General features: G+C 29.9%; 13 protein-coding genes across 33 annotated transcripts; 7 read left to right on the top strand and 6 right to left on the bottom strand.

Annotated features, from left to right (window-relative positions):
* Nucleotides 1-16,267: 16,267 nt before the first annotated feature.
* Nucleotides 16,268-19,169, bottom strand: LOC109790922 (GDP-L-galactose phosphorylase 1). Of its 2 annotated transcripts, XM_020350170.3 has the most exons (7): nt 18,482-19,163; nt 18,140-18,249; nt 17,986-18,045; nt 17,621-17,863; nt 17,337-17,522; nt 16,985-17,233; nt 16,268-16,898 (listed from the first exon to the last, which is right to left on the bottom strand). In XM_020350170.3, exons 1-7 carry the CDS (start codon nt 18,603-18,605, stop codon nt 16,560-16,562), a joined length of 1,311 nt encoding a protein of 436 aa, XP_020205759.2. In that variant the 5' UTR covers nt 18,606-19,163; the 3' UTR covers nt 16,268-16,559. The 2 variants fall into 2 exon arrangements, with proteins under 2 accessions (XP_020205759.2, XP_020205766.2); XM_020350177.3 differs by lacking the exon at nt 17,986-18,045 and having other exon boundaries at nt 18,482-19,169.
* A 16,645-nt stretch (nt 19,170-35,814) lies between these two features.
* On the top strand, nt 35,815-37,102 carry LOC109795174 (uncharacterized). Of its 2 annotated transcripts, none has more exons than XM_020354603.3 (2): nt 35,815-35,851; nt 35,966-37,102. In XM_020354603.3, the coding sequence occupies exon 2, from the start codon at nt 36,235-36,237 to the stop codon at nt 36,922-36,924; it is 690 nt and encodes a 229-aa protein (XP_020210192.2). In that variant the 5' UTR covers nt 35,815-35,851; nt 35,966-36,234; the 3' UTR covers nt 36,925-37,102. The 2 variants fall into 2 exon arrangements, with proteins under 2 accessions (XP_020210192.2, XP_020210193.1); XM_020354604.3 differs by lacking the exon at nt 35,815-35,851 and having other exon boundaries at nt 35,934-36,042; nt 36,173-37,102.
* Nucleotides 37,103-39,482: 2,380 nt separating this feature from the next.
* RTL2 (RNAse THREE-like protein 2) lies at nt 39,483-41,098 on the bottom strand. The gene is made up of 3 exons (XM_020350788.3): nt 40,399-41,098; nt 39,852-40,228; nt 39,483-39,760 (listed from the first exon to the last, which is right to left on the bottom strand). The coding sequence occupies exons 1-3, from the start codon at nt 40,891-40,893 to the stop codon at nt 39,586-39,588; spliced, it is 1,047 nt and encodes a 348-aa protein (XP_020206377.1). The 5' UTR covers nt 40,894-41,098; the 3' UTR covers nt 39,483-39,585.
* A 4,989-nt stretch (nt 41,099-46,087) lies between these two features.
* On the bottom strand, nt 46,088-50,409 carry LOC109806755 (uncharacterized). Of its 2 annotated transcripts, none has more exons than XM_020369277.3 (9): nt 50,062-50,409; nt 49,790-49,858; nt 49,452-49,541; nt 49,185-49,227; nt 47,954-48,060; nt 47,639-47,734; nt 46,827-47,017; nt 46,655-46,724; nt 46,088-46,436 (listed from the first exon to the last, which is right to left on the bottom strand). In XM_020369277.3, exons 1-9 carry the CDS (start codon nt 50,218-50,220, stop codon nt 46,332-46,334), a joined length of 930 nt encoding a protein of 309 aa, XP_020224866.1. In that variant the 5' UTR covers nt 50,221-50,409; the 3' UTR covers nt 46,088-46,331. The 2 variants fall into 2 exon arrangements, with proteins under 2 accessions (XP_020224866.1, XP_020224857.1); XM_020369268.3 differs by having other exon boundaries at nt 49,790-49,861; nt 50,062-50,407.
* A 3,986-nt stretch (nt 50,410-54,395) lies between these two features.
* On the bottom strand, nt 54,396-56,997 carry LOC109795405 (cytochrome b561 and DOMON domain-containing protein At5g47530). Its single transcript, XM_020354899.3, has 3 exons — nt 56,188-56,997; nt 55,009-55,266; nt 54,396-54,909 (listed from the first exon to the last, which is right to left on the bottom strand). The coding sequence occupies exons 1-3, from the start codon at nt 56,851-56,853 to the stop codon at nt 54,574-54,576; spliced, it is 1,260 nt and encodes a 419-aa protein (XP_020210488.1). The 5' UTR covers nt 56,854-56,997; the 3' UTR covers nt 54,396-54,573.
* Nucleotides 56,998-61,934: 4,937 nt separating this feature from the next.
* Nucleotides 61,935-79,866, top strand: LOC109819116 (uncharacterized). Of its 7 annotated transcripts, none has more exons than XM_020384721.3 (23): nt 61,935-62,159; nt 62,787-62,981; nt 63,202-63,232; nt 63,322-63,506; nt 64,029-64,188; nt 66,768-66,864; nt 67,833-68,002; nt 68,595-68,761; nt 69,196-69,381; nt 69,526-69,615; nt 72,037-72,117; nt 73,681-73,824; nt 73,943-74,025; nt 74,741-74,882; nt 74,993-75,076; nt 75,157-75,315; nt 75,412-75,499; nt 76,100-76,180; nt 76,349-76,415; nt 76,551-76,647; nt 77,394-77,510; nt 77,593-77,649; nt 79,517-79,866. In XM_020384721.3, exons 1-23 carry the CDS (start codon nt 62,052-62,054, stop codon nt 79,670-79,672), a joined length of 2,745 nt encoding a protein of 914 aa, XP_020240310.1. In that variant the 5' UTR covers nt 61,935-62,051; the 3' UTR covers nt 79,673-79,866. The 7 variants fall into 7 exon arrangements, with proteins under 7 accessions (XP_020240310.1, XP_029124669.1, XP_020240335.1 ...); XM_020384746.3 differs by having other exon boundaries at nt 61,936-62,159; nt 74,744-74,882; XM_020384737.3 differs by having other exon boundaries at nt 61,936-62,159; nt 76,100-76,177.
* A 2,264-nt stretch (nt 79,867-82,130) lies between these two features.
* On the top strand, nt 82,131-86,916 carry LOC109807781 (SWAP (Suppressor-of-White-APricot)/surp domain-containing protein). Of its 5 annotated transcripts, XM_020370417.3 has the most exons (5): nt 82,180-82,493; nt 83,030-83,070; nt 83,198-83,349; nt 83,848-84,657; nt 85,214-86,916. In XM_020370417.3, the coding sequence occupies exons 1-5, from the start codon at nt 82,336-82,338 to the stop codon at nt 86,666-86,668; spliced, it is 2,616 nt and encodes an 871-aa protein (XP_020226006.1). In that variant the 5' UTR covers nt 82,180-82,335; the 3' UTR covers nt 86,669-86,916. The 5 variants fall into 5 exon arrangements, with proteins under 5 accessions (XP_020225998.1, XP_020226006.1, XP_029124677.1 ...); XM_020370409.3 differs by lacking the exon at nt 83,030-83,070 and having other exon boundaries at nt 82,131-82,493; XM_029268844.2 differs by lacking the exons at nt 82,180-82,493; nt 83,030-83,070 and adding an exon at nt 83,500-83,591 and having other exon boundaries at nt 83,300-83,349.
* Nucleotides 86,917-88,447: 1,531 nt separating this feature from the next.
* Nucleotides 88,448-90,778, top strand: TFIIIA (transcription factor IIIA). 3 transcript variants are annotated; one of them, XM_020383619.3, is made up of 6 exons: nt 88,448-88,678; nt 88,774-88,908; nt 89,393-89,681; nt 89,810-90,045; nt 90,149-90,292; nt 90,400-90,778. In XM_020383619.3, the coding sequence occupies exons 1-6, from the start codon at nt 88,550-88,552 to the stop codon at nt 90,547-90,549; spliced, it is 1,083 nt and encodes a 360-aa protein (XP_020239208.2). In that variant the 5' UTR covers nt 88,448-88,549; the 3' UTR covers nt 90,550-90,778. The 3 variants fall into 3 exon arrangements, with proteins under 3 accessions (XP_020239208.2, XP_020239225.2, XP_082919853.1); XM_020383636.3 differs by lacking the exon at nt 88,448-88,678 and adding an exon at nt 89,151-89,290; XM_083063727.1 differs by lacking the exon at nt 88,448-88,678 and adding an exon at nt 89,100-89,290.
* A 2,883-nt stretch (nt 90,779-93,661) lies between these two features.
* Nucleotides 93,662-97,139, top strand: LOC109810668 (WRKY transcription factor 6). 6 transcript variants are annotated; one of them, XM_083063725.1, is made up of 6 exons: nt 93,663-94,010; nt 94,127-94,222; nt 94,425-94,493; nt 94,688-94,999; nt 95,225-95,338; nt 96,325-97,139. In XM_083063725.1, exons 1-6 carry the CDS (start codon nt 93,837-93,839, stop codon nt 96,919-96,921), a joined length of 1,362 nt encoding a protein of 453 aa, XP_082919851.1. In that variant the 5' UTR covers nt 93,663-93,836; the 3' UTR covers nt 96,922-97,139. The 6 variants fall into 6 exon arrangements, with proteins under 6 accessions (XP_082919852.1, XP_082919851.1, XP_082919850.1 ...); XM_083063724.1 differs by having other exon boundaries at nt 93,667-94,010; nt 94,353-94,493; XM_029272776.2 differs by having other exon boundaries at nt 93,668-94,004.
* Nucleotides 97,140-98,487: 1,348 nt separating this feature from the next.
* On the top strand, nt 98,488-102,009 carry PYRB (PYRIMIDINE B). Its single transcript, XM_020382208.3, has 6 exons — nt 98,488-98,644; nt 99,019-99,556; nt 99,640-99,779; nt 101,058-101,231; nt 101,333-101,569; nt 101,645-102,009. The coding sequence occupies exons 2-6, from the start codon at nt 99,037-99,039 to the stop codon at nt 101,750-101,752; spliced, it is 1,179 nt and encodes a 392-aa protein (XP_020237797.1). The 5' UTR covers nt 98,488-98,644; nt 99,019-99,036; the 3' UTR covers nt 101,753-102,009.
* Nucleotides 102,010-105,018: 3,009 nt separating this feature from the next.
* Nucleotides 105,019-109,694, bottom strand: CNX5 (co-factor for nitrate, reductase and xanthine dehydrogenase 5). Its single transcript, XM_020353587.3, has 11 exons — nt 109,297-109,694; nt 108,553-108,645; nt 108,413-108,468; nt 108,117-108,181; nt 107,897-107,971; nt 107,729-107,807; nt 107,212-107,250; nt 106,971-107,079; nt 106,153-106,271; nt 105,736-105,852; nt 105,019-105,533 (listed from the first exon to the last, which is right to left on the bottom strand). Exons 1-11 carry the CDS (start codon nt 109,538-109,540, stop codon nt 105,141-105,143), a joined length of 1,389 nt encoding a protein of 462 aa, XP_020209176.1. The 5' UTR covers nt 109,541-109,694; the 3' UTR covers nt 105,019-105,140.
* Nucleotides 109,695-115,195: 5,501 nt separating this feature from the next.
* Nucleotides 115,196-116,411, top strand: LOC109793063 (uncharacterized). Its single transcript, XM_020352536.3, has 2 exons — nt 115,196-115,380; nt 116,042-116,411. The coding sequence occupies exons 1-2, from the start codon at nt 115,282-115,284 to the stop codon at nt 116,237-116,239; spliced, it is 297 nt and encodes a 98-aa protein (XP_020208125.1). The 5' UTR covers nt 115,196-115,281; the 3' UTR covers nt 116,240-116,411.
* A 6,372-nt stretch (nt 116,412-122,783) lies between these two features.
* Nucleotides 122,784-125,342, bottom strand: LOC109805803 (endoglucanase 11). The gene is made up of 5 exons (XM_020368012.3): nt 125,100-125,342; nt 124,777-124,989; nt 124,240-124,440; nt 123,898-124,152; nt 122,784-123,723 (listed from the first exon to the last, which is right to left on the bottom strand). Exons 1-5 carry the CDS (start codon nt 125,328-125,330, stop codon nt 123,067-123,069), a joined length of 1,557 nt encoding a protein of 518 aa, XP_020223601.3. The 5' UTR covers nt 125,331-125,342; the 3' UTR covers nt 122,784-123,066.
* Between the last annotated feature and the right edge of the window lie 2,922 nt (nt 125,343-128,264).

Below are 128,264 nucleotides of genomic sequence, written 5' to 3'. Positions count from 1 at the left end.
ATTCATTTTGATGGTGAAATTTGTAATTGATCTTGTGTCAAGTATGTTAGAATCAACATGTCGAATAAAAAGGAATAAGATTTGTTTTTGGGTAGACTTGGATAATGGAATGATTGATTTTTAGTTAATTTAGAGAAACGAGTAATATTATATATATATATATATATATATATATATATATATATATAATATTCATAATTGTTTATTGTTTAGTGCATTGTACTAGGAGATCAAATTCATAAAATTCCTTATTTGTAATAAACATGCAAATAAGTGTCTACCAGAAATTCATATATGAAATGTTTGGAATTGAATATTATACTCTTTAATAACCTTTAAATCTTACATACATTAATCACTCGTTTACTTTCTTATTTAGGATTTATTCCCTCAATATCTATTTCTTAATAAAGAAATTTAAGATTTCTTCAAAATCTAATTCTTTCTATATTCAAAAAAAAGAAACTTGCATTAACAAAAAAAATTTATATTGATGATATTTAAGATCTATTTTTAACAATTTGCATCATTAGGTGATTCATTTCAAATATTAATTTATATAACGTTTTTCGATCTAATTCTAAATCTAAATTTATATTACGAGCTTTCAATACATAAAAGCATTAAAACATACATAAATTAATAAGATGCAAAAGTGATCATCATATATATATATATAGAAGAGGGTTATAATAACACCGGTGTAATTTTTACTAAGTATTACACCCCTTAATAATTCTATATTAAATGTAAATTTTAAAAATTCAATTGTTAGATTGAAAGTTCTTTACTTTTAAATTATTTATACAAAATTTTATATTAATCCAAGAGATTTGATACTTCATTCTTATAAAATAAAATTATCGTAATATATTCATTTCAAAATATACTAAAATATGAACATTTTAATTACCTTCAAGTTATTGTTTAATTTTAACAAAATTTAATATACACATATAAAGTTATATGAACTTTCAATCCAACAGTTAAATTTACAAAATTCACATTTAATATAAAGTTATTAAGTAGTGTAATACTTGATAAAAATTACACCGGTGTAATTATAATCCCCTCATGTATATATATATATATGATAAGAGCCATATGATGTAACATAAGCTACATCCGATCAAAAAAAAAAAAAAAGGTCAACCACTTTTTTTCCTGAAACCCAACTCACAAAATGAAGAAGTAGAAGAAGAGTTTAGTAGAAATTTCGTTACTTCATTCCCTAATTGTCAGAATCGCCTTTAAAGCCTTCAAATTGGATGATCTTCATTTGGTGGAGTGAGAAAATGTGTTCAAATTGATCAAAGGGTCTAGAGAGAGAGTGGATTTTCTCTCTTTAACCTTTTACATGATCTGACTTTCAAAACAAGACAACCAAGCTGCCACATATTCGCCTTAGCTCCAATGAATTCGCTTAAGCGAATTTGGTCCAGAGAGACTCCTTTGTGCCCACCAATAAAATATTAATTGTTTGAAGAGGCTATATTTATGATTTTGAAGACGTGATAAACTTGGTGTATCTTTAGCTTAGACAATTCATGGGCACCGATTAAATTCTAGCAAGTATCGATGAATATAGATTTCTCTTTAGCACTTCTTATGATATATTATATGAAGATCACATGAATTTATATCCTACAAAATGGTAATTATTGGCAGGATTCTCTCTATTCCTAGGATTCATTATCGACAGACAACGTTATTATATTAGAGATATTAATTTACTGAGGAAGAGCTTGGAAACAGCGAAGAAAAGAAGTCACAAACTCACAGTAATGAATCCTCAAGGAGAAACGTGGCTGCAGAAACTGAGAAGCCAAAGGTCAAGTGAATGAAATCTGAGACAGAGTTTGCACATAACAAATGTCCTAAAAGGAGGTCATGAACTTTCTTAAAGCTTGAAGATGATGCATGCCCTTGTATGAATGTGCAATGCTCATAATTGAATTCAGCTGAATATACGTATATAATTGTTCTAATTGTGTCTGTTGTTCATATAAGTTATTTATTTTACTTTTATGTAAAAAATACTGATTGTAAAGAGATTTTCAAATTTGAAGATGTGCACAGCATCATGATTCATGAATTAGGAAAGCATAAGAAATTGGAATGTGAATATTTTCTTTCAGCATAATGTTGTCTTTTATGTTTAATCTTCCTTTTAAAATTGAGAAAACTCATACTGGTCTAACAAATTCAGAAACATCCACCACAACCAGATGTAAAATCAGCAGTGCTTCTATTTTACATTGAGATTGTAAGCTTGGACCTTTTCTTGCTCCATGCTCGTGCAAGCCAAACTCTGTTATTTCTTTATGGCGGCCCAATGACTGATTAACAATAGCGTGTCTTCTAGTTCTAGCCATTTCACTTCTTTATGACTCCGTAGAGGATATCATATGTAAGAATTTGTAAATTTATATAAGAAATATAAGTGATCGATTAAAGTACTTTAAAACGTCTTAAGCTAATAATACTACTAATTCAACCATTATCTGCCAACAATAACCAGGATGTTACTGGGTAATGTGCTTTCTCACATTTACTAAATGTAACATTGACATGATTTTCTACTAACATAAAAAGCATCAAACCCAACACAACATCATATAATTCATACCGACATCTTGAAACAGAAACAAACAGGTGCACAAAAAACATCAATACTTATAACAAAGACACAAACTTCAAACCCGGGATAGGTAATCATGAGACCCCTCATCCATCCACAAACTATTATTTCTTAATCCATTGCAGGTGGCAGTCAGGGATAGTGAGGTTTATTGTCGAGAGGCTGTGGTCACTTTTTCTCTTGAGGGATGGGAGGGTACCATGCTGACGGTGACAGCGGTCCATGTTGTGATGAATTTTTCTCTTGAAGCACGGGAGGATATCCTGGTGATACTGACAATGTTCTAGATTGAAATGACTTTTTTTCTTGAAGCACGGGAGGATATCCTGGTGATGCTGATAACGTCCTAGATTGCAGTGACTTTTTATCTTGAAGCACGGGAGGATATCCTGGTGATGCTGACAATGTCCTAGATGCTGACAATGTTCTAGATTGAAGTGACTTTTTCTCTTGAAGCACGGGAGGATATCCTGGTGATACTGACAATGTTCTAGATTGAAATGACTTTTTCTCTTGAAGCACGGGAGGATATCCTGGTGATGCTGATAACGTCCTAGATTGCAGTGACTTTTTCTCTTGAAGCACGGGAGGATATCCTGGTGATGCTGATAACGTCCTAGATTGCAGTGACTTTTTATCTTGAAGCACGGGAGGATATCCTGGTGATGCTGACAAAGTCCTAGATGCTGACAATGTTCTAGATTGAAGTGACTTTTTCTCTTGAAGCACGGGAGGATATCCTGGTGATGCTGACAATATCCTAGATTGAAGTGACTTTTTTTCTTGAAGTCTAGGAGGATATCCTGGTGATAATGACAATGGTCCAGATTGCAGTGACTTTTTCTCCTTAAGCATGGAAAGATAGCCTTGTGATAGTGACCCTGGCTCATGTTGTGACTCTCCTCCGTTACATATCCATGGTCTGCCCGCACATCGAAGGATTCGGTTCTCGTCTTTTTTCATCAACGATGGTGAGGCACTAAGGCCATTTTCGTGCACTTCTTGTGGGGTTGAATTTCCCTCTATTTTGATCAGTAACAGCACCAACAACATGACAAGAGCTAAAGATTTTGCTGGTAGACCCATGTTGAGGAAGTGATGTGAAGAGTAGGATTTTGATACCTATATATAGATAGGTTTATGTGAAGGTAACTTAGAAAAGCAAGCCACAACGGGCATTTTTCTTGCGTGGTCTAGGGCGGTGGACGTTGACTTTTTGGATATTTCAGTTACACAGACCACATGTTTTTTTATTATGGGCAATTACCATTTTTGCATTCAAATATTAATTTAATTTTATGTATTTAATATTTTCTTAAAATTAAATTTGATCTTTTGGTATCATGTATCTCTTTAGACCATTACTTTATATTTATTATTAAAATATCTTTTTTATTCTTACAAAATTAAATATTTTTATCATATTAATACAAAAGAATAATATTACAAGATAAATTTAAAGATAGGGATTAAAAAATTAAAAAAAAATATATGTATGAAAATTTTAAAATATATATATATATATATATATATATATATTAAACTATGAGAATTAAAATATAAATATGTGAAACTATATAACTAAAATAGTATTTTAATAAAAAAATCATTATTTAAGTTTCTAGATCTATTGCACCAAATACAACGGTGTCACAGTTAGGGGTGGGTATATGGACTTGAGTCCGCGGACCGGTCCGTAAGTCCGCGGACTTCACGGATAACGGACCCATTTTTTTTAATCCGTATAATCATACGGACTTTCTAGGCCCGACCCGTTTAGTCCGCGGATTTTGCGGTTTAATCCGCGAGCCCGCGGATTACCCGTTTAAATGTGGACTCAAATTTTATTATTGGAGATGGTTGATTATATTTGATAGATGTAATTGGACTTACAAATATTTTATGTTTGTTTTTAAGATATTAATTAAGACTTTATGTTTTAAGGTATTTAGACTTTGATGTACTGGCTTTAATATTTGGTTAATAGTTGGTATGCTTGGACTTTAAATTTTAAAGGCATTGAGACTTAAATATTTCTATTAGAAATTTAGAATGTGTAAACTTTGTTATTTAAGACTTTGATTTATTATTTACAATGTTTGATGTTATTATTAGAAGTATATTTATATGATTTTATATTTTTTTTTTCTCATGTTTTCATAGGTTAAATAAAGGAAAAGAAATTAAAAATCTGAGTCAATATTCATTTAAACAATTTAGATTTAATTGGCCCGCGGACTTATCCGTTTATCCGCGGGCTTCACGGGCCGGATACGGACTTGAAGATTTAAGTCCATTTATTTCACGGACCGGATTTATCCGGCCCGTTAAAAATGCGGACTTCGCGGACCGGGCCTTAAACGGGCCGGACCGGTCCGCATACCCACCCCTAGTCACAGTGAAGAAATTATTATTTCAGGTAAAGGTGATAAAAATATTAATTCAACTTTATATATTTAATGTTAAATTTATTTTATTAAAATTATTATTATTGAAATATCATTTTTTACTCTTATAAAATTAAAAATATTTATTGTGTCAATAAAAAAAATAATATTACAAAAGAAATTAATGATAGAGATTAAAAATTAAAGAATTACAAATATATTAACTAAAAATGATCTATATTAAATTACAAGAAATAAAAAAGATTGAAAAAGATAAATATATGAATTAAAAAATCAATTTTAAATTATAAAAAGCTAAATTATAAGACATAAAAAAATATTTTAACTTTTTTTTTTCTTTTTTAATGTTCCGCTCCCTAATGCGAGTATGATCGAGTACTATCGGTTATGCTATTTTTTCAGTTTATTTTATTTTATTTTACTCACTGTTTCAGATTTACATTTTTTAATTAATTTTTTTTATTTTTATTTTTATTTATTTATTTTAGTTGTATATTAAACTATTTTATAAATTTTTAGAAAACTATTATAAATGATAAAGGTAAAATAGAATATGTTCTCCTCGATCTAAACATAATCAATTATGTACTTGAGCATAATTGTTTATGTTTCGTCCAAAGAGAACATAATATTTAATGTGTAGATAACATTATTGTATTATACAAAATTATATATTATTTATGTAATAACTTTGTAATACACATGTTAAATATTATTATATATAATTAAAATTTATAATAAATTATATTTAAATATTATATTTAAATATATAAATTATATTTTAAATTTGTATAAAATAAATATATTTAAATATATACATTATGTTTTATATTTATAATAAAAAATTATATTGTAGTACAAAATTATTTTTATTTATTAATAATTTATTACAAAATAATAAAATTAAAATTATCAATAACTATGATAAATAAAAATTAAATTAGATAAGAGATTAAAGAGTCTCTAAAAATCGTTTTGTTTAAAAAAAAAATTTAATATTGTTCTCGCACTAAAAAAAATATTTGCATTTAATACATAAGAGTTGATTTTATTTTTACCTCTATCTTTATTCTAAATACCATTTTAGGTATAATAATCTGCTAAAAAAAATTTCTACTCAAAATTATATAGTCCAAGTCCACTTTTTTCCTAAAATTTTTTAGCCTTTTCAAATTTATTAATTATAAAAATAAATGTATTATTATTTAATAAATTTAATGAGGTCAATGCCAATTAAAGGCACCAATAATCTTGTACATCAAAAAAGGATATAAATTCCCTTTTGACTCTTGAATTGTGCATTCTTATTTTAGTCCTTTATTGTTCAATTTTCATCCTACATTGTGTTTATTATCAAGATATATATATATATATATATATATATATATATATATATATATATATATATATATATATATATATTAATTACCATTTTTCTCATTATTTTCTCACACTCTAAATTTAAGAAATTTGAACTAATATTGACAAATAAACAGTGAAAAGTTGATAGAAATTTATGCAAAAACATACAAATGTAATTTTATTTATTTATTATGATTATTATTATTATTTATTTATTTATTATTAGTAGTAGTATTAATTTGCAGGGAAAAGGATAGAAACTGAATTTATTAATATTTTTATTGGACGTGTTATATATTTCATTAATGAAATTGGACCTTCTATAAAAAGTACTAGAGATACTATATATCATTGATACTTTGATGTTTTATTTGTTTATAAAAGAATTGTACATGTTTAAAATTAAAAAGCTTGAGATATTTTTAATTACCCTAATTCTTTTTTACCTTAATTTTTTCTTTTATTTTCTACCTTTTTTTCTAACATAAATAACAAAAAGATTGAATTTATTAATAACTTAAATTCAATCATTTTTTATGAAATTATAATTACCATAAATTGTGTTTAGTACAATTATTTTTAAGTATTAATAATTATGATAATATATATAATATTGTTACAATTAGTATTAGTAATCATTAATAATTTATATTAATTAAAATTAATTAGTACCTATATATATTAGTCATTATATTAATAAAAAATCAAAAGATTAAATTTGATTAAAAAACCATTTATAAAAATAAGGCTAAAAACCTATTTTGGTCCCTTATAATCTTTTTTTGTTTCAATTTAGTCCCTCATTAATTTTTTGTCTCAATTTGGTCTCAAACTAATTAATTGGTTTCAATTTAGTCCCAAATTAATTAATTGGTTTCAATGTGGGACTTTCCGTCCAAATTAATAAAATATTAATAATTTTATAAAATATATATTATTAATTATATTTTAATTATGTTATTATATCTAATAAAATAAATATATTAATATTTTTTTATATTTTATTTTAATATATTTATCTTATTAATTTTTATCATTTTATTCTTTTAATCTTAAATAAGTTGCAAGAAATTATAAAGTGATATTTAAATATTTCTTCAAACAAAAAGAGAAAAAGAAAAAATTATTACTTTATTTATAAGACAATTATATTTTATAAAAATAAGTAATTTTAAAATTTTTACCATAAAAAAATATTTTTCAAAATTATTATATTTTTTAATAAAATTAATCAAGAATATTTGTTTAATTGCATTTTTTATCTCTCAAGTATTACAATTGTGCAGTTTTGTGATCTCCAAGATTTTAATTGCATAATTTTAGTCCTTAAAGAATTATAATTGCGCGATTTTGGTCGTTCAATTTTTATATTTATATTTTTGTAAAAGTATATTAATATATATTAAGTTATATTTATCAAATTATTAGTTTTTATAAATATAGTAAAAATATTATTGATATTAATTTATCAGTAATATTAAAATACTAATAATATATAAATTTTATTTATTTAGTAATAATAAATATATATCATTTGATACATTAAAAAAAAAATAATATACGTTAATTTAAATATCTACGTGGCATCCATGTGGCCAAAAGTTAACTCCGTTTAAATAATTTGGACGGAAGTCCCACATTGAAACTAATTAATTAATTTGGGACTAAATTGAAACCAATTAATTAGTTTGGGACCAAATTGAGACTAAAAATTAATGAGGGACTAAATTGAAACAAAAAAAGATTATAAGAGACTAAAATAGGTTTTTAGCCTAAAAATAATAAATGTATAATTATTACTAATTATAAGAAGAAAAAAACATCTTTAGACCACAACTATAATGTTGCTAAAATTATTACAAAATACATTATGATAAATATTATATACAGTGACATATAAAAAATATTATTATAGATATAAATCTATTTAATATATAGTTAAATACAATTTTAGTATTAATTTTGAATAACATTTAACAACATATATTATATGTCACTGTTATTTATATTTATATTTATTTTAACAATATATCAACATATATTATGTCTATAGTATAGGTAAAAGTAATTTTTAGTAGGGGTGTTCGCGACTCATTTCGATTCAATTTTTAACTAAAAAGTCACCCGAACCAAATAACAAAAATATGGGAAATTTAATTCGGTTCGATTTTTGTTTTTTATAATATCCAAACCTAACGGAACCAATAGTTTACAGTTCAATTTGATTCGGTTTGACAATTTTTTCACATTTCTTTTTTGTATACAATCATAATTACATAACACTACACAAGGTCACAAATCATCAAATAATACTACATTGTATCAAATGTCATAATTATGTCTTAATCATTATAATATTATACATTATAAATAATATTATTCATGTAGATAACTCTGTACCTCTAGTGCATTTCTTAATATATATTGTCGTCTTTTGTTGGTTGATAAAAAAAATTATACATTCTAAATAAAATAAAACTATCTTTCAAATAATAACAAATTAATGTTCTACATAGAAAATTAAAATGAAAATAACATCAAATAATACTACATTGTATCAAATGTCATAATTGTGTCTCAACCATTACAATATTATATGTTCTAAATCAAATAAAACTATCTTTCAAATAACAACAAATTAATGTTTTACATCTAAAATTAAAATGATATTAATAAAAATAACATATTTCAATAAATCATTTAGGAGCTTCTATTAATTCATGATAAATCTTGCAAAATTAAAAAAATATATTTAATTTATAGTTTAAATATAAATTTCAAACATATAAAAATAAAATAGTTAATTAAGTGATGAATCATACCATAAATCAAAGTTTTCAACTCCAAGTGTAAAATCTAATCAAATTCAATATCATAATTCTCTTCATCAAATGAGAGTGAAAGACCTAAAATTTAACCTACATTCACGCACGCGTAGACCTAGTCATGGGAAGCACTACGATTCGATCATTTTCAATTTGATTTCTGCTAACTAAACCAAAAATCGAATCGAATTGGCCAATTCTCTAAAAAACACATCTAAAAAATTTAAACTTTATCGATTTTTTCGATTTTCAATATTTTTGGATCGGTTCTCAATTTTCTTCTTAATTAGTTTGGTTCGATTTTGAACATTCCTAAATTTTAATAACAAATAGTTTGTCAATATTGTGTATATCACTACTTAACAATTTTTTAATAATTGATATTTGATGATTCAAAATTATGTTTCTTTATTATGTATATGTATATTAGTGATTTTGTTATGGGATTAAAATTGATTAGATCCCAGTTAAAAAATAATAATAAACAGTATAATAATAATGTAGTACTATTATTGCAAAATAAATATTATAATAATAATTATTCATTATAAAAAACAAATTAATATCAATATTAACTGTAAGATAAAATAACTAATCATTTGAAATTATATTTAATGAATATTTATATAATTAATTATTAAATTAATTAAGAGATTGAATTTGATTATTAACGATTACATTAATTATTTAATTAATATTTATACATATGATAGTAAATAATATTAATTATAAATAAAAAAATACTAATATTTTTTTTTGTAAAAACCTAATAATAAATATAAGTAATCATTATTATTATAGAAAGAAAAAAACATCGTTACAATTATCATAGAGTAGTTGATAATTTGATATTGTATTTAATTATTATGTATCTTTGTATATATATTAATAAGAATATAATAATATAATATTTTAATGAAATAATATACTTTTAAAAAAATTAATAGAATTGCATTTAATTTATTTGAATTTGTTGTTCTTAAAAGAAAATAGTATACAATATATCTCTAAATTAATTTGCAACATGATGATAAAAAATAATATATAATAATTTAAGCAATTCAATCCTTAAGAAACATGTAAAATGACGAAGAAAAATTTTTGCTTTAAATTAATTCATTTATTCAAATAATGATGTATTTATTTTTAAATGAATTATTGAGTTAAAATTTTTCTCTAACCAATAAAATTAAAAATTAATGAAAATATTATTGTTAAAATTGTTGATTTGTCCTTAGAGCTTAAAAAAAAAAAAATTAAACCAATATTTTGTTAATTTCTAAATATTTTATATTTTATTTTATGTCTAATAAATATTTAATTAATAATTTAATAAATATAATTTATATTTAAAAATATAAAATTTTTAACCTTCTTATGTTTTTAGATGTTATTAATAACTTTCATATTTTATTAAAAATATTTTATCTTATTTTATCTGTACTTATGTATAAAAGTGTTTCCTTATATATTTTTGTATATACAATTTTTGGATTATTTTATCTTTAATTAACAAAAAAAATAATATTAAAAATTAATTATTTTTATAAATCTAAGACTCAAATTCAAAATCTTGAGATTTGAAAACCAGGTATAATACTAATCAATTCAATAAACATTGACAATTTTAAATATTTTTAAAACAAATATAAAGTTATTAAGTATTTTGACTCAACTGGTTTATAATAAAGCAAATAATTTTTCTATAAGTTTTCCATTAAATATATAATTTTCCTTTTAAATAATGACTATTAAATGTATGATATTCTCATAAGTTCTTCATACAATAATTTCTCCTTAAAATATTATTAAAGTGCATGTTTGTAATTAAAATAATGTTACTTTAAAACTTATTTATTTATATTTCATATAATAATTAATTTATATTGTAATGACCAGACTTGGTTCCTATACTATACGACACAATTACTAATAGTAAAATACATATAATTTAAGACTATAAATATACAAATACCAGAACCTATATTATACTGCAAGTATATAAGAAATCAACTAATTATTTAGGTGTAATATAAATACAATGATCGAGTAATCTAACCTATACATCCTAAGTTGTCAGTCAAACAACTATTGTTTCTACATAAAACTATCGCCACATGGTAGTTAACAAAATGTCCTTCAGCTCTTATGCCACTAGGTGGCCTCCACAACAATTCTCCAACCCTATCCTTACCCTACTCTCATACCATGTATGATCATCATAGTCCACACTACATGAAAACACGTAAGGGTAAGTTAAAGTAAAAAAGAAATAACTTATATTCACACACACACACACATATATGTGTGTGTGTGTGTGTGTATGTATGTATGTATGTATGTATACAACACAAAAACATCACATCAACTCATCTTCAACAACACAACAACAAGGCATCACATTATACAACGCATATCCACCCTACACCTTTACTTCAACACAATAACTAGAGTTGTCAAAGTGGGCTCAACCCGGTGAGCCAACCCGGCCCACCACGGGTTCGAGCCAGGTTAAGCAAAAAAAAAATGAAATTTTCAGTACAAGCCAATTTTGAACCCGGCTCACCCAGGTTGAACCCATGGTGAGTCGGGCTGACCCACCAACCCGTATTAAATAAAAAAAATGAATAGTTATTGGGCCAATGCAGCCCATTAGGGTTTCATTTAAACTTTAGAAATCACTTCAGAGTTCAGACCCTCTCACTCTCACACCGCACCGCACCAGCCACCATAGCTGCTACCACACCCCACCACATAGTTGCCATCGCACTGCACCGCACCGCAAGCTGCGGCACGCACCACACGCACCGCGAGCAACCACGCGCATCATGAGCCACCGCGAGCCACCGTGCGCAAATCATACAATTTGGTTTGTTTTTAGTCGGTTTGTTTTTTAGATATATTGGGATGGGATGTGTTTTGGCATTCCATAGGGTAACCTGAGTATGATTTTTAATTGAATTTCTTTCTATTGATGTAAATAAAAAAAATTACATTTTTTTTAAATTAGGTGAGTCAACCCGTTTAACCCACCAACCCGTGGTGGGCCGGGTCGGGTTTAATTTTTTTGAGCTCACCAATAAATGAGTTGGGTTGGGTTGGCCTACCAAATGATCAACCCGTGGTGGGCTAGGCTAGGTTGGGTTACCCGTTTTGTCAGCATTAACAATAACCACATTTCATCATAGATCAACACAACATATGGACAACGCAAACAACTTAATACAACATATGGACAACGCAAACAACTTAATACAACATATATTCAACACAACAACTAATGCATCATCACACAGTTCAATTAGGAGATCTTATATAAAACAGGATGAGCAGTTTAAGTGGGTTGATCCTATCGAACTGACAACACAAGATGATTTTTTTGAGCTTGCTAGATCAACAACAAGTTGGATATAAATCTACAACACAACAACTCAATTTCTTGGATGTTGTCACTTAAACAAGGAAATATAGTACTAATGTCATGATAGAAGTAGAATAGTTGGGTACGGGCCTACCACGACGTTAGCTAGCTTAACCAAGTCTCTTATGGGATTAGCCCACTGACTACCCTCCAAATACTACAACCTTTCGATATTCGATTAGGAACTAAGTTTTCAACTTCATACTTTATTCAGTTGGTTACTTGTAATCAGTATAGCTCAACCTGACCCTTATAGTGTGTTTACTTCATGCACGTGTGTCTCAACCTTGCCCACACACACTACCAACAAAGTCCTAGAGGAGGAATGACACACTATTCACTTCAAGGGTCAACTTCCCAAGAATGGTTTTTCAATAAATTGGGCTCTCAGAGCACCATAACACACTATCCACACAATGGGATAAGCGACTTTTAAAAACATGTCATCTAATTCTAAGTGGTCAACACAGTTCAACAACACAATAACTCATTATATTTTCAAAACAACAACATAATCAACACACAACTTTTCAACTCATATCTTCATCACAACTTATTTACAACACTATAATCAATATGCATCTCAACAATGCATCATATTTTCAACATAACCACACAATCAACACATAACTTAGTCAACACACAACACGATCAACACACAACACAATCTACACATAACGTACAACTCACAACTAACTCATAATATTACAACTCAAACCATCACAAAAATCAACACTTTATCAATCAAAATAATCATGTTTTAATTCAACAAATATGCTTGGCGTTGCTCACTTGATGCCCGACGTCATCCAAGTAAGGAGTACTCTACCTCACCCACGCCCAATGCTACACATCCTGCGCCTAGCGTGGCTAAGGTAGAGGCCTCTAGGACCTCATGTTTAGGCCCATCTCAAGTAGAGGGTCTCTGCTTGAGTCTCACTTGGTGTCATCACCACGACACCTAGTGAAATCCAGACAGAGAGTTTTGGCTTGGCCATGATTGGCGCCAAACAACATTGGGTCTGACGTCACCAAGTCAAAGAGCTCTCAAGGTATCAACGCTTGGCACCATTCAACTATGTCCGATGTCGTTCCAACCTAAGACAAGTCTCTCTCCTCACGCCAACACCATTAATCTTGCGTCTGGTGTGATCGAAACAAAGAGCATCAAGTTAGAACAACGCCTAACGTAACACAAAAATTCTACATATCTAGACCTTGATTTTAAGCCATAACATGAAATCCAACAAAAATCCAATGCATGCAACACAAAACAACAATTACATACATCACAATACATCCATAAAGGCACTTAATATCAACATGCAACCAAAAATTAATTCAAATCGTCACATTCTTCTCAAACCCCTAAAACCTCATCTCTCAACCCCCAACACTCTAATTTTGTTACATATTTAGCCTTGAATTTGAGATGAATTCATGGAAGTTACAACCAACACCACCTTCAAAAGCTCAATAACTCCATAAATACAAGAATCTAGCTTCCCTTACCTCGGGTGGCACAAATTCGAGGAAGAAGAAAGGAGAGTCAAAACTCCACACGGAATCAACTATTTGATTTGAGGTTCCCACCACCTGAATCACAGTAATACCACTTAGAAGAGAATCGGAAAGAAAAAGAAGAGAAAAAAAATTGTGAGAAAAATAGCTCACGGACTAGAAACCTTTTATATAGAATCCTCTCTCTAGAAAGCTGAGGGAAAGAGTTTATAAGGCTTTACTCAAAATAGAAACCTTATATACTCTCTCCTTTAGGGTCAAACTGGGTGTATGCCTAGAGGACCCCCTCTCAACACTACTAAAACTTTAGAGGGATCCTCAGACTCACAAGTCTCTTAACATAAACATCTCAACTTAATAACATATACAACTAGGAATAATATGACACTATCACAAACAAACTATTAGATTATTTCATATCTTTAACAAATAAAAATGTTAAATAATTTTTTTTCATTTTGTTTGTTGGTTTTAAACTATTAAATATAAAAAAAAAAATCCACATCTTGGTAATTATATGTTGATTATCTTTTTTGTTTTTAAGATCGCTTGAATAAAAAAAATTATAATAACAAGTTTTTTTTTTTAAAATATTAGGTACAAACACAACATTCACGTTTATATTCATAATATATAAAGCATGATATACCATCTAAATCTTAGGCCAATAAAGACCTTACTTTAGATTTTCTTAAAAAAATATCTTTTATTAATATTTATATAATTTTTTTCCAAAGTTACATAATTTATAAGTTATTTTTTTTGTTCTAAAAAATTCTTTATAAAAAAATAAAAATATAATTATTTTTTAAAGATCATCTTTAAAATATGTTATTTTTATTAAAAATATTATTGTTAATTTTTTTTTTTGAAAATCACTTTAAAATTTACTTTATGTCTAATAATACAATGATGTATCAACCATGAGGAACAGATAAAAATAAAATTATCAGAATAGATCATCTTAATCAACAGACCAAAGTGTGAAAAACAAATTATGTTAAGTTGAGCCAAATTTACTTTAATCTGATCTGAATCGTTATTTTACTAAGTCAGATTAAATTGGTCCATTTGTTTATAAACTTTAAACGGGAAAACCAAAACACTAAATCAAATTGACGTATTCATTTTGGACATCTAATTTGAAAGCTAAACTCATCATGGTGGCCCAATTTTAACCCCTCTAGCTACAAACCAATAAGCTTCTATGTCAACACCATCTTTCTCATCACATGAAACACTTGGCTTAATTGTCTTGGATTCACATTTCATTTCCTCTACAGTCATGTCCAGTGTAAAATACAAATCTCTCCCTTCCATTTTATGCAAAACGACCTCCTATCATTGCCCATACTGACAACAAACGTGTCATGCCCTACATCAATGTTTGCTGTACGTTTTTTCATCATTGTCCTTGTTGACAGTAATGTTTCATTTGTGAAATATTTTTATGAATTTTGTTCTTAATGTACAGGGACTGAAATGAAGCCTTCTCTGAAATGCTTACAGAGAAGGTAGCTTTGGAATTGGGATTCTACAAGTGCTTATTTTCTTTCTCTACTTTCCTTCCAGCTCAAGTGCCTTCTCTTTTTCTATATCACAAAGCAATTCAACACAGAATGCAATGATTGATTTCATAAAATTATTATAATGAGTTTTAAAACGACTGACCTTTATCCTATTTAATATTTTACAATTAATGAATATAATAATTCAATTTAATATCTATTCTTTTATAAAATTCCAACCACTTCAAAATATAGGGTATATATAAGCCCCACATCCAGCGCGGTTCAATATCTAGTTCTAATATAATTTTTGTAGCTGAGATCGATTGAAAAAACATATGCCTAACAAGTCAAAATCAATTGGACCAAAATCTGAAACGAACCATCTCTTATACCACCAAACATAAATACTGCACAGCCAAGAGGCATTGAAAGAACATATATAATAAAATAAAGAATATTCGCATGAAATTTTTTGACACACGAAATTGAGTCATTTATGATATAAACACATCATATATTACAAAATAAAACCAGAAACACAGCTAGTAAAAACTGCATCCTTAAGAAACATGTAGCAATTTGATTTAGCCAACAAGAACAAACGGATAACTGAATTTATTATTTCTCGCAGCTTAAAAAGCAACGACAGAGTCAAGTTAAGCACACTATCATACATACATTCATACCCCAAATCACTAAACACTGCTCAGGTGAGAGCAGTTATTACATCGTACTTTCACATGAACGCGTCATAAAGCCAGATAAAAGTAAAAAATACATGATACAATCAAGGCTCCAACACAACACTAAAACAGTGACAGAATTCAGCAATTGTTCTTAATATATCAGATTCATTGGATTTGAGCCTTGTTACTGTAGAACAACACATTCTTGTGAACCAGCCACCACCACAGTACTAGGTTGTGCGCTTGAGTTGACTTCGTCAACTTCCTTGACACGTTCAACATTGACATCGTCCAATTCAGCACAGCCAATGGCTTCAAAAACAAGTTCATTGACTTCTTGAAACCTCTCTTCAGAGAGGGAAACCTCTGCAAGAAGCCTCCAAGCATTGCCTTCAGATGCCTCATCATAATCCTTCTTCCTCTTTAAGACCATGTGTCCACTAATTTCCCACACGGCAGGATTCACTTGGGTGTCAAGAAGCTCAGGATCCACTTCTCCAAGGGCTTGTTTCTCTGCATAACACTGTTCATCTATTCGGTAAATACCCACACAAGTAACTAATGAAAGTGTGTATTAGAACAATTCAGTTCGTTTCAGAATTACTTTACCTGTGGTAACAGAAAGACTTGCTTTCCACAGTCAGAAATAAGTACATTGAAAGGTATGTTGTTGTTTTGAAGACATATGCAAGCATCTGAAACGACATTTGATAAATCTTCAAGTGTATCACCGCCCTCAAAGACAAGACCTCTAACTGGATACTTCAACAGTTCAGATATCTTCACCCCACCATTTAAGTTTGCAATTTTCTTCGTGGGAGCCTTCTCAATGGGGAAGGGCAGAGCCAAATAATAAGCCTGCATATATTCATGTCAAAATCACCAAATTGCAATCAAATTTGTAGAATTAAACAAAGAAATCATTAACATGACCTATAAGGGGCAAGTCAGTATCCAGTACCTGGAAGTGAAGGTGGTTAATAGTTGCAAAAGCACCCAAGCTGTTGTAACCCAATCGGAAATATGGGTTATTGGCTTCTACTGCCATATGAAGTGCAAGCAGGAAGCTCTCACGGTCAATCCTTTGGGGCAAACGCTCGAATATGTGTGGAATCAGTAAAACATGCCCATACTCAATAGGACTGACCTGTTGAGAAAGTAAAAAATACAAACATCATCACATAAAACGCCTAAAAAAGAAGCCACAAGAACAAAACCTGAACAAAAGCTAGCGAGTAACCATACATTGATGGCAACAAAACTGGGAGAATTGTCGACATCAACGGGAGCATTTGGAAAGAACTGGACTTGTCCGTCATCGCTAGCTTCAAATTGAAAGATGACCTCTTCTTGGCCAACTTTGGTAAAGTTGAACTTGTTTTCATCAAAGGGTTGAAGGACCTTGTCCACTCGGAACTCGGTTGGTCTCTTCTTGAGGTGACGACCCTCATTCAGCTGGGCAACGAAACCATATTCACCAGGAATCACCTGCACACAAGTTATCACAAAAAACACATCAGACTAAGCAATCATAACATCCATATCTAAGCAATATGCATAGAGAAAAAAAAAAAAAAAAAAAAAAAAAGGGGAAAAGAAACCAAATAGACCTTGGTTTCACAGGCAGTGACATCATAGCGAAAAAGTCCTCTCTGCATGCGATCTTCCCACTGCCATGAAACCGTAAAGAACGAACCTTTAACACAAAAGTTAACCAGAAAAGATGGTGTTAACCGTTTTCCATCACCAAAATTCCTTAGTTACCTCTCCAAGAATGAGCGAGTCCAGAAAGGCCAGGGGTGGCTCCCCGCATTCATTCACAGCCAAATCCTTTCCATTAACCTTCTTAAAGGCATACAAAGGCAGCTTTGCATCTGTTAAAAAAACAAAAACACAAATCACAAAAAAAGAAAGGAAAAAAAAAACAACTTTAAGGGTAAAGTTTGTTATAAAAATAAAAACCCCAACTTTGAATATTACATGCACGCATAACAAATTGTATGGGTGTTGAAACTTGAAATATCATCAATAACTGAGATGAAGAGCAAAATCCATGATATAAAACCAAAGTGATAGAATATTAAGGAAAGTGAGTTGGAAAAATACCTGGAATGCAACAAGCTTTGAGACACTTCCGACCACAACCTCCGACGGGAGGAGCTGGCTCTGCAGCCTCGTCCTTTTGGTAGTTGGAAACGACAGTGGGAACCCTTTTGATTTTGAGCATCATTTTGTGAACTACAGTATCAGGAAGAGAAAGAAGAAGAAGTAGAAGAAGGAGTAGGAGGAGGAGGAGGAAGAGAAAGGGTGCTTTTTTTTTGGAAGTTAAGTAAAAAAGTGATTTTTAAGTAAGAGAAAGGCGAGGGAACTAGGAGGAGAAGGAGGCACCGCCGCCGGCGAGGAAGAGGAGGTCGGAGGGGCTACCACCTTCGGAAGGCAAAGCACCACGCCCACCGTGCGGCGAAGGGTTGGTCTCCGTTACGCAACCCGTCCGTCGTACAGTTCGGACATGAATGAGAGAGCGATACACTCTGAGAAAAGCCGTGATGTCTGCAACGCCTCAACCCTGGGAATCAACCCACACTTTCTTTCCTTTGGTTTGGCTTACTAAGTAATGCTCATCACCCAGCAACATGCAAAGGCCACACTGTATGTGATGTGAGGAGAAGAGAAGAGGCCTTTGTTTTAGTTTTATAGATAAGAGATGAAGGAAGAGATGTGGCTGTGAATACTGAATGATATGAAAGATAGAGAGAAAGGACAATTATTGAAAGAGAGAGGCCTTTGTTTGGACCACTGCGTGCGTTAGGTTAAGGCCGCTCCTTCCCAACCCACGTACCACTGTACCAGTACCATCATCTGCTTCTTCCTCTTACCTCTTTCCATCTTCCATCTAACCAATTTTTCTATCTTATTAAGGAATCAAATTTCTCATTTTTCACCCATTACTTCTTCAATTTTATTTTTATGTATTTACTTATAACTAACTATATATGTTATTTAATTATTAAATAATATATGAAATGTCAAATATATTAACCACATGGAAAAAATTACTTTTATAAATATTTTGAGTTTAAATTATATAAATATTTTAATTATATAAAATAAATTATTTTATTTTATTTTATTTTTAGTGTAATAAACATTTCAAAATTATGATAATTAATCTCTACATATTAATAACAAACAATTATCTTTGGATGTACTTTTAGAAATTATTCAACTAAAACACTTTTAAAAAAATTTTTTTTTATAAAGATAGGAAAGATTACAAAGATGATCGCGATGAAGATTGAACCTAAATTCTCACGTAATGAGAATTTAATTTTTTATCTAAATTTATTTTTTATTATATTTATTTATAAATTAAATTTTAATATTTTTAAAAATTGATCAATAAAAAATATTATATTATAATATAAATTATTTATTTAAATTTAAAATATAATTTATATATTTAATATATATTTATATAAATTCTAAATATAATTTATATATTCAAATAAAATATTTATTTATATATAATTTATTATAAATTTTAATTGTATATAATAAAGTTTTAGTCTATAAAATACACATACTAAAATATTAGTATATATATTTTAAAATTATTTATTATTATTATAAATATATGTTTCAATATGATTTATTTTTTATTTCTGATTTTGAATTTTATATGTTTTACAAATATTATAGACATGTATGATATTTATAAAATTCATAAACATATGCTCGTACGGATATCTAGAACACGTACAACACAGATTTTTATCCTACAAAACATGTGATGAGAAATTATAGCTGCACCCCTTATCAGTTATCACCCACCTGTTTGTTCAGTGAATCTTAAAGCAGACTATAGAATCTTATCTTATTATATTCAGTTATTAACAGTTTTTTATTATTAACTTATATTTATTTTAGTGATAAAAAATACTTTCTCTAATATTTAATTACTAATATTTTTTTATTATTAATTAAACTTATTAAAATTATAAATTTAATGATTTTTATATCTTATTTAAAGAATTTGTATCATAATTTAGTTATAAAATTTATGAATTTAAAATATAGTAAAAAAAATATTAGAAAGATAGTATTAAATTGAGTGTGGCTAAAATTTATTTGAAATCTTTTCTCCACCGATACCCTTTTAAATCGTACCCCATGATTAGGTGTTTCTACTAATAAACGGTTCTCATTGCGTAAATTGTCACACTTCATAAAATTGAGTGGTGAACATGTGTCAAGTTTACCGATAATAAATAATAAATTATTAAAAAAATTATTTAAAATATGTTTTAATCTCATTTTATTTGATATTTAAAATTTTATTATTAGAACTAAGAGATAAATTATTATTTTTATTTTATAATAATATTTTTTCCTTAATATTAATTTTATTTATCTTATTTATAATTATTTTAATTTAAAAATAATAATAAAGGATATAAATTAATATTTTATTAATATTATAAAATCACAATCAAAGTGAAAAAAAGATTGTAACTAAAGGAGTATAAATGTGTGTCTTGTCAAACAGTCATATTTTCTTAGCACCGAAGTAATATTTCGGAATTCTTGTAAACATATGTTTGGTTTCCCGTATAAATACGTGTGGCGTTGAATTTAAGTTGAAAAAGTTAAGTTTAGTTAAAGTTAATTTTATAAATTTAAGTTTAGTTAAAAGTAAGTTTAATATAATTTGATTTATATTTAGATATTTTTATTTTAAAAGTATTTTATTGAAATGAAAGTTGTTTAAATAATATTAATGAAAAGTATTTATATATATATAATTACTAAAATAAGTATATATTTTATAATAATAATAATATTGTTTATTTTATTATTTTTAGTATATTTGAATTGATGAAAAAACTTTATTGTTATTATTTTATATTTTGATATTAATATTATTAGTTAAACTTATTTTAATAATTTTTTATTAAAAAATCAAATAAAAATGAATACAAGACTAAATTAATAACGATAAAAAAAATATATAAAAAAAATTGAGAAACAAATATGATATTTTTAATAATACAAATATGATAATAGACTTGAGACTCTTTGTGAATGAGGTGATAGTATAACACATTTTCAACTTTTGAGACTATATGTCCAAAAACATAATAATATCGAATTCAATATCGAAAAAACATAAAAGATGGAGCGTAATTTATTACTCTGCATTATTTGATCTCAGAATTTTCTTTTGATTTTTAATTAAGTTTTTAAGTTAAAAAATTATAATAAAAATTTATTCACATTTTTTTTAATATTTACATATATGAATAGTTATAATATATTATTATTTTGTGTCTATATTAAAAAAATTATAAAATTTTATAGATCGTAAATAAAATTATAATTCTAGAGATTTAATTATAAGTGTATATATATATATATATAATAAAAATAAATAAAATAATAATAAAATAAAATAAAAAATATGAAGGAGCACTTGATTATACTTTTTTTTAGTTTAGGAATTTAATTGAAAATCTTGAAAATTAATGATTAAATGATGTATTAAATTATTTTAATATAATTTTTAATAATAAAAAATAACATTTTGATATTTTAACCACTGCCTTAACAAAACTTCAAAAGTAAAAGATTATTCCAAGCAAAGTAATTGCAGCTTCCCAAAGTAATATATCCCAATCGTAGTTACTAGTTACTACAACCCTCCTCCTTTGACTAGCAATAGCATGTTATTGGTACCAACCACACCATAATTCTCTTCTTTAGGTAATGAAATTCGATTAGTGCCTTATAATTAATGTTTTATTTTTTTTTTAAATATTGTCGCAACTAATACCACCACGATATTTGAACTTTCGCAACAAGTAACTATTTATCTCCATTACCAAACAAATGGTGTGAGTCTGCCAATTGGGCCACGACTTCGTGCTGCTCATCTTTCTTGCATATTTAATAAATTATCCTAAAAACGTGGAAATTGCGCTTTATTCTGGATTTTGTTAATAGTATTCTAAGTACATTGATTAAGAAATATAAAAAACATTATTAAATATTGCAATAAAGTCATATTGGATAAAATTTTGATACACATGTTTTTTTTTATATTAATAAATATTTTAACAAAATTGATGATAAAATTTTGAAATATGAATGAATCGTCTTGAAATAGGTATAGAAAAAAAAAATCTAAACCTGTTAATAGAATTAACATTATAAAGTTCTAATCTAATAACAAAATAAAAACTTTCACAAAGAATATTGATTTCATGCTTACAAAAGGGTTCTATTTATAGAATAAAATAAGAAGCTTCACTTAATTGAATTAAATTTTCACTAACTCCTATTAAGTTTCTACTAGATATTTAAGTCCTACTATCATTTATTTTTCACTAAGCAGCCTAAGAGAGATAGAAAACCATCTAATCTATGTAATAAAAAAAAATGTTTAAATAATTTTTAAGCCCAAAAATTAAATAAATAATCTAAATAAAATCTAATCCATTATAATATATTTAGTAATTGATATTGGTCTGATTGGACTTTTTAATTTATTATTTTTAACTTATTTTGATCTTCTTCTTTTCATTGAATCTTTCATCAATTAAAAATCATATTTTAAAATATTGAACGAGGTTCCAATCATTTGATTAATATTTTTCTGAATTTTTTAAAACTTTTTAGGAGTTTAACTTTATTTCATATAAAGAGTACACTTTTATTTTGTCCTTGTATTCACACTTAATAAAGATTAAGAAAATAAAATTTTATTTTGTCCTTTAGTCGGGGTTGTAAGGTTGGGATAATTCTATCTTTGAGGGATAGAGATAGAATACTACATTAGCATAACTCAAAACCTTTTTTTTTTCTTAACATTATTAATTTTGATATATGAAAAAAAATTAAATATGATTAAGTTTGATGTTTATTTTATTTTTGAAGAGGATATATAACTAAAGAAAAAGTAACGTAACTTAGGGCACGGGGTGGGGCAAACCACAATGACTTTTTGGGAAAGAGACGTGAAGTTGCGTCAAGCTCGATAATTTGGTTAAGTTTGTTTTCTTCTTTTTTTTTTGTTTGGTTCGTCCCTGGAGTATCCACTCGATAGGGTGACTAATCTCCTCATTGGAGGCACTTCAAAGAGTAAGATAGCTGGTCCCAAGATTTAACGCGGCTGCATACACAAGGTAGGAGTCGAGGCACTTCAAAGAGTAAGATAGCTGGTCCCAAGATTTAACGCGGCTGCATACACAAGGCAGGATTCGAACCCCTGACTTTGCTTAAGCGTGGATCAACCCCTACCGTTGAACCACACGCTTGGGGTTAGTTTATTTTCTTCTACATTTATTTTTTAAATTATCTTCAATAAATTTTTATAGTTATTTTTAGTTTTTACTGTCTTTTCAAAATGCAAAGAAAAAAAAAAGATTTAAAGATACAATCTCAAAATCATTGGAAGAAAACTAACAAATAGAAGGACGAATATATTAAGGAAACCTAAATTTCATGCTTTTCGTAAATAAATATTTCAAGCATTGATGTTATCCCCAAGTATTTTACAAAGTTTAGCTATGTCCATTTTGTTTCTTGACCTTTATTCATTTACGCAGCCATATATCTATTTAAATACGATAATTATTAGCATATATTTTCAAGCACAAAGTAATTTCATGATTAAGAAGTTAAACTTGTAATTGCACATACTCACCTTTTTCTACCATTACTATGATCTCTTTAATTATTTCACAACCGTCTTTTAAGGGAGATTAGTAAATAGAAAAACACTGTTGATGATAATTTCTACAAAGTTCTTTACTAGTGTACTAGAGTCTCCATCAAAACCTTTTTCCCACCAATCGGGAAATCCCAAAGCACACGTAAAAACTTGAGGAAGAAGTAAAAAATGATGCGTTTGAATAAATACACGTAAATGGTCTCTGACGCACTAGCATAATTAGTTTTTATATGTGAAAAATAATATTTGTGTGGACTTGAAGAAGCCTTGTGTTTAAATACTTAAAAATCACATGGAAACTTCTCTATCTCTAACAGCAAACAGAAAACTCCAGTCCATGAAACTTCGAGGTGGCTAGAAAATATATCTTTTGAGGTGGCCCTCCCACGTGATGTGTGCACTCGTAAAAAGCACAAAGTTACATCCTCACATGAGAACGTGTGGATTAGACTTAATTATCCTTTTATGAATTTAAAACAAATACAATATAAAAATAAAAATAAAGACTAATACCAATAAAATATTGGCCCATCTCTATTTATTTATATAAATGTTATGCAATGGGAATTACCACACATATACACATGTTTCAATATTGGTGAGATATTATTCCCTTTAAAACTCAAACCCTCACGATTTTATTTTTGGACATCACCCAAAAGACCTTTCAATCAATAGAGATAAATGTGTGTATATAAACTCATGTCCATCTTCTTGTTTGAACGACGTGAGACTTTGCTTGCATCCCAATAATAAAGAGTAAAAAAGGGAGAGAGTAGAGAGTTTAAGTTTCTTACCAAAATAAGTGGATGACAATTAATGATAAACCTATAACTCATTATAATGTCTCACATCCGTATATCTATCATACATTAATATAATTACATGAATATGGTTTTCCAACAATATGTAACAAGTGTTAATTAGTAAATGTGATGGCTAAGCAAGCTAATTAGTCAATTTACTTGGTCCATTTATATGTGGGAGGGCTGAGTCGCAATGTTAAATTTGTTAATCCTTTTAACTTTTCTTATCTAACCCACTTAGAATGAAATTTTACTTCATGTTTTAGAAAAATGATTTTTTATTAAAGTGTTTTTTCTCTTCGAAATATAACTCATAAATTTACATAATTTTCACCATATGGATTAAACGTGACTATACAAATTTATTCTGATAAATCATATCACAACTTATGAATTTATTGATATTAAAATTTTAGAATGTTTATTTAACGGATTAAAAGTTCGTTATAGGATTGTAAACATAATTTTTTTTATGTTTGTTATAAGTTTTGAAAAATTATTTTTGAGTATCGATCATTTGGAAAAAAATTATTCCATAATAATGTTTTTACATTTTTATACTCATGTTGAAGGAGTGAGAAAATGGTATTTTCATGGAAATATGAAAAGTGTTTTAACACACTTACAATTGTCCTTTTCAATTATTTTTATTAAAAATATTATGCAAATTTTTTTAAAAATATTCCAATATTATAATGTAACCAAGCACATTCTCTACATAATTGGGAATAATATTTCAGTTAAAATATTTCAAGAAATTGATTTTTGAGAATGTAATATGATACTTTGAAACAAATGTCCACTTAAATGACAAATCAAATTAAACCTCTTAGGTGTGAGTCATTCATGTAAAAGATATTTAGTATTGTGTGAATCTCCACAACTTGAATCTTATGATAACAAATACATTGCTGACGCCTATAAGCCATTTAATACCTTTCAAAATCTTACACTTACCATTATGCATCTTCTTTTTAAGTTTAAATATGTTGAAATCATTAGAGTTTAACTAGTAGTGAAAGATTTAAGTAATATGTAAAAGAGTTTATTAGTCATTTGTTAGTGTAAAAAAAATTTCAATATCAATTGATAACAAAACATCATTTGTATGTTCTTATCAAACTCAATAAACTCATCATACAAAATATACATAATTGAAAAATGATCGTGCAAAATTAATTGTATAAATTTTTTTCTTTATGCAGGTAGTTTAATGATCATACACTGTCAATATAAAAACTTATACTATCAATCAATAAAAATATATAATTTATATAATTTTTAAGATAATTATTATAAAAATCAATAACTATTTATACAAAATAATGTGATTAAATGATCGTGTAAAATTATTTTTTTAATCAAATATTATTGTAAAAGTCTTATATTATTTTTTTTCATCATTTTAATCTTTCCAACCTATAAAATAATTGCTCTTTCCATACTATTTAGCCATTATTTTGCTGCTGCCTCACTCGTACATCAGTCTTTTTAAGTAACCAACAACTAACAGGCATGCACTAAAGCGGAATACAGCAAAACAAATACATTGCTATATACTAGATTAAAAATAGCAAGTGTTTGCGAAAAGAAAATCTATATAAATATTGTTGTTGATTATATTAAAGCTAAAACTAGAATATGATGGGTTAATGGCCTACAATTGATGCAAGTGAAAATTGTGTCATGTTATTTTCCGAGTAAAATTGGTTAACATGATGTGGGGGGGACCAAGGAGGCAAAGAAAAGAAAAAACATGCAATTAAGATTCCGCATCTAGGAAGGGATCATTCTTAAGACTAAGAAACACTCACTTTTGTCTGCTCCCAGAATGGGAGGGACGCAGACAAAGACAGCCACTTCCCTGTTTGGGTCCCCAATCCCCAATCCCCAATTCCACTCCACTTATCATAACTACCCAATACCCATATAAAAACATCACTTAACCATACAATTAGTTCATTATTACAATTTATTATCTATAATTCATAATATTATTAATAAAAAAAATATTTTGATTTAGTGCTCACTTTTTTATTTTTATTTTTTTTAATTAATTTGCTTAATTAACTCACTTTTTAAAAGTATTTAAATGTTAATTTTATTAAGAGTTATGAAGTTAACATTTTAATATATATATTTATTTGAAAATGTTATGACACTTTTAAATAACCGTTGTTATGAATATGAACCACATGCTTTTCTGCGTTGTCGACGTTTTTGTTGATCATTGTTAGCGTCATTTTATCACTATCGGCATCCACAATTTGACGTTGACCCCGCTGTCTGAAATTCTAGAAAAAGAATTTATTTATTTTTCTTTTTAACCAAAAAGTAACAAATCTTTTTTCTATAAAAAAGAGCCAAACAATCAAGGGATTTTATTTCATCGTTAAGTTTCTACGGTTCAGCTGAACCGAAAATAAAATAAAAATTTATGGAGGCCACAGAATTTTATATAAACATTTGAAATTGAATGGTTAGGTAGATGTTAATCTCGTGGGTACGACTTATTGCACAGGAATATTCTTTCAAAGAAAAAATGTCATGTTGATTCGAATCCTATTTTACATTGATTCTACTAAAAAAAAGTAAAAAAGGCATGTACGTATAATATTATAAAGTTTTAACATATAGTTACTTATCCACTACATCATATCGAATGAATTTATTGTTTTTTTTATTATAAAATTACATTACACTCAAACTAATTTTAATTAATTAAATATGTAAAAAATTGTATGCATATTCATTAAACTTAAAATAAATTTATTTGGATGTTTATCTTTTTAATATTTGCGAACTACTAATTAGAAAGCAATAATATATAAAGGATAATAGTCACATGAAACATTATAATTTTAATGTTAGAAGAAAACAATTTTTTTTTGCCACGGACTGTACAGAATAAAAATGATTATGTATCTTAGATTTAATATTTGATTCACTGGTGTAAAAAAATAAATAATTCATAAATAAATTATTAAAAAAAGTGAAGGGCTATAAATCATTTTTATTTAATGTTTTTTATATCAAAATCAAATTTAGTATATATTGACGATAACTAACACATTTTATTTATTTAATTAATTCAGCTATATAAATCATTCTTGTTCAATAGTTTATTACATAAAGTTGTTTTCTCGAGATATATCATGCTTTTGATTTTCAAATTTAATCGATCATGTGTAAACAAAATATTGATTCACTTTTATACGATGAATCAATATTTTAATTTATGCAATAATATATATATATATATATATATATATATATATATATATATTATGTAGAATTAAAATTTACAATAAATTATATATACATTAGAAGTTGTTTTTAATCCGGTTATAACTTTTATTTTAATATTTTAATTGTTTTAAAGTTTTAAAAAATATTAAAATCTAACTAAACATGTTGATTGCAATACTGTAAAAATTATTATTTTTACTTAAATTTATTAAATAAATGATTATGTGAATTATTGTTTCAATGATTTAAAATTTTAAGGATTAAAAAATTCTTATGAATTTAGTTATTTAAGAGTTATTTTGAGTTAATATCAAAGTTGATCAAATTAAGAGAAGATATATAAGATTTTTTTTAAGACTTAAGCTTCATAAGCTTATTTTCTTGAGAAATTTACAGATAAATTAGGGATGTGAACTTTTAAACCAAAGGATATTTGTTCCTCCTCTCGACTTCACAGACTGCCCTTATCCTTCCCTGGGGCGTAGATTGTATTACTGGGTTGTAATTCAAAGCTTCAGAGCTAATAATTAGGTGTTGGTGGTGTCATACGGAGAAAGCTTGAAGGATCCCGTTTTTTGTCATTCTTCCTTTTTCTATCTCACTTCTTGGTGATTTGAAGTAAGAGAAACTTATAGATTGATACATGTTGTATTGTCTATGTTGATTATTTCATTGTTTCGTCCTTTTTGTGACTTTGTTGTTGGATTAAGATCATTAATCCTTATGTTTTTTGGTGTTCTTGTATGTCATGGTGAAGAGTTGATGATTGTAAGGCTTCTTATTGTTACATGTTGTCTAAGTTAATGAATTTGAGTTGTTTGACATATACAAATGTTGATGTCTAAATTACATATTGGTTTATGAAAATCGAGAGTAAGAATTTTGAGTTATTGAACTAATATATTGTGAGTTATTGAATCTATTATTGAGATATGCATGTTTTATTGAGTTAGAGAAAATATAATGTTTAAAAATTAAAATATAACATCATGTAGATATGTGTTGTGGTTTTCTAAGACTCCAATTGTTGAAAATTCTCCTTAAGTATTATTGTCTTTTGGAGAGGAGTATTGAGTTTCCTTTAAGTCATTAGCTATTATAATTAAGGTATAAAGTTCACGATAAAATCCTTAATTGATTATTGAAAATGTGTATGGTATCACGAGAATAGTTTGTAGGTTGTACTCAAAGATGACTTGGTTAATGCATGCTAATATCGTAATTGATCCATACTCAAGCTATATTATATATGATGACAAGTATTGGACTTTCCTATTTAAGTAGTGAAATTCGAGAAATCACATTGTATTTTGGATTGATATCCTAATTTGTTGTTAACCTAGCAAACCAAAAAGGTTTAGTTGTTAAGTTTAGTTCGATAGGGTCAAACCACAAATATTACTCACATATGTTGTAAGTGATCTTTTAGTTGAAATGTGCGACAACACGATTTGTTGTTATGTTATTTGTTACAATGTTCTTTAAGTTGTTGTGTTGTTGAGTGTTGTATTGTGAGTTGTTGTGTTGATCACATGTTGTGTTGAAAAGTTATACTATTGATATACTAAGTTGGTATGCTTGTAAGTTGTAGGTCTATGTATCAAGTTGGATATGATGATGAGTTTTATATTATGTTGTATGTTAAGTAGTTGTTGAGTTGTAAGTCTGTGTTGTATGTTTATATGTGTTGCTAAACTGGACATTGTGTCATAGTTGTGTTGAGAGGATGATATGTTGTGCAATGCTGATGACATGATGTTGATAGTTGTACTTTGCTTCTATACTTTGTGTTATTTTGTTGTCTATAAGTTTATCTTTGCACTTTTTTTATTATTAGACTACGATGATCACATTATTATAGGAGTATGACAAGATTAGGCTAAAGGGCAAATTAGATATTTTGACCATCATGCTGGAATGGTGGTGTTGTTTTGGTGGTTGTCTTGACACAACTTGTATAGTTGTTGTTTGATTGATAACTAATAATTTATATTTATACTTTTAGATTATTATGTGTGTGTAAACTTAAGAATGTAGTATTTTAATTAAAATAAAATCATATGTCTTAGTATTGTTCATTCCTAAAAAAAATAGTAATATATTTTCTTGATGAGAGATGGAAAAATTATATTTCTATAAAAATGTGATAAATTATTTTTTTAATTTGATTAAAATTTTTATTTAACTCTTATTTTTATTTTATTTATTTAATTAAAAGATATTTATAAAATATTTAAATCTAACAAAAACATATTTTTATATGTTCTCAAAATAATGTATTTGATATAATATTTCTAAAAATATAATACCATGCCTGAAAATAAACACTTCCAAAAAAAATACTATTATAAAAAAAAACATTACATTTTAAATCTATTTTTTTTAGACAAAACAACAAGTCTAAAAATAAAAGAATATGAAAAGTATTACGGGGAGTGACTACAATACACTCTCAAATATATATTATGTTATTAATTAAATTTATTAAAAATTACTAAAGATAAGTAAGACTTATCGAAATTTTATAATTATAATAAATTTCAATCAGTAATATATAATGTGTTAAAAAATAGTATATTAAAGCATGCGTTGTTACTATTTTTTTTAAGTATTTAAAAATATAAAACACCTTTTACATTTAACTGTGCATACTTCACATGGTCGATCTCATTTTTTGTAGCCACCCCCGCAAAAGGTGTACCATGAGCCTCATCAATCATTCAATAAATACACTTTGGACACTTCAACAGCCATAAGAAAATGATTCCTGTTAGTTAATGTGTATCAATTATGTAGTATTTACATATTAAAAAAAAAACTATGAAATATTTGTCATTCATAATATTTGTCATTCATACACTATTAAACCTTTATTTTGAGTTTTGACCCATCCAACACATGGTTGGATCGTGCCCTTTGGGATGTAATTATTGGGCTTCATGAGGGTAATGGTGGCCCAAGTTAAAGTGAGTTAATGGGCTGAACACATTGTAAGAAGTTTAGCCCAAAAGGGAGTTGCTAATCGAGCCCTCCTTCTGTCAGTATTTTTGTAATTTCTTTTGGTAAACATATTATTACAAAAAATTAATTTTCTTATTATTATAGAATCATACAATAATTAGTTATTGTAAAGGCGACTAACTATGGATCAAGCCACATTGTCTCAAGCCTGTGTCATCCCCTCAAATGTTACAAATTTCATAATGTCTACGGTTTTAATGGTTATGTATTTTTTTAACAAATAAAATTCATCTTATCATATTATATGCACAAAATAAAAAATATATATATAATCTTTAAAATGATTAGGGATGCGGAGAACTCTGCTGCTTCCTTTATGATTATGTCCTTACAGGAGTACAATTATATCTTTGTAAGAGGGATGAATATGGTACTGTAATTGGTTGTAGAAAAGATAAAACATAAATAATATCAAATTTGATAATAACTTAAGAGTTAATCATCTGTACATCGTCAGTGCAATTTTTTTTTTACACTGATAACCAATTATATTTTTTAATTGTGTCATGTCACTGTAAGTACATTTACTTTTAACAGTGACATGACACAATTAAGAGATATAATTAGTTGTCAGTGTAAATTTTTTTACACCGAATAATATATAAGTGATTAACGTTCAATAAAATGAATCCGACGATCAAGACAATTCTCGCGAACTCTTTCATTTCATAAAAGTTTATTCTTCTTCTTACAAAGCAAATAGCATTTCCATAAAAGTAACATCTTGTAAAAAGATTCTGAAGCAACTTTCCAAGGTAAAATGACCACACGGGAAATACCAAAATAGAATGTCTACATAATGTCTTTCTTTTTAGCAAGCCAGAAGAGGAAGAGACAAAATTCTATGTTGAAAATTCTTATTATAGCATCACCGGTGAGAGTTGCTTATAAGCAATCTCTTCTGTCACATCAGCTCTTTTTTATTTTATGAGTTATTTAAATTTTAACACTGGAATTTTTACAAATAACTTTACTAAAATTTAAGCAATCCATAAAGTAGAAAAGAGTTGATGTAGCATGATGTAACAAGAGGATTGTTTATAAGCAACTCCATTACAAATGATCTTAGTTTGTCAGAGATTACAATTACAATTTATTATCTGCTATAGAAAGGAATAGAGAAAAAGAGCTCATTACCTACTAGTCACTAAGGTTTTGGTTCTCACCAACTTCACCATCCCTCAATGAAATGACATGTACTGTAATATAATTTTATGTATTCAATTTTATTTTATTTTTGTTGAAAATTAATGAAGTGTAGTATGAGAATTTTTTACTGGAATAATATTTTTTTTAAAAAAATTACAAGAATGATCACTGTGCAGGATTATTTACCAAGATAGAACCAATTACTGTTCAAGCTCAGAATTCGGTTCCCGGGGAACCGAATTCTGAGCATCAAAATGTAATTTTTTGTGTTTTTTCAACTCAGAATTCGGTTCCCGGGGAACCGACGGGAACCGAATTCTGAGTTGGTTTTAAATTTTTTTTTTTTTCGTGTATGGGGGCAAATGTGGGCTGATCTGGGAAGCGAAACGGCCCGTTCCAAAAGCAGAACGGGCCGTTCTGCTTAAAAAAATAGAGTGCAAATTCTGAATGTGAAACGGCCCGTTCCAAAAGCAGAACGACCCGTTCTGCTTAAAGAATTTGCACTCTGTTTCTTTAAGCAGAACGACCCGTTCTGCTTTTGGAACGGGCCGTTCCGCTTCCCAGATCAGCCCACATTTGCCCCATACACGAAAAAAAAAAAAAAATTTAAAACCAACTCAGAATTCGGTTTCCCGGGAACCGAATTTTGAGTTGAAAAAACAAAAAAAATTACATTTTGATGCTCAGAATTCGGTTCCCGGGGAACCGAATTCTGAGCTTGAACAGTAAATGGTTCTATCTTGGTAAATAATCCTGCACAGTGATCATTCTTGTAATTTTTTTAAAAAAAATATTATTTCAGAAAAAAATTCGTAGTATGAATGTTGAATTTCAACATTTAATGTTTTTTCTGAATTATTAATTAATACTGTAAAACACATCCCTCTCTTAATTAGCTGAGTTCAAGCTGTTTGTTGACGTAGTGACATCTTTATCTTTTCTGCCAATTATGGTTAATTACTTCATTCAAGTGAGATAGTGAAATATGTCAATATTTGTAACTTCATCATAACACTTAGGATTCCTTCTCTTTCCTATCCCGTTTAATTTTTGAAGCAAAATATTGGTATCCTAAAATTAAAATAATTTTGACAGCAATTAAATTCAAAAGTTAATTCATGACCAGACAATATAGCAAAGAATTTTTAGTGCTATACTAATTAATACTGCTGCAGTGCCTGTCATTGGAGAAATGTGACTATTCTTTGTTCCTTTGCACAGAAAGAAGGCAATAATGGGATATATAATAAACATCAATAGATTCTACTTTATAAGGTAACCAACTAACCATTTTAGTGGAGATGGTAAACTTGAATTCCTATGTTTGATGTATTAGGAAATCATAACATGATATACACAAAGCCTGCAGTGTGTCTAACATATACAATTAACAAACATTAATACATTTTTTATTAGTTAAATTTTATAACTTTTAATAAATTTTAACTAACAAAAAGAACTTATTAAAAAATGTATCTATTTACATTCTCTATTTTTTTTTTGGTTATCCTATAAATAATGGGTTTCTCGTAGCATGTTTAAACGAGTAAACACATCTATTTCAAATGACACACTTAAAGATGCATGACAATTAAACATGTATCATGAGTACCTATTAAGCTTGAGTCGATTTTCACAAAGAAAACATTTTTTGATTGAATGAGATAACCTTCCCTCGGAAAATGGGGTTCAGGGATATTACCACCCACTTCTCCCTGCTCTATGTTTAGTTGTATTTTTTTTTACAATTCATTATTACAATATATATACATATATATATATATATATATATATAAATTAAAGTTAAGATTTTTATATTTTTATAATTTAAAATACAAATTAATTATTTTAATAGTTAAGCAATTTAAATTTTAAGAATAATTAAGTAACAAATTGAAAATTATATTACATATCTAACTAAAAATATGATTTAATTCTTGAATTTTTTGTTTTTAAATTATTTCTTATTTATTATTTATTTGAAAAATAGTATAATTAATAACTCCAATGTAATTTATTTAAGATGTATAATAAATTAAAATTCTAAAAAAAATGTTATGGGCTCCCTAAAGGTATTTTGAACCCAATAAAACTCGCCAAAGATAAATATAGGTTTTAAAAATATAAATCAACTTCTTTTTCAAATTCAAACTCAAATGCATCCCTATATGGAGAGACAAAGATAGCAAAACTAGTCATAACAACAATATTCTAACTCGTGAATATCTATTCAATTTTGACATGAAAAACCTGTTTTGATCGGATTTAAATTTTTCCCAAATGAGAAAATAGTTTTCAAGGTTTGGCTATGGGAATGTAACTCTTGGTCCTGCTGCAATTTTTTATAATTTTATTTTACAACACACACATCGGAGTTCATATTTTATTTTAATACCTTAATTTTATGATTATTAAAAGCATAATTTAGTTATGAGTGCAATGAGCACAGGGTGATAAGGTTCCTAAACCATCTTTGCGGTTTTGCTATCGAAAAACATATGTTCTCAAGTCAAGTCTGATAAGGGTTTGTTTCCGTAAATTTATCCAAAAAGCACTTTTACATAAAATACATAGTATTCAAGTAGACCCTAAATGATAAAAATGAGATACATAAATAGTGTCTCAAAATGTTTAGGGTGTAAGGAAAAAAAATTGAGAAAAAATGATTTTTTTCATTTAAGAAAAGGGTAATAGCAAATCCAAATCAAAATATCTTAAATACTTAAAAAAAAAAAAAAAAACTTTGTTATCTACAATAGTCCTGTCCAATTCAATATCTAGTAGAAGCTATTTACCCACCACATATATAAGATCAGAAGCGTGGAACCCACCACTCCGAGGCTTTCAGAAACATGGCAAAGCTCCCCTACACTTAAAAGAGAGGTTACCTTCTTTCCTTCAAATCATATCAATGCCCACAAATAAAGTGAATACCTTATTGGAGGAATATGCTTTCACCGGCCTTATCATGCAACATCCAATAATGTTCAAATTCATTTTTTCTCTTGCATATTCTCTTGTCCCTTGTTTTTGTCTTTTCGTCTAATCACAGTAACAAGTTTAATGTCTTCAACTTGCTAAGGGCTAAGGCAATAATCTCATCTTGTCATGCTTCTGTGTCAAAGCTCAACTTAATATTTTTTTCCTAATGTGAATAAAATACTTAATCAACTACACGACAGAGTTAAAGATAAGTAAGAAAATGGTCCAAGTGGTTAATGTTTTGTAATTGCCATGTGCCGACATTGATAATGTTTTGAATACTGTACACAACATCATGAAATTGGTTTGCAAGTAGTAAATCATTAAATCTACCTGCCTTTAATTTCCCTCCAAATTGGATTAAATAATACATTGCATGTCAGCAATTTGGTAAGCAATGTAAAATAGAAGCACTTTTATCAATGACAGACAAAATATTACCTGTTTGGGCTTTCCGCATAAATACAACTCACTTCCATCAAATATTGAACTGTCCGTTAGGTAGTCTACTGCATGTTCATGCTTTCTGTCCATCTTTATGTAATATGTATTTAAATTTCTTAAATTATAAATTTTTTTAATAATCATTAATTTCATATCATACAAATGTTGAGTCTCTAACTTGGACGTTATCTATACAAATGTATTTTACAGGTTCCGCTTCTCACTTTGGGGTTGCTGTTACTTGTGAGAGCCTTCATCAACAACTCAAACATCTATCACATTTGAAGGTACCAAAAATACTTTCAAACATAATAGTTTCAAACCATCTGATATCTCCATGTAATTATCGGGAAACCCATGTCCCTTATTTTGCCAATGATGTTTTATTGACTATATATTATGTGGGAATTTTCTCAGAAGTTCAGCCCCACAAATACTTTTGTACTTTTATTGACTACACTGGCAACAACTCTTATACAATGATGCAAGTGACAATTTCCACTGTTTGTCTCTTTCTCCCACACTCCACTTTCATTCCTCTATTTATATGTCCAGAACCCCCAACTTATTCCTACGTATTACTTCCTGCTACCCTTAATTATTCTGTCTATCTTTTTGATCATTTATCTTATCTTGTGTCCATCAAAGTCATGAACAAGTTTAACAAATCTGAAGTTCTAGTGCTCATTGTACTAGGTCTTCTCCTTGGGATCACACCCTTATTACCTTCCTCTTACAGGCCTACCTACCTTTACTTCATCTTTAATGTTCTAATCATTGCACTTGGAGCTGAAGCCGGTCGTATCTCAGCTTTTTCTAAGCCTTTGGAAGACAAACAGCAACATGTTTCTGAGGAAAAGGAAGCACTTAACGTAACCAGTGGAAGTGATGAAAAGAAGCCTAAGATTGCTGAAAAGTCTGCTTGTGATGAGAAGACTGTTGGTGTCACAGAAGTAGATAAGGTGAAAAAGTGTTCTTCAATGCCAAACCTTTTGTTTATAGGAAGCGGAGAAAGGGAAGGAGAAGTGATGGATGAGGAGATTGAAGCAGAAGATGAGATTGGGGGAGTTATAAATAATGAGCAAGAGCTGTTTGCAAAAGCTGAGGCCTTCATTGGGAACTTCTACAAACAGTTAAAGATGCAGAGAGAGGAGTCTTGGGTTTATTAGAAAGCCTTTTATGAACTATTAGTTGAGAGACTGAGAAATTATATCATTATGCTTTAGGAGACAGAGAAACACTGGATTTGTACAGATTTTAATTTGGATTTAGAGGTTAGATTTCTTTGCCAATTATGTCATATCAATGCTACTGAATGTATGTATAAATAATCAAACTTTAAGTCAACTTTAACATCTTAATATAAATGATAGTTGCGCAGAGTATAATTAAAGATATAATTGATTATAAATATGTTTCATTAGCCCTAGTTTTTTTTATATAATATATATATATATATAAGGAGCATATCAAGTGAGAGGAATTTATTATGAGAGGGTAAGAGGGTTAAAATATAACCTTTAGATTAATTTTCTCTCACTTGATTAAATCCCAAATTTTCTCTCACTTGATTAATCTAAGGGTTATATTTTAACCCTCTCACCCTCTCATAATAAATTCCTCTCACTTGATATGCTCCCTATATATATATATATATATAAAAGAAGGATTAAATGATATGAATGTAACTTTTATTAATTTTTATTAATTATTATACCACTCAATAATGTTCAATTAAATGATTATCATTCTGGAAAATATGAAGTTATAATTTAACAATTTGATTGATAAAATTTATTTTTAATATAAATTTATTGAAGAATGTAATAGTTAATAACAAATATATTTTTTTAATAATTTTCAATTAAATCATTATTTTTAAAACTTACTATTATATTAAAAATTCCTTACTCCAGTATCATATATACAAAATTATATATTAATTCAAAATGATTTGATACTTCATTAATATAAATCAAAATTAATCTAATATATATACTTCAAAATATACTAAAATATGAACACTTTGATTACCTTTAAATTATTTTTTAACTTTAATAAAATTTGACATAAACATATAAGATAATATGAAATTATAATTCAATGACTAGATTAATAAAATTCACATTTAATTGAAAATTATTGAGTGGTGTAATAATTAAAAAAGATACACAAATGTCATTTAATATATGAATAAAATATATATCATTTAATATATTAATAAAATTTAAAAATAAAAATCATATTTTAAAACACAACTTGACTCTTGTATATTGTGTGGGAAACCTGACTTATCGTTTTCCATAATTTTTTTAAAAAATTATCAATTTCAAAATATTTCTATAAAAAAAAATTACTTATGTAATTAAGCTGCGAAAATCACTTGTAAGACTCGTAATTTCAAAAAATTTACCTATGTAATTAAGCTGCGAAAATCTCTTATAAGACTCGTAATTCCAAAAAATTTCGAACTGATACATTGAAATTACTTAAGCCCAATTGATGCACGCTTCTCAATCAATTTTATATATGTTTTGATTTTTAAAATCCCTTTGAATTCGTTTGTTTGCAACAAATTGAAGTAAACAGAAGTCGTGGGAAAAAAAGTATGCAATGCAACAGTTCATGTGCGTGTGGGCTGTGGCGTGTATATTATTTGTGCTGAGCCATTTTATTCTTTATATATTGCTTTATGGGTTTGAGCAACTTTGCACTCAATTCCTAAAGTTTAATAAATATATTCAGTTTATTAAATAAATAAAAACATATTGATGAAAAATCTGTTACTTTTCTCGGTTATTTTGATCCATTATGCATAAAAAAGTGAGCTATTTCAATAAAAATTGTGAAAGTAATCAAATTTTATGATTTCACAAAAAAAAAAAATTAAATTATTAAGTAGTATAAAATTACTAATTTGTCATATTCTAAGTTAATCCCTACCACTTTGTTTGATAGATATGAAATACCACCAAAATATAATAGAAAGAAAATAATATAATAAAAATTTTAGCACTCATTTAGTCAATACAAGTCGTGTTAGATGGAAAATTTACATATGTAAGTTCCACATGTAAATTTCTTCTCAAAATTGAGAGGAATTGATGAACTCATTTTTTGTCACTCTCTTATCTCTACCAAAACATCGCTTTCATCCAAATATGAAATAAAAATAAAGTTCTCTCAAATAATAACTATGATATTTTTATTCAAATTTATATGTCATTTGAATGTTATTTATATGTTATTCAAATTCAAATGCCTTATTTATTTGAATGTTGTTTATTTGAATAAAACAACTCTCTTACAATTGTTCTATCCAAATAACTATGTTATTTATTTAAATAAACAACATTCTAATAAAATATTTATTTAAATGTATTTGAATAATATATATACTATTTGAATACAATTAATTAAATAAAATTAATTTATTCAAATAAAAATGAATTTAATCAAATAAAAAAATAAACATACATAACTTAAAAAGATAAAATTTGAAAGGTAAAGTTATATTTTTCTTTAATTATAATTTCTTTTAATTTCATCTATTCAAATCAAATAACATTATAATAATATTTATATTCAATTTCTTATCTAATTTTCTTAAACAAACAAATTCATTTTAACCTTATTTATTCTCACTTATTTCTCTCTCCCTCTCCTATTTCTCTCTTATTCTATTGTCACTTATTTCTTTCCTCACAACCATATGTTATGATGTAGATGACATAAATATATATTTTTTACTTTATAAAAAAGATTAATAAAGTCATTACATGTGATTGAGCCACATGGACAAACAGCATTGGGCAGTCTCAGTCAGAATCTCAGATGTAATTATACTCCTGTAAGGCCATAATCATAAAGGAAGCAGCTGAGTTCTCCGCATCCCTCACGCGACACTTTTCATCTCCCGACATCTGATAGGTGCCTTCTGGAGTTGCTAGTTGAACAGCAAAGACAAATCTCTTATCATGAGGTGGCCCTGAATCCTTCTCCATCCTGTGATGTGAGTGTGACCCACCCATTGCAGAGGAACAAGTTAGTCTCACATATACACACAGAAAGAAAATGAATGCTATATATTTGATACCTGAACAATGGTTTAGGCCATTTTTTAATCATACAAATCTCATGGAGCTTATGCTTTGCAGCCATCACCATCAGAGTTCCATCTTCGTCCTGACCAAGGACGAGCCTCACATCAGCTTTAGGCACCATGTGTGAGAGTTGTTGCAAGGCCAGCTTCGCAGCCTCCAGCTTCGCCAGATACTTCTGATCAGAGGATGCAGAGACTAGAAGCTGTTCATCAACAAACACGCTCGCAACGCATTTGTTATCTTCCCTGGAGAATTTTATATCAACTACCTTTCCATTCTTCTGACATATCTCGAACAGATTCGTCACTGGCTGAGGCTGTTGCTCCAACTCATCCGGCGTCACAATTGGCTCCATCAGATGCTTAATCACCTGCCACAATCACAATTCACAAACAAGCAAGAAAAACCCTAATAAATAATACTCGTTCATAAATGCTATCATTCATTATTATCAATTGATTGTAATTTGCAATGAATTTAATTATAACTTCATTTAATAATCTTTATTATTAATTAGGTTATTGATTAGGCAGACTGTACCAGCCAGAGTCGAGGAAGGTCGAAGCCGAGGTCGACGTAGACGGCGGCGGCGATGGACTCGACAATGTCGGCGAGGACCTTGGGGGCTTTGACAGATCCGGCGTAGGCGACGGCGCCGGAGAGGCGCTCGTGGCGGACGGCCTCGACAAAGCGCGTGACGTTGTCGAGGACGGGAGAGGCGTTGTGGCGGACGAAGTGGTGGAGGCCGAAGCGGACGGCGATGCGAGCAAGCTTTTCGGTGCTGACCATGGCGGCGCGGAGGAGAGAGAGGTGGCCGGGCTCGAGGTCGGGGTACTTAACGTAAAAGTAGTAGCTGACGGAGGCGCTGAGAATGGGATCGCCGATGAACTCGAGACGCTCGTAGGAAACGGCGTCGGCAACGGAGGAGTGAGTGAGGGCTTGTTCCAGAAGCTTCTTGTTCTTGAATGTGTACTGTAGGATGCCCTCAACGGCAAGCACGCTCGCCTCAATCTCCATCTCCATCTCCCTTTTCATTTTCTACCCAAAGATCAAATCAAACAAACCTAACCTTCTCCTCACTCCTCACTCTCGCTCATACTTTTCAATGCGCTGACCAATTAGTCTTATATAGCTCTCACTTCTTTGGATTTTCTTCAAAAAAATAATTTAACACAAGAAAAGTGGTCAGACACAGTTAATTTAATAGTACCATTTCTGATGCTAAAAGAATCACTCGAATTATTTTATTTAAAAATTTATATTTTAAATTAAATTTTAATAATTTAATATTAAATTTAAAATTTTTAATGTATAAATTAAATTTATAAAATTTTTAAAAAATTAAAAATTATTTCATATTTTATTTAATTAATTCAAATTGTTTAATAATTATAAAATTATTTTATACGTTAATTTAAATTAATAAAATAAAATATTAAATAATTTTTAAAATTTTTAAAAAATTTTAAATTTTACTTATACATTAAGGACTTTAAATTCAACGGTAGGATCATTAAAATTTAATGTAGAACATGAATTGTTGAACAAAGTAAGGTTAAGTAAACTCACTCTTAAATAAATGGATCCCTCCGTGTATATATATATATATATATATATATATGTGTGTGTGTGTGTGTATCTGACTATCTGTGTGTAAGATAGAGAAAGAAAAGAGGGATTATTTTACCTCACTCAATAATTCTTGTTCAACATCAAATTTCAATTATGCAACCATTAATAAAACAAAATATTAAATAATTTTTAAATTTGTTAAAAATTTACAAATTTGATCTATCCATTAAAATTTTTAATTTTATTATTGAATTGTTAAAATTTGATATAAAATATGAATTATTGAATGAAGTAAATTTAAGTAGACTTACTTATAGAGTAAATAAATTTCTCTTCTCTCTCTCTATATATATAGAAGATGAATTCACTTGTCTTAAGAGTAAGTCTACCTAAACTTACATCGTTCAATAACTCATGTTCTACATCAAATTTTAACGATTCAACTGTTGAATTTAAAGTTCTTAATGCATAAATCAAATATGAAATTCTTTAAATTTTTTAAATCATTTAATACTTCGTTTTATTAATTCAAATTGACAAATAATTATAAAATTCAAATCAAATCAAACCAACCTTGCGATTTGAATTGGTTTAGTTCAATTTTTACGATTTTAAAATTTATTATTTAAAAATATAAAATATTTTATTATTTATTTAAGACATTACATAAAAAAGTAAAATTACAAGTATACAAATACTAAAATATTTTGATCATTTAATGTATTTAATACTATTTTTTATCTTATTATTTAAGTGAAAATATTTCTTTATTAGTACAATTTTTATTATCATATTAAATATTTTTTTCATATATATAGTTTGTCACTTTAAAAAATTATTTTTGAACTTTATAAATAAATCATAAAATTTCATTCTAAAATTCAGTTCAGTAACTTATAATTTTATAAAATATCTTTTAAATACTATACCATATATTTGGAGAGAGAAACACCTTTCAGTAACTTATAATGTTATAAAAAAAAATATTATGTATACATGCACTATGGGTTTAAAAATAATATTTATAAATAAGTGTGATTTAGTTTGATTCGCAACGGTTTCAAATTGCAATCTAAAAATTGAATCAAACTGTCCAGTTTTTTAAAATTTTAAAATTAAACAGAATTGTTAATTTGTGATTTTTTATCGATTTTTTTTTATCAATTTGTGATTTTTATTTTGGGTTGATTTGGTTTTAAACACTCTTAATATATATATATATATATATATATATATATATAGAGGAGGGTTCAAACGATTGATACTTCATTCTCATAAAATAAAATTGACGTAATATATACATTTTAAAATATACTAAAATATGAACACTTTGATTACCTTCAAGTTGTTATTCAATTTTAACAAAATTTGACATATATAATCTAGGAGACATAAACTTTCAATCTAACGGTTGGATTTTCAAAATTCACATTTAATATAAAGTTATTGAGCGGTGTAACACTTAGCAAAAGTTATACCGGTGTCGTTTAAACCCTCCTCATATATATATATATATATATATATATTAAAAAATATAAGATTTAAATATGTTTTTAGTACATGTTTAGGGTTAGGGTTTGGAATTTATAATTTTGATTTTTTTTTGTAAAAAAAAGTCTTTTTTTTTTTTTTTTTTATCTTTCTAAAAATTCTAAACATTTTTTTTTGTAAAGTATTTTTAGTTCTTGTAAAACAAGTAATTCTTTTGTTCCTGTAAAATATTTTTATTTTGATTTTCATTCTTCTAAAATTTTAAATTATTATTTTTTATCTCTAACAATTTTTTTTTGACAAAGTCTCTAATATTTATTTTAAGAATTTGTAAAATAAATTTAAAGATATCATATATCAGGAAGAGTTTTTAATAAACAAATAATTAATTTAAATAATTAGCGATAAAGACTAAAAATAATAGTTCTAAATTTTATAAAGATAAAAAGTAATTTTTTTATAAATATCAAAATCAAAATTTTTTCATTTTGCAGGCTAAAAATTATATTTTAGCATATATAATAAGTCTCTTTCTATAATTGTGTGAAACGTTTTTATTATTTATTTGACTTTTTTTATATAAATTTTTCTTATAAAATATTTTTAAAGTGGAAAATTAATATGTATTTATATAATATGTTGAATTTGATGAATACTTATATATTAATAAATTAGATCTCAAGTAAAAAATTTAATGTTATTAATGTAATATTTATATTAATATATAAATATATAAAATTTCCATATATATGACACAATTTTGTTAGTCTATTAAGACTTTAAAAAATGGTTTATCAAATATATATTAAAGTAATTTTTCAAAGATATATATGTATATAGGTAAATCAATTATGGGAAAATATTAAAATAGGGTATACTATTATTAATACAAATATATAAATTATTTTTTTATTATATACTGTAATATAATTTTTAATTAATTTATATTTTCAAATATTTATTAGCATATAATATATTGAAATTACTATGGGTATATATAATAATTTTAATATATATCATTAAATATTATTTTAATATATATATATAATTGAAATTATTATCTTAAAAATTATGTTGAATTATTTTCAATTTTTATATATTTAAAAATAATCATTCTTCCTTTCAAAAAAATAATCATTTATTATTATTATGATTATTATTTTCTAAACACATTTAAAAGTAATTTAACTAAAATGCATATTAATAAAATTTTAATATTTTTTGATTTTTAATGAATTCAAAACTTTAATTTTGTCTGGTAATTTTACATATTATATATTTTTATTTTGTGTATATAAATTATAAGATGAATTTTATTTGTTGCAAAAATAAATTAACCATTAAAATCATAGACGTTATGAAATTTATAAGATGTTTTATATATCAGATATATTATTTGAAATAAAGAAAACGATAAGGTTGAAAATTTTAATTTACAAATTGTGCATAGAAAAAATGAAAATATAATAAGTATAAAATCGAAATATCATATTATTAAAAAAATAGTTTATTTGAGATCAATAATATATTAAAATAAACATGAAACGTAATTTTGTGGGTCAACATGTTGTTGATCGAGTGATACTAAATCCAATTTCTTTAAGTAATGTATCATATTTAAATTTTGTGCATAGAAAAATATGGGAGTAATTTGGAGGTATGATCACCATGGACCGATGACAAATTTTTTTAATAAAAAATATAGTTGTGAGATAAATTTTTTATATTATTTTTAAAAATAAAATCATTTATATATATATATATAATTATTATATGATTATAAATTCCTATTACTTTTATTATGTATTATATTCATAAAAGAGTAAAATATATATTTGTCATGTTTGATTTTAGTCCTTCAATAATTTAGTCTCATTTTAATCTTTCTAATTTGAGGATAAATCACTATTAATCCTCAAATTATTTATATAATATTTTATAATAAATGATAATATGAAAGTATATTGAATGAAAAATAAAATATAATTTTTTTTATATTTATTAACGATGTATTGCTTGTTTAATGAAATATAACATGTCATTTTTAATTAGATTATGTATCTATTTTTATGCTATAAATGTTTATACTGCATTCATTTGTGATCATACAAACATATGAGGCTAACTTGTCATCTAATCAAATCGTAGTACATCGACTAGTACTGTTTCTATGTAATCCTTAGGGATCCCTTGAGCTGGGGAAATGTATATGTTCTCGAATTAGAGATCATGTCTGGTTGAAATTTTAAATTTACTAAAACTTACTAATGCATTCATTATTGTGATCACACATTACAAGTTGGTTATGGCAATGCCCTTTACTAGCTTGCGAAGGGTTGTTACAAGATGCTAGTGAGTTTAGAAGTTAGCTACTTTGTTAATAAGCCCTATATAATCATAAATGGAGAATCATCGTTGCTTATTCACTTTCAATTTCAATATGATTTCATTTGAATTTTACTCTCATTGCTCAAGATTCATTTTACCCTTCCTTTGATTCCTAAATGATATTACAGATTATCTTAATAATTATTAACCACTCATTATCATATTCTTTATCAATGTTAAATTCTACAAATTTCATGTTCATAAAAATTTATCACTTCATTCATCTGGTAGGGAACCTCATCACAATCAAATTAGCTAGGAGTATTGTTTTGTCTACATAAACTGTAAAAACTTAAATTATCAATACCCACCATGTAATTTGCAATCTTATTTGATAATGCTCATAGTATCTTTTTAACATAATTTAACCACCTAAATATCTCATTAAGTTTAACACGATAAAGTCCACAGACAAAGAACCGTGTTAAGGAGTAAAAAACTTACCATGAGCTTCAACAATCATTAAGGGGTAAGAACCATCCAATTAATTGATTAAATACAGATAATTGGATCATAGTGTTGTTATATATTATTAATTAATGTTAATTATTTAAAATCATTTATTGAATTATTAAGAAATATCAAATGTAAAATTATTATTTTAATTACAAATATTTTACTAAACTTTAAAATAGATGGCTCATTACGATTTTATTATTTATATTCAATTAAGAAATCACTGTTCTCATGTATATAAACTCGCACTCGGGTCCTCTGCTGTTGCTGCCTCAGCTGCAGTTACCCATTAGATTTACATCTGATGCATTAAAGATTGAAATAGAAAAAAATATTTTTTTTATTTTGCTGCAGGAGCTGCAGAGAATCCAAACTCGATATAACTTTTATAATTGTCTCATCAGATAAAGTTTACTTCACTTTCAAGATCAAACAGAAAGATAGATCCTTCCCTATCAATTCTTCTTACTCAATATATGTCAAACTGAAAATGCTATTTTATATAACTAAGTTGATAATTTTCCAAAGACAGTAGCAATCCCAGTAACGAGACAAGATCTTTGTTCTCACGACACCATCATATGATCGAATCCTCCACCTTGTAGAGCTGGTACCCTGACTCCGATATTATGAAGCAACTGCTGTAGCCACCTCCTAGCTGTTGGGTCTTCCTGAAATACATAAAACCAAAACCATTTAATGTAAACAACCTAAAAGCATGAATCATCTCTTCATAAGGACAAGTGAAAAACCTCTAGCTAAGAAATTGAATATTTGAAGAAGAGAGTAAACTTTATTAGTTAATGCTCAACAGTTAATCTAAAATTTGCTTAATCAAGTCACTGCAATCATATTGATTAAATCAAATTTGTCTAATAATGTCACTTACACGAAGGCAACTACTGAATGTAGCATCTCTCAACATGTCTGGAAGACAGGTTCTTAATGCCTCGCAAGCACTGTTTTGAAATGACCAAAAAATTATTAGAAATTTGTGAAAAACGTAAAGGGCATGGCAGGAGCACTTACAAAACTGGAGTTGTACTATCTAGTTAACAAACCTCTGATTATCTGACAGACGAAGATAACAACGAATGATATGCTTCAAAAGACGACATGAAGGTTGCTCCACAAGAGTTGCCACCATGTTTCCCAAAACTCGGCCCACTGCATAAAAGCGCTCGGCTGTAGTACAAATATATTTCAAACCAATTTCGTCCAACAGGATTTTTTGAACTATAAAGGTTGCAACCTGCAGTGATGGAACTTCCATTACACACAAATGTTCACTTTTACAATTATTTGATTTACATAAAACAGGATCACAACATAGTGGCAAAAACAAACATGCAGCTTAGCATTTACAAAGTACAAGAGTGAAACATGAATTAAAATATAACATATTTTCCATATTTACCGCTGTGAATCTGTATCAAAGATTTAGCTCTCAAATATGAAGGACGGTATTTAAACCCAATTTACTACAAATACTAGACTTGAGTTGCATTTTTTTATACAACCCAATGTATCAAGAAGAGATCAACAGTCCCATAACAACCACTAAAAAATTATATTAAGACAAACAGTTCCAAAGTTGAAAAGAAAGGTTCTTAAAAGAACAGCCTCCCCAATTTCACATAGTATGATAGTATTCACTTTGGTAATCTCATTGATCAGATAAATAGTAAGCTAACTGCCCAACACTTCCCATGCAGTACTGCATTGGAACAAGCTTCATATGCATACATGTTCAACATACATACCCAAAAAAAGTGGCTTGGTAAAATGAAGGAAATAGAAAGCAAGTTCAATTCATCCAAAGAAAATATTTTGTCAAACCAAATTGGTTAATAACAAGATGAGTAAGCTTAACAGTTTTTGACAATTCACTGCCCATTTCCATACTGCGAAGGCACAACGGAATAATCTCTGTTGAAAGAAGGAAACTTATAACTTCTGTATCATCAACCTGGTGAAATATCAGCAGAAGAGAAATTAAACGCATGACAAAACACAAGTACAAATGATGCACACATGTGACAGGCGACAACAACAACAACACCAGTAGTCAAGTGTATAAAACACATTTTCTAATTGAAATTATTCTCAGTTTCAGCATAAATGTTGTATAAAAATTTATTCTTCCCATAGTCAAGTGTATCCAACAGAATCAGTAAGGAGGTAGTACCTTCACCAAGGCACCAATGACTCCAAGACTGGTAAGCCTCAAATACTCAAATGGTCTTGACTTACTTGTTGTATTAAGGAAAGGATACAGATATAAAGGTATATGAGCTGCAGATGAGAAAAGGTAAGTATAAAGAATGAACAGACTCATGTTTTTTCTTTTAATTGTTACTTTTAATGAGCAAAAACCATGCTGAAATGGATATAGTAATGTCAACGCAATTTCCTTACATGTATGTTACCAAAAGAAACTGTAATATGTCTTTCAATGCCCAAAAGTTTCTGTCCATGGATGTTTGTGAGAGTATAGATATTGGCAGAACAAAATATAAGTATGAATGGCAGCTAAGAAAGATAAACAGGTGGTATGACCAAACTGTGGGTGAAAGAAACTCTATTTTCAAGCAAGGAAAAGTAGAAGTCATATGACAAGCTGGGCAATATTAAAGGTGAGCTAGTTGCATTTAAAATTTAACCACACGAATCTATTTTACAAACAAAAACTAGTTACTGGACCAAAGGCCTTCCACGCAGGCCATCTTATAAATTTTTTTAATAAATAAAGAAATTTTATTGGAGGGATACAGGGAAAATATAACTACGAGAGGATAAGATATGGTCAATCATTTTATATTTCTTTAACATATACTATACAAAAGTAAAGCAGTCATGATATAGGAATAAGGCAATCTTTACAACAAAGACATCATACAAAACAGTGAAAAGTTTGGGAAGAAGGAACTAAATTTGCAAAAGGAGACAATTTATCGATCTATTTAGGTGGTATATTTATCATAACTAAAGGTGAAATCTTAAGTCATATGCAGTGAATGATTGAGCTTATCAACTTGGCTTCTATATCCCTCCCATGCTCTATTCCTATTGGTTTTAAAATACTCTTTACTATTCTCAGTTTTACCAGATAGCATTAACCAAAAGTCCAAAAACCCAATAAGCAGACAGCACCTTCCTTAGTACTTGGGCAACACATTATTCTTATTCTAAGCACAAGCTATGGTTTTTTTGAATTAGATTATTTTGTGTTCAAAAACTCCTTGACAGAACTTCCAGAAAAAGTCATTTTCACACCTTCCCCCTCCCCCAAAAAAGTAAAAACAAACTTACCAATTGTTCCATCACTATCAGAATAAATAATGCTAAAATGATAACTAGAGTAGCAGACAGAAGTTCACAGTCCTTCAGATGAATAAGAAAAAAATAAATAACATTACCATTGAGGAACTGCATCCTTGTATCAAGGTGAGATGCCACACACTATAAGAAAACCATAGAGTAAGAGAAATATGTTAGCAATAATGCATTGAATAAAAGGAGAAAAAGACCCAAGAGAGTATAATATATGTGACTGGACTCATCTACAAGGCTATTGACTTTCAGACTTGAGAATAATATTCGGGGGCATATTAAAAAAGTGCTTCTATCTGTTGGACCCAAGATATATACAAAACTTGGAAGGTCAAACTCATCTGAATTCTCACCTGAAGAAGAGCAAGAGCATTGCACACTCGATTGGATTGTGCCGGAGTAAGGTTTGGTGGGGAAATAACAGGGTATATTGAAACTATTTCCTGAAATAAAATAAAATAAAACAAAATCCTAGTAAGCAGTGGGCAACTACAGAAAAAAGCACATTCTCCATTAAGAGAGAAAAAAAAAATGTCATACATCGAAAACCAATATACAACGATCCTCAAACTAATAATAAAAAAAAATGATTTTATTTCAAGGATATTCTTTGATATAAAATACAAGAACCAAGAAAGCGAAGAAAGACAAACCTAGAAGTAATACACAATGCAAGTGACCCGCAACATACCTGCAAAAGTGCTGCCATAGTACCAAAGGAATTCCACAATAATGGAGCGAGATCCTGAAATAACTCTCTCTTCTAAACAAAAAAAATTGACAAGTTAACGGTACGAGTCTGAAAATGACTACATGCATGAGATATATTAGTCCGTAACCGTAACAAACATTATATTTAGAAACAAAAGTAAAAAACAAATCCGTATCGGAAGTTATCACTTCCGTGAGACTACGCAAATGAAGGAAGTGGAGAGTGTTGCACAGGAGAGGAGAATTGAAAACCTTGGAGAGTTCATGGAGAGCGTTTTCCCGAAGATCGGGGTTGCTGAGTTCGAGGACGAGGTGTTCGACGGAGGCCATTCGGCGATCCTTGGTGGCGGAGGCAGAAGGAGCACCAAAGGAGGCGGCGCTCATGGAGATGGATTGGGGCAAATTGGCCATTATGATTGACTCTGCAGTGAGTGGTGAGTGGGGTTTGAAGTTTGATTTTGTTGTTGTGAAATTGATTCCGAGTTATTTGTGTAACGTAGAGGAAGGAAGCGGCGACACATGCTTTGCATGCGAATGAATCAGAACAAAAACTCCTGTCTCCGTCACCAAAAATGCTCAATCAACTTACTCACTATTTCAACTTTTTCTTAGGTAAAATAAAATACTCCTTTTTTATGGTATTTATAAATTAAAGACCCAAAATAAAAGGTTTAATTTTTATTTTTTTGTATTAATTAATTTTTATAAAATTTATTCATTATTAAATTCAATTTCAATTATCTTTACCAAAAAAAAAAGTCAATTTCAATTCAAATAAATATTTCATATATTTTGGTTTTTATATTTTAACAAAATATATTTTTAATTTCTAAAAAGAAATCATTTAAAAAATATTCACAATTAAATTTTATTAACTATTTATGTATTTTTATTTATCAACATTAAGTAATCTTCTGAGTAATATTTATAATATCATGTGACGCCTCCTAATTTATCTTTACTCCTACTCTTCTTACCATTAACATAATGATTACTTGGATACTCTTCTTAACCTTTATTATAAGCATGTTATGTATTAATTGAAAAAGTTTGTTATTCATTTAAATAAAATTATAGAAAAAATTAGTTTAATTTTTCTCTAAATTCAAAATAAAAATGACATTAGAATGAATATATCGATTGAATTTCATACAAGTAGTATGATTTGTAAATATTTTGATGAAAGTGATGGAGACATTATTTAAAGATTAATATATTTTGTTTTTATTAAAAATATATTATTTTATTTTATATTTTATGCATATATTAAATAATTTTATTTTTTTATACTCGTAGCATATTTTAACAAATTTTAAAATATGAAATCAAATTGAATTTTTTTAATATTAATTTCAATAGTAATATTGACTTGTTTTAATTTAAGTTTTATTAAGCATTAATTTTATATTAGTAGTATTGATGTGTTTTATAAATTGAAAATATATATAAAAAAACATTAACAAAAGAAATTGATGTCTTATTAGAAATACTAAACTATATTAAAAAAATTATATTTATATAATGTTTATTGAATAATTTAAAATATTATTGCAAAAGATTTTTTTTAAAACATTTTTTTTAGATTGAATTATTATAAATTGTATATGTTATGAGATAATGATCGAATGAATTATCATTAAGTAAGATTTTAAAAATAATTAATTATTAAAATTCTTCGATTTAAAAAGTTAATATAATTGAATAGATATGATGAAATATATATAAAAATATGACTCAAAATTTGGCTCGGGCCTTAAATTTTTTCTGACACAACCCTAAAAGTAAGTAAACTAGTAATAAAAAATGTAAATATGGAGAAAAGATAAGCACTAGAAAAGGAGGTTGAATGGTATTTATCAAAAAATTCACATGTTTTTTGTAGTGAAGTGGTATTGCTAATTTGATAAAGTGCGAATAGCAGTCAAATAGAACATTAGATATTTTTACACTAGTTTGTCTTAACCATCGATATTACATTCAGTTTCAATCCAATCATATTGAATTCTACTATCTTTAAACAAAGATACAAATATATTTTCAACAAGCTACTTCTAGTTCAATTCAAAGTATTCTTTGACTTGTCTCTTCTAGTAACTACTCAAGTATTTTTTTCACAACAAACTTCTTTAGACTTAACAACCAAATATTTTTTTTACAGTGAAGTTTCTCAAAGCTCAAAACAATTTTTTTTTTTATATAGATAAGCTCTCTCCATGTTCCACCTTATAACAATGGTCATGAATGTTACACAAATATTGCGTTCGTCTCATTTAAACATTATACAACTAGTATAAAACTATAAGCTTTTTACAAGAAAGAATTATAATTTACAAAGAGTGTTTCTTTCTATACAAGTATTTTTTGTATATCATGCATCTCCTTTTTCTTGAGTTTTGAATCTTCTTATAAAATAACTTGAAGATGACTGCTATAACACTTTGTCTAATTTAAATTGTCTTACAGATAATTTACATCTTACACTTCGTCTATTAAACATTTTCAAAGATATTTTTGAAGACGTTTTTTAAGATATTTTTTCTTACAAAAATGTTTTATTTGTTAATATTAAAATTCTAAAACTTGAGGGAACTAAGATCGCTTTTTAACTTAACAGTAAATTTAAAAAGATGATAGTGAGAAAAAAATTTTGAGACTGAATTTCACCTATCTTATTCCTATGTTCTCCAAAGATTATTTATATATGGTTTTCTATTACTCATTATTATTAAATTCTTTAAAATCATCTTAAATCAATTTTTTATATTTAAAATTTTTAAGAATATTAATTCAACTGCTAATTCCTCAGTTTACCAAATCAGGGTGTTGTTTTGAGTTGTATTTTGGATTCTTGATTAAAAAATTTGATTTGGTGTTGGCTAAAATTTGTAGCCTTTAAATGTTGCGGCTTTTAAATGCTGCCTAAGTTCTTCGATGTCAATTTTTTTTTTCTTACTTCCTCACATATTATATCATTTTGTGTTTGAAACTATATTTAGCTTCTAGATGTTGATTGTTGATAAGTGTTAATTTTACTTAAATAATTTAATATTTATTTAATTATTTTTAAAAGAAAATATATTTTTAATCTTTAAAATATTGTAAGAATTAAAAGGTTGTGTAAATAAGTTAGTTTGTGAAGAGTTGATAGATTTTAGACTAATAAATCCTTATTTTTCATGCATATTTGCTAAAAAGTCTCAAGCCTTCCAAAATTTATAAAATCACTCAGCCAATTTGGATGCACTCAACGGATCATAGACAGAGATCAAATGAATGTATTAGAAAAATCCACTTAGTCATTTGGAAAAGTTGAATGAAGTTGGCTCAGGGGAACCAAAAAAATTCATTTTAGAAAGGATTTAGCAGACTAAAAAAAGTTCAACGGATGAATCTTTCTTCACTGTGAAGAAATCTAAAATCACTTTAGTTGTTTGGAAAGAGTTGAGTGGATTGGTCACTTATAACATACTCTGTTTTAACATTTTAGACATATATAAAGAATGAAGAGGGAAAGTAAGAAAAGTTAGAACCGAATAGAGAAAGACGTGAAGTTGAAGAGAAGAAAACTAGAATAGTCATTTAGGGACAAAAATCATGGGTTCATCTATGTTTTCTTTGTATATGAAGATTGTCCTCATCACCATGAGTTCTTTGTTAGAATTGAATGTAATCTATCAAATTCTTATAATTATTTTGATTTATATATATATATATATATATGGTATTTTGTTATTCAATGTTAGTGATTTGATTATATTCTTAATATTTGAGATGAATTGATCATTCACCTTTTAATTTGTGATTTAGATTTAGATTGAAAAATATTTTTTTAAAATTTGATTTAAGCTAAATTAATTACCTAATAATTTTAAAGGTTAAGAATAAATTTAGAGTTATTGATCGAATAAATTCTTTTGAATAAGAAAATGGAGGGGTACGGTTGATGCATTTGAGCAGCAATAAGAGTGGAGAAGAATTTTTTTTTTTAGCAGAATAGGTACACCTTATAAGTGTGGAATGAAATAAATTTGATGGTTGTTAAAACTGATACACAGAGTCACCTACTAATGTGATCCACCGTAGCCTTTGTAAAGTTAAAAATTCAAAAGTTGAAAGATTAAGACCTAATTGATTGAATTGTCCTTAGCTATCATTCATTCTAATAAGAATTCGGTTTTAAAATAGCTTAAAACACTTAAAAAAAAGAAGGTATTTCTATTAAGAATTAAGTTTTAAAACAACTTCAAAAACACTTAATAAATAAGGCGTTTTTTTTTATGTATCTCTAATAAGACTAACTTTGTTCTTGACATTATTTTTAATTTTTCGATTGATTTTAATTTAGACTTTATTTTTATGTGATTTTTTTTATTATGTTTACAACAATTTTTTTTTTAAATAGTAGTTGCATACAAATAATCTTTGTTGAAAGTATATTTAATGACACAATTTTTAAGTCTTGAATTAATAGAAAAATATTTAAAATGATTTCTTAAAATTTAAAATGATCATTATTTTAAAAAAATTAAATTAATTCAAATTTATATGATATGAAAACAAAATAAATATTTAAAAAAATAAAAGACTAAAAAAAGTTTTAAAAATAAATTAAATTACCAAGAGTATAACTCATTGAACGGGAAAATCAAATTCCAACCAACAACTAGAAAAAAAATCATCATAACATTATTATTGTATCTTAAAAAAAAAAATTATTGATGCAATATATTGGGTCGTGCAGAGAGATTGATGCATGCAAATATATTAGGTCTTGGTGGGTTTGGGTGCTTCAACTGAGTCTTGCTTTTCCTTGTTTCTATCATGTTTGATTGCTTCATCGTTCTCACTCCTGGCCTTGGCTTTGTCCATGAAGAAGCGAATCCATGTGAAAACCTCCAAACCAAATGCGATGGCACCCAAGAAAGCAAGATTTCCAATGTATCCCCACTTCCATCCATCTCCCCCTTCCAAAATCGAAATTCCTTTGAATATGTTTATGAATATGATCGCCAACAGTCCATATCCAAGGAAATGATGGTACATGTTCCAATACTTTCGGTAATCATCGGTCACCTCCGGCTTTAAGCGAAAAGCCAGCATCTGATTTCAAAATTGACTCATCTTAATTTCATCAATGCATATCCATCATATATATAACACTCATGCAGTGCAATAATAAGAAAGGATAATATTATTTACCTGGACTGTGCTAAAGGTGAATATGAGAATGCCATAGATTCGATGAGTGTGGAAGGTGTAGTACCTTGAAGAATGTCCGAGACTTAGTCCGATAGCCCATCCAGCGGTTCCCACGAGAAAACCAGTTAATTGGCAACCAATATGCAGGTTAAACCACATTGGATCGCATTGAAAAGGAAACACTCGAAAGTACCTTGCAATTATTACTCCAATCGGCAATAGTGTTCCCCACCCTATGATGTTTAGGACTCCATGTACCTATGTGGATGCGGTAATTAATATAACTTGAATCCTTCATTCTTAACTCTATAAACAGAATACAAATTCAATATCCTTCAAAATAATCTGCCTATCATCAATTTAGCATTTTCTAATCTCTCACTTAAAAAATGTCTACATGCAAGTGTGAATGAGAGTATTAATAAAATTGGATGTTATTTTTGTCCCACCACATATATCGATCTCGACCTATCTATTGGAAATAAAGATTTAGTTTCAGTGAGGCTATGAGACTACTACCCTAAATCTATTAAAAATATTTTATATATGTATAAGTCTAATAGTGAATGACATGAGTAGATCAATTTGAAGAAAAAATCCAAGTTCCATTAAGATAATAGTGATTGACATGAGTAGATCTATATTTGAAGAAAAAAAATCCAAGTTCCATTAAGATAAATTTATAATAAAGTATTTACTTTACAAGAGCACTAATTTTATAAGATTGAATTAAAATTAAATTCAAATTTTAAGATAGTCCTAGAACTATTTTAAACTCATTAAATGATTATTCATAATTTATACACGTATTAAACACAATACGTACTATTAAAAATAAAATAATTTAATTAAGTTTTATAAGCGTGTCTTAGATATATTAAAAAGTTTGTTCACCACTTAAAAGACTATTTTTTTAATAGTGCTATGATTGTCTAGTTTATGAATTTTTACACAGGATGAAGATCAAATACCAAATTTTTGTAAGGTGTCTAATTACTATATACTAATATATCATATTAGATCTGGATATATCGAAGATTATGTAAGTGAAAAAATCCATAAACAATATGTGAAATGTTTTGGGTTAAGATGAGGTGCTAAATTCATTTGTTTGATTTGATCTAGTGTTTATTTCGTACTTCTCAACAAAACCGTGTGTGTATATATATTACTGCTTACCGATCTAAGGAAACTCCGGTACTGTCCAGTGCTGTGACCGGAGCTGGAAGTCATATTCATAACCTCTGTGCTGTCGACATTCCGAAGAGTTGTTGGATGGCGAAGGGGACGGTCACCTTCAATGTGATAACCAACTTGCCACACATGGTTCAGCCGCGTAACGTTGTACACTTCAGAAGGGAGGGTCAATCTAGCATATATGGTGTACACATTATTAAACACCTCTCTCCTCATCAACATATTGGCAGCGGACAAACCAAGTCCAATGTCTGACGGAAAAAGATTGCAATTGTGTTTGGTCTCCTTTGTGATGTCGTATGTCTTCACTCCCAGTGTCCCATTGGAGAGTTTGATGCCTATGATGGCTTTGGTTCCAATCATCTCAGGCCTTTTTCCCGGGTTCACACCCCACGCCATCCACCCTTGTGGGGCGTCGAGTGTGGCACCGAACAAGATTTCAAGCACGGTGGAGCTGTTGGTGCCATTGTGGTAGGACCATGCAAATTCCGCGCCAAGAGTGCGCAGCCTCTTGCAGTCTGAGATGTTTCTTTGTTGCGCTAGTTTGAGGAACGGTTCGCTACAGGCTTGAATATGGGAACTGAGGGCAATGGGGAGAAAGGACAGTGTCAGAATCAAAATGGTCAATAAGGTGGTTGAAGATGGCATGTTTTGTTGTTTTTTTTATGCTGGGAAAATTTGATGCATTGAGAGCTTAAGAAGTGGTCTCTTTCTTGTGTTTACTGCTAGTGCTAGCTAGTTACGTGTTTTTTTTTTTTTTTGATTAAAGGAGTTACGTGTTTTTAACTTGCGGAGAGTTGTTAGCTTTTGCTCTTTTTGTAGGTTGGCATGGCAATACTTCCTATAGAGGATAAGAATTTGGAACCTTCAAACACTCAATTCACGCTGCCTAGTGCATCTTTCTTACTCGCACGCTTTCTTTTTGACAAATACGGTGGTGAACTTAACAAAGTTGCTGATTAAGTACTTTTTTTAGAAACAGGAGTAATATAGTATATACATACAATCTCAGCTGACACAAACATACACTACTGTGTTATCTGCTGTAAATTTGTGTCTGCATGCCAACATGGCATTATACTGATGTAAATACGTAATTTCTTATATTTCTGTCATATAAATCATGTAGTAATCTCATGAAGAGTGACACAAGAGAGGTCTTACACAAGTTATATAATTAAGTTCGTTCAATTTCTCACTCGAATTCTGAAATTGGCTAATGTAATAAGTTGTTTGAAAATGTTTTTTGAATTTTATACTAAAGCACCATCTCCTCTCCCTAAAATTCATGTATATATATAGGTAAAGATTTTGCAACAACGTAACATCAGGGAATTATTGAGTAGGGTAAGATGTACAGTTTCACGTAACGTGAATCACGTTTAATAAGTAACAAGTGAGTCTACAACAAGAACCTAAAAAGTAAAAACCGACATCCAAAGAAGCTGGACAAGTCGTGTATTCTGCAATATCCCTTTTGAATTTCTTTGAAAAAAGATAAATTAAATTTAGACATGTTCGAAGATTATGCTTACGTGACCTGTAGGAAATTCCCTTCACTTTTTTCATTTTTAAGCAAGTTCCCTTCCCAATAGCCATAACAGTCAAGTCATTGGTACTTATATTCGTTACTTTATGACGCAGTCACCTTTGTTTCATACTTCCATGGAAAGTTTGAGTTGTAATACACGAAAGCAACCCACTATTTGCCCCAATGATTGCAGTAAATACAGTATTATCATGAACGATTTTTCATCAATTTTACTATATATAAGCATACATGTTTGAAACCGTTTGATTTGCTAAGAGATCCATTCTGCATCCAACTTCACCTCCCACGCACATAAAGTCCAAGGTGTTGTTGTATATTGTCCATCTTCATCGTCAACCACTAATTACCATTTATCTTTTTATATGAAACTTTTATAATTATAAAAGTAATTAATTGGAGATGGCTAACAGGTTATTCCCAATAATAATTGGATAATAAAACTATCAAGTTTTTAAATAAAAATATCCTATAAAATTTATAAAATGATAAAAAGAAGATGTGTGGGAAGAACTCTCAAATTTTTTTGAATGTTATATTTATAATGAAAAGATTATTTCTTAAAATTATTTAAAACCAAATCAACCATTTTATAAAATACGGTAAAATTAACCCTTAAAAAATCAAATAAAAAGCATAAAAGAAAATCAGTAAACAAAAAATAAATAAAACATTTATTTAATAAGAATTAAATAATAAATATTTTAATTTTTTGAAATATCACTCAAAATATACCATATGCTTTATCGAACAATCACAACGGCTTTTATCCAGCAACAAGAAGAGACAAAAGCCTAAACATGCCAAATGTGTTGCAATACAATGATAATAGTTTACATTTCCATGACGATTATGTAAAAACAGAGGAGAGTTGCTTCTGCTCCTTTGGTGGCAGATCTTTGTCAGAGGTATCGCCCTGTTTGCAACTCTATTTTAACGACTTCTTCGTAGCCATCATAGTGTTCGTGAAAATTGAGAACTGAAAATGTTATACATAGGATTTAATTGTAATTTTACATTTTTAAAATTAAAACATTTGAATTATTTGAGTACTGTAACTGTATAATATAAATCACGTATATCAATGGTTCACCTTTGGAATATCTCTTATAATTTGGGGATCTTTTTATGTTGTTTTATTTTATTTTTTTGGATTGCTAGAGCTTATGTAACTTCTATGTTATATTTTCGTAGTTTTAATTGGTTTTTTTTTTAAATGATTAACCCCTTTAATTAAAAAAAAAATACGTGATTAAAATATGTTTCTTAAAATAATTTTTTTAAGAATATAATTATTTCATCGCATTATTAAGAAATATTATAAATCCTTTGCAGAATTTTTTTTTGTATGTTTAGGAAAATTTATAAACAAATTTTTAAAAGAAAATTTGTTTTAATGAAATTGAAATTTTAGAATTTGTAATTATTTCTTAACAATTTTTATTGTAAAATTGATTTTTTACATAAAATTAAATCCTCAAAGATTTTTCATTTAATTCATCTAAACAAGTGTTTGTTTTAATTATAATAAATTATAATTTATAACAATACACAATTATACTTATAATCAATTATCATATATTTTTAATTGATTACGTGTGTTTGATATGTATCCGTATAATTGATTTTAAATCAACATAATTGGCATAATTTTAAGTGAAAAATAATGTGATTTTTATTTAGATAATAATAAAGTGAATGTTAGACTACAAGGGAAGGGTTGAATTGTTTAGTTCTTTAAAAATTAATTCTTTGTAAAATTTTGTTCTTTAGAATGTAAACCCTTCTAGTATTAAAACTTAGAGAATTATTTTGAAAGTAGTTTCTAAGCTTACTGGTTTTCAAAACATATTTTATAGCAATAGAATATAAGATGTAGTAAGATAAATAAAACAGGTAAAGAGATTAAGTAAGAGAGATTGCACAAAAATTTCTGAGATTTTCATCATCACAACCAATTGATCAAAAATAACTTAACCACATACTGATATACAAACACTACTACATAGTCACTTGTTAATAGCCAACAGTCAATTATTTATTGAGATTTTCGCGCTCAACCAAATGTTGAGAAAAACAATCTCACAACCACCTGCTATGAGATTATATAACACTTCTTGTGGTTTCTTTTTGCCTTCCTACATCTTTGCACACCCGGATTTGGGTAGAAAAGTTGCTTACAACAAATGAGTTTTGTAACCTTGCTCACTGCTAAGATTACAACAAGTTTTCCTATAATGGAGATTCCATTAAAGAAGATTCACACTTCTTTTTCTATTACAAAATTGATCTAAAATGCTGAAGTGGAGATCTCTAATCGAATAAGAGTATGAAGCAAGAATTACATCTTGATAGCTTGTGTTTTAATTTTTCTCTTTGATCTCACTTGCTTTAAAATGAGTCCATTGTCTACCTTTTTATAGCCTTTGAAAATAGATTTGTTGAGGCTAGCATAATTTTTATGCAAGGTTGATATCAATGTATTTTGTCTTTTCTAGTACACTCAACTTTTTCTTTAGATGAGGTACCTTCTAAGTAGGTCTTATCTTCAAGCCTTATGAACAAAATTTTTAGTACAAAATCTTCTAAGAAGCTATGTTTTAACTAGAGTCTTCTGATAAATAACTTAGTGTTGGTTTTTTGAACCAGGTCTTTAAAACATTTATCTTAAAAATAAATGTTTTAATTTGAACCTTTTTAACCAGAAATACATGATGTTCATCTTCTTGTTTGGGATAAACAAGATTCTAGTGCTAATAGGTAGTCCAACCAAATTAATTCATATGTAGAGATGTCTTGAGAACCTTCTGAACTATTTAGACTTAGTCAACCTTTTGATTAGATATAGATATTTCTAAAATATTTGAACAAAATTATTAGCACATTACATGATAACTCTTCTATACAAAAATTTGAAATTAAGAATTTATCATTATTAAAACTTATATTTTAGGCAGGATTCAACTGATAAAAATATGAATTTGATTTTCATATTTAATATTATTTTAAAACTTGTTATCAAAGTTATTTTGATTGTGTAATTATAAATTTGGATTGATAAAACCTCAAAATTGATTTTTTATTTATTTATGGAGAATCTATTAATATTTGCTTTCAAGTAGATGTAAATTTAGACATCTTAAAATCGAGTTTGCCAATAGTCAAACATATAGCAAACATGATTATGGTTATCTTGGATTCAACAAAATTAATTCCAAACATATTAAATGTGGAACCAAGATACCCTACAAATAGCTCATTATTGATATATTTTCCACAATTTTCTAAAAAAAATTGTTAACTTTATAAATAGTTAATTTAAAAAAGGTTAAAATAGCTTTTAGTTCTTTTAATTTCACTAATTTTACCTTTTAATCCATATAGTTTAAAGTTAAAAAACTTAGTTCTTATATTTACCTTTTTCTAAAATCTTTTTAGATTTTGTGCGTTAATTCTTTGTCAAACTACCATTTCTTATTAATGTGGGATATAAATTGATATTTCTAATGTGAACATTGTATATTCTTTTAACTTTTACGTATAGGTTACAAGTCTCATTATTAAGATACTTATTGTCTCTTAACTTTGTGGGGGTATTGTTGAAGTTAACTAACATGAGTATGAGTCAATTTTCTTCAAGGAGGAGGAAGGTAGTTTGATGAATAAGAGATCTTTGACTTCAAAAGTACCTTATTGTGTATGTGGAAGAACATTATCTAGTTGTGCACAATAACTAACTTATTATGTAATAATAAGTTACTCATTGCTTGATTTAATCACAAGGACATTGTGGGAGTTAACTAGTATGAGTATGAGTCAATTTTTTTAATGAAAAAGAAGATAATTTGATAAATAAGAGATCTCTATCTTCAAGAATAACTTATTATGGATGTAGAACGAAAATGAAATTTTATATCTCAAGGATAAAAAAAACTTTTGAGAAAAACTTTCTCATGCGTCTTATTTCCATAGTAATATAATTTTGATTTTAAGTTTAGTTGTTATTTTTTAATTTTGGTAAAAAAAAGTTAATGGCAGATACTAAAAACAGTGCAAGTAAAATTATGGAGTTTAAAATATTAAATAAGTGAACCTATATTCATCGAAAATGTATTTTAAAAAATATTAAAAAAATGTGAAAGTATGAATTGGGAAGGACACGTATGAAGCATCAGCATGATATTCTCCTCGCTAGTCACGCTGATCTTGCATTGCATTTTCACTGTTCAAGTCTCTTTCAGAAAAGAAACAAAGACAAAACCCCGAATCCCTCCCTCTCTCGTCGCTGAATGCTCCCATGGAGTTCAGACCTCGAAATTACAGTGCCGAGAATGAAGCTCACGCGCTCCCTCGCGTACGCGCCGCCGCTCATCCTCTCTCAGCTCCACCTCCACCTCTCGCCCAGGTCCAGTTCACATCACAATTACTCTCGCAATTTTTTCTTCTGTGTTAACATGTACGCTACCTTGATCGCTGGAGAAGTGATTGTGACTATGCAGAATCGGTGTTGCGCTCACCCTTTTCGAATGCACCCCGAAATATATCCATTTTTTGATTTCGTAAAGGCTTTCGGTTCTGTATTCCTGAAATATGAAAACGCCTACGATTTTAATCGTTCGGTTAAATTGGCTTCTATTTGTCTTTCCTCGTGTAGAAACTTTTATATTCTGTTTAATGCCGTCTAATGATTCAATATTTTTTAGACGAGTGATGTGAGTGTAATTAGCTCTGTAAAATCTGAGGTAATAATCTGGATAGAGATTTAAACAATCATAGTCATGAATTGTAAGTTGGTAGCTTATGTAGCAACGAAATTATGCACTCTTAAAGCTGGGGAAAGGAGGGGAGGTCGGGGAGGGGATATAGTCGAGTAACTACATTTTAGGACTTGTTAATTTCTGTTGACTTGCTCAATGAAAAAAAAAATAAAAAATCCCGCAGTTGTGATTTTTAGGGTGATTTGTGACCGTAAAATTTTACATATGTTGAACTTTTGACAATATTCATTTCGTTGTTGATTTTCTCGTTTTAGGTTGAAGTTGTAGATCGTGGGAACACCAATTTCTTTGATCCGCTGAGAGGAACTGATAATGATTCAAACGCTACCTCCCTTGATCATGACAACATGAATGAATCTGTTGATCATCAGCCAACGAAGGAGTGGACATCTTTCAGGAGATTACTAATGCAGAGGTTTCCTGTCTCCAAGATGGTTTCAGTTTCTTCAGTGAGTTTTACAGTATTTTTTTTTTCTTTCTGGTTTATATAAATTTTAAAGAAGCTGTAATTCATATAAATATTGTGGTATCTAAGATGGCTAAGGGCAAATAAAGTATGCTATATCTGTATACATTGGAAACATGTTTTGTGATTACACTTCAGGCACTTTAACCATTTCATTTTATCTTATAACTATCTAATTATTATTATTATTTTTTATATTACAGATGCCTGATGTTTTAATGAGAGGTGGAAAATGTATGTCAAATCTTCTACATTGTTTTTTCCTTTTGTTTTTTTACCCTTTATTTATCTTCACTTAAGTTAAGTGATATCCTAATTTTCAGTACATGATAAATCCTCAACAAATATGCACTTGGAGGAATTGGATGATCCACAAAAATTCGCAGATGAGGGTGTCAAGACGATTACTTGGCAGGAGTATGTGTCTCGACTACATGAGCTCAAAGATGAAATTACTCGTTCCTGGCTTGCTGAAGATCGTGTAACATCCTTAAAGTTATCAATAAAGGTGAACTTTAATGTATTTAATGACTTTTCAACCTAATAGTTTGCATGAGTGAAATCACCCTTTTGCTTTTGAAATCATGAAGAAAGAGTCATTTTTGTTTTTAGTTATTCCATTTAACTAGAATATGATTTCATGTCGGTAACTCATTTAATTGACTCTCCTGAAGGTTTTAATTAGTAGGTTGATTGATACTTGGTGCTTTTGTATGATATTTAGTTTCTTTAGGTGTTTTGATAGAAGCTAGGAAAATCTTAGAGACTCCTTTTATTGTTAATGAGGTTGTTGATAATGCTTCTTGATGGAAGAGTATGGAGCTTGTTTCAAAATTATATTTCGAAAGGTGATATATGATTGGTTTATATGATTCTTACCAAGAAAGGTTTTGGTAACATATGGAAATGACTCGGTAATCATTATTCTTCTACTGTGTTGTCTCTGCCATTTTTTTTCTTCCATTTCTTGTCTAAGTTGCCTTGATTTTGATTGATTATGTGGGTCTGAAACTGATTATTCTATTTGCAGGTTGCTAAGCTTCTGATGGATACATCAGTATTCGAGTTTTATCCTACACTTTTTGTTCTTGTCACAGATATTATGGACATGCTTGGGAACTTGGTTTGGCAACGTATAAAGCGGAAAGCTGAGTTTTCTGAAGATGGAGCATTATGCTGCAACTTAGCAGGTCCTTTATCCATTTGAAGCTCACTCATAAAATATTGTTTACTTACATAATTTGTAGTTATGTTATTCAGTTAGGATAAATACATGGTTTGTTTGAGCATGATAATAATTTTTCAACATGACATCTTTTTCATGCTAATGTTTTGAAGACTAAGGATTCTGTGTTTTAACTTAGTGTGGCATTTTAATTCCTTAAAATTTTATGCTGTATAAAATGAGGTTGTTTGATTCCTCATTATTAATTTTGGATATCCAGAAAATTTTCCTGGACATCTCTAATGTTTGCTAGTCATTAATGAAATTCTTGAAGCTCAAAGATGGCTGCCAATTGAATCTCTCACTTGAGTAAGGTTATGGAGAGTCCTGATATAATAAATTGTGGCAAAGGGATTTATTACAGTGTTAGTTAGAGGGATTGCTGAGGTAAGTAATGGCAATGGTGTGGTTGATAGTGGTCTTATTTTTCATGGTAATGGTGATGTTGGCAATATCATTGTGATTATATTATAGTTTAGATTTGGATAAGAAATTGGTGAAGAATTTTGAAATGTAAAAAACCGTGTTTTCTAATTTGCCCTTGTTCTTGTATTTTTGTCTTATAGGAGAGATGGAATGGAAAAATTATGAATGAAATAGTTCTTCTGAGCATTTTCCTAAAAGTAAGTTATAACCTGAAAACTGTATTGATATCAAATAGCACCTAGTTTTCTTCCTTTTAGTTATAGATTTTCTTTTTTTGTCATCCTTCCTATTTTTTTTTTAGTCAATGTTTTAAATACCAGGTCAAGGCATGATTTGTTTGGTTCAAATCGATTAGAGTAAAATTTGAATTTGATGGTGTCATAATTATATGAAAATAAATGATGTGTTTACAAAATATCATGTCATATAAAACACAATCCATTATTTTCTTTAAAACAACGCATTAATAAGTTCTAATACAAATTCCTGTAATTGATAAAAAAAGGTTTTGTGAAATTGCATACAGATTCCCTACTTTTTTTACTCCTACACTAACCTGCTTAATTGTTTGAGAAACATTACATTGACACCTCCTTAAACATTACATTAACCTGTTTGAAAACATTACAATAGGACCCTTATAAGGGAGGATGCGGTAAGTGTTAGAAAGGCAATGAAGTTCTGTGTAAATTCACGAAACTTCAAGTGGTGTCAGCGTAATTTACACTAAAAATAACTATATATCTTTATTGTGTAGTAATAGTTATTTAATAATAATATATAGTAGTAATAAAAGTATAACAACTAAGGTATACATAAATTAATAAATAATACAAAATAGTGATTGTAAATACAACTAAGTGTATAAAGGCGACTCAATGCACAAGGCTCAACCTAGTGGGGTCTGGGCAAGGTAGATGTATGCAACCTTACCCCTCATAGTGAAGAGGTTATTTCCAAAATTGGAACCCATGACATCCAGGTCACAAGGCAGCAAGTTCACTATTATGCCAAGGCTTGCCCTGAAATACATCTAAATATTTAATGCTTAATTGCTTATAAATGGCTACATTTTGAAGAAAAAAAATATAACAAATAACATAAAATACTTTGTGCTTCTTAAATCATGAATACTGGTTTCTTGGCACATGCTAATCATGGATGCTCAGGTATTAGGTTCAAAGGCCCTGTCAATCACTCTAAATTTTTGTGAGTGAGATTCTGCCCGCCATGTTTGTATCTAGGTCAACAAAACTGTTGCTGGCATGACGCATAACCAAACTAACCATAAAACCAATTGGTTGTACCACTTTTGAGCAGGCTGTGGTAATATATTATAATAATAATAATAACAATATAATTTATGAAGAGTTTTTATTTTTTTGATGCAGGGCCTAATTGTTTTTAAAATGGTGCAGCATCTTAAAAGTAGAAGCAACCTAAGTTGCATGGGTACAGATGAGCATCTGACACTGTACACAACTGCAATTTGTTCTTTTAAAAAATTAAGAGATGGGTGTAACAGTTTATATTAAATAAAATATGTATATTATGTTTGTTAAAAAAATCAAAATATATTTTTTTATTTGTGATTATCTTAACCCATCATAAGTTCCATGTGTACACCCTCTCCATGTCCTGGTGTAATTATTTTGAGTCTGGCCAGTAATTTAAAAGTAGTGGATATAAAAAATGTTATACCACATAAATCATATATGAATTCCATTCTATTAGAGTATTGGTGTTGGTATCAGTATCGGACATGAATATGATCTGTATATATACCAACATTTTGGAATATTCCTTCATCATGGAGAAGTACATGCTTTATAGGGAGAATCATCATTAATTAATTAGTAATTTATTATATCCCTACAAACTTATTTCCAATCTAGGATAAATGAACCAATTGAAAACATTTTTACTGGGATACTGCAGAAAAGGTTCTCAGTTCTCACTATCTCAAACATCAGAAATCACCAGATATGTTTCAATTTGTATCTTGTTTATTGGAACTAATTTGTACATATCATTCAAGCTTGATGATCTGCATGAGATAGATGGTCCTAATTTAAAAGTCGCATCTTTTTTCTTGAATGTTTTGTTTGAATCTTGTAGAAAACTTTGAAGCGAGGGATATTTGTGCTGATGCCAAAGAAACTTGCTATAATTGGTTCAGCAAAATTGGTGCTGTGCAAGAGCTTCTTCCACGCATGTGAAGTCCTTAACCTTTGCCCTGTATTTAATTTATTCCTTACTTGATTTTTCCCCTAAAGTTATTTTTCCTCTCTCTGCTTGAGTTGGTTTGAGACTTTCTGATGCCATGTTTACATCTATTTTCTTCATAATCACAGTTATAATTTCTAGGGATTCACTTTTAAAGACACATTGTTGTGATCTTGCAAAAATCACAGCCATCTATATTTGGGTAATCTTAAAACTAAACCCAAACCCACTTCAACAAAGAAATAGTCACCTTAATTTCAACTAAGCTACAAAAACTACATTTTTGGACGAAGCACAGTCTTGTTATATATAAAAACTCTTCCTGGGCCTCTGTTTAACTGCTTATGCGTTTTAGATAATTTGGTTCTTGATATGCTATCAATGCCTCTTTGATCATTGTTGCCTTGTTCCTCTGATTAAATTATAATTTCAGCATATGGTTTAAGGTGGCTGGCTGCTGGTGGTTCATCCTTTATTTTACTACAGGCATAGGACTTTAGTAGGGGAGCACGTTGTGTCAGATATTAAAGCTTTCTTGCCCATTACATGGCAGCTTAAGCTTTTGTTGTGATTTGGTTTCAGTTAGAAATTGAGACTACAGATGGTGAATAGTTATAAAATACATGAGTTTTGATAGTAAAAAGTTGGACTGGCTACATGTAGGATATTTTTGGGTTACTAGTATTATGGAGTGATCATTAATTTGCAGATATTTGCTTTGTTGTGGGGTGTCCCACTCCTATGTTAATTTATAATTACTTCATGTTTTAAAACCTGTTATGTACTGTTAATACAAAGAAGATTAGGTTTAATGTGACAACTGACAAACAATTTTTTCTGTCAATATTGCATAAAAGAGTTTGTTAATAACATTTTACAAGCTGTTGCACACTTGCACTAAAGATTGTTTCTCACTGACTGGTGTTTTCTGACTGTTTATCTGAAATTGTACTATAGTTACTTGGAGCTTGCAATATTGCCTTGCTGGCGGTTTCTGCTTGACCAACCTTTAGACAGCCTCCAACGCTTGGTAATGATGACAAGAGGATTAGGAGATCCAGTGGCATCTGCATATTGCCGTCTTTATATGGCTCACTGTGCTCAGAAGCTGCCTTCACACGATATAGGTATTTTTGTGGGTATTATATATCTATTCTTAGGATGTGCAAAACATTTAAACAAGAAGCAGATGGACCCCTTTTAATTGTTAAAATAAGATTAGTATGTATCTAGATATAATGATATATTTTGGTCTGATCTTTACATATTCATATTTACATATGTAATTGTTTATCATAATGCTCTAACACCCTTACAATCTGCAATCCAAGACCTCGGTGCAAACTTTTATATACTTTTTGGGGCCAGTACAGTCACAAATACTTTTGTTTAAAGTTCTTGTACTTCTTCCATAAATTGCCAAATCTGGAAAGCTGTTGAGAGTGTGAAAAGTAGTCTGGTAAACACATGATTTCACCAGTTATTCAGAGAAAACAGAATCAATGAATCTAGATTATTGCTCCATACTCTTTCCTATATGAAATTCTGTGCTCTATAGCAGTGCTTGGTAGCCCATAATGATTACTTTTTTCTCTTATTCCTTTTCCAAAATGGGATGAAAAGGTCACTGAGTTTGCTCATTCTGAATTTAATGTATCTGATTGTTGTTTATATACTCCTTTCTCATGTTTATTTTCATAAATTGTGCAACTGGAACAGGCTATCTTGTTACATGTGTCAATGACCTCAGAGTTATTTTGATGCAAATCTTGTCAGCCAAGGAAAGAACTGATAAAAATGTTACACTTGACAGAAAATTGCAAGTCAGTCTGATGGAACCAACCATTGAGTATATTATGAAGTGTATATTTAATGGGTTGTCTCAGGTATGCTATTAAGTTTATTGTCACAAGTATACAGTATACTTGTATTGGACAATATTATATATGATCATATTTCCATATATCTTGGTCATACGAAAGTGTATAATTGAAATTTCATTTATTGGTGGTATACTTGCTCTCTTCTGTTGAATTTTGCTTGAGCATTTCAAGGGAGCGGAAATGCAGGTTGAAACTTCATGAAACATGCATATACACATATAATTAACTAAATGGTTCGGGTTGTTTTCATTATTATAATGAATACTCAAGTTTTATATCTTAATCTTCAGCAAGAATTATTGTCATTGTTATCCTTTTCAGAAACTGGACAGTAGAAAAAAGAAAGTCAGTTTGCTATTCCCCCCCCCCCCCCTCGCATTTCTCCCCTCTATATCCTATGTTTTATGCTGATCTAAGTTTATATTACTGTGCTAAAGAGACAAGTCAATGAAGTTCTATCAGAGCTTGGATTGATGAAGAATCAACAAGATTTGGGGAGTGTTTCGTGTGTCTCAATCGTTCTTCATCATTTACTGAAGGAACTCCCTATTGAAGTAGTTAGTTCCAACATTGTGCAGATCCTTCGTCTCATTGAATTTAGCAAGGATAATTCCTTTGATCAGGTATACTTCTGCAATTTCTATTGTACCTTGAATACTTCTTGTACAAATTATAAAGTTATTTACAATTTTACCTTATTCTAGATGCATCCTTTGTTTCAGTTTTTCCAACTTCCAGTTTTATTGTTCTTCTTTTTGGTTGTACAGCACATGAATTACAGATTGCTTGGATTCAGGCTGTATGAAAGAAAGTCCTCTGTTGATATTGTCAATGCTGTGATAGAAAAAGTTATTCAGGTATTTGTAAATTTCTAGTCCATCTAGCATCATTTCAGAGTTACATTCTGCATTCTTTGCAATTGCATATACTCTTAAATATCCATCTCTTCATCCATCTACTCCTTGAGGGGAATTGTTTATTTTCTGTGTTGTTTCCTTTCATGGTAGGCGACAGTGGTGTCAGGGGCATTTAAAATTTTATTCTGTTAAACGTCATTTAGAATTCAGGGAAGAAGAATTTGTTAATAGGAGGAAAGAGGCTGGGAGAGATCAGTTAGCATGCTCTTCATTAGTTGTTGTTAGAATAGTGGATTAAGCCTAACTCAACCCTACAAAACCGGCTTGTAAGGTGAGGGTTGCTTTCCACTTATATACTATTCAATTACCTAATCTCTAGTCGATGTGGGACTTGAGTTTTTCCCAATACACCCCCTCACGTCTAGCACTATTGGGTCTAGCACTATTGGGCTTGGTACGTAGATAAATAGTGGGTGGTCCTTTTTAATGATCTAGGATAGGCGAGACTTGGGTTTTTCCCAATACACCCCCTCATGCCTATGAGGCATGCATCAATGGTGGTGGCCCATTTTTAAAGTGGATCTAAATGGCTCTGATACCATGTTAGAATAGTGGATTAAGCCTAACTCAACCCTACAATTGTAAGGTGAGAGTTGCTTTCCACTTATATACTATTCAATTGCCTAATTTCTAGTCGATGTGGGACTTGGGTTTTTCCCAATAGTTGTTATTTTTTAATTTTTGCTTCTTTTAGGTGGATATATCATTTTCTGAACTTGCACTTCTTTCATCAATACATCCTCTTATCTAATCCCTTTCTCTCTCACTCTTAATTTTACCAAACAAATATAGGAGGAAGAAATATATATCTTATGATAGGAAATCACCTTAAAACAGAAAAAGATAAAAGATGAAAGAAACAGAGAGAAAAACATCTCAAATAGATTTTGAGTGTTATTCGGTTAAGTAGACTTTATATGGTGTCATGGGGTCATCTCTTATTGTGTAAAATGTTATTTTGAATGCAAGGAAGAAGTATTCATTAATAGAAAGAAAGGGATGGGGGGAATTTGGTGTACTCTTTGTTTTTTATTGTTTGCTTTGTCTAGGAGGATATATTAATATATTATTGTCAGGTCTTATGCTCTTTTCTTGAATATATTCTCTTCTTCAATAATGTTTTTAGGTGTATCCAAAACAAATATAGAAGGAGGACGTATATACTGAAGATATGGAAATCTCTTAAAATAGCAAAAGATATAAGATGAATGAAACAGTGAGAAAAATAACTCAAGCAGATTTTATCTTAAAAATATTAAGTAGATCTCTTTACTCTCTAATCTTTTGCACACTTAATGAAGATGGCTGTATAACTTTTCCTGTAAAATAATTACAAATCATCATGGGCTAGTTGAAAATATTTATTCAAACGCAAACATACTATTACTGCCTATACATGTCAGGAATGATATTACTGTCCTAGAGACTCATGTAATGTAACCATAGAATGTTCTCTGTTCCGAAACTTACAAATACAACACCATAACTGCCCCCTTATACCCTAATCCTAACTTAAACACTACAAAGCATAACTTTCATATGCAATATCTGCTATTCACTACAAAGCATAACTCCCCATTTTTCCTAAATTAAATACTGCAAGGCATAATTGCAATTTATTACACACCCTTTTCTGGAATAAACATTTCAAATTGGAGGTCTTGAGCATTATCTCTAAAAACTGTCACGTAAAATGTAAAAGGCATGTATAGACTGTAGGCTGAGCCACATTATATTCTCCATCTATTTCTCTACTCTATTCTCGGTTTGTGTGCTTCCTTAGTGGTTACTGGTTAGGTTACTGCAAATGAGACTTAAGGTAAAGTCATTAACATCCGTTTCCCAACTGTTGGAAACTGGTGTGTTTGGTTAGATATTGTTATATTTTATACTGATTATTAGGGAAAGTCAGATGAGTTAAGGAAGTATTGACCTCTGAATCAAGGGTGATAAATTGGGGGTTGATTCTAGCCTTCAAGATAATTAATTGAAAACTAAATAATTATATACTCTTCACCCTAGTGTTTACAAATAGTATAAACTTGATTTGTTTATAATATCTACAATATAAATCTCCCTGATTTTAACATGCAAGCAATTCCTCTTATTTTTTTATAAGAGGGTTTGTTTTTGTAATTGTATCCAATCCCAGGGCAGATCTAAGCATTCAGGTTTTGGTTCTATACCTCTGCTGTTATACTATGCTTACCACTCTTGGTCAATTTGGGTAATGGTAATTTTTACCTCTGTAAAAATGTGGTTCCCTAAGATTTAGTTTGGAATCTATTTGTAAGCATGTTTTCAACTGTCATTTTTTCCTCCTGGTATTTCATTTGTTCTCTAATTTGGCTGCAACTTTAGGTTATTGCTCTGTACGATAGCCTTGATGAATACCTGAAGGTTGTAGATGCTTATACTGATCTTATTCTTCAGAACCAGAAGGTAAGTGCAAGTGAGTACAATCAGACTGTTGTTGGTTCTTTATGTTTTTGAATGAATACGAGGTTTCTTATGCCATTGTGTATCTTCTTTGTTGGCTCCACTAATCTGTTGGCCATTTTACATGGTAAAGATGATTTGGGCTGTTATGCATATGTTGTAAGCACTTTTTTATTTCTGACTTAAAAAATATTATATGTCAAAGGTTTGGATTTTTTATAAAAAAAAAATAACAACAGTGCTTTAGTAACCATGGAAGCACTAATTATCCTTATAAAGCTGTGGATAAACAGGTGTTAAATATTACCTTGCACTGAAATTTCTATCTGCTTAAGGCATTGATTTTATGGTTCAAGTTTGATTAATTTAGCTTAGTGTGATTCATGTTCTAAGCTATGCATTTTTCTTTTTCGGTAATGTATGCAAATTTAACTCTACCTTAACATTAAAACTTTGTCAAAGGCTAAGCTAAGCTGTGCTTCAATACGGTTCTTATCCATTTGTTGCTAATTTGATAATCATGGTTGGTGTTTTATAATGTAAATTTGATACAGGAATTTAAAAAGAAAAGAAATAGAAAGAAAGAAAAATTCTTCTCCGTCATATTCTTTTTTCTCATTAGAGATTCTTTTAATAGATTTATATAAAAAGTGATACAGAAGGCAGTAGGAGTAATTGTAAGTCTGCAGCCAGGAGAGGTTTGAAACTCTCTAGGGGTGACTGACGCTTGTCTTGACTAGGCAGTTAACACTATATTATCCGAATGTTATTTAAAAGTTGATGTTTGGCATTTAGTCGTCATCATCTAGATCTACACATTATATCAACATATTATAGTTTTGTCAGTCAAGTGGGTATGCTGGCAAGCTTTATTGCCTCCCAGTTACATCCACATGCTCAATCTCAGACTTTAAACTTTTCAATCTGCAACTTGTTTGCGATCTCTGAGAGATAGAACATGCTTCTTCAGAACGAAACTTGATGTCCCATATCGGAAACAAATTAATGGCGAAGTATTTTTTCACAGGCAAGTAGTGGATTTTGATTCTATAATGCTGAATGAAGTTCAGACATTAAAGGAAGTGGAATTTAGACAAAAGTGGCGAGAAAATTGAGAATCTCTAAGTTCTTATTGAATTACTAATAACACTTGTCCTGATTAAATAATCAATGGGGGTAAGGGTACCGGAATCTAAGAATACAAGCCAATCCCCCAAAAGTAACTAGAGATCTATAACTCAATTCTTTGGAAATAAGTTTCTTAGTCCTTTGTGCAAGAACAATATCCTATCCTCCTTTTTCTGCATTCTTTCTCCCTATCTGTTGTTTATTGTTATGTATTAGTATGTTCTTTAAGTAATAAGCATTAGTCAGACATATATTTGACGATATAAAAAAAAATCTGTAGAAAATATTGAGATTTAAACTCTGCCTCTGGATGGATTAATTGTTATCCAAATATAAAGTTTAGTTTTGAATTGATATACCTGTGACTCTCAAATGACTAGAATAATATTTAATACTTTATTTTGTAATTTTTCCTCTAAATACATTTGTTTTTGCCAGGATAACCATTTGAACACAATTTTGGAAGGAATTTCAAAACGGGCTCGGAATAAGGGAGTTACGGAGGATGAAATGCTGAGCTTGCAGTCTCTTGTGGTGAAGCTTCTGTCTCATTTTAAGCATCTGGAAGATGTATTTTCTCTGGTATGATCCTAATAATATCTTGTACTTAATCATCTTTCTCTATTTTTCATTTTTTCAATACATGTGTTATAAATATTAAATACCATTGGTGATTTGGGTTTTTGTTATTATTTTGTAGGTTCAGTTTCCTGAAATCATAGATGTAATGTATGGCAAGTCGCAGGATGTTGTCTTTTTGCACATCCTTAATATGGCAACAAGGTACCTTGTATCACAAATATTGTTTTACTCTACTCTTTTCATTCCAATCACCCTTGCTGCTGTTCACATGACTTCAACTTGGTTCTCTAGTTCATCTATGATATATATGTTCTTTGAGAGTTTGATTCTTTAAGGAATTAGAATTTTTAACTTTTCATTTGTTACTTAATTATTTTGAAATTTATTTGGATTTGACATCCAAAAAAGTCAACTTGATATTCTGTATTTAAATCCACTTAAAAATTGATTTCTTCTCTCAAAACTCACCATCCAAACACACTAAGAACCAAGAAATCCACCCTACCTTATGAAACATGGTAAGATTTCTGGATAAATTTTGGCATTAGGCTGCAGTAAATTCCTCAAATAGCTGCTAACATTGTACAATTCCATATAACCTTTCATTTTTTTCCACTTCTAAATCCCCTGTACGTGGACAATAAGAGCTGCTATAAAGTGACTGGACTAATAAATATACACAGGTGACTAGGAAGTCAGCTCTGTTAAGATTAGACAAGGTCATTCAAACCCAATTAAAATTGATGGGAATTTTTTTTTTCTCTATAAAATTCCATGGGAAATTGCATCCACATTCTTTTTTTGCGAAATGCTAGCTGCCTGCAACATACTCTTGATTCTGTCTTTCTGGTTGGTGAATAGAATGTGATAAGTATTCATTTCATTAACATCTAATTATCTATTATTATTTGTCAAGTAGGAATGGTCACATTAGTGATCCAACGAGCATACAAATGCTTTTTGAAATTTCTCAGACACTACATGATAATATTGAGTTTATGAATGTGAAAGATGATGACGGCCAAGTGGCACATTCAATATCTCGCTTTGTGCACATGGTAAGTTGTTCCTTTCAGTATTGTTTGCCTATATGGTCATTTTCTTTAGTTGTGGTGATGTTCTTGCCATGATTATGATTTGCTGACGCTTAATTGCCTCTTTTCACTAGGTAGATTATGGAGCAGAGATGGAATGCCATTTAGCATTTCTGGTTGATTGCCGAGGAGCTTTTGGTAGATTAAACGAGCTTAAGGTTTGTCATTGTTTTTCTTTGCTGTTGTTTGCAAACTCCCTGGTAATGTTTAGTTATATTGTTGTCATGCTGTCTTGCAGGAAACTCTTGTTCACTCTAGCAATTCATTAGCAATTCAAGCTTTGAAATGTGCTAAGAAACATCTGAGTTTTGTCAAATCCTGTATCACATTTAGTGAAGTCACAATACCTTCTATTTCTGCTCACAGGCAATTTGATCTTTTTCTAGAAACTGCAGAGGTAGGTATGTCAGTTTTTAACACAAAGTTGCACGTATTTTTTATACTTATATATATATATATATATATTCATGGATTCATGGTTTGAAAATTTCAGGTTGCACTCTTAGGGGGCTTGGTTTCTCATTTAGATGGATTGATTGATTCAGCGATCAGCTGTTTGCATATCTTAGACATAATTGATGGTTAGTTGATACGTAAAACCTGTAAATTAGTTGCTGTCACATTGTGGAAGTACTGAGAACCAATGATTGAATAGTTGAAATTGAATGCTTGTCATTTTTTACTTGTGGCATGTCTATTTTGTGGAATTTTATTCAATGCTAATTTTCCATGTGCCATGTTGAAACAGTGGTGCTTAAAATATTTTGATAACAGTTATACAATTCACAACCGGAACTTGTTTATACAGTAGGATGTAGAAGTAAAACCTATATACACCATGGTCTATAATTCCATTGCACAATGCAATGGAAAACGATCCATAGGCACAACTTTTGAAAATATTTTCCATTTCACTTCATTTATTGATTAACCCATAAACAAACTAATAATCAATATGTTAAAGACACCTGTTATTCTTTTGTAAGAGGGTTTTTTATTAAGCCTCGTTCTCTTTGGTCTTTTGGCTGCTTGTATCATGTTTTTGCTTTTAAGAATTGTGGTAAAAGTACATTAATTGTACCACCATGGCTTGTTTCTAAAAGAGTGGATTTTCTCAGTACTCTAGGTAGCATTCTTAGAATCTAAATACAATTTAACTGTTGATTTGCTTGATTTTATAGGCTACCGAACACCAACTGATGTTGAAGGACTAGTTTCATCTATTAGAAAGCTATGTGGCTTCTTAATTATGGTTCCAGGTTGTAAATATTGTATCAGTTTTTCACATTAATCTCTCTTTTTGGGATGTCTCCAGTCCACTATTAAAATCTGTAATAGAAAGATATATGCACTATGTTTCATAACTAGTTCCTTTTTATCTCTTCCTTGTATGTGTGTATTTACTGTGATTTTCTTCAACTTTGTTGAAGGTAATTTTAGTCTACCAGTCACATACTTCCCAAATAACCTATTTACGGTGGTCAGCTCCCAATCTTGGTAAGTTTTCTTTGGAACAGATCATGATTGAATTTTTTTTTTTTTTTTTTCTTCAACCCTTGAGAATACTTCCCTTATTATTTTAATCTCTCTTTTTCCCTGTGTATCTTGTTTCATGAATGAAAACCCTTGTAGGTTTGAACCAAAGATGAGGACTCAGATTTTTTCTGCCATCATATTATTGTTGACCACTTTATCACAAAAGAGACTTCCGTATCACGCAAATCCACAGGTATAGGCGTCTAACTTTGCATCTCCTTATTTTGTCTTTGTGATTAAAAGGAACTTTTCAATTGCACTAATGAAACAAAAAGATGACATATCATTCCCTCTTTCATTCCAAAATCAACTAGACAAATTGTTAGTTTGTTGAGTATTTAGAGAAGTCTCGTTTTTTGTCCAAAGTAATGGATATAACATATAAGTGTCATTTGGCGGTCTTAGCTCCAGGTTTAGGGTTTAAGTAGAGGCATAGTGCTAATCTTATGTAGTATACTTATTCTGAGCCAGTTAGCAAATCTATTTCGCCTTCTGTTTACTTTTCCCTCGACCTTCCCATGCTTTCTGTCTTATCAGCAAAGCTCAGTAATGTCCTTGTCTGCCTATTCCTTGATCTTTCCTAGTTAATTAATCATTTCTTACCTGCTAAGGCCTTTCTTTTCCTTTGGGCACAACCTGCAGGGTGAGACTATTTTATTATGATCATCTATATTCAATCATCATTGAAATGAAAATCACTAATAGTGTGGAAAAGGCATAATCCCTTATTCCACCATATGACTATAATGCCATTTGTGAGATCTTAGTTCTAATAACCAGTTTCTAGCCCATATTTTTCTTCAGCTTCCCCTATTTAATCATTCTTGTACCGACTATAATAAGTGCAAGGTTTACAGTTTTGTAAATCTCGGTGTTCCTAACAAGTTATTGTTTATGTATCTTATTTCCCAAAGCAATATATTTTTTTTTCCTTTCCAGATTCCAGGCAATAACATATTATACTATGGGGATTCATCTTACAACCAAGAACTCGTTTCTTTGTCTAAGCCCGTTCTTGAGAACCTGCTTAGTGCTATTCAACAAGAACCTTCCCAGGTATCGTCATTTTGGCTGGATTAATATTGTTTGACTAATTTAACCAATCATAATAATACGGATTTATTATGCTAAAATGAAGGCTGCTCGGGGAATTATCGCACTTGAAGCTTGCAATTGCATTGCATCATCTTTCATGGTAAGCTTCTATAATTGTTTGAACTTAGTTTTCATTATTTATCATTGACGTGGGAAAAATTTACAAAGTAAAAAAGAGGATTCATATTACAATTTATAAATTCTCGACAAATCTTACAAAACTATTCCGAATTTAGGAATACTACCCATATAAGGGAATTGCTATGGTACATCAAATTATGTGAATAAATAAATTTTAAAAAATAAATTCAAAATAACACAAATTTTAGATTAAAAATTTGTATAAGATGAATTAATCAAAAAGACTAATTCAAAAAAAAATAATCAAAAAGTCAATTTTCATAACAAATTTTGTTTATATATGACAAAATTAAAAAATAAAAAATAAAAAAATTATAATAATATTATAAAAACATAAAAAAAAAAAAAACAAATAATACAACTGAAAAAATTTATACTATAAATTCAAAAAAATTATCATTAAAGAAAAACTAAAACATATTAACAAAATATTAATATTAAACTTTTTAATTACAATAGATGCTACATTAAGATATAAATTAAAAAATATAAAAATAATATAAAGATATAAAAAAAATTTATACAGATAAATTATTAAAAATATTAAATAAAAATAAAAATAAAACAAGTAAGTATAATAAAAAAAATAAAAATAAAATGACTGTTCCGGTACTCCCACAATTATAATGGGTACTGTAGAATTTCTCCCCATATAATTGGGTATTTAAATCAACAGGGGGTTAACCCACTATCTGGTTTGTAGTGTGTCTATATGTATATATATTGTCTTTGCCCAGGCAGGTTAACCGGTTTGTAGTGTGCGTGTCTATATGTATACATATGGAATATAGTCTTTGGAATCTTGGCCCAGGCATCCCGTTTCCACGCGAGATTAATCCCATTCAGGGTAATCGTTTAATATTTATTTAACTATAAACAGAAATTTATGTATACCATTGTTCAGTATACGTATACAGTATAGTTTACAGCATTTCATGGTAAAAGGAAGAAGCAAATGAAATGTCCTTGTTCCTGTGATAGAAACTGGTTCAGAATCTAAAATTTTTTTTATTGATGAACCCTACATCTCAATTGCTGTGCCATTGTGGTAGCAGACTTTGGCTAGGGTTAGAAGATACAAAATGAATGATTTTCCAGGATATTCTACACCAAGGCTCTCCCCACTCTAGGAGTGTTCATGGATTGAATTTTTGAAAAATTCAAACTGAACCAAATCAATCGAATTTATAAAATTTGATTTTTAAAAATGAGTCATTTTTTTTAAGCTAGATTGATGCGGTGCAGTTATCTGTTTTATATTCATATGAATTGATTTTTTAAGAAAACCGAACCCAACCTTTATTTATTGGTAATGTCTTTTAATTTTTCACTATCCCAGTCCGCCCACCCCAACTGACCTATTTTTAAAACTTTTAAAATTTATAGACCAAAATCAGTAATGGTGATAGGGACCATTCTCAAAGCTTCTAAAATTTATAAAATCAAAACCATCTTCTGTAGAAACTAAAACAAAAAAATTCACCATATTTGTATAGGATTGACAAACAGTTAAGCCTGCCTCTAATAACCCCCAACCCGCCTGATGGTTGAATGAAACAGAAAATTAAGTCCAAATGTGTTTACTTGTATGAAGACCCCTTTGGAGAAGCTTTCCTTGTTTGAACTATTCATTCTTAATATAATCCAGCTAGTATTATGTTAGGGACCAATCCTTGTTGAAAGTCATCATACTCTGTTGTAATCACAAATTCCACTAGAATTTGGATGTTTGGAACTTGCAGAGTTGTATCTGATTCTGAATCGTGTGCCTTGCACTGCAGATTCTACTTCCGCCTTCTAATAACGGTTTCTTTCTTGATTGTTAGCAGCTAAACAATGAATTGTCGTCTGTTTGCCTTACACTGGTCGAAACTGCCAAATCGTGTATGAGTGCACAAGACAAATACCTCCAGTCAACCATTCAACTTTTAAGCAAGCAATCGCCAACTTCTGTCGGGACCATGGTTTCTATTTCTGTATGATTTGTGTTCGTCTAGGTTGCTCGTTACATCTATTGTATCCTTATTTTCTTTTTATTTTTTTTTCTTTTTACTGTACTCTTTAGTTCAGAGGAGATGAAGGGAGGGAAGGAAAGGGAAAGAAAGGAGTTAAAATTTTTGTTTGATCAAAAGGAATAAAAGAAAGATTTTAATGAAATAGATGAGATTTTTCTGTACTCTTCGTTGTTTTTCTCTCTTTTGAACGAGGGGGCGTTTTCATTTCAAATGTATTAGTTTTAAATATTGAGAACGACCACAGAATGCGGCATAATGTTAAATTTTCTATTTTCTATGGTATACAATTTACCTTATCATATACTTTTTTAGTTATAACTACGATCGAGTTTCCAATTCTCCCTTAAGTACCATTATTTCAATAAAATATTCATTTACCGATTAACATCCTCGTTTGAAAGCGTAGAGTTCTTGTCATAATGAGGATCGCTATCACCATGTGTGAAACTTCTTTAATGTCCTGATATACTTTATACTTAATACTGGGATTTTGAGGTATAATATTTTGTTCGAAGTGTGGATCTTACATTTTTCTAAAAAATTTTTGGTTCTTCAGACGAATTTTTATTTAGACCATGTTTAGTTAAAGAAAATTCACAAACATTTAAAGAAGAAAATAAGAAAAAAAAAATGAAAAACAAACTTATTTTATAAATTAAAATTATTTTGTGTATATCTTAAAATAAGTTTTAAAGCTAATTTGAGAAAATTTCTATAAGTTCATTTTAGTTTAAGGGAGAATTTTATTTTATTTTTATTTTCTACTTTTATAAATATAAAGAATTTATCAAAAAAAAAACCTTATTCTTTTAAATGTTAGGATAATGCGCAACTGAGACTATATATATATATATATATATATATATATATATATATATATATATATATATATATATATATATATATATATATATATATATATATATATATATATATATATATATATTTTATCGAAGTATCAAAGCTCCGATTTTTTACTATAAGAATCTCTTGCCACTTAAACACTCTATCTGTGCAAAAAGTTCTTGTAAAAGAGTTTTGACTCCGTTTAAGTAGATAAAATGACCTCAACATAACACGTCATGCTTAATTTTCTGTGTCGTGTTTGTTTTTATATAAAACTAAGGAAAAAAAATAGTCCCTTACCAATCACAATGTTTCAAATAACAACGCATATCATTATTTCAAATTTTTTTTATATGGACGCGGCTCTCCATTTAAAAATAAAATTAAATAAAATAATAAAAAATTACTTCAAAGGTCAGAGGTTTAAAATATGAATGTAAAAATAAATAAATAAAAATGATAAAAAAAATAGTTTAGAAGTAATTATTATAAAGATAAGTTAGTCTAAAATTTTTGCACACAAAAAAGAGATATTCCTTTCATTAATATTTAATAGTATAGAATATGAGTGTAAATTCAATATATAGTATTGCGATATATTTATCTCTTAATTGAATAGTTAACTTATATGGCCTAATATAACTGACTTTGTAAGATTGCAGAAATATTTTTTTTATGGTTTTATATTCAATTTGTGTTTCTAAACTCTAAATAAATTATTGATAAAAAATAAAACTCTAAAATACATTGGCATGGTGGCAGTGTGGATAAACCTCAACATCTTCTTGGTACTACTTAAATAGTTTTGTCTATAGTTCATCTTCAAAAGTTTTAGTTAAGTGTGTGATTCTTAGAATTATGATATTTGATTAAAACTAACTCATCATCATAGATTACAATTACTACATCAATTTCAAAATCATAACACCTATATCATTGAAATGAGAAGGTAAAGTGAAACAAGAGATACTAAACTAATTATTATTGCTTTTATTAAAATTTATCTTAAATACATTGCTAATATAAAATTTCTTTACACCCTATCCAATCATAAATTACCATACAATAAAAGATTTTTAACATTGGTAATAATTATTGAAAAACTTATATTTAAGATGGATTTTGATTGATTCAGTGCAGAGTTCGTTTATTTGTATTTTCATTTCATTTTTATTTTTACTTTTAATTATAAATTTTGTCGTTTACTCGTGTTTTCATTTTCAGTTTCCACATTTTAATTACAAAATTATCACTTGTTTTCAATTTATTTCTTATTTTCAATATTTATATAATAATATAACAAACAAAGAAAACCAAAAAAAAATGTTTCCTCTATAAATCTGTCAAAACATAATTATTATTTTTTTAAATAAGGAGGCAATTTTGTGATCAAGAAGTAAAAAAAATGAAAATAAAGACACATTACGGTACTAAAAATTAATATTAGTATATGATAAAGTCGGCAATAAATTAATTTACAAGTGGGCCTTGGTGCGGCCCAAAGGTTGAGCTGAAACTCGGGTCGTGGCCTTCGAGGTAGGGCACATATCGAGGTGTGTCTACTAAAATCTCATTCATAATTTCAATTTCAAAGCATACAAATAGACATAATCGTAGTTTTTATTTTATGCGATTGTGATTTGTGCGATCGACGAAGATAAGTAGTTTTGATCAAAAAGCTCGAGAAGAGAAGCGATGGATCTGGAGGTGGTTGGGCGGCACGCGATGCTGTTCGACGACGACGGCATGGCGGCGTTCGTAAACTCAGCGGAAGCTCTGGTCGAATGGAACTCTCTCTCCATCGATCGTTACGATGTTCGCCACCTTCTCTCCGCTCCCCTCCCTCCGCGCCTCAAGCGCCGCCCTCCTCACCCCGAACCCCAACTCGACCACCAACGCTATCTCGATCTCCCTTCTTCTTCCCCTCGCCGACAGCCACAAGGTAAACTCATTCGATTTTCCCCCAAATAACTCTATGTTTTCGTACGGAATTGTGCTTCTTGTTCACTTTTCTCAAGCTTTTATTTATTGGATCTTGTTTTATGTTCTTCCCTCGAGAGGAATTAAAGATAGAGGCTAGGCTACACTAAGAAAAGGTCAATCAAATGCAAGTTCCTCTCATAAGATTAATTGGTTCAGCTTAGCTTTATAATCTTACTGTAGTTATAACGACTTTTATTTTTTTTTTCTTTTGTGTATAAGCAAAGACCGTTAACGAGTCGGAACTAATTCTCTAAAACTTGTGTTTAAAAACAATCTTTAAACAAGGTATCAAGTTTCTTGAACTTGTTCTCTTCTGTTGAACACATTGATATTTAGTTGAGGCAACTAGGTGATGGTGCGTTGCTGGCTAATGTCTATCATTATGAAGTTAATTTTTTTTTCCGGTGGATGTGGGAACAACTTTTTCCAACTTCCACCTGAGAATATGTTGAGTTCTTTTTTTAGTTTGTGCAACAACAATCTCCACATTTGCAGGGTCGATTGTAATTTGCTACAGTTCATGTGTCAGAATACAAGTAAGGATCTTCAATTTACGTTTTGCTCCTTCTGTGTTGCATTTACTGTTTTAGGTGGATGATATTGTTGCTATTGATAATTATATCTGATTCTGACGATGGATGTCACCTTTCTGTGTTTGTTTAGAAAATGATTCAGATCCAGTGGGTTCAGATGGTTTTCATGCTGTTGGCTTTTCATATGGAAATTCTAACATGTCCTGGGAGACAAAGGACAATGATTCCGAGTCTAGTTTTCGTCCTAACTTCCCAGTACCGGAAAGCCTACTTCATAACCTGGTGAGTAACCTCCGTTGTAACATATACTTAATCGTGCGATTTTCAGATGTTACTCATTTAATTGACCTTTCATTGTTTAATCAATGTGATTAGGTGATAATTGTCTAGGGTACATATGTTATTCTAAGGCTTATGATGTCTAAGTTTCAGATGCTCGGAGCATAAGTGGAGTTCTTGTGACTCAAGGTAGCCATTCACAGGCACCTTGTTTCCTTTTGATGTCATGAGAAGGGGCCATGCAGGTGGGATTAGGATGATAGAAATTCGTTGATTCTTTACCTATTGAGAGCAAATGGGATGATACATGTCTTCATAAAGTTCTGTTTCTTGATCTTTATCATTATCCAAGTATATGTGAGGTTGTCTTGTGTTTGTTTTGTACGATACAAGTATCTAAATATTCTGCTTGGCTGGCCCATTTTAAGATTATACTTGTAGTAATTTTGAAACTCAAAATTATTGATGAAGAAACATTTCTTGTTTGTTTTTCTTTTCCAGCCTCCAAATGAAAAAGTACACCAGATTATTTCAAGGACTGCAATATTTGTTAGCAAACATGGAAGCCAGTCAGAAATTATTCTGAGGGTGAAACAAGGAGATAATCCAACATTTGGATTCTTAATGCCTGATCATCATCTCCATGCATATTTTAGGTTTCTTGTTGATCACCAAGAGCTTCTGGCAAAAGTTGAGAAAGATGATAGCAGCTCAACTGAGGACATGAATAGGACTCAGGGGATTGATCAAACTGGTGGTGCATTGTCTTTGCTTGGATCTGTCTATGGAACCGGAGAGGATGAGGATTGTACAACTGAGAATACTTGTGTCTTGGAGAAAGAAGAAAGTAAGGAAGCTGTTGATGCTGTTAGTACTCACACTTCTCCTGGAATAGAACAGGTCGAATCTCATTCAGATGTGGCCAAGAAGGACAGAAACATTTCTAAAAATTCAATACCCTCTTTGAAAGAAAAAGTTCCTGTCATAAAGCGGAATCATTCTATCAGTACTGTTAAGACTGCAACCACAATGAGAGCAAAAACATGTGATGGCTTGGATTCAGTGTCTAATGCACAGATCAAATCACAAACTTCTGTGCCTAGTATTGCTAAGATTGAACTACCTGTTGTAGAACCTCCATCTGATTTAAAGATAGCTATAGAGAAGATAGTTGAGTTCATCTTAAAAAATGGAAAACAATTGGAGGCTGTTCTTGCAGAACAGGATCGTCCTCACGGAAGGTTCCCATTTCTTCTGCCATCTAATCGATATCATACTTACTATCTGAAAGTTCTTCAAACTGCTGAAGAGGTGTGTTTCTCTGATTCATAAAAATTAACATTTTTCTTTGTGATTCAAATTGTCCCTGAGAAGTGAGAAATTAGTTGCACACTTGCACTTGCACTTTTCTACCTTGTAGGATGTGATCCATTTCATTCTAAAATTGAATGCGTTATATCCCCTCCCCTCTAAAGAAAAACCATGATTTAATTGACTGACATCACCTGCAAACTTATCTGCAGTGCCCAAATGTTGGTTATTATCATTATCATTATGCATTGGTCATATTTGTATTTCTGTCTGTCACGCAAATTTGTATGCTCATGACATGTATGCTTGTATATCCTTTTATGTACAGTATTGAATGTACAATGCCTTGCCATGTAGTTGTGAATACATTATGAATTTTCAAAGCAGTCATTGCTATTTTTATACATCTTTGCCTTTCAAAGAATTTCTTTCTGTGTGGAATTCAAATTTTAGACCTTGTGTATTCCTTGAATTATTTGGGACATTTGATTAAGAAGTTGTTAATTTTGACTTGAGCTGCTACTTTGTACTTACTGATCTTCCTAATTGTTTACAGTCCAAGTTACTGGGGAAGGGCCACCAGAAGCACAATCCAGGAGGTCGTGCAAGGGACAATAGTACTGCTGTACATGAAGAAAGTGACAATCTTTCACATGGATCTATGTCTTCTGATCTACCATATGATATGGACCGAAAAGAGAAGTTTAAGATGATTATTGGCAAGTCAAAGAAGGATGGTCAAGATCCAATTCCCATAGACCGAGCTCAAAACACAGTTAGCATGGATGCAGCGGCCACAGCAGCTATACTTCAGGCTGCCACTAGGGGCATTAAAAACCCTAATTTGGAAATTTTTACCAAGACATCAAGCGGTAGTGGTCAAGGACTGGGAAGTGATGGTGGGTGTTTGTCCAGCTCTGGGAGTCTGTACTCATGTCAACCACATGGTTTTGTCGAAAATCCACACCTAAATGCAAAGGCCAGTGCTTCTGTCCCTGTTGCCAAGACTATTGCAGAAAAAGTAGCTATTGCAGCAGCAGGTGAGGCGGACTCCTCTGAAGCACATATGACTAAGGAGCAAAAGCTCAAGGCAGAGAGGTTGAAACGAGCAAAGATGTTCGCAACCATGCTAAAAAGTGGAGCTGGAGCATGTAAAAGTGAACTGCCACGAGCTTTATCAGTTGAGCCATCAGGATCAGGACATTCTGTTTCAGATGCCGAGACTGTGAATCTTGTGGGTAAAGAAAGGGAAGGAAGTTCTGTTCCATTTGATGTTGAAAATTCAGATAAAAGTCAAAAGTCTGAGGAGAAACTTTCTGTTGATAATTCAGATAAAAGTCAGAAGTCTGAGGAGAAACATATTGATGATAGTAATGAACGCCGTTCAAAAAGAAAGTACCGTTCAAGATCTAGTAGACACGAAGAAGAGGAAGATGAGGAGGAAGAAGAAAACGATGAAGATAAAAGGGATCCCAAAAGATCCAGAAAAAAGCATCGATCTCATCGATCTTCACACAGAAGTCAGGACAGGCATAAGCACAAGAGAAGACATTCCTCCTCCAAAGACAAGTATTCTTACAGGGGTGCCAAGCATGACAGCTCCTCTGATGATGAACATCAATGCTCAAGGCATCGACGTAAATATGATAGCTCTTCTGATGAAAAACATCACTCTTCCAGACGACGACATAGGGAGGATAGTTTGTCAGACCATGAGCATAGACATTCTCGGCATTCGAGTAAACATTATAGTTCATCTGATGATGAGCATAGGCACCGAAGCAGGAGTGTAAAGCACAAGAGCAGATCTCATGCTGAAAGAGACACAGACCTGGAGGAGGGGGAGATAATTATGAAATCGGAAAAGTCTCCAAGTGAGGTTGGACGTGCTAGTAGGGAGGCTTCTGTGGGATTATCTAATGCAAGGGCACCATCTCAATCCCCTGATATAACTGATGTTTCTGATGAGCTTAGAGCCAAAATTCGAGCTATGTTGATGGCTAACTTGTAAAAGCTATATGGAGCTGATAACTGTATTCCTTTCATTTCCTAGTAATACAGTCCATTGTTAATGTTCCGAAAGGGGAAAATCATCTGGTTTTGGTTATTCCTTGGTTTGTAATAGTTGTTAATCTTTGTTTGACCTTGCCTAATGTACCGAATTGACCAAAGTCAGGCAGCAAGCAAGAGATTGTGTATTAATCATTTTGTTTCCAACTCTTAAGAAACGTTAAATTATATATATTTTTTTTGTTTCAACTTGAGAATTAGTTAATACTAAAATGCTTATAATGTGTTTGGATGAGGAATTTAAATGGAGTAATTCATTTATTTGAGAAATTTTAAATTTTGAGGTGAAATACCTTGTTTGGATGATGAATTTACAAGGAATTTGAAATTCAGGCATTCGTGAAATTTCTTAAAATAGTAAAATTTTAAATTCTTCTAAAAAAAAGTAAAAATTTGAAACTTTTTGTATATTTTTTTATTTTTATTTTACTTATATATTTTATCTTCTCTTATTTTTTTTTCATGTTTTTAATTATTGAATATTTAAAAATATTTTTAAAATTATTAAATATTATTTAATATTAATTTTTTAAATTATTAAATATTTAAAAATTAGCTAATATTTATATTTATAAAATTTAATTTAAAAATTTCAACATATAAATATATTCTTAATAATTTAAAATTTGAAAATTTGAATTAATTTATCCAAACAAAATATTTTAAGAATGATAAAAATTGAAATTAAAGTAATTTAAATACCAAGAATTTAAAATTTTTTAAATTTATAAAATTTCTCATCCAAACATACCGTTAGGATAATTGTTTTAACTTCACTTTCTCCTGAATTCATTTTCCCCTACTCTATAGAGTTAACAATATGAAAATTACAAAATTACGTCATTCATTTAGTGTCGATATATATATAAATACAAAAATTAATCCAACATTGAAGTAGCAATTAAGATTTTATTTTCGTCCTTAAAATTTAACTGATTTTACTCTTATATCGTAAATTTAAATTAATATTATTACTTATTTTTAAATTTAAATTAAAATATTTATTTTATTTTAAAAATTATTATTTTTAAATTAAATTAACTTATACTAAGTATTATCATTGTAAATATGCTGACATTATTATTTTCTAATTTAAATTAAATAATTTTATTTTAAATTCTAACAAATTTTGTTGTCTTTGAACTATCATTTATAAGTGTTTATTATGTTTAAATTTTGATCATATAATTGTGTTTAAATTTAAATATATTTCTTGTATTAATTTGATTTCTGAAAAATTATATTTATTAATTTATACAATTGAATATTAAATAATTATATATAAAATAATATTTACCTTATGCATTTTTGTGTTTTATTTTACTTCTATAATAACTACTCTATAAATTACTATTTCTCTCCACTGTTTTCTTTTCCTTTTTTTTATTTAGTTTCTATTCACTTTTTCTTTACTTTCCCTCGAATTATAGTCTCAAAATTAATCACATTCTTTATTACCATCCATAATTATTTAACTTTCATTATCTCTTCTTATTTAAGTCTTTATAAGTATTTAACTTTCTCTTGCGTGGTGGATTGTTTATTATAAGCGTTTATTGTGTTTAAATTTAATCACTTAGTTTTATTTTTTAGAAAAATAAAATGCTTTTTTTTACTAGTATTTAATAACCACGCAGTATAGAAGCGGTGGACATTAAACATACGTAAACGACGTCGTATATGTCTCTCTCTCTATATATATATCTCAATTCCGAAACCCTAGTTTCACTCACTCACATTCCCTGCTTCGTAAATCCGCCGCACAGCACACTTTGCATCTCCTCATAGCAATCTGCAGAATTTGTACACTTCATTTAAAAAAATGGTTGAAGCCATGGAACGTGAAGAAACGCCCAAATTCAGAGACATTAGACGGTATATCTGCGAGTTCTGCGGTATCTGCAGGTCCAAGAAAGCCCTCATCACCTCTCACATCAATTCGCACCACAAGGTTTCCTTCTTTCTATGAATAGCATATTCAATCCGTTTATTTGATTAGCAATTAGCTCATATATGCTTCAGTTGTTGACATTTTACATGTTTTAGGAGGAAGCCGAAAAAGCAGAAGCTGAAAAGGATCCCCAATCAGATCCTGTTAAATCCAACACGTGCGAGGAATGTGGTGCCACTTTCAAGAAACACGCCTATTTGTTGCAGCACATGCAAAGTCACTCGCTTGAGGTATTTCCAATTCTTTTGTTATGATTATTATAAGTAAAACTTTAAATACTCCTAAAAAGCTGCATTTATGTTTTACAGTTTATACACCACATTGTTCCATGAAAAATATTTGGTTTGTGCTAGAGATAGAATTATGTTGTGATTTGCTTGTACTAGTTATTGCATATAGACTGAAGATGCATATTTTGCAGGAAAGTAACCTATAAGATTCTAAATTCATTGGAAAATTATGGATGTTATAGTGTGAGGCATTGGATCCCAGAGAAAGAACTCCAAAATGCGCGAGGCAGCGTGTTTTGCCTTGATGGATCAGTATCAGGTAGGGAGACCTCCTGTGAAGCTCCATCAAGGTTGCCTCGGTCACGCTCTGTTCAAAATTGAGGTTTGCAGTTTGTTCATTAGTGTCTTGTTCTTGTAAAAGCATGGTGATGTATGTGTGTTTTTGTTGGATCTGGCTTTAACACTTCTTTTGTGATGGTTCCAGCGGCCCTTTGCGTGTACTGTTGATGATTGTCAGGCAAATTACAGAAGGAAAGACCACCTGACTCGGCACCTTCTACAGCATCAAGGGAAGACTTTTAAGTGCCCTGTTGAGAATTGCAACATTGAGTTCTCTTTGCATGGCAATATGAAAAGGCATGTTGAGGAGATTCATGATGATAGTTCTACCTCTATTTGGGACAAAAGTCCTAAACAGTTTGTGTGTTCAGAGATTGGTTGTGGAAAGGTTTTCAGATATGCATCACGGCTACAAAAGCATGAAGGTTCTCATGGTATGTTTGGTTCCTTTTGTTTTTCTGTATGACTCAGAGAAATTCCCATTGGATGTTTGTAAGGTGCTTGTTTATTAAGTTTTGTGAAAGATTTTGCCACAATTTTAAAGGAAGCATTTATTCTGCAGTTAAGCTGGAGTCAGTAGATGTGATGTGCTTAGAACCTGGTTGCATGAAACATTTCACTAATGTTCAGTGCCTTCAAGCCCATGTTAAATCCTCCCATCAATATAAAACCTGTGACATTTGTGGGACTAAGCAACTGAAGAAAAATATTAAACGGCACCTTCGTTCACATGAAGCCAGCAGTTCATCGGAGACCTTTCAATGCGAGTTTAAGGGTTGTTGCTGCACATTCTCCACAGTATGACTTCTCATTCTTAATTTGCTCAGAGTATACTATTATTGAATTTTCAATTTGATCACAAGATGAACTTTTTTTAATTTGTTCATGGATGTGTCTACAGAAATCTAATCTTGATAAGCATAAGAAGGTTGTGCATTTTAAGGAAAAGCCTTTTGTGTGTGGGTTTCCTGATTGTGGCATGAGATTTGCTTACAAACATGTGCGAGATAATCACGAAAAAACTGCCAAGCATGTTTTTACTCTTGTAAGTTCTTTTACCTCGTTGTTTCAGATGTGAAAAAAGTTGTCTGACAAGTGATACTGTCAGTTTTACCTTTGCTTTGACATACTCATGAGATTTCCGTGGTACAGGGGGATTTTGAAGAAGGTGATGAAGAGTTCAGATCAAGGCCGAGGGGAGGGAGGAAGAGAGAATGTCCTACGGTTGAAATGCTAATTAGGAAGAGGGTTACCCCGCCTAGTCAATTGGAGAATTGGTTATTTATGCAGGATAGAGAGTAGAGTGCATTGAGCATTTTGTGCTCTTAAAACAAGTAGGCAAAATGTAAATTTAATATGTAGTTACAAGTATAAATTACGTACATTTAGGATCAGGGTATGTGTTAAAAGATATAGGACTTGAGACAATAACATAGTAATGGTTGTGCTTATATGAAAGGTTCAATTGTAGTAGCCGATGTATGAACTGTTGGTTTCGATTGGCAATTTTCACAATTGCTACTGTTTATAATCCCGTGTAGGTGATAGGTGTGCTCTCACATTGGCAATTTTTGATTTGGTGAATACACATGAACGAAATGGGACATGGCAATATAAAATAAATTATTTTGCTGTATAGATAATTAATATAAGTTATAATTCTAATTTTTTATTTCCTTTAAATAGTGTATATTAATAGTCTCATTCTCGTCTCTTTGTAAGCTGTAACTCCTATAATATTAATATTGTATATCTGTTTCTGCCAAAATTGATCCCCAGGCTTGTCTACTATTTACAGGTGCATTGTTACCATTTCCTCATTCCTCAACCTTATTAAAGCCCAAGTATCCAAATAATTAGTTGAGTGAATCTGGTCAATACCTTCAATGGTCTAGATATAGGCAAAGAGGCATAAGCTCGAGACTTAACAGCTCACTTTGAAGTCTCTAAGTAAACAATTTAAATAAAATTTTATGTGTTGGGCTTGAGATCGGTCAACATTTTGCAAACAGGAGCACATTGTCTGCAAAGGAAATGCATTACATGATGTTTTGGGACAATCTAAGACTTGTAAAGGTTTCAAGTGCTCCGTGCGTAAGACAACGGTAGGGGATGAAGAATTTTCCAATGCACTTTCCCAAGTCTCATTTTATTACCATGTCCCTTTTCTTTTTCTAAGAACGAAACATGTGAAAACTCTTGCAACAATAATTTTAGTATTTTCAAACTTCGACTAGGAATGAAACTACCGTGCAAGGACAAATGATGTCCTGAATATAAAGGTTTCAAGTTGGTGATAAATACCAGTGTCAAATTTGTCCAAATTTCTTAAAATAACCTGAAAAAAAGGTTGCAAGTGGGTGATTAAAGCCTTATAGACAAATTTGTCCTAATTCCTTGGGTGATTCACTTTATGAATTAATTAAGGGTATAGTTACCTATATATCAAACATTCCTATTTCAACTTCAAAAGGATTCTTAAAGAAATTCCAAATCTCATCACGTACCTCCTCTCAAAATATCTTTAAGAAAATAAGTTAAACTTGTCATGATTAGGAGATTTGTATATTTGTTGTAAGACAATCTTGATCTACTTTATCATAACTTTTTCAAGACCTAGGACCATATTCCTTTTTTTATCTCAGAATAATATTTATGGTGAAGAATATTTTACAACACTCATTATTTTTAGTATGATACTTCGACTAGGATGAGATTACTTTATTAGAGACTAATGTGTTGGAGATAAAGTTACAGCTTGATCATCAATGCTTTAGAGACAAAATTTATAAGCTAATTAGTCTAAATTTTGTTGGAAGTGAGGTGATTCACTTTATGAATTAAGGCAAAAAAGGTATCGGTTACTTGTGTTGTGTATCAAACATTCCTACCTCAAAAGTCTTTTTTATGGAATTCTAAATCTCATCACCTACCTTTTTCCAAAATATCTTCAAGAAAATAAATTGAAACTCACCATCACTAGAAGACTTGTGTAAAATTTCAAACAATTCATGTTAAAGTTAAATAAGAACAAATGAATCAACATTTTCAAGGGCTTACTAATACCTTTTAAATGAATTTTATCTTTACTTTTCCTCACAACAAATATTCCCAAAAACTTATTAAGAGAGATAGATTCTTTAGAAACATGTTTTAAGGTATTAAGTATTAACTAGATTTCCTCTCTTCTTTATATAAGCTTCCATAACTAAACTTGAGTGATTTGTATGAGTACACTAAATTATATGAAAGCATGACAATATATTGTCTCTATCTAAACCTGAATTATTGCACTTAAAAAAAAAAGTTATAATGAAAAGTGATTATCTAACCTATATATAAAAGCAATTTTTTTATTTTTATGTACATAATTGTCAAACCGTTTTACTCTTATAAGTTATAATCACCTTTAAGTAACCCAATTACATTTCTTTCTCCAAACCTCTCACTTTTTATATGACCACTTAATTTTATTTTTTTTTATCTTTTTTAATTACTATTTTAAAATATAGAAAGACACGAAATATCTTTTTTACACCACTGAATTATAATAAGAATATTTCTATCTTAACTTTTAAATCAAATAATAAAATAAAATGATAATATTTTTGAATTTTACATTTTATCGTTATTCTCAAATCATTAAGTATCCTAATATAAATTATCTTTTAGGATTTTATAGAGAAGTCTTACTCAAATCAATCAGGCAAGATATACAATTAATTAAAATCACAAATTTGAAAATATAATATTTATTTTTAACATGTTTAATTGTGTTTGTAAAATAGTGTGTAACAATGTTAACTATATATTGCAAAATACTTATTTATATGTTTTTGGATTGTGGGATTGTATTACACAATTGAATATCTTTCTGTGTGATTAATATCGTCTCCTAGAAAGCCAAAACATGTGAAACGAAGAAATAAATTTGAATTTTAATTGATCAGTTCATTCATTCTTTTATCATTTTGTTTATTGGAGAATTTTTCATTTTTATGGTTATTATACGGATACACTTTTATTAATGTATCAACGAGTAATTGTTAATGAAAAGCTATTTTGTATTTTAACTTCATAATGCATGAACTCAAGTTTTCTACACACAAGTATATTTAATTATTATCCTAATTAACAAAACAAAATAAAATCTTTAATTCTTAATATATTGTTAATCTTAAAATAGTAAATAATTATATAGTGTGACTTTGCAAGGGCCAGTAAATAGTAAATAGTCTAAGTCAGAGTCTCTCTCTCATTCCTGTCGTTTCTCCTTAATTTAGAAAAAAAGTGCCACGTGGCTACTTGCCCACCATCTTACCTGAGTTCTCAAATCTTTTCTTGATATTCTCACACATAACATAACATAATATTTGGTCTCAGTCAAAAGCCATTTTTTGTTGCCGACTCCCTTGCATCTCTCTACCTCTCTGACTTCTATCTGAGACCCTTTAACAAAACTTGTGGGCACAAAGTGGAGGACTCTTCTTTGATACTCATCCAACAACTTTCTTCCCAAGCACACTTAACGACTTCTTCAACAGGGTGTATATATATAATAACCTTCATTATATATTTTTTTTCTTAACATGGAACCCACTTGGAATGATGCCATTGTGAAGGCTAATTCCTCTGATCCAATCATGTCCTTTAGAGGGACCCCACTCGTCTTGGATGAGCTTGATTTCTTCGCTGAGAAGAGAAAAGAGAGTGATGAAGATGAAATTGATGATCAAATTGTGGAGCTTCATGTTGATGTACATGTAGCCAAACTCACATATTTTATGTTTCCTTACATTTAATTGTTCTATTTTTTTTTTTACCTTATTTTTGCAAGGGTAAATCTTATTATTATTCTGTTCATGTTGTTAATTTATAGACTAGCTTGGATCTTCTTACTAAGAATAATACTGGTGCCATTAGATCAACAGAAGTAGTTGCAGCATTGGAAACTATGGATGATAAGAGAAGCGAGGTAGGCTCATAATTATTTGTGTCTAGGTGTGTATATATATGTGTATGTTTTATTTATATAATTTTATCAAACAGGTAGCATGTTTAAGATGGATGTATAGTAATTAATAATTTTATTCCTATGGGTATAGTTTGTAGCTTTGGTAACTGAATTGCACCAAATGAATGCTGAAAATCAACGTTTAAGAGAGTTGGTTGATCAGGTGAACAATAACTACAATGCCCTACACATGCAGCTTATCAAGCTAACGCAGAAGCAGCATAGCCATGGGGTAATTTATTTATTTATTTTCATAACTCATTGGATATCAAAGGATAGAATGAATAAGTAGTGGTATTAGTTTACTAGATCCATCTTAATAAATTTATTAAAGTTTAAAAAAAAAAAAAAAAAGATATGGTATTTGTCGATATATTTCAAAGTTGAAAATGTACATGTACTTGTTTTTTATTTGGTTTTGTGTAGAACAAGGGAGTGATAGGGGAGAAAGAAGAGATGGTTCCAAGGTCATTTTTGGACATGGGTGTTGGAGAGAAGGATGAGGGTTCCCAGCAATCCTCAGAGGGAAAACTGATGGATCAGTGCAAGGGACATGGCAAAGATGTTTTGGATGCAGATAATAATAAGTTGGATTCTGGAAGGGAAAGTTCAAAAGCTAGAATGCTTGCTGACCAAGAATTATCTACCAAAGTTCCTAGGTTGGATCCAGCATCAGAAACCATGTCAATGATCAAGAAAGCTCGTGTGTCAGTTCGAGCAAGATCAGATTCCTCAATGGTTAGTGAACTATATATAAAAATATTAAACAAAATTGACCAATGAAACCCTATGAATTATGATTTTCATTACATAACATCATGTGATTTACATGTGGGCAAGATCAGCCTTAGCTAGCTAATTGATGACTTCTAGCAAAAAAGAATACAATTTGTTTCATGAAACCACGTCATGGGAAATTTACGTGTTGATTTTATGTTGGATGAATCCTTTTTGTTATGACAGATTGCTGATGGATGCCAATGGAGAAAGTATGGACAGAAGATGGCAAAAGGGAATCCTTGTCCAAGAGCTTATTATCGTTGCACAATGAGTACTGGTTGTCCAGTGAGGAAACAAGTATGCCCTCTAGGAAATTTTATTACCTTTTGCACTAACTATTCTTTGCTGAGACTAATTGAAACAAGAATATTCTCTTTCGGTATTAGGAAACTAACTGGTGGGGGAAAGAGAAATTATAAACTTAAAACTTTTAATTTGTTGTGAAATTGTTTTAATACTGGGGGATGCACAGTGTAAAGGGTTTTTAACCGGCCGTCAGAAATTGATTTTTTTCATAAGTTTTGTGAACTTTTATATTACATCTTAAAAACCTTAAAAATCATGCATAACATGATTTCTGATCAACTAATTGTGTAAAACCTTTACGGTGTATATGCTTATTGAACTCTATAATTACACACACTATACCTGACTTGAGTGAATACATTAGTGAACACACAATTTATTTAATAAAAGTTAGCTGTGTGAATACTTCTTATTATACTAGATTAATGGTGGTGTATTATCAGCATAAATACACACCCAAGTCAAGTATATTAATTAGGTCTATACCAGAATTTCTATTTTACTTACCAATCCATCCCTCTTTCTCTTTCGGCAAGTGTCTGGTAAAGGGCACATGTGTAATGATATACAGCTTAAAATGTGACTGTTACTAGCTAGGGATCAAAACCTGGATCAGGTTTCTAAGGAATCATGACCTATAATGAAACTTGACCTGTTAGCTAATGGCCATGTAAAGCCATTGGGAAGGGATACATTTTATCTCTTACAAGAACATGAATAAATAATATGTGCACCAACAATATATAATATTAGTAAATGTTTTTATACTGCCATTCAATGACAAATCATCATGTGTATTTAGTTAAGTTTGTTACACATTTATAACAACTGCCTTAAAAACCATATCAAAGATGATTTTTGGTTGATTAACAGTTTGACACTAAAAACTTCTACACTAACATGTCTATTAAACTCATTGAACATTACACAAAAATCAAGGTGTACCAATCAACAAGAGTATTTATGTTTGTTGATAGGTACAAAGGTGTGCTGAAGATAGAAGTGTGCTGATCACTACATATGAAGGGCAGCATAACCATCCACTCCCTCCCACAGCTCAGGCAATGGCATCAACCACTTCTGCAGCAGCCTCAATGCTTCTCTCTGGGTCAATGCCAAGCTCAGATGGCCTGATAAACCCAAGCATATTGGAAAGTGCTTCACTTCCATGCTCTCAAAACATGGCCACACTCTCTGCCTCAGCCCCATTTCCCACCATCACACTTGACCTCACTCAAAATGCCACCAACCCCTCACAGCTCCAAAGGGAACCACAGGGTCAACTCAGCCTCCTTTCTCCACTTTTGGCCCACAAGTTCATGTCAGTTCCAAAAATATTTGGACAGTCACTGTGTGATCAAACCAAGCTTGCTGGCTTGCATGAGTCTCAGGGAATGGACACAACTTCATCATTTGCTAACACATTGAATGCTGCAACTGCTGCTATCACTGCAGACCCAAATTTTACTGCAGCTCTTGTGGCAGCCATAACGTCTGTCATTGGAAGTTCACATTCCAACACCAGTGGCACCAATAACACAAGTGGAGATGAGCAGTGCAATAACAATGCATGAGACTCAATAGTTTTTGTTGGTTTCATTTCCTTTCGAATCGGCTTAGCTGATCGTTTTCATATCCAAGATAGGTATAGGTTTCGATTTAATTTAGTCTTTGTCATGCATACGAAGGATGTCACAATATTATAGTCTTCATTATTTGAAATTGATAAGCTTCTGGTTCAAGAGTTAACTCAGCAGCTGTGAAATAAACTTGTTGCATTCTATTTTCTTAAGTTGTGTGTTATAGCATCTCTATCACAAAGCACTATCAACTTTATCTTACTAAAATGACATGTTTTTAATTAGTTGTAAGTTATATTGTTGTTTAATTAGAATTAAAATTTTATTTTGATATTATGTAAATATATTTAATACAAGCCTTATTAATATATATTTATATATAAAATTCTAATTTTAATTAAAGAATAATATTAATTGTATTTAAGAAATTATACTTAAATTTTGTCTTTTTAATTATTTTAAAATGGCCAAAACATTTTTTTAATGTACAGAAGTATTTGAATAGTTATCCTACATGCAGTTTCTTATCTTATAGTTAAGAAATCTTTAACCAAATAAATTTTATTACAATATTTTAATATAATAATTACATTCAAGTCTTTGCATAAAATTGAAAATTTTGGCTCAACTACTACACCAATATATATTTGTTATTTACAGATGTAAAATTTTATTTTTATACCATATCATTAATATAAATTATATATTTAATAATATATATTAGTTCATACAATTTAACTAGTAATCTATTGGTTCAATTAGTAAATCACTAATCAGATCAGTTCTGATAACACTAATTATGATACAAGTTACTCTTTTTTAATTTTATTTAATTTAATTATGATACAATTTTTAATTTTTAATATTAATCTATTTATTTGAGATACATTTATATTTTTTAATATTTATTGATTTAATTAAGAGATAAATATTGATAATTAGTATAATAATTAATTTAATTACAATTAAAAAGCATAACTTGTATAATAATTATTTCTATTGATATTAAAATTTTTTTTTTTTTCACATTTTAATGAAAATTTGTCTCCGTTCTATATCTGACCTAGATATACAATAAAAATAAAATTGTGTGGTGTATTTGGACCATATATATATATATATATATATATATATATATATATATATATATATATATATATATATATATATATATATATATATAATGGTTCAACTTCGACATACACAATGAAAAAATATTTTTATTATATATCTATTGTGATGCACAACAAAAATATGTTTTTATTGGGTATATGTTGAAATACACAACGAAAAAATATTTTATTGTGTGTATTTAATTAAAACCAGTGTAATAACGTGTTTCGTGTATATTTAATTTAAAATACATAACTTTGTTGAATATCTTACACAATAGACATGTGTTTCCATTTGCACCCTATTTGCGGGGGAAAAAGGTGGGTATGGTTAAGGATAACATTCTCCAGTAGGGTGGCCCATAAGAAAGGGGATGGACATATTGGACCTAACAAATGGTGGCCCATAAGAAAGAGGATGGACATATTGGACCTAACAAATGGTGGCCCATTATTGTAAACAAAACTTTACTTTTAAATAAACAAGGTCGTCTCCTCTCTTACATTTTCTTCTTGCATGCTGCAAACGCTGTCTTGTAGCCGTTGTCTCCCTTCTAATCTAAATAAAAATTAAAACTACCCATTTCCCACAAACAATCTTCACGGTATTCTATTTCATACTCATAACTCTTCACTGTTATTTTAATAAAATCTCTGTTCGATTCCTCATATTTACACTGTTTGTTTGTTTGTTTATTTTCTCGTTCGTATGATCTTCAATAGTTTTTTTTTGTCTCGATTCTTCTGCCGTCTCTTCCGAAGCGTGGTTTTTAAGCATATATACCTTTTATACTCAAGTGATTCCTCTTGTTTCTTGGCATAGAAAAAAGTGATTCCACTCAAATCAGTTTAATTTTGTTTTTTTTTAAGTTACTTTCATGCCCTTTTGCTTCCTATATTTAGAGTTGAAATTTGAGTTTGCAATTAATGGTTATTTTTGTGCTTTTTTGTTAATATATAAGTCCTTTGTGTTGTGTAGCCACTTCAATAGAACACAATGAGTGCTGCTTCTTTGTTATTCTCCTGCTCTGTGCATGTGGGCGTGTCTCATCCCAAGTTGGCTGCAAAATCCTCTGCATGCTATTTGCTCAATCAGCCATGGAGTCATTTGAAGTCAAAAACACCATTTGGGCATTCAGGAATCTTGGAAAAATCTAAACTTTCACACAAAGGTGATGGGATTGTGTGGAGGGCAGGGGCTGTTCAAGTTGAAACTGCAGCACCCTCCTTCTCTGTGGGGCAAAAATTTCAACTTGATGATGTGATTGAGGCTCAGCAATTTGACAGAGAGACTCTGAATGCCATATTTGAAGTTGCAAGGAGCATGGAGACCATTGAAGGCAACTCATCTGGGAGCCAAATGCTGAAGGGTTACCTCATGGCTACCTTGTTCTATGAGCCATCCACCAGAACTAGGCTTTCATTTGAGTCTGCCATGAAAAGATTGGGTGGGGACGTTCTCACAACTGAGAATGCGAGGGAGTTTTCATCTGCTGCTAAGGGAGAGACGCTTGAAGGTATGTCATGCAATGTTTTGTTGGTGGGTGCATTTCATTGTTCTATCTAAAATTGGAGTTTTAAGGAACTTTATTTCTTGCAGATACTATAAGAACGGTTGAAGGTTACTCTGATATAATTGTGATGAGGCACTTTGAAAGTGGTGCTGCCAGACGAGCAGCAGCAACTGCTAGCATTCCTGTAATCAATGCAGGGGATGGCCCTGGACAGCATCCCACACAAGTATGAGGAATTTGCCACAATAAGTACAGTTTAGAAATCCTATGCTTCACAAAGAATGTCAACTAGACAGTGGGTCTGTTTAGATAAACTTCTCTATGAGTACTTCAGAGAAAAAAAATAGGAAGAAAAATTAAAATAGGTTTTCTAGAACTAACTTACGCATAAGTTAAAAAAATGAAAAAAGATTTTGGTGAAGCTAATAGTAGAAAATTTCTACAAATTAACTTATGCTTAAGCTAGCATGAGCTAATTTTAGCTTATGGAAACTTATTTCATTTTTTCCCCTATTTTTTATCATTTATAAGTGTTTTTAGATAAGTTTATCCAAATAGACCCATTATCATATTTTTCCAAGTAGTCTTGAGTCTATTGCCCTGAGCTACAACCTACATGGATAGAGTACTTTTTGACTGCAGAAATTGCACATTTCATTTTCATTTGCTTTACAAGCCACTTTTTTTTTAACCATTAATCAGCATTGCTCTGTGATTGATAACCTTTTTCTGCTTAGTTATTTCATGGAAACATAACTATATAATTCATTTAACAAGTTTTTTTCCAAGACTTGTTACTCACTATTAAATTTCTTAAGAAAAGGCTACATGTTTTCTGTAAAGTGTATTACATTGTCTCAGAAACTTTAAAACAGACCCCCCCTTATTCTGCCGTTGGCTGTCACATGGTATTTGAAATAGAAAAGTCCACAACTTCTCCTTAGAGATGCTCTCGGTGTAAAATTAATTCATTGTGAGTCATAATTTAAGACTTCCATTCAAGAAATTACACCTTTCTCTTACCTGGGGAAAAGAAATTCTCAATAGGCAAAAATTGCGATGGATGTACAATGCCAGATTAGTAAGCAAAAACCGTTTGAAGTATACATCTAAAATACATGTTTCCATTTTTCTAGTGAAATGGTTGATATCAAGGATTGAGATGGTAACTTCAAGGGTATATCTTGAGTACACAATAGTTTCCTAGCTAATTATAAGTTTTTAATAACATATTATGGACTTTTCCACCTAAAAGTTCCTTCAAGTATACTTTACTCTTTAGGTACATACCTTCTTTTATACTTTATTTACACTTGACTAGATGATTCCATCTTTGTTTCTTTTTTAGTGTTTTTCTAGTAGAGCAAGAAGATACAGACAAAGTGGAATGAATGGGACTTTTTATTTATTGCTCATGCATTCTATGTTTACAATAATTTGAATGGTAAATGGATGGTATTATTTTTTGTGTTTCAAAACTAATTTGCTTTTTCAAACTTCTCAGGCACTGCTTGATGTTTATACCATTGAAAGAGAGATAGGAAAATTGGATGGAATTAGAGTTGGGCTTGTAGGAGACCTTGCTAACGGGAGGACAGTTCGCTCTCTTGCATACTTACTAGCCAAATATGAGGATGTGAAAATTTATTTTGTCTCTCCTGAGGTGGTTAAAATGAAGGTAACTGTTGCAAACACTAGTTATGATTTCATGAATTGGATACAATGTTGAGAAGTTACATGACCAAATGTGTTATGGATCTTCTCTTTTTTCTTTTATAGGATGACATAAAAGAATATCTGACATCAAAGGGTGTGGAGTGGGAAGAAAGTTCTGATTTGATGGAGGTGGCTTCTAAGTGTGATGTTGTTTATCAAACTCGCATTCAGAAAGAAAGATTTGGAGAGAAAATTGATCTTTACGAGGCGGCAAGAGGCAAGTATATTGTAAATCAAGATGTTCTAAAGGTGATGCAAAAACATGCTGTGGTTATGCACCCTCTTCCAAGGCTTGATGAGGTAAACAGATATTGCCATGTAATGTGATCTATGTACTCTCGTTATGAACTAAATTGGTCCCTTGATTTCATGCAGATTACTGTGGATGTTGATAGTGATCCAAGAGCTGCTTATTTTAGGCAGGCAAAGAATGGTCTTTATATTAGAATGGCTCTCTTGAAGGTTTTGCTTCTGGGCTGGTAGAGGTGGTGCATTCACTTTTGGAAGTGAATGGGATTATCTAATGTCAAATATTTTCAGTTGTTTTCTTCGTTTCCTTTTCTTGCCTTTTAGCATGTTTGGTATCAAACTAAATAGGCGTTGCTTCTGCGTCTTTTAGTTAACAGACGTGGTTTCTCATGTTTCTACTGTGTTTCCGATGCACAGTTTGTCTATTTGTCGGCATGAGAAATACAGATAGAGAGAGAGGGGAATAAAATTTTCTTATTACATGAGTGAAATTTCCTTGAAATTCAATTTTTTTTTTCTCACTTCTGTGCAAGCCGCGGTCACCAGATTAAAATATAAACCAACCTAAATTATCATCACCTTGAAGTTTGTAACATCCATAACAAGAAACTGACCATGTTGCATGTGTCCTAACGTAATAAATTGGATATCATCAAATTATGGCTTCAACTCTGCTGAAACGATCTAATTCCACTAATAAAATGAGTAAATTGAAACTGTAGAAGGCAAATGCACAATGGTTCCTCTTAGAACTACTAAATGTGTGAATTTGAATTATAGTTAGAAAGTTAAGTTGAATTGAATTTAACTTTTCAAATCAACTTTTAAATAAAAAGTAATATCTTTTTAACTTTTGCTTCCCAACGGAAAGGAAAAAAAATTGTCAAACATATAAACACTATTTGAAACCTATTAACAGAAGTTACAAATTTGTGTAACTAAAAATAGCCTAAAACTCAAAACTAACTGAGATGAGGATCTGCACTTCCGTGAGACTGTGTTACGTATTTGAACTATACTTCCATTCCTGAAAGCTAAAGTCTTCGTTTGAAAGATCCTCGTATCTTTTATCCATTTTATGACAACCAAGTACGAATAAATAAGTTGACTTGGATGCCTTGAGCATTTGTTCAAGTCAGAATGTAGCTTTGGTTAAGAGCAAAATAGGGATGCCATGTGTTCCAAGTTTTCTTGTTCTATCAATCACAGAGCACATAATCAGCAGCAGAGAAGCCATGTGTTCTCTAACTAATATATGTAACTAATAGCTGATATAAACTGAGGTCACCTTAAAAAATGATGTACAATTATTTTTTAAACACTATTTGATGAGTTGCATGGTCAAGTTTTACGAAAATCCATGTTATGCCACGGATTGTTTAGAAATTATCATGACAGTAGTTTCATTAAGTTACAAATCGAATATCACAAGGTAAAGGTTTCCAACGAACTAGTGTTATCAACTTCATACGTTTTTAATTTATTAAAATAACACTTCGGGCGTAAGAACTCACTGTCACCCATGTCCACACGTTCCAACTTTAATGCCTTTGTTTCTCCACTTTTGCTTGATTTTTTTAATAACTATATTAAATAATAATGTTTTAGGAGTTAATCTTTAAATGAGAATATATTATAAGGTTTTGTTTAATCTATTTTTTATCTTTTTTTCTAATTGAATTTTAATATTTTTTAAATAATTAAAAATAAGCTTATATCATAATATATTAATTTTCATAAATCTAAATTACAATCTATATGTTCAAAAATATTTGTTTATTATAAATATTAATTATAACATAATTTATACATCCAATTGTTTATTATAAAATTTAGTTATATAAAATAGACACTTTTCTCGTAAATACTAGATTTGTAATATCAACATTACCTTTCAATCTAGATGTCTCTTTCCTTCAGCAGCGATGATAGAAACCTATCCAAATAACTTGAAAAAATTAACTTCTTATACAATTAAATTACCTTGAAAAATAAGCTTCATATCCAACTAAATTACCTTGAAAACAAACTTCATATCCAATTAAATTACATTGAAGAAACAAACTTCTTATCCAATTAAATTACCTTGAAAATAAACTTCTTATCTAAATACCTTTAAAAATATATGGACCATGTTTAAAGAGAGAGAAAGAGAGAGACCAAAGTTTTTTTCTTAAAAAAAAACACGATTTAACCCAACCCAAAATTGGGCAATTTGTTGACAATGACATGGATGGTTTTCTAATATTATAAGTGAAATTAAAAAAAATAGAAGAAAAACAAATTATTAAAAGAAAAAAAAGAAATATATTTAGAAGACTCGATAGGAATAATTTACATTTATTAAAAAAAATAAACTTAACTTGAAAAAGTAATTATTATTATTATATTTTTTAACTTTTTTATTAATTTTTATGTTGTTAAAACAAATTATTTTAAAAAAAATAAAGTGCTTTCCCTCCTATTTCATGGCATTTTAGGGGTGAAATGTTTTTAAGACAAGTTAGATGTAGTTTTTAAGTGATTTTCATGATATTTTCTAATAAAAATTGAAATATTACTTCGATAATTGGTATAATAAATATTTATATTAATTATCAAAATAGATTGTAGAAGTGATACATCAATTTTGATTGAAAATCAACATTGAAAGAATGTTAAGAATCGCTTGTTTTGTCAATGTTCCAAAACCCACAAAAAATTTCTTCCTATTTCTCTACTAAATTGTAGAAATTTAAGAATATCATCCTCTTTCTCTTTTCTCCATTTGCTTACTCTCTTTCCACCAAAACATAGGGAAGTGCAATTTTTGTTTGTATTTACTATATTCAATAAAAACGACAGATCAATAACCACCTAATCTTCAGCTCACATATCACATTGAGTTGGGTAAAGCTACCACAATATTAGCCTAAGACACGCTAGGCCCGAAGTGGCCCACTATGTTTTGGAACCACCTTAGACCTTGAACTGTACTGACCAAAAAGTAGATAGACCTTATACACTATTTTAGAATACATAATATTTGGTAACTCCTTATACGTAATGATATTATTGTCTCAGCAAATATCATTTGATGAAGGAAAGTAACCATTGCTAGCAACTGTAGCAACAACGTGAATTGTCTCAGCAATATGATGTTAGGGTGTGTTTGTATAAACATTCGTCTAAACGTGAACGTACATTCGTCTAAAAGATACCTCACACTTGCTTCTCCGTTTTGTGCTTTGGAAATTGGGATTGTCCGTTTGAAACTTCTCAAACGAAAATCCAAACATACACTTATTGTCTCAGCAAAATCATTTGATCACGGAAAGTAACTAGTACTGGCAACTGAAGCGACAAGTGCGAATAACCCGTGGATTTCTAAACTGTACCCAATGCAAAGAAACAAATAAAAATGAATAGGCTACAATTTCTCTATAACAATTCAAGGCCAAAAATAACATCAATAGACTACCCAAAAAAAAAAGTAACGTGAATAATAATATAAATAGATGTGGAAAATGAAAGGCTCATCACTGATAAAATATCAAAAGAAATAATTTCATGTCAGGAGTATAACTTGATTAAGGTATATCAATAGTCTTCTTTTTTTTTTTTTTTTGGACAAACTAGTTTTCTAATATGTAGGGAACTTAGGATCCACATTGTGGGCCCATGATTCTATGCCCCCAACGATATCCTTAGCAGAAGTGAAACCCAATTTGTGAAGATACTGAACAGCCCTTTGAGAATCATTTCCCCTTCTGCATACTACATACAATTGTGCACTTGATCCAGAAACCACACCGCTGTCCTCTTCCTCTTTCTTCAAAGCTGATGATACTTCAGGCAACCTAGCCTCTAATGTTGACAGGGGAATGTTCAGGGACTTCGGTAGAGATACAATCTTGAAATGGTGAGCTGGTCTAACATCAACCAGCACATGTGGTTCCTTCTTGAGAATTATTTCACTGTACTCCTTGCTGCTGATTCTTGATTCACTGGGAAGCAGATTTAACTTCACAGGAGCCTGCATATGCAAGGAATGCATTAATGGGAATGAAAATCTCAAAATAATATACTGGAAGACAATTTTGTAGTCTTTTTTGAGAGGACTTTAATCTCCAGCAATCTCATCCAATACAAAGTGACATGAAAAATGTACACTAACTAAACCTGAAACAATTTCATTTAAATACAGAGGTGAAATGCATGAATAAAAGAAATCGTACCACACACAACGGAGTCTGAGTGAACTTCTCATAATCAAATTCTCGGAATTGCTGCTGGGTAAATGTTGCATTTTCTCCACAAGCTTCACAGTGCATAGACCTTCCTCTAATTTTGACCTGTGCAATAAAAACGTGTAATCAGTAACTAATAAATAAGATATTGCTATAGTATCATGTTCAAAAATAATTTGTCTGCATGAGAGTTATTAGGGAGTACGAAAATCACTCGATAGTAATGTCAATAAACTCCTCTAAAGAGAATTTTAAGGCATATATCCTAATAGTCCCGATACCACTAGGATACACAAACCCTAACTTTGCATCCAAGTAATTTATCAAAATAAAATCATACACGTTTTAACAACTATTTGATGCCCAACTTGTAAAATCCTAATAGACATGGAGTTCTCGACATACAATACGAATCCGTCCAGACAATGCATCCAAGAGAAGCATCCTTCCCGAGAGTGGTTCACCAACAGAAGCTGCAATTTTAATTGCCTCAAGAGCTTGAAGACAGCCAATTATACCAGGAACTGAAAATGATCAGAGCAAACGTCAGAAAACCAGAACAAATAGTAAAAGCTGAAAAAAAGAATAATAAGGTACTAATGAGAAGTAATGCATGTTGAACGATCAATATTCATAATCACCGACATGGATGATAAAATGTCCAGCATCCACTAATCAGAGTTCAGCTAAATGAATTATAAATAAAACAACTTAAGCATTCTAAACAAATTGAATTTTTAGCCAATAAGTCATACTATACAGTACAATCTGCGTAAACAATAAGAAATTGCAATATGCATTCCATCCTAATTGCTTGTCAATTCTTAATCAACCTTTTGATTCCCCGTTTTAAATTTTCTTCTTAATATGATATATAGTGACACTCATGAGATTAAACAAACTTTTAAGTCGTCTGTAAACTGGTGAATCTACAAAAAAACTTTTACTTTTCAGTTAAACTTGATGGCTGACATAGTGATACTTCCACGTTTATAAAGGCAGTTTTGGCAAAAAGGAATCAAAGACTCATTTTTTTTTGTCACCAATAATTGAAGTTTATATCGCTATGATTCCACGACTCAACTTCGCAATGAACAGTTGAACACAGGAGAGCAGAAGAATTTAGTCTTATGGTTGGCATTGTTAGTGTTTATGTAAATGTCTTGCAAACTAGCAATGAAAAGTAAAATCGATGCAGTTCACAGAAATAGAGGTAATTTTACCTACTCCTAGAACTCCACCGTCAGCACAACTTTGGCAAGCTGTTCTAGGTGGTGGAATTGGAAAGAGGCATCGATAGCAAGGACCACCATTGTAATTGTAGACAGTGAGCTGCAGCATAAGTTTCCAAAGTTAAACCTCAAATCATGTGATATAAATATAATCAAGCCCGCAAGAGTACTAGTCGCTCCATGAAGCATTATTCAACTTAAATGTTAAAAAAAATAATATTTAGACGTATACCTGCCCTTCCAATCCCAATGCAGCTCCTGATACAAGAGGCTGCATCACATGAAAACGATTAATATAAAAAACTGCAAAAGAAGTTAAGTTTTCCCAAAAATTATATTATGTACATAAGTATAAAAAATAAGATAAATATAAGAACCCAAAACAAAATTTGTTTAACTGAATGAAATATAAGAAATCCATATAATTGTAACTTTTTAAAGTTATAAAAATTTCATGCCCAGTGGGAGAAATTGCACAGATTTTAGAGATAATAAGTTAATAAATCATATGGCACATACACTTTTAAATTTGTTGTAGGTGTCATGCAATTAGGAGCATGCATGACTTCCTTATTCTTGAATTAATGCAGATATCTCGCACAATAATGAACCAATCATTAAAAATAATGCTGACTTAGAAAGTTCCTTCATGGAGGAATCAAAAACATTAAAGTAACAAATGAAAAGGCCCATGTGACATCAAATCAGATGGTCACAATTTATTCATACATCAAATTATTAAGATTTACCTTTCCTAGAACCACACAGCAATCACTGATCATGTATCGGGTAGGAGCATTATCTGTTGCATCTATTATTATATCATATCTACAAAATTCACAAAATGAAAAAAAAAAGTATATTATAGAAGAGGCCTCAAGCAAAACTAAAGATCAATCATATTATAGAAATTATACTTGCTAAGAATTTCCAAAGCATTGGAAGTCCGCAAAGCTTCTTGATGTTCCACAACTTGAATAGTGGAGTTGATCCTAAAATTCAAAATATCTTAGTTCCAAGAACAGTGATGATTCAAATATTACAAACATTTGAAAAAAGAAAAACTCTCAAGAGGGTTCATTTTCAGTTTGTCCACAAAATTTGATGTTATAAAAAGTAGGTGACAGAGAAACATACGAGCGACAGGCAGCAGCAGCAGATTCAACTTTCGGCTTACCAACATACGCTTCCGTGTGGATAACCTGAAATAAAGCATGAATGATATGAAACTAATAACGTGAAGTTAATAAAATAAAAAATCAGTAAATGAACACAAACACAGAAGCAAGACACATGTTAACAACTTGTACTCGCAAAAGTGCAAACACCCAAAGGGTGATGCAGTACACAAACACATGAACAATACACAAGGTACACATTGCACCTGCTATGCCTAAAGAAGGTGGGAGGATAAAACAGACAATATACACTACCTGCCTATGCATATTATTGAGCTCAACCACATCATGATCAACAATTCCCAAGCGCCCTGAGTATAGTTTTTAAAATGTAAGCTTCAAGAAGGGTATATATAGACTAAGACAACAATGATTATTAAAAGTGTCATATTTACCAACACCAGAAGCTGCAATGTATAACAATGCAGGAGCACCTAATCCTCCAGCTCCCACAACTAAAATTGATGACTTCAATAGATTTGCCTGCCCTGCACCCCATAGACACAAGAAAAGAAAAATTTAAAACAAAAGATAATATAAATTTGCAGACTAGGGCTCCTGTTCTGATGTTCATATTTCCCACTAAAAAAAATACATGGTTGATCATCCAATTGTGGATTGTCCAACCGAGGAAGCACCCATCCCTTTCAAGCTTGATGTTTGAGGAGCTATGGACTATCCAATTGTTGATCATCCAACAGAGCAAGCACATGTGCCTTTCATACTTGACGCTTGAGCTGTTGTGGACCATCTGATTGAGGACAAGTAGGCCGCTAGAGCTAATTCTAGGGCCCAATATAATGATTTCTAAAGGGCACACTCAATAAATATGAATCACCGATACTTTAACTTGCTTCACATATCCGTATACGATAAACCGCGTGTTTCTTCGCATCAAGTTATGCATAGTAAAACTTACTGAGGTTTAATGAGTTTTTAACAAGCTTTAGGACTCTTCAGTGAGAGTGTGTGTGTATTGAACAAGATTACTAATTGTTACTAAGGTAATTATTATAAAGCAATTGCAACGTGGAATGAACTAACTATAATTAATACTTAGACATACATATACAATGAATATGAATCTTGATTCCTTCTTAATTAGGTTTACGTAGATAGAAAATGTTGGAGAGGAAGACCTTGAACACCAAAGGAAGGAAGCATGAGGTGACGACTGTATCTGTGAATCATGTCCTGCGTCAATCCATTGGTTGAGTACGGTGAAGAAGAAGAAGAAGAAGAAGAACCATTTGATGCGGCGTCGTTTCGGAGATGAATCTGTTTGAGTTGATCTTCAAGCGCAGAGATTTTGCTGTCGATAGCGGTCTTTGCCTCCTTCAGTGAATCGAGTTCCCGAAGAATCTCCGACTCCGACGCCGACATGGCAAAGAACAGAACAACAAAATACAATCTCTTCTCTAACTCTTGTCTTGTGTTGACTTCACCTTCTTCAAACTGCGCAAACGCTCAACACAAACTAAACCAGGGTTTCCTATTCCTAGTCCAACAACATCGTTGTTTTACTCGTGTTTTTGCATAGATGTGGGGGAAAATGCGTGAATTAAATTAAATATATGATAAAAACTAAAATCTAATTGATGATACCATATGGGTATTAAAAATTAATTTTAACTTGATTATTATGATAAGATTATATAAAATAATCATTTTGTATGCCAAAATGATTAATAAGAATTGGTTATACTTTTTTTTAGTTTAACTTAGTATGTAAGTTGTATAGGATAAATATTTATTTTTATATACTTATAAATCATATTTAAAAATATATTATACTTAAAATTACAATGAATAAGTATTTTAAGTTTATAAATTATGTTTAATAATTTAAATTGTGATACATATTTTTAAAATTAAAATAGATAAACATTTGATAAAATTATAGATAAAGATAAAGAGAATATTTTAAAATAAATGTAAGAGATGTTTTTTTTTATTAATTGTGAGGAATGTACGTAAGATATACATATTAAGAAGATAAAAGAGTGAAGAAAATAAATACTTCACTCTGATTAAAGATTTAATTTTAATAAAAAAAATAGATATTAACATTTTTTTGCCTTTTTTTTTATCGGTGTTTTACTTTTAATGGAATACATATTTTGGGATAATAGCCATTTGCAACGTTTTTACACTTTTAATATAAAATAAATAAATAAATTACTAAAAAAAATACATTTAAATCATTCTTTAACGAGATGATACATTTTGGACATATTTGAATACACACTCAAGATTCACATTTAAAGAGGATCACATCAATTAATACCAAAATTACTCTTTATTGTTCTTGTTCACGTTTTAAATTTGGATTAAAACATACACTCATATTTATTAAGTTTTAGATTTGGATTCAACAAACACTCTTGTTATCAAGTTGATAAATTTCTTCCACTCGACTAATTTCTTTGATTTTTTTCATATTTTTTTATTTTAATGTAATTTTTAAAAAATATGTTAATATTATTAATTATAATATTCTTAAAAAACAATGTTGTAATGATTTCACATAGTGTTACACTAAACTAGTAGTGAAAAATTAAACAATTACTTAGAATTCATACATTTATAGTTCCTAGAAAATATAATGGTAATATATACATATATGTAATAATTTTTTTGCAACAACTAAAATACTATATAAATACATGTGTATATACGCGAATCAAAAATTATAATATATAAGTTTAGATTGTCAGACAAATAACTCTACCATAACTTATACAAAAGAAGTTTATACCTACACCATCATCCAATAGTATGGCTCTCCACAGCAGACTCCTTGAGTCTATCCAAGTCTTATTCCAATGTAAATATGATCATCGCAATCTAATCATCACGAAACATAGAAGGGTAAACTAGAGTACAAAAGGATAAATATCACCTCATGGTCTACAACATAGTAACACACCAAATATCTCAACGTGTCATTCAACAACCTTACAAAAGTGAGCAACTTACAACATATGATACATCATAATTTTCTACACTTATGTCATTCAACCATATAATCAACAAGCATATGAACCACATTAAATCACACTACATCATATGCATACACTTCAATTAATATGTTGTCACGTATTTACCTATAAATATCTCCAACTGCAAAGGTGAGCAATTTAAATAACTTAACTCTACTGAACCAAAACGACATTTTCACATCTGATAGGTCAACAACCAAATTAGGATACCAATCCCTAACAATATGTGTATTGCTCGTCTAAAGGTACCAAGTTCCACGTCGGCCCTAATCACACCACACACGCGCGCCCATGGTCGACAAGGCCTATGGCCAATATTGGGCCAACTTCGGACCTACTCTTGCCCAAACAGAGAAAAACCTTAAAATCACCAAGGTACGTCTGTTATAAATACGAGACATCTACACTATCAAGAACTAACTTTAACATCGGAGTCTCTTTTGCAGGTACTCACCCCATCTTGGAGCAGCCTACGTACCAAGCAAAGGAGGTTCACCAATCTTACCCAGCAGATCGCCCCCTCGACCGATCTCAGGTAAGAACAATATGATTTCTTGAATGTTGCTACTTAAACCAGGAAGTTTAGTATTCATGTCAGGTAAAACAATTTAGGTATGAGTCTACCATGACATTAGCTTACATAACTAAACCCCCTATAGATTTAGCCTGCCAACTATCTTCCAAATATTATGTTCTTCCAGTACTTAGTTAGGGACTAGACCCCTGACCTTGTACCTTATTCGGTTAATCACTTTATACATGTATGCCTCAACCTTATCCACACATGGATTAACATTATCACTTATAATTGGTATGCACCTGACCCACATCAACTAAGGTTCTATAAGAGACTCAATTATCCACTTCAAGAGTTAACAATTCAATAAGAGTTTTTAACAACTATGCTTGTAGAGTACCACACTAATATCCTCACAATGAGACATCCAATTTTTGAAAACATCCTCGCTTATAATCTTAAGTTGATCAACATATCATGCCTAAATGTTAAAGCATTTTCAACATCACACCTCAATGATTCAATAATATAAACGCGCACAAACACACACACACATGTATATATATATACATATTATCTCATATCAATATAGATAGAACAAAGATCACCTATCAACAAATAAAATGTAATACATTCACCTAACCTACTCATTTTCACCATATCATGAATCAAACAACAAGATTTTACAAAACAAACCACACCCATCATTTTCACCATATTATCTCATGTCTGATGTGGAAAAACTCATGTCTGCCCTCATTCCAAACATAAACTACGCTTGTAGAGTACCACACTAATATCCTCACATTGAGACATCCAATTTTTGAAAACATCCTCGCTTATAATCTTAAGTTGATCAACATATCATGCCTAAATGTTAAAGCATTTTAAACATCACACCTCAATGATTCAATAATATAAACGCGCGCGCACACGCACACACATATGTGTGTGTATATATATATATACATACTATCTCATATAAATATAGATAGAACAAAGATCACCTATCAACAAATAAAATGTAATACATTCACCTAACCTACTCATTTTCACCATATCATGAATCAAACAACAAGATTTTACAAAACAAACCACACCCATCATTTTCACCATATTATCTCATGTCTGATGTGGAAAAACTCATGTCTGCCCTCATTCCAAACATAAACTAGTCTTTCTCTTCATATCTGAAGCCACTTCATTGGCACCCGACATTAGTTTAGGCAGAGTTAGTTCTCTCGTCTCATATCTTATGCCATTCAAATCATGTCCAATGTGATCAAGTTATGGGCTATTCTCTCTCTTCATGTTTGACGTCACCAATCATCCACTCGACACGAGTGAGAAAGAGGGCCCTAATTTGAATGGCGTGTCGGACACGATAACAAGTTATGCACTCAGTGCACCACGAATTTGGCTCAAACCACCTGAAAATTAGAAAATCATAACATGCAATGCAATATAACATACATACACATCATTCACAATGCATTTCACACCAGCAGTCCAATATGCAACCACCAATTTGATCAAGCCAACAAATTCAACTCAAACATGCTTCATAAACAATAAGTCCCAACTCCAATCATTCAATTTGAATCACACAACACAACCACATTTCTAGATGAAATCAATCAACATGTAGATCAACAACTTTGCGGTAACACAAATCCTGAGCTTCAACAACTTCAGATCACAACTTAACTAATTAACAACATCTCCAAGGAAGGAATCAAAGGTCCTTTGTGGAATTAAAAGGAAGAAAGGTCGCCTTTTGTCCTAAAGCATCTCTCACAAACTCTATCTTTCTAAATTTCTCAAAGAAATGAGCTTATAAGGCATAATTTTCAAAAGAAAACTTGTATACTTTTCCATTAAGATCAAATTAAACATTTGATCAGAGAAATTCTCAAAACCACCACCCAAAAACTCCTTAGAAGTTCCTTAACTCCTAGAGGAGTCTCTCAACACCATCTTTAAAATACCACAATATATAATTATTAAGACAACAATTAATGAAAACTTATACTGTTAGAATTGTAATATTTTATTTTAATTTTAAAAATTATTATTTTTTAGTTTGTGTTTCTTTTTTATTTTAATAGTTAATTTTTTATTTTCTTAAAATAATTTTGTTTTTTTTTATAACGACACATGATAACTATTTTAATTTATTCTTGATTGTATTTTTAGAAGGGAAAATTGTGAAATATATATTCAAAATATTTTAAAATTAATAAAGCAAACTTTCAAACAGCTAAACTCAGTGTTGCTGCTAGAAAATTAGTTTTTGTTCATACTACAAAATAGTCATGTATATAGACAATATAACCCAGAAAGAAAAAAAAACATCAGGAAATGAACTAATGTGTCAAAATTGTAATCCTAATTCCTTACTGATAAAAAAAATCATTTAAAACGTTGTACATATTTAATGTACATATTTTAACATTATACTTGTTAAATATATTATATTAATTTAATGAATATAATAATTAATACTTATCCGAAAATACCAATTTAGATAAATATTTTAAAAATATTGTATTAATAAAATGAATTAAATATTAACTTAATACTTATGTATTACCTTTAATATACATATTAATTAACACCATATAATAAAAATACTATTTTAGTTAAATATTTATAAAAATATTATATTGATAACATCAATAAATATTATTTTGATATTTTTTTTATTCTATTTTAATTTTATATATTTATTTTTAATTTGATATTTTAAAATATATTTATAAAATTAATAACAAAAAACTTCTTTATTTTGAAGTAAGAAATGCATTTTAGCAATCAGGGTGTAGATGACTATCATTTTTATTATTCATAAGAATTACAATCATATAGTAGAATATAATTTTTTTTATCTTTTTGAAAACGGTAGGTTGTAAACGTAAGACACTATAAAATATATTTATAATTCTTTTTTTAATACTATTTAGTCATGAGCGGTAGTTATATTGATCACGTATGAGATGACCCAATAGAGAAATCTACTGTCATATGTTAAAAGTAATATTTTTTTCTTTTTGCACTTTTTGTTTTTACACAATGTTAAAAGTAATATTTAAAAACTAAACACAATGTTTTTCCAAAATGTTGCCGGCTATCCCTGTTAGTTAATTATGCGAAGTAAGAACAAGTCTAAAATCTAGGCCCAGTAATTTATAGATTTTTTAATGTTTTTTTTTACACCAAAGATTTTTTAATGTTATATTTGAATTATAACAAAAAAGAAAAATTCAATATACCCACATACATAATAAAGATTGGTATTGAATATTAACGCTAATCATTAAAGTGAAGTTAGAATTTAATCAAAATATATTATTAGTCTTAAATTTTGTGATAAGTGCAATTGATTTGAGTCATCGATGGAGAAAGATGGATAGATTTATTGGATTAGCATTAACAAGTGGCAATACAAGAATATCTGGATTGAGTTCAGGTGCAATCTTGTCCTTTTGTTGTTGTATTTTTATTTATTTAAACAGACACCATAACCCAGTGTTTTAAGAGTTTCAATATTTTCACTTACCAACTAGTCTCTCTGTGGCAGCTGATAGAGTGAGGGAAGAAGAACTATGGCTGGAGGTCAGTTCTACACTCTTCTCCATGCCACTTCAAGATCCTCTTTGCTAAAGCCTGCTAATGGTAGGCCATTCTTCAACAACACCACTAAGGTATCCCTTTTAATTCTTTTTTTCTTTTGTAAACTCTTTTTTTTTTTTTTTAACCAAATTATTCTACTTCAATTTGCTTCTCTTGCTGTAGAGTTATTACTTTATGTTAGTCACTTGCTTTGGAATCTTTTATTCTTTTGTAAGAATAACCCCACTAGAAAATTAAATTTGACAAATAAAAAGTGGAATTTTGATAATTTTCAGTTTCATTATGCCTTTGGCTGGATATAAGTTTCAGCTTTTTGGCATGTCTGAGAAGGAAGAATTCATGTATGTAATGGGGATAAAAAAAGGTTATCAGTTTTCTGCATAATCCAGATCTTGAAAGTGGAAATCAGGCTTGAGAATTGATTTAAAACCCAGAAAGGCCTGTTTAACATGAAAGTGCAATCGACTCAAAGGAGTTTGCTGTAGGAGTGATAAAAATTAAAAAACTATTTTGATTTCACTATGCCTTAGCAATATGTTAAGAAGGACCAGAAAGTAGTTTTATTGGGGGATAAAAAACCCAAATCTCATCTAAATCAGATATAAGGAAGGATTAAGGACAAAATAGAGGATATCTGTGGAGAACAACTTTTATTTTCCAAGTATTGTGGAGTTAAGTCCAAATTCAAGTTTTAAGAATTTGTTTACTGAATGAATAATGCATGCGTATCAGAATTATGGACAAGCAAGCAATGGTAACCGTAGTCGTTTGATGGAAGAGAGAGCACCTTCCACGGCTGAAGAATTCCAAAGAGTTGCAGAAGAGAAGGCAAAGGAAGCCAAAGAAGGGGTAGCAAGTCAGAATGTTGGTAAGTCACATGAGGGTACTATTGGTGACTCTAAGGTTGAATCTGTCAAAAACAGGTACTAATACATGAGGGGTGCTTAGAATTTAGAAACCTACTCTCTCTAGTATGAGATTTCTATCTATGTATGTACCTAAAATAAGATTTGTGTTATTTTCCAAGAGCCTCCATGTTAGTGTTTCTCCAGCAGAACATTCAAGTCTTTTAATAGTGATATTATTAATCATTCTTGGCTCATGTTTATGGAACTATTTCAAATCATGGATTTGGTAGATTAACCATTTAAACTCTATATTTATTTTAGCTGACTGGTTGGTTGATTGTGTATGCTGAAAATTTGAAATCCAATATATTGGATTAGACTAAAAGTATGACAGATAAGCAAGTTTGTTTTTACCCAAAAAATGTACCATCTCTGTCTGTTTTTTTATTTGTCACTTACACAATAATTTTTATTTACCTTTCATTTATAAATTTAAAGATGATATTAATTAGAATTTTCTTAATTGTACCTTATTTAGAAAGAGGGTAAATGATGAAATATGAAATGTTAAAATAAAAAACAAAATGGATAGAAAATTTCATATAATTTTAATATAAATGATAACATTAGTTATTGGTTTTTTCTTTTGTTTCTGTATTTGACCAAGAATATTTTTTATAATAAAGAAAATAAGTTTCTCTAAAAGGAAAAGAAATTGTTAACAAGTATATTCAATCATTTCAAGGTATTAATTAAATTAGTTAAAAGAATCAAATAAATCGGTATATTGAAGATATTAGTAAATGTTTTCCGTTTTAGGACAGCAGCAACAATTGCCAAAATGAAAAGGATATTGATCAGTTTATTGTTTAGAATGTGGTTAGCTTTTTATTATTGGTGTCAAAAGAAGTAAAAATTGTGGGCATTTTAAACTCTTATGGTGGTTTTGTAAGGTAAGATGTGTCCTTTTGGTTGAAGAAATGTCTTGGGACCCTCCCTCCATTTTTGAGACTATGTTTTGGTCTGTCCCAACTCTTTATTGGTATTGTCCATTTTAAATTGATTGGAGTGGGACACAACCCTACCTAATTTCCCACTTCCATGGCAAGGGGCATCATTTTAGTACTAAGATGCATTTCTTGCTAGGGGTGGTATTCGGATGCCCAACTCTTTTTTTATTCACAAGAATCTAATTCGATATTCAAGGGCTCAATTTTTTTTATCAATAAAAAATGAATTTAATTTAAAAAGAAATTTACAATACTCACTCATTTGTTCAACTAACTCAATCAGAATCCATTGGTCTATTTTGATGGAAAAAAAAATGAAACTTTTTCTTTCATTGCAATTCTAATTAATTTTAAATCTTTACTACCAACTTTAAAACTTTAGAAGATAAAATAAATATCTTGAGCAAGGTTCTGAAGTTGATGATGAGGGTATTTAAAATATAATTTTATTAATTAAAATTGATAACACAAGTGATTTAACATTTATCATCGTTAATCAAAAATTAGAGTTTAATCTTCAACTTAATATTGATATAAAATCCTATAAAAATTGACCTAATAAAAAAGATTTATACCTCTTTATTATATATATATAATATAGATTAGAAAACATCTTTAAAAAACTACTCAATAATTATTTACCACTCTTAAGATTCAAGAGAGGTTCTGATTATAAATGAGCAGGATGGAGATAAATTTATTTTATAGAAACAATTAATTATTTTATATAATATTTTCTTTATAATAATTAATATGTATTGAAGTATATAATCAATATGTATAAACATATAATTAGGCAATTGAATTGAGTAAAAAAATCAATGGGATGAATCAATTATGTGAAATTTATTAAACTGTGCTAAGAAAATTATATACAAAATAATAAATAAGAACTAAAGTTGTAACTATTTGGCTTCTTTTATATTTTGTTAAAAAAAAAAAGAGGTTAAGTTAAAGATAAAAAATTAAAATTGAATTGGTAAAAGAAATTTAAAATTGAATCATTAATTTTTTGTTGCTAAAAAAAGCTAAAAATGTATAAATTATTTATAATATAGTTTTAAAAGGAAAATATAACAACGTATATAGAAAAGCTTCAGAAATAATGATCAAACATAAAATATCATAGCAGTAAAAGAAACGAAAAGAAGAAAAAATACAGAGGTGATAGATGTAAAGAGAAAAAAGACAAAGTAAAATTATATACCTAATCAATTATTTTGTGATGCTAAAATAGTGTTTTGGTTCTCAATCTCTACTTCTCACTCTTCACTAAATTCATTAGATGCTGCATTGTTGTAAGAATTTTTTTCTTTATCAACACAAAAAAGTATCATTATCGCAAAATAAGGAAAAGATATATAGTGTTAAATCAAGACACAAATTTTCAACCAAATGATAGACAACAAATGAAGGAATACACGTGGTAGTTGATCCTAAGCCATGTATATATATATAAAGTCATGGTAATGACTTAAGCATTTAGATTTTTTTTATACAACCTCAACTCAACCCTAATAATTCACTTAAGTGTTTATTTAGTATTACAAAACTACTTAAAAAATTAATTGAAAAAAATAAACTGTTGCATTGGACATTACAAAGAAAATGAAAATAAATTGTCCAAAAAAGTAGAAAAATATGTTAATAATAATGACCTTTTAGTGTATTTTTTAATAATCTCATTCTTGTGAAGAAACTTACTTTTTTTTTTTTCTATATCTAATAAATTATTATAGCATCATATATTTTACATTGTCCTTATAGCTTTTAAATTAGAGAAATAATTATGGGAAAAAGTTATTTAATATATGTAATAATTATAATATTTAAATTAAAATACAAATATTTGTTTATGTATTTGCAAACAACGACAAAAAGAAAAATAAAATATATAATTTTTTCATTGATGTAATATTATTTTTTTTAATATCTTTAAATGTAATTCAATATCATACGATCATTTAATTTATTAAATATTCAGTGGCTATATATAAATTTATTTTACATAAGTATATAAATCTAAATTCTACTATAATTTTTATTTTTATTATTAGTATAAATATTATTATTTATTTTCTTATTTTAATACTATTATATCTTACATTTAAAAGTAATTAAGGATTTTAGTACATATATTTCATTATCTATCTTTAATAAATATAATAATTAATATTATTTAAATAGAAATATTTATTTGTGTATTTTATAAACACTGGTAAAAAGGAATATATATATATATATATATATATATATATATATATATATATATAATTGATTTAATATTAGTATCTTAATATCCTTTAATATATTTTAATACCAGGACCATTTCATTTAATTAAATGATCAACGACTGTATATAAATATGGTATACTACCTCTATCTAGTCTTAATCATAAATAATAAATTAAATTTTTATTTGATCCTAATTATAAAAAATAATTAATAATTTTTAAAATTATTCAATAATAAATTTTTTATCTTTAATTTATTGATAATTTTATTTCATATACATTCATTTATAACTAACATTAAAAATAACAATTACTTAAAATAAAAATATCTTTGAAATGAAAATTGAATTTATGGTATAATTAATTAAAAATAATCAACTTAATTAGTTTTCTAGATTTAAATATTTTTTTTTATGTTACTTATAATTAAGATTGAAAGTAATAATATTTCTTTTATATAATTTTCTTGATTTAAATTTTTTTATTATTGAATCATTTTTGTTAAGAATTAATTTTAGTAATATATCAAATGAAAAAATAATCTTTGTGCTGGTAGGACTTGCTTTTCATCTGGAAATAAACAGAGAGGCAAATTAAGGAGAAAAAATAGTATAAATATATTATTTTTTACTATTTGTTTAATATAAAATATTGTAAATTTAATATTACTAACTAATTAACTATTTGTTTAATCTATATGAATTTAAAAAATCACATATCTCGGAATTAAATGAATAACAAGAATCGGATTCAAACATTATAGATAATATTATATATAAATGAATACATATACATGAATAAATATATATAGTCATCATTAAAATTAATAAATATTTTATATCAATAATATAATTTTTAAATAATAATTATAATTTAAAGTATTAGATGAATAAATATCAATGAACACATGAATCAACTACTAAGGGTTTATTCTACTTTTAAGAGTTTGAATATTGTCTACACAATTATCTTAAATATCTAATTATAGTGGTATTATATATATAATTCGAACATAACTATCTCTAGAAGGGGAGAGACTGTTCTACTTTTAACAAAGTGATATCAAGTTTGAATATGGTGTACAAAATTATGTTAAATATTCTATTAAAGAGGTATTATATATTTCGAACATCACTGTATCTAAAGGAGAATACCTCATATTTAAAAAGAAAATAAGAAATCTTTAGCTTTTAGCGACCTGGGCCTCGGAGTTGTCCTCGATTCCACTTACAGCACCATGGAATTAAAGTAGTGGGCCAACATTCAGGCCTGGCTAGCTACCCAAATTCAAAGAAAAATATAAGTAACCATTTATTCACATTTTATTTCTTTTTCTTTTTTTAAAATGAACAGAGTTTCATATATACACGAGTCACGATGTGGGTTATTAAACTATGAGAGAGAGAAAGTTTTTTACATTTTACTGAAGATTTACCTACTTTGCCTTTGTAGATTGTAAGATAGTTTGTTAGGTGACTCCTTATTTGCATATGGCCCACAAGAGAGCTTGGTAGGTGCAAATTTAATGCAATTTTTTATACACAATAACTTACGAAGAACAAAGATTATCGACAAACATCGTATCCACTTATAAAGAGAGTTAGGTCAAATAATCATCTTATAATCTGTTCAAAACATACACGAACTATTTGATTTCAACGAAAATTGAATGATAGCATGATCCTTAGAAGTCTCAATAGCAATTTTTATTACATCAATAATATCTATAACTAATTACGATGTTTAGGGAACTAAGAATTCGGTAAATTGGTTATAAATAATGATATAAGATTATAACAAAGACAAAATTATGAGTTTAAACAATTTGACATAGAAGTTGTAACTAACATTCCTTGTTTTGGCCTGAAAAACACGAGCACATGTCCACATAGCTATCTGCTCGACATATTTAATTCAACAGCTATGTATTAATGAAAATTCTAATATACTTTTGGTTCTTATTCAATGACATGAAACTAAAGAATGAACTTTAATTGAGCATTTTGTTTCTCAGATTAGGGCCCTTTTAATAATGATGGAATGAAGACTAGTAGTATTATATTGAAGATTTAGCTGATTTCTAACCAAAGTTGTAATATTTATTGAATAATTGATAATCTTTAAAAAGTTTTCCATGGAGGATGGTATGGACTGCAGGTTGAGCTTGGGCCATGGTACTTTTACATAATGCCCAAAAAAATGAACTCAAGTTTGGTTATTGGGCTTGAGTCTCGAAAACAGAAACGTTTGTTTGGTCAAGTTTCTGGGCTTTATTTAAATTTTGGTCATTGCACGGTACCTTGCATTTTAAGAGGGTATCATTAAATTTTCATTCTAAACAAATGAAAAACAATCATTTGGACACTAAAGTCATATCATAAATCAGTTAAACTTTAATTTTAACATCGTTTTATATTTTATAATTAAAAAAAAACCATTGAAGTTTATTTAAAAATTTTAAAATTAAATATTAAACATAAAAAATACAAGTGTAAATGAAATGGAGTTCAAAAATAACCTTGAAACAATTTCATGTTATTTCATAAAGTGCATATTACAATTTACAAGTGCACGTATTTAAAATTTATTGGTCTGAATAATCACAATTGCCATTATAGTTTCATGGTTTTCTCACGAAATGAATTTGTGGGATTTATTCAATTTTGGCAATTATAAGTGACATTGGCAACTTGGCATTAGGCTCTGCCCTTGTTGTGCAAGGATGAAGAATATTACTCGCTCTGTATTACTGTTCCTTAATCGACATTCAAACATCATTCTTGTGTTGTAAACCTTCACATCTTGTAACAATTGCGGTTCAAGGAAAATGACACTTATGCACACACTTCCTTAAGATGTCCTAAAGTAAACTTATAGTTGTATTAACAGTGTTGGCATTTCCACGCGCTGCCAGTGTGCGTCTAATTAAGATGGAAAAGGAAAAAGAGCCAAATGAAAACATGGTCTCTCATGCTGGGTTTCCACACTTTGAACCTTGTGATTGTGACAAATACTTTACATTTTGAGGACTCGAAGCATCATCGTGGCACTAAATGCTGCTTGATTTTCGTTTTGCATGGCTTTTTTCCATGTGCCTCATGCCACACCATTTCCCCGCAATTTTGGTTACAACCAAAAGTGCTTTTCGGCCTTTGCCTCATGCCGTAGCAACCGAAATTAAAGGAGAACCAACAAGAATGGAAAACATAACAGTAGTTATCATCAAGAAAAAGAAACCCAAGAATCCCGTGAATTATTTAAAACCGATTAGTGTCTTCGAAGTTCGAACTTCGTTCCTACATGCTCCAAGTGTTGCAAATTCCACTTGTCTTTTTGTGTCGGTAGCTGCAACTATTAGTCTATTACTATTAGCTTCTCAATCTATCAAACTTCAAACTTCTCTTTCTTCACGTTGGAATTCTAAGCTTTGCATAAAGTCGTAACTATGGCCAAAATAAAAGTACACTGCTAAAATTGCTAGACTAAGTATAAGTGGAACAATTCGCAACTCCACCTAATGTTTCTAGACGCATTTGTGCGTCATCATTGGTTGTATTGTTTGTATCTTACTATATACTAAAATTACAATGGCAGTACAAAAGTAAGCACTGCTAAGAAATATTTTTTGCCCCTCAAATGAACAAAATTTTTCTCTATAACCCCAATTAACTAGAAGCTATCAAAGGGGTTTCATTATTCCCTTGTGAATTGTGATGATTCAATCTAGCAAAAACCCCTACTAGTGCTGCAGTATTGTAGGTGCAAGCCTCTGTTTGAATGAAATTTCTTCTCTCATCTTTAAATTGGTCCTTAATATCAGGCCCACCCACGAGGGCCCCAACGAGTACGTTAGGGTTGGGCTCAGCGCGTCCATACCAATTGTCATAACCCTGAGTGCACCCAATAAAACCCTTGTTTTCCCCAAATGATTCAATGGATGAACCCCTATGGTGCACCTTCTTTGGGAAATTGGGACCATAGCCCACCAAGTAGCTCATACCCATTGGATTAGAGCCCAAGATGTAATCAACCTGTGATTTTGCAAAGGCGAACATCTCATGGGGGCCCACCTCGGCCTTTGGGCAATTCAGCTTCTGATTTGTGGCTAGAAGATGATCAGAGTAGAGTGTGAGAAGAAACGACGCCGTTGCTACGTACTGCATGTTGTTCCATTGGCGGATGTACAGTAACCCCCCTGGGGTGCGATCCACGTTAGTGGCGTTGTTGAGGTTGAGGCACGCGCAAAGGTAGTGCTGGGCTTTTGAACGGTACTGTTCTAGTATGACTTGGTGTTTCTTGTGCTTATTATCTTCCACAAGGAACTGTCGGTGACCAATTACACAAGTCATTTTAGGTCAAAATATACTTTCCTACGTTGTCTTATTAAAACAATGTCTATTTGATTACATTATATTACAAGAAGAATAATTAATTAACTAGATATTGCATTACAATTTAGAATAAAGGAAAAGAAAAGTAGGGAGAGAGAGTTTTACCATGGAAGCAATGGTTTGAACACCAACGTACTTAACGTCCCAGCTGAATTCAGTGATGGCCCAAGTGGTCCCACCAAAGTCATTAGCATTCTCCAAAAGATAATTGAAATATTCATCCTTTTGGGTGGCCCTATAGAGCCAAATGGCAGCCCAAAGCAACTCATCCATGTACCCACTAACCGAACCATAATACCCTTTAGCCACTCCAACACTCTCATCATACTTCCCTTTGTACTTGTCACCAAACTCAAACAACTACAAAACAATATTATCCACTATCATTTATCAAATTCCAATTAACCTAAACCAACTTTGTAATGCCAATAAAACTAATTAACATACCTGTTGTGCATGATGCAAAAGTAGTTGAGAGTAATGTGGGTTTGTTCTCCTAAACACAATGGACGCCGCCGCCAACGCCGCCGCCGTCTCGCCGGCCACATCCGAGCCGGGGTTGTTTGCGTCAACCTTGTAAGCTCGCCGCGACGTCGTCATGTCTTCCGGCCGCTGCCAACAGTAGTGATCAGTGTCTCCGTCACCCACCTGAACATTTTCACTAATAAGTCTATACGTGTAACAAGTTTTATAAACAAATTTAACATTTTTTTACACGTAATACAATGTGATTATATTTTTAATTTTATAATATTGGATCACGTAATAATTTTTCATTTTCAACACGGCGACAGCGAGTGATAGCACGCGTCAGTCACGACGAGATGGCAGGAATTTAAGGAAGAGACTGTTGACTATTCCGACATAAAATGTATTCCTCCGGTGAGAGTTGAACCCTTTCTGAACGGCACCGCGTGGGAAAACAATTTAAAAAGAAAAAAAAGACCGGAATTGGATAGAGATAGAATTAAGGAATTGAAAAACCTGGACCCAAAGAACATTTGGTTGTGTGTGGGCCTTGATGAAATAATCGGTTCCCCACTTGATAGCCTCCAGAGCGTGAGCATACTCGCCGGCAGCGGCGATTTGTTGGCCGTATTGTATGGTAGCCCACGAGAGAAGCGTTATGGTGAATGCCATGGGTAGCCCAAATTTCACATTGTCCCCAGCATCATAGTACCCTCCCACCAAGTCCACCTACATGTCCCAAAAACAACAACATGCATGTATAGTTTTAAGGTTGGTTTGGATGTTATGTTATATATATATATATGTAAGTGTGACATAATAATGTAAATATTGTGTACCCCTTGTTCTAGGCCATCGGTGAGGGCAGAATGGTGACGCCAAGTGAGCCTTTGGTTGTAGGGTAAGCGACCTGAACGCTGTGACTCAAAGTAGAGGAGGCTCTGGGAGAGGGCTTGGCCATAGTTGAAGGAGTGACAAAAGGGAATGAGAGAGAGTAAAGCAAGGCATAGGGATAGTGTGTTCTTTTCAACTTTGCCTTTCTTCATTTCTCCCACCCTATCATCCATCATCAATATCTCTTTCTCTTTATATATGGAGATCACGCTGCCATCTCTTGTAGGGTCCTCGCTAGTGCATTTTGTCTCAATAGGATGTTACAAAACTTAATTTTGAATCAAGGCGCGTGGATGTTACTTACGCCTCAGTTTCCACTCTATTTGAACGGCTATATTATATTTGAGGAATATTTGAACAGTAAGGTAATTAATGACTTGTGATGGATCGAAATTTTAAAACCAGTGTAGTTTTTAGCTGTTTGAAAAGTATTTAGGACTTGTTTCGAGGTGGTTTTTAGCTTTAATTTTTAAAATCTATTGCATTAGATGATAGATATTAAAAGAATATATAGGACATCATTTTTAATCACAAAGATTAAAAAGTAAAGTTTATAAAATTATAAAGAGTAATATGAGATTTAAATTATTTTTAATTTTTAATTATCGTTTTTAGATTTTCTTCTATCAATTTTAGTTCTAAAATGTATTAAATTTAAAATTTTCTTATTCTATTGAAATTAATTTAAACGTGTATTTATGTGATAAGTAATGTTAATGATAGTTGTATTAGTAATGATAACAAATATAGTAATATATAAGTGATAACGGTGGTGATGGTCATCTTAATTGTAAAATGAGAATGGGTACTCTTCAAAATTTGACTGATTAACAAATATAGTAATATATAAGTGATAACGGTGGTGATGGTGGTCTTAATTGTAAAATGAGAATGGGTACTTTTCAAAATTTGACTGATTAACCCGTCTTGGTGCTACAATTTTGCCGAACCAGAAAAGCTAAAGTATCAGCTTGTGAAAATAACTTTGTTGCATTTGTGATCTTTAAAACCTTGCTGCACTTGAACTTGAATCTCTAAAATATTACTATGAAACAAGGATCAGTGAGCCAATTTTCAGTTCATTAAAAAGAGATTGAATTTAAGGAATTGGATAGCTGATTATGCATACCATACCTGCTCGATGGAAGTGCTGCAAACTGCAACATGGACGGACTCCTTGATCCCATTTTGGTTTTTAGTTTATGTCACTGTGGTATAATGCTCACTTTATTTTTTATGGCTAAACAGCGAATTCTGAATATAAGATTCTGTTTTGCTACTCGAGAAAAGAACAAATTAAATAAGCGATGAGTGCATGAGGATCCAAACTCTCTCTTTTGGGAATACAGGATCCGTTTTGGAATTTGAAGAAATGGATGAGGTAATATTGTATCATTTCCGATCATTTCATATTACGGAAATGTGTTTGAATTTTGTTCATTTATCGTTGCTCTTTACTTTATAAGTTACAGGTTTGAGTGTTCCCGATTTGTTTGATTTGATTCATGGTTTACTACGGTGAGAGTTTATTACTTTACAAGGGAAGATGAGATTGTTGTGCAAATATCTTTGGGTTTTTGTATTTTCTTTGTGAAAGAATAAACTCAAATATATAAGTCGATTGTATCTCACTTTGATAGACTCATATTATTGAAAGAACAATAACAAATAAGAAAAGAGGAAAAGTTATTGTGTAATTGGCATATTTATAGACAACATTTAATATTGGTAACTTTGTTTTTGGAGTTTTTATCTTCTTATTTTTTATTTATAAGCAATTTTTTTTTGGTAAGGAGTTATAATTTCTTATTTGTAAATATTAGTGCTTAATTTGATTGGTTGGCTGTATTCGAAGTTTGTGTATTAGTTGAATACTTTTTTTTGTACATTTTATTGGTTATAGTAGAAATTTTACTTTTATGTGAACAACTTTCCTTACATTCAAGAATTTTTCACATAATTTTTTTTTTTTATTTCTTAAGGCTTAAGCTGATATATTATCTCATTTTTACACTATTTTATTAGTACTCCTTCCTTATTCTTGAAGGTTGAGGAAATTTTATTTTTGAAGCTGATTACTCTATTGTTTAGATGTTTTTATTGTGTTACCTTTCTCCCCCATCAAATATAAGACTAATGATTGTATGCTGAAAGCAACAGATAGATAAACAAATTCCTTGGAAATATGAAATCGACGAGGCGTGGAGCAGTAATAATCTTAATTAAAGATAAGAAAATTCACCAAAACTAAATCCTTCAAGACAGACAACCCAAAAAAAACAGCACAATTCTATTCTTATTTGACAGTCACCTCAAGTGTTCCATGTAAATGATATTTGAATGATAAAATAGGATCTTAGAATTCATAGTTTTCACATATAAGATTAGATAGAAATATTAACCTTGATCCATGATGAGATTGAAGATTTTGAATCTTTATAGAATTTGTAAGAAGAATCTTTTTTTATCTCTTTCTCAAATTCTTTTCTTTGTACTAATTTTAAGAGACAAACTTTCATATTCATGTTCTTCCATTATATATATTGTTTCCATCAAACAACATATCCCTTCATTAAAATATAATAACTCATTTTTAAAAGTCATATCCTTTCATTCAAAATAATTGAATAATATATTTCCAAAAGTCATATACTTTCATTCAAAATTATTGAATAATATAAGTCATATCCTTTCATTCAAAATAACTGAATAATATATTTCTAAAAGTCATATCCTTTCCACACACATGAGACATTAATTTCTTACACCCCAACCTAAATAAAACACACAGAAACATGAAAAAATATTAAAAAATTATTCAACTTCTGTACATTACCTCAGGATTTTAAATCAAAGTCAGACCATCAAAAGACATACTCCTTCCGTTTTTTTGTTTGACGTTTAAGGTTATGCACAAGAATTAAGAAAATGATTGATATTTTAGTATTTCAAAGTATTTATTACTTATTTTCCTGTTATACCCTTTAGGTGATTGGAGAATAAATAAGTACATTAAAAAATTAATAAACACATTGTTCAGTAAACATACATTAATTATCAAAGATAAAATAATTATTAAGTCATTAATTTTACAATAGTGACAATGAAAA

This window comes from Cajanus cajan, chromosome 9 (genome assembly GCF_000230855.2).
Source record: "Cajanus cajan strain Asha chromosome 9, NIPB_CcT2T_4, whole genome shotgun sequence".
NCBI lineage: Eukaryota > Viridiplantae > Streptophyta > Magnoliopsida > Fabales > Fabaceae > Cajanus > Cajanus cajan.
Note: the sequence above shows the minus strand (reverse complement) of the source record. Positions and strands in the feature narration are given on the sequence as shown.

Coding starts and splice junctions, on each gene's coding strand:
- LOC109807781 (XM_020370409.3), top strand. CDS start 82,247: ATGGATCTGGAGGTGGTTGGGCGGCACGCGATGCTGTTCGACGACGAC. Junction 82,494..83,197: donor CCCTCGCCGACAGCCACAAG/GTAAACTCATTC, acceptor GTGTTTGTTTAG/AAAATGATTCAGATCCAGTG. Junction 84,658..85,213: donor TTCTTCAAACTGCTGAAGAG/GTGTGTTTCTCT, acceptor AATTGTTTACAG/TCCAAGTTACTGGGGAAGGG.
- LOC109793063 (XM_020352536.3), top strand. CDS start 115,282: ATGGCTGGAGGTCAGTTCTACACTCTTCTCCATGCCACTTCAAGATCC. Junction 115,381..116,041: donor TCTTCAACAACACCACTAAG/GTATCCCTTTTA, acceptor CATGCGTATCAG/AATTATGGACAAGCAAGCAA.
- LOC109806755 (XM_020369268.3), bottom strand. CDS start 50,220: ATGGCCAATTTGCCCCAATCCATCTCCATGAGCGCCGCCTCCTTTGGT. Junction 49,228..49,451: donor ATGCTCTTGCTCTTCTTCAG/GTGAGAATTCAG, acceptor GTTTTCTTATAG/TGTGTGGCATCTCACCTTGA. Junction 46,437..46,654: donor CATTCAGTAGTTGCCTTCGT/GTAAGTGACATT, acceptor TATGTATTTCAG/GAAGACCCAACAGCTAGGAG.
- LOC109790922 (XM_020350170.3), bottom strand. CDS start 18,605: ATGATGCTCAAAATCAAAAGGGTTCCCACTGTCGTTTCCAACTACCAA. Junction 17,523..17,620: donor CCAGTTTTGTTGCCATCAAT/GTATGGTTACTC, acceptor CTTTCTCAACAG/GTCAGTCCTATTGAGTATGG. Junction 16,899..16,984: donor AAGTCTTTCTGTTACCACAG/GTAAAGTAATTC, acceptor ATAGATGAACAG/TGTTATGCAGAGAAACAAGC.
- LOC109795174 (XM_020354603.3), top strand. CDS start 36,235: ATGATGCAAGTGACAATTTCCACTGTTTGTCTCTTTCTCCCACACTCC.
- LOC109795405 (XM_020354899.3), bottom strand. CDS start 56,853: ATGCCATCTTCAACCACCTTATTGACCATTTTGATTCTGACACTGTCC. Junction 55,267..56,187: donor ACCGGAGTTTCCTTAGATCG/GTAAGCAGTAAT, acceptor GCATCCACATAG/GTACATGGAGTCCTAAACAT. Junction 54,910..55,008: donor TCACCTTTAGCACAGTCCAG/GTAAATAATATT, acceptor TTTTGAAATCAG/ATGCTGGCTTTTCGCTTAAA.
- CNX5 (XM_020353587.3), bottom strand. CDS start 109,540: ATGTCGGCGTCGGAGTCGGAGATTCTTCGGGAACTCGATTCACTGAAG. Junction 107,808..107,896: donor GCTTTGGAAATTCTTAGCAA/GTATAATTTCTA, acceptor TGAATTTTGTAG/ATATGATATAATAATAGATG. Junction 105,853..106,152: donor TGTCTGGACGGATTCGTATT/GTATGTCGAGAA, acceptor TTTATTGCACAG/GTCAAAATTAGAGGAAGGTC.
- TFIIIA (XM_020383619.3), top strand. CDS start 88,550: ATGGTTGAAGCCATGGAACGTGAAGAAACGCCCAAATTCAGAGACATT. Junction 88,909..89,392: donor TGCAAAGTCACTCGCTTGAG/GTATTTCCAATT, acceptor TGATGGTTCCAG/CGGCCCTTTGCGTGTACTGT. Junction 89,682..89,809: donor AAAGCATGAAGGTTCTCATG/GTATGTTTGGTT, acceptor TTTATTCTGCAG/TTAAGCTGGAGTCAGTAGAT.
- LOC109805803 (XM_020368012.3), bottom strand. CDS start 125,330: ATGATGGATGATAGGGTGGGAGAAATGAAGAAAGGCAAAGTTGAAAAG. Junction 124,153..124,239: donor TTTTGCATCATGCACAACAG/GTATGTTAATTA, acceptor ATTGTTTTGTAG/TTGTTTGAGTTTGGTGACAA. Junction 123,724..123,897: donor TTCAAACCATTGCTTCCATG/GTAAAACTCTCT, acceptor GGTCACCGACAG/TTCCTTGTGGAAGATAATAA.
- RTL2 (XM_020350788.3), bottom strand. CDS start 40,893: ATGAAAAGGGAGATGGAGATGGAGATTGAGGCGAGCGTGCTTGCCGTT. Junction 40,229..40,398: donor ACCTTCCTCGACTCTGGCTG/GTACAGTCTGCC, acceptor TGATTGTGGCAG/GTGATTAAGCATCTGATGGA. Junction 39,761..39,851: donor TGGCCTAAACCATTGTTCAG/GTATCAAATATA, acceptor CTCACATCACAG/GATGGAGAAGGATTCAGGGC.
- LOC109810668 (XM_083063724.1), top strand. CDS start 93,837: ATGGAACCCACTTGGAATGATGCCATTGTGAAGGCTAATTCCTCTGAT. Junction 94,011..94,126: donor AGCTTCATGTTGATGTACAT/GTAGCCAAACTC, acceptor GTTAATTTATAG/ACTAGCTTGGATCTTCTTAC. Junction 95,000..95,224: donor CAAGATCAGATTCCTCAATG/GTTAGTGAACTA, acceptor TTGTTATGACAG/ATTGCTGATGGATGCCAATG.
- PYRB (XM_020382208.3), top strand. CDS start 99,037: ATGAGTGCTGCTTCTTTGTTATTCTCCTGCTCTGTGCATGTGGGCGTG. Junction 99,780..101,057: donor CTGGACAGCATCCCACACAA/GTATGAGGAATT, acceptor CAAACTTCTCAG/GCACTGCTTGATGTTTATAC. Junction 101,570..101,644: donor CTCTTCCAAGGCTTGATGAG/GTAAACAGATAT, acceptor GATTTCATGCAG/ATTACTGTGGATGTTGATAG.
- LOC109819116 (XM_020384721.3), top strand. CDS start 62,052: ATGGAGTTCAGACCTCGAAATTACAGTGCCGAGAATGAAGCTCACGCG. Junction 68,003..68,594: donor GCTGCCTTCACACGATATAG/GTATTTTTGTGG, acceptor CAACTGGAACAG/GCTATCTTGTTACATGTGTC. Junction 76,181..76,348: donor CTTAATTATGGTTCCAGGTT/GTAAATATTGTA, acceptor ACTTTGTTGAAG/GTAATTTTAGTCTACCAGTC.